This window comes from Saccopteryx bilineata, chromosome 9 (assembly GCF_036850765.1).
Source record: "Saccopteryx bilineata isolate mSacBil1 chromosome 9, mSacBil1_pri_phased_curated, whole genome shotgun sequence".
Taxonomy (NCBI): Eukaryota; Metazoa; Chordata; class Mammalia; order Chiroptera; family Emballonuridae; genus Saccopteryx; species Saccopteryx bilineata.
Window position 1 is genome coordinate 82,903,788 of NC_089498.1, and position 143,702 is coordinate 83,047,489.

Here is a 143,702-nt window from a genome sequence, read left to right on the forward strand (position 1 = left end):
CTGTTTGTTGGAAGGTAATTGGTACAGCCACGTAGAAAGAATATGGAAATTACTCGAAAAAAATAAAATAGGACACCCATATTATCCAGCAATCCTATTTTTGTGTATATGTCTAAAGGAAACAACATGTTGAGATATTAGCACTCCCATGATCATTGCGGCAGCGTTCACAGTTCCCAAGGTGTGGGAACAATCTAAATGTCCTCTTACAGATGAATGGATAAGAAAAACCTAATATATATTAATAACACAACATTATACAGACATTAAAAAAAGCAAATCTTGCCATTTGTGACAACTAAGTCCCTGGTTGGCACTCTGTGGCTCACGAGCCACATGCAGCTTTGGCCCCTTGAGTGTGGCTCTTCCTCAAAATACCACATGCGGGCGCCACCTCGATAAGGAATGTGCCTACCCATATAGTTTAAGTTTAAAAAATTTGGCTCTCAAAAGAAATTTCAATCGTTGTACTGTTGATATTTGGCTCTGTTGACTAACGAGTTTGCCGACCACTGGACTAAGTGAAATTAGACAAGAAGTAAAAAGATTACTACATGCTTGCCCAGGTGGTGGCACAGTGGATGGAGTGTTGGACTGGGACGCAGAGGACCCAATTTCAAAGCCCTGAGGTTGCCGACTTGAGCACAGGCTCACCAGCTTGAGCACGGGGTTGCTGGCTTGAGCGTGGGATCATAGACGTGACCCTAAGGTCGCTGGCTTGAGCAAGGAGTCACTCGCTCTGCTGTAGCCCCCTGGTCAAGGCACATATGAGAAAACAGTCAATAAACAGCTAAGGTGCCGCAATGAAGAATTGATGCTTCTAATCTTTCTCCCTTTCTGTCTGTTCCTGCCTGTCCCTCTCTGTCTCTGTCTCTGTCTCTGTCTCTCTCTCTCTCTCTCTCTCACACACACACACACACAAAGATTACAACATGGTATCACTTATGTGTTTAAAAAAGAATAAAGTCATAGAAAGAGATTAGAATGGTTGTTGCCAAGGCCTGGAGTAGAACTTGGGAGAGACTGGTATAAAGGTACAACTTTCAGTTCTAAAATGAGTAAGTTCTGAGGATCTAATGTATAGCACGGTGACTATAACTAATAACACTGTGTTGTATAATTGAAAAATTTGCCAAGAGTAGACCTTAAGCGTTGTTATAGAAACAAAAACAAAAGTGTTAAGTATGTGAAGTGATAGTTGTGTTAACTTGAACGTGGGAATCCTTTCACGATGTATGTATATACCAAGTCATCCCATTTATTCTTTACATGTATTACAATGATATTTTTCAATTACGCAGCACTTCAATAAAGCTGGATGAACAAAGAAAAATGTGTTACATTCATACAGTGGAAGACTATTCAGGTTTATAAAGAGATGGCACTCCTGCCGTTTACAACATGGATGGAGCTAGAGGACGTTATGCTAAGTTAAATAAACCCAACACACAAGGACAAATACTTCCTTTTCTGATGAATCTGTAATAGACAACTAATAAAACCAGAGAGTCGGACGCTGGTTAGGTGCTGACTGAGGGAGGAAAGGCAGAGATGTTGGTAAAAGGGTTCAAAGCTTCAATTATGTAAGATCAATAAGTTCTTGAGATCTGCTATACAGCATAGGGCCTCTAATTAACAATACTTTATGTATAGTTAAAAATGTGCCAAGAAGGTAAGTCTTAGGTTAAGCGTTCTTGCCATAAAAACATAAAAAGCTAAAGAAGAGGCAGGAGGAAGCTTTCAAGGATGATGGTTAAGCTTATGGCCTTGATGGTTTCACAGGTGTGTACCTATTCCAAGCTCATCGAGTTGTTTATATTAAATATGCAGAGATTTTTTATGTCAAACCTAAATTAATAGAGTGGTTTAAAAATAGCTTCGTGGTCTCACTGAAAAGGCAGGGAAAGAATATGGGGACACAAGTCACAAAAGAAGTTAGCATAGAGTGACTGAAAATGAGGGGCATGGCCATCTTGCACTGGAATTGTTGTGGACTTTCTTGTGGAAGAGGGATAAGAAATGGATACATCAAGTATGCACTTCGGTGGAATTTACTAAAGGGAAGTAGAAAGGAATAGATGAGTGAAAAACAATAGTGCAGTTGTTTTTGGTTTAAGAATAGGATGATTGAGAGGTCTCAATGCCCATGATCAGGCTGAACAGGTTCCCATGATGCCCTACATCTATCCCCACTTCCTTCCCCAATATTAAACACACAACCAGGGTGTGGAGGCTCAGTTCAATGTCAAGTGAAGGTCTAGAGTGGGTTTCTCGTTTATTGTCCAGAGCACGAGTAGAGACCAGAAAACAGGATAAGCTTAGAAGTTAGAGAAAGGCCTGAATCCAAAAACAGAAGATTCAAATCCAACTCTAAAGAGGAGCAACTGAGAACGAAACTGTGGCACCCCTGGGGCAAGAACTGAAGTCAAGGTCTCAGCCAAGTGTTTGGAGCTGGAAAGTGAGGTCAAACAATAGCAAATCAGGCTAAAGTGAAGAGTCTTAAATGTCTATTAGTGTCCCAAGTTACCCTTATGGCAGTGATTTTCACCCGTGTCATCTCAGAAATTAGTACATGTAAACTAATTACTAAAATTCTGCAGCACACCAGAAATACTTTTTGCTGATTGGACAAAAAACAAAAAAGTATAATTTTTATTCATTCAAACCAGATGGCTGTTATTGAGTTGGCTGTTACCATTTCTTTATTGGACAATCTAAGGGCAAAAGAGGTCAATGCTTCTGACTAAATAGTCAGGTAGTGCATACTTTCAGCCTTCTTAAGCTGCCTGACCTGTGGTGTTGCAGTGGATAAAGCTTTGACCTGGAACACTGAGGTTGCTGGTTTGAAATCCTGGGCTTGCCTGGGTGGCCACAGGCAAGGGTTGGAGACGTGGGCTGCTGGCGTGTGGACTTAGGCAAAGGGTTGATGCAAGAGATGAAGTCACAGGACCCCTGCAGGGAGCAGAGATGGCAGCAACAGAGTAGGCTGGGCGCTGCCGCAGTCACTGGAAGTCAGAGTTTCCTGGGGATGGTAGCAGTCGTGTATCAGCAGCTCAGGGGTCCAGTCTGGTTACTAGAGCCATACACAGGGCAACACAGCTAAGGAAGAGGAAAGACGAGGGCAGAGAAGTTAAGTCCATCCCACACAAGGCAGGTGAGGGGCTCTCCTAGGTCGAGAGCAGGAAGCATAACAGTGACCCCTGCCAGCTGGCTGCTCCCCTACCTCTGTCCTCACAGGCTGCTGCTGCCCCTGCAACCCCTCTACATTTCCCACACCTGCCAAGAAATGCCAAGAAGCTCCCAGCTCTTTCCCAGTATCTGGGTATTCACGTTGAGGTAGAAGAAAGAGAAATGGGTACAGCTGGTTCTGGCTCTTGAAATTTGCAGAGGCAGGTTGCTTTTGCAATAGTCGGACATCCTTGAGCCACTCAGTGTCTTCTCTGGCCCGTGGATTCCTGGATATCTGTAAAATCTAGACACCAGTGAGGCCCCACAGATCACAGGGCTGCAGTGAGGTGCAGGGAGGTCATGGACTGAGGGTGCTCTGTACACTTTCAGGTGGCATGTGTGTAGTGTTAGGGATATCAGTGGCAGGCTTCCAGAACCCTGGTGGTGGTGAGTGACTAAGTCAACAAGGAAGAAAACTGCCCCTTAAAGAGTTCTCGGAAGACCAGGGCTGGGCAGCTGAGTTTCAGGTCAGTATAAATAGCCGGTGCCTGCCAAGGAGAGGCTAATTTGCCCGGAGATTCTTGAGTCCTAGAGGAAGCAATGGTGAGTGTCTCGGTCCCTGCCTCTCATTTGGTTTCCCGTCTGTCCAGGGAGCATCCCTGCCCATTCTGTGAGCTTATTTCATAGGAGTGGGGAAAGCAGTGTCTGTGCCGCTGTTCCGGTCTAGGAGGTGAAAGGAGGCACAGTGAGAATGAGGGCCGCTCTTCTGCCCTTCACACTGCCCCTTAGGTCAGTGGGAGATCTGCTTTCTGGGCTGGGGCGGGGGTGGGTGCCGAGTAGGATGTGACGCCTGCCCTGACCCCAGACGTCACTGTCTGGAAGCCCCACTGGAAATGGAGTTCCAACTCCTGTCTTGACTCCTGTCCATCCCTCATTTCTTCAAAAAAGAAGGTGGAAGAGAAACAGATGGGGTTTCACAGGCCTGGGTTCTGACCTATCCTGGTACCAGCGGCCTGTGGGACATCGATAAACATGCTTCTCTCATATCTGTACTTAAAAACAAAACAAAACATTTCCTGGATCAGGTCACTGATCTCCATCCAACTTTTAGAGAAGACATTCTTTCCAATAAATTTCAGTCTGAAGTCCTGGCATAAACTGACCAGTGTGGGGGTGAAGGGGCTGAGCTCTGCCCTTCCTCCACGGGCCCAGCCTAGAGGCCCCAGCTGAGTCCTAGGTCTAAAAACCTGGGAGCCAGCTCCCTCCGAGGCCGCTTTCTGCTCCCAGCCCTGCAACTCCCGTGAGCTCCTTCCACATTCATGACTTTACAGTTTCCTCCCAGGAGAGGAGCCCACCATTGAGTGACCAGGTCCTGCACCCTCCCCGAACTCCATAGCTCTGAGTCCCTCTCACGTGCCATTTGGACGCCCTATTGGACAACCGCTCTGTCTCACCCCGAAGACTACCCTTTCTCTACTGAGCACGTCTCATCAGCCCCTGCTCCATGGGGCCCTCTTCTAAGTTGTCTCTCCAGCTGTTAATATGGTCTCTGAGAGCTTTCAGCTGGGATCCATGTGGAACTTTCTGCATGGAGACAGCGTCTAGTCCAGGAATGGCAACTCAGCCGACGAGCATGTACCCATCTTGTGCTCAAGACAGATGTCACTAAGTGTTCTGGCTGAGTGGCTCTGGACTCTGGCTTCTTTTCAGACCTGCACTGCAGTCCACCGGTGCTAGTCCATCCACGGCTCCGAGTGACAGGAAACGGGTTTGCGTTTTTTGGAGCTAAGCCAACCCCTTAATGATACAGACAGGGAGAAGGAGCTTCAAAGAGGGGAAAGGTCCTGCCCCAAGGCACTTCATGCGCCCTGCCTAGTGGAGGAATTCGACACTCTAGTCACTGTGCCAATGGCAGTGTGCAGGGATGTCACTAGTAGGGACACACGGGGCATCAGAGAAGAGGTAGATGCGGCTTCCCCGTGTCGGAGAGTCTGTAGGTAACTCCTGCCTCCCAGGCCAGGCTGTATGCCTGCCTTGTCCTACCTCGTTCAGAGCCCTGCTGCTTCTGACCCCACAGAAGGGAAGAGGAGGTAAGAGAAGGGTTTCTCCTGACCTTCAGGAGCTGGGCCAAGCACTACCCGTGTTCTCCAACCAAGAGCAAATCTTTGCTCTTTCTCTCCATCTGCCTAGGCCATGCTACTCCTTCTCTCTGGGCTGATGCTGCTCGCACAGCCTCTCAGCTCACTGGGAACAGAAATGAACACCTATGCAGGGAATACATTGACTACCACTGCCTGCACCCTGGTCATGTGTAGCCCTGCGGAGAATGGCCTGCCTGGTCGTGATGGACGAGATGGGAGAGAGGGCCCCCGGGGCGAGAAGGGCGATCCAGGTAGAGCTGGGACCCTGGGCTTGTCCAGGTGGGCAGGGGTGGGCATTGGAATTATAACCCATAGAGCAACTCTGTTATATTCTGCTGTGGAAGCCTTGGGAATGGAAACCCACCCCTTTGGGAAAGAGAATTCCCCTCCTAGACATTCAGTCCTCCTGAAACACCAATTACCAGTTGGCAAATCACTGGCTGCGCTGAGCCCCTGGTGTGTCCCCCATCACCCAGTGGCACCGATTCCTCCCCTGGGATGTTCTGATTCCTCTCACCCCAAGAATGAGCAGATGGCGGGTAATGACTGGTATTTGGGGCCCTCTAGAACCATGTTCCAACCTTAGCAGCTGTTCAATGTGGTCATGGTGCCTGTGCAGGCTGTTAAACATCTAATAAAGCCTACCGCCTGAAGGGTGGGAAAGCATGAGGCTCCATGGCTCCCTACTCAGGCCTGAGCAAAAGGATTGGCCCTGAGTACTCTCCGGAGAGAAGGAAAGGGAGCTCACACTTCTTTGTCCAGCCCTGTGCTCGGGCATTCACTTGTGTAATTCGTGTACTATTTATAAGCGGCATATTATCTTTACTTGACAGGTAATAAAATTGTCACCCAGGGGCTAAATGCCACCCAATATGGAAGGTGACAAGGACATGGGCTTCTGTGTCAGACCAATGTGTGCTTGTCTGCTGCTACTTCTGCACAGCAGGGACAAGCCACTCAGTGTCCCTGCGTCCTTGCTAGTCTATAAGTTGGAGAACACTTCCCACAGTGTGACAAATAATTGAGCCAAGGCTTTATTTTGTTTTATTTTTTGTTGAGTCTTCGGTATAAAGTGGCATCTTCCTGCTGTACCATCAGGTGAATTCTGAGCTTTCCAAAGGGACTGTTTGTAAGGCTTTTGTCCAAGAAGTAGTGCCCTCTAGGAGAGAGTCTGGGTCTGACAGGCAAGATAGAGAAATCAATAAACCAGCAGTGAGGATGACAAAATCCTCCTGGCACTGGGCTGGGACTCTGGATATTGAACAGTGGCCTTTATGTTTGTGGAGTTTGCACTTTGGTTTAAGGTGGAAGAAGACGTTTAGCTTTAAAGAATAAGTAACTTGCCAGGCTTTGCAGCGTGAAGAAGAGGTAAGTATTTATCCTTTACAGACAGAAGTGACATCCAGTGGAGTAGTACGCTTGGGCTGGCACCGGCTGCCTGCAACTGGACTCACAGTAAGGCGGTATTTAAGGTGCCAGCTCTTTCTTGGAGAATGCCAGCTGTCTCTTGCTCTCTGAGAGATCCCGAATTGAATCCTGAGGAGGAGTTCCTTTCCTACAGTGGGAAGGAGGATGGCTGAGACCTTTATTTCTTATGCAGGTGACTCATGCACATCCAAGCCTGGCCTTGGGCTGTTGCTTGGAGATCAAGTCATGCACAGTGAGACTGGGTGACCAGGCCATACACTGGCTCCTTTATTCCAGGCACTTTAGTCACTTAAGCTTTATAGGTCTGAGAATTTTCTGGAGAACTTGGAGCAGCCACAGAACCCTGACCAAGTAGGTCTGGGTGGGACTTGTGACCATGTGCCCTGCTGATCTGATGTGTGTGGTTTCATAAAGCTGCTGTAAGAGACAATGAGAGCCTGAGATGAGAGACGTGAGCAGTGGTGGAGGGTGGAGCCGAGGTCCGTGTGGTGATGCCCAGACCTGTCATGGAGGGCTGTAGAACTGGACCCTGCTTTGGGAGCAGTATTAACAGGGACAATTTCCCTTGTGCTCAGCATGTAGGTTCTGGCCCAGAAGGAGTGAGCAAGTGTCCCCAGGGTCACACATGTCACAGCAGCCTGCACAGCCTTCCACCTCTGCTTACTTCTCTGATCTCATCTCCTCCTCCTCCTCCCCACGCTCCCTGTGCTCCACCCACAGTGGCTCTGGCTGGGCCTTCACCACACTCAGCCCCGTCTCCTCGGGGCCATGTCCCTGCTCTCCCCATAGCACACTCCTCACCTCCTTCACAGCTGTGCTCCCAGATCACCGGCTCAGTGAGCCCCTCTGGCCACCCTACTAGCAGAACCCCTGACAACACTCTCTGTGCTTCATTTCCTCTGTGGCACTAATTCTGGCGCAATTACCCACATCTTTTACATTTATTATTATCTGTTTCTTTTCAGTTGAATTTAAGCTCCACAGGGATGAGTTCTAATTTTTTCTCTATTTCTCTTTTTTTTTAAAACCCTTGGGTGTCCCTGAAAGTTGGGTGGAGTGGGGTCTCTGAATCACCAGGGTTATGGGGGGCAACCAGTATGAACTAGATTGATGAAGACTCAGATATTGTACCTGCCTGCCAGCTGTGTGTGTGTGTGTGTGTGTGTGCGTGCGTGCGTGCGTGTGTGTCTGTGTGTGTGGTTGGGGAGGTGTCTCAGAAAAGGAACAGAGGCCTCTGCCAGCACTATTGTCTGGCCAATAGCTGCCCCCCACCCCCTGCTCTTATGCTGATGCCAGAGAGCATTCCCTGTATGTCCTGGTTCTTTCAAGCTGCTGCCCCAGTACTGGAGCTCAGAGAGAGTCCGCGTGAGTCCTAAGTCTGTGTGTGGACCCTTTAGAGGAAATGCCTGGGACTCCTGCAGCCCTTTACTGACTTTTTCAGCCAGAATTTTTGAGGACTTCTCTTTCTGTCACTGGAACCCTGTGTGGGACACCCTGGTATGGGGTTGGTACCCGTTATTCCTCAAGGGAAACCTCTGCAGTTATCCCTCCCATTCTGTATTCACCACATATAGGTGTGGGACCAGCCTGTTCTGCGTCTTCGCCCCTCCTAACAGACTCTATGTGGCTTTTCCTCTAAATCCATAGTTGTAGGACTTCCATTCAGCTCGATTTCAGGTGGTTCTCAATGATGGTCGTTCTGTAGTTTAGTTGTCATTTTGATGTGGTTGTGGGAGGATTCAAGTACGCATTTACCTGTGCCGCCATCTTGACTGGAAATCCTCTGCTCATTTAAAATTCAGATTATTGGCTCTTTGTTATTGAGTTGTAGAAGTTCTTTATATGTTTTGGATATTAATCCTGTATCAGATATATATGATTTGCAAATATTGTCTCCCATTTGGTAGGTAGGCTTTTCATTTTGCTGATGGTTTCTCTTTCTGTGCAGATTTTTAATTTTAATAGTTACTTTCACATTATTTTTTAAAAGGTTGTGACAATTTATGCTTTTATTGTAGTGTGTGAGAGATGTCCGCTTCTTCAATCCATATGGAGATTTTAGCTTTTGTGGAAGACAGTGTCCTGCTGGTGCTGCCATGGTTCCCACCCTGCTGGTTACTGGTGCTCCCTGCTCTCCTGAGCATCCAACCAATGTGGGAGTCAGCAGCCAAACCATGATCTCTTTCTACCAATGGGGAGAGACAGAGAGCACCAGAAATTAGAGCCACTAATTTTTTCATCATCTACTTGTCTTATAGCCAAAACTGCCAGCTGTTTCTTTCACTATTTTCTTGCATGTAGGACAGTCTGTAGTAGAAGCTCAGTGAATATCTGTAGAATGAATGAATGTGAGATGCAAAGAGGGGAGGAATTTTGGTACAGTTATGAGTGTCCAAACTGCTGGTCAGTAACGTTTCACATCAGGTGGCACTAGGGTACAGGGCTAGGTCTCTGGGGGATATTAGGAAGCAAAATTAGTGTTTAAGATAGTGGTTCTCAAAGTGTGCACCAGGGCACACTGGTGCACCCTAGAAGATTTCCAGGTGTGCCCTATGGTATTCCAGAGAAATATGTGCCTGTTGGGGACCAAAAAACCAACAAGGATTTTGGAATTTAGATTTTTGGGGGACAGAGTTGTGGGGAATTGGCTGTAAGCTGACAATTTGCCCAACCCCCCAACTCACTTGCCTGATTAGGTTGTAAAAGGATATTAAGCTGTGGTGCTGGATTATTTATACTACCCCCCATGTTTCCCAGAAAGACTGGAGGCAAGTTTCTTCTATCCTTTGTTTGGGGTAAAGTTAAGATGATATGTATGGTGCATGTTTTGGATTGATGATTAAACATAAGGAATTGTCTCTTGAAGCCTTTTGATTTCTATAAATGAAGAATATGTGGCAATATCTAAAAAAGCTTTGAACATTTTACTACAATTTTCAACCTATTTATGTGAATTAGGATTTTCTATCCTCAACACTATTAAGAGTAAAAAGAGAGGAATTCTTCAATGTATTGACAAGAAAATGAGTTTGCCTTTCAAATACATGCCCAAACTTTGAAGAAATTGCTAGGACACACCAGGCTCATGTTTCTCATAAACACAAGAATGAAAAAGCTTAACACATTTGCACCAGGACCTGCTGAATTTACTAAATCTTACTAAGAATGTATCTATCTATCTATATCATCTATATCTATATCTATATCTATATCTATATATAACATTTTTGTTGTTTATTTTTAATGCCTCTTTTTTATGAATTCCAAAAAGCATAACTCAAAAAATGTAACATAAAAATATTTTTTAATGTCAGAATAAGTTTAATTTTGTCATGTTTATTTCATTTAATTACCATAAAAGCACGCTTGGACTTTATTTTTTTTTTCAATATTTGACTTAATTATTGTAACATATTTCTCAGAAATTTGTATATAGTGCGCCTATTTGTAGGATTTTAAATGTACCCCAACTTAAAAATGTTTGAGAACCACTGGTTTAAGGAGACAGGAGTGCTGACTGATGAGGAGGTCCGTTCCTCCACCTCAGTGCTCTCATGGCCTCCATGGTTGGGTGCCAAGGATAGGCAACCTCTAATGCTCCCTTCTAGAGATTGGCTTCTTCCCTTGGCCCATCTGCCTGCTGCCATCTTGGCCACCATCAATGCCATGCAAAAGGCCTGCCTGAATGGCTATGCGAAGTATATGCCTCACTTACCCACTTTTATATGCTGGAGGCAGCCAGCCCTCCCACTCCCCGTGGCTTCCTCTGCAACTGTTTGCATCCGGTAGAGCCCTAGAGAGGCTCAGCCTGGGCTCAGGTGTCCTGCCCCAGCATTGTGCACTGTTGAATACAGAAGGTAGGACCCATACTGTAATCTTCTATGTTCCACTTAATTTCTAGTGAAGACTGTAACTATAAGCAGGACACAGTGCCCAGCACACAGCCTCTTAAAGGCACCAGACCCCACTATCAGCATATTCTTGCCCCAGGCAAACTTGTCCCTCCCTACCCTGGGAGCATGGTGTCCATGTCTAAAATGTCACCTCTCCTCTACAGATCTCCCTAAGTTTTTCTCACCTGTTAGGTCTCATTATCTCCTTTAGTAAAAGAGCTCTGAGTATACATGTGTGTGCTGGAGTTGGGGTGCTGTGATGTGATGAGGGGCGTCTCACATTGTCTTTCACACTCATTACATCTGGCTCACAGTGTAACATGTGGCTCCAGATCCCATGCAGAACAGGACCTGGTACTACGTCTGCATCTCGCCAGTGCTGAGCATAAAGTTACGTTCCAGAGACGGTTTCTTAGTGAACAAATACATGAAATAAAGAGCAAATGGACAAAACGTTAATGAACATTTTTATTTTATTTTTATACCATCAATCTTACTCATTTTTTACTGAATTTATTGCAATGACAATGGCTAATAAAATTCAATAGGTTTCTGATGAACAAGTCTACCACACATTGTCTGTATACTATATTATGTGTTCACCACCCCAAGTCAGGTCTCCTTCCTTCACTATTTGTCCCCCTTTACCCTCTTCTACCTCCCCCTCTTTCTTTCCCTCTGGCATCTTTTTGTTTTTGAAAATGAATGTTTATAGCAGCTTAATTCACAACAACCAAGTGTCCATCAATGGATGGAAAAACAAAATGTGTTCTCTTCATACTATGGCCTATTATTGAGCCATACAAAGGAATGAAGTACTGAGACATGCCAAAGTGGATAATGCTCAAGAAGATACTCCAAGTTAAAAAAAAAGAGAGACACAAAAAGTCATATTTTGACTGAGCCCATTGATATGAAGTGTCCATGCGAGGTAATAGAGACAGAGAGCAGATTAGTGATAGCCAGGGCCTTGGGGGCGGGAGAGACGGGACAGGGTGACTGCTGAATGGCTGTGAGCGTTTCTATTGAGGTGATTAAATGTTTCTGAACTAAATAGTGCTGGTAGTTGCACGACATTGTGAAGGTGCTAAAGACCAATGAGCTGTATACTCTAAAAAGGTTCATTTTACATTATATACATTTAACCTCAATAAAAAAGAATAACCAAACTCATAGAATTGAGTGTAAGATTTTAAAATATTAATAGGCATTGGCTCCCTTTAGTCTTTTTGGGTAAATCTTCTGTAATCTCCAGTTTAGGCAGCCCCTTCTTGAGGTAACAGGTCTTTTTTAAATGTTTATTTTTCCAATAGAAATATAATATGTAGTCATTAAAGATAAACAGGAGAAAATCAAAATGACCTAATTGTACCACTGAGAACACAACTCAACCCTTTTGAACACTCCTCCCATGTGGTTGTTGAATGTGTGTCACATGTGCACTCACCCTACAATGTCTGCACATGTTTATGAAACAGAATCATACTGAACATAGTATTTATAACATACTTTTACTACCTAGTAATACAGTAAACAATAATTTGGTCTGTTTTTCTGTAAGTTCAAGAGAATGTTACATAGTTTTACCTACTTTTTCAATCATTGACATATAACATTTTATTAGTTTCTGGTGTATAACGTTAACAACTCCATATTCGCATATATTGTGAAATGATCATCTATGACCACGCACAGTTACATTTTCTTTTATTTTGATCTGAGCTTGTAAGATGTGTTCTCTTGGCAACTTTCAGATATGCAATACAGTACTCTTAACTACGTCACCACCCTATATATTACATCCTTATGACTTTCATAACTGGATGCTTGAACCTTTGACCACCTTCATGTCTGTCTACCCAGCACCTAGCTCCTACCTCTCAAAACCACCAATTATTTGATCTATGTATTTATGAGATCAGATGTTTTGTTTTGTTTTTCAGAATACACATAGAAGTGAGTTTATATAATAGTTATCTTTCTTTTTGTTTAATTTATCTCATTTAGCATAATCTCCTCAAGGTTTGTTCATGGTGTTGCAATTGGCAGACTTTTTTTTTTATGGCTGAATTCTATTCCATTCCGTGTGTGTGTGTTTCACGTCTTCTTTACCCATTGATCCATCGTGGACACAGGCTGTTTCCATCTCTTGAGTACCGTAAATAATGTTGCAATGAACAGGAGAGTACAAATAACTTAAAATGAGTGATTCACTTTCTTTGGATAAATATGCAGAAATGTTATTGCTGGATATATAAATACTTTTATATATTAGTCCTATTTTTAATTGTTTAAAAAACTCCATACTGCTCTCCATATGGCTGCACCGATTGACAATCCCACCGGCAGTTCACAAGGGTTCCATTCTCTCCACATCACCACGGACACTTGCTATCTTTTGTCCTTTTTATTATAGTCATTCTAACAGGTATGAAGACATATGGCGTGGGTTTTATTTGCATTCCCTGATGATTAGTGTCAGGTGTCCTCTCTGATATAAAGTTGGGTTCTAAGAAGGAGAAAGCTAGAGTCCATGGCCCAGGGTAGGTGTGAACAGAGGGCCTGCTGTGAATTCTGTGGCCCTGGGGCAGGGACAGGACAACACATGAGGGTCAGTCAGGCCTTGGCTCGAATCTGCTGCCAGCTCGGGCACGCCGGTTTCCTCTCCTGTAAAGTGGGGGTTGAACACCCATTTCCTGGATCACCAGTGACCAAGGAGTGTGGAGGTGGAAAGTCTACACCCTGCACAACCCTCCAGAAATGCCAGGGGCCCACCCTACACTTGTAGGTCCTCCTAAGTCTGGGGCCAGTTTTGTGCCCATTTCTTCTGCTGCTACAGGTTCACCCGGAGCTATAGGGCCAATGGGGTTGCCTGGACCAGTTGGTCTCATTGGGCCCAAAGGGGACAGTGGCTCTGCTGGAGAACCTGGACCGAAGGGAGATGCTGGACGACCGGGTGAGCAGCGGGGCGTGGGAAGCAATGTCTGCACGTGGTACTGCTGCCCCTACATGCTGTCGCTTGGCACGCACATGTCCCGTCCCAGGAGAGGCTGTCTGGAGGGAGCCCTGGGTGATTTCCGGAAGTTGCATTGCTACTGGGCTCCATCTAAAGAGGGGGCTGCTTCTCTGACTTCTGCCACTGCTCCCATCTCAAGCACTTCCGCCTCCAAGATATTAGTGCACTGACCGGGCTGGTCCATTCCCCAGGACCTCCAGGACCTGCAGGTGTGCCTGGTCCAGCTGGAAGAGAGGGTCCCAAGGGAATGCAGGGCAACGTAGGACCTCAAGGCAAACCTGGAGCAAAGGGAGAGGCTGGGCCCAAAGGTAGGTGGTTGGTATGTGGCTGGTCTGGAATGGGGGAGGGAGAATGACGGTGGCACTCCGTGATGTGACCTAAGGCATGCTCATAGTGCCAGGAGGAGCCTAGAGCATCAGCATCAGGTAGCGCCCCTGGAGGAGCCCGGCAGTGAGGAACAGGGACTTCCCAGCCCCCTACCCCACGTGGACTGGCAGGGGAGGGGCTGCACCACTGAGGAAGGGATATGCACTGCACACAGTCTTGGCCTCATTTGTCCCAATTCGTCCCATCCACAGGAGAAGTGGGTGCCCCAGGCATGCAGGGCTCTGCAGGGACAAGAGGCCCCCCGGGTCCTAAAGGAGAGACAGGCGCCCCTGGTGAGCGTGGAGCCCCTGGCAATGCGGGGGTAGCAGGTGAGTGACAGCAGAGGCTGGGGCAGGCCTTCAGTTCTCCTGTGTCCACCTGAAGCTGCTGAAGCCTGTCCCTCCACCAGCAGCCCTGTCTGGCTGGGGCTGGCGTGGCTGGGTGGCGGTGAGGGTCTGCATGCAAGGAGGGTGCATCTGGGCTTGAGGAACACTCTGGGGAGGGCGTGATGAGCAGCAGGGACTGTCTGCAGGAGGGAAGGTGGGTGCTGGGTGATGGCAGGGTCAGTGTACAGAGGGTGCCTGGCTGGCCCAGAACAGAAGGTCAGTGTGGAGGGCGTGTTGCGGGATGTAGCCCGGTGCATGTCCGTGAGGGTGAGATGCGGGAATGTGTGAGGAGCTCCCCTACCGCGTCTTCTCTGATCTCAGGGCCTGCAGGAGCCGCTGGTCCACAGGGACCTCTAGGTGCCAGGGGTCCCCCAGGACTGAAGGGGGACAGAGGTGCACCTGGGGACAAAGGAGCAAAGGGAGAGAGTGGGCTTCCAGGTAAGGTAGCCTCTCCCCGCTCTAGGTGCGCCCCTCAGGGGTGGAGGGAGGAGGGCTCTCTTCACTCAGGACAGCCCCTGTGCTCAGTGGTCAGCCCACTGCAGGGGTGGCTGAAAAGCAGGCAGGCTGACTGGCTGGAGGCAGGAAGGTCAGGCTCTGGTTTTAACTTCCGTTACTTGGTGGAGGGCAACCTGAGCAGATTTGCCATTGATCATGGGATCAAGCAGAGCTCCCTCCAGTACATCGGTTGGCCCTGAGCATCAAGTAATCTGAGGATGGGAAGTTTCCGGGGAACATGCAGTCTTGTCCCCTGCCTTACCGCCAAGGAACTGCTATCAGATTTCCAGAATTTGGAGTGATAATGTCACCTGGATCCGTGTCTGTCAGGTCAAGGACTTGTTCAGGGGTCGTTTGTAAACAAGGAAACTGCATTAAACCCCATGGGCAGGAGGGCCCAGGAGTGTCAGCAGAGGTGGACTTCCTGGGACCAATGAGAGCTCCTCAGCACTGACCCCAATAGTGTCAGGACCTGGGCCCCCTTCCCTACAGGCCCAGACTCTGAGCAGAACCCTGGCTGTGCTGACCTGTCACTTGGCCTGTCTCTCCTGCAGATGTCACCGCTCTGAGGCGGCAGGTGGAGGCCTTACAAGGACAGGTACAGCACCTTCAGGGAACCTTGTCTCAGTATAAGAAAGGTGAGTTCCTAGACCTGGACCTGAACCTGAACCGGACACTAAGGGTCCGCCCCAGACCAGGTCTGTGTCTTGGTTTGGAGTTGGCGGGCCTGAGGCAGGCCTGCTGAAGGACTGTAGTGGGTGGGGACGATGGCTGGGCCGGTGACTGGGGCAGGGAGTGGAGCTAAGGGTGGTGGACAGAGCAGTGGAACCGCACGACCAGAAGCTGAAGGAGACGTGAGGACAGACACCGGATGTAGCCCTCTCACCAGAGCAGTGCGCTGGCGGAGCACGGTGAAGCTAAGAGGCTCCAAGATCCCCCCAGCTTCACAGCCACCCGTGCTCTGAGCCAGATCAACGCCCCGAGTCCAGTGCAGCTCAGCAGACCTCACTCCTGCTGGCCATGTGCTGGTCCTGCCACATATGGGGACATCTGCCCACCAGGATGCATTTCTTATTTCTGTGGGTCTTGTTATGTGAACGCCCGAAGATGGTGCAGCCCAGCCCACAGCAGCAGAAACCCCAGACACTGTCCTGATAGTTGGGGCTGGGATGCTGTCACTGGGTTCAAGGCGATGGTGGATGACCTTGGCATCCGGCCCCTGAGAATCTCACCTGAGCCATGCCCAGGTCTGGCAGAGACAGGCTGCCTCTGGGCCCTGGCCAGTGCCCGGCTCTCACGCCCCTCCCTGGGTTTCAGAGGAGAGATTCCTCCCTATCCCTGGGATGCTGAGGGGGCAGAGGCCTCCAGGAGCATACACCTGAGGGCCCTGGCCTTTGGGAATCTCCCCCTCAGTCCCTAATTTGCCCCACGTCTTCCCCTGCCTTCCATGAGGTCACTTTGAGCTCAAGTCATTCAGCAAATCTCCTTGATCTAAAGAAGAGTTTCTGAAGGAGGCAAGCCTACAGGGGGCACCATAGGGATGCTCCTGAGTTCCCAAGCCAGCTAAGTGCCTAAGGACCCAGGAGGGAGTTTCAGGCATGGGTGTGTCTCCTCCCTCCACAAACGTGTCTGCATACGTGCTCACTCGGTCATGTGCACGCTTATGCAAAAAGGACAACTTCTGACACTTACCTGCCACACATATGCTTACATAGCTCTGCTCACTTGACATCATCTTCATACACGAGCACACACACATATGCAGGCACACACAGATATTCACACCCGTCCAGATGGCCCGTTAGTGCTCCCGTGCACGTTCAGATAGACACATGGCCACAGCGTGTATGCACATGCGGTGTACACACCCGGTCATGTAATGGCACGTGAATTCTTGCAGTGTCCTTGTCCAGGGCTGCTCTGGGTGCCTTCAGTCTAGGCTCAAGAATCTGCCCCCGGAGCCCTTGTGGAAGGTGCTCGCAGGAGAAGGGCATGGGGTCAGGTGCAGCCTGGGCTCCTCTCCCCCTGTGAGGCCGGGGTTCAGTCCTCTCAACCCCTGAATGTTTCTGAGCAGAAACCCAGGCAACAAAGGGATGGGAAATGAGATGGACTAGAAAGAGACAGTGGAAGGTCACACAGGGTATACTTGTATAAAACGTATTCCCACATTAGAGAAGAGGAATTGGAGACCGTGAATAAGGAAGTAGCTTAGCCTTGCCCACCGGGACAGCCACTGCCAAGGTGGGGCTGCACAGCTGGCCTCCTGACCCAGACAGGGCTCTGTGCAGCGCTGGTTCTCGCCCCGCCCCCACCCCATGCACACGTCTCAGATGCCTCCCCCCTGCCCAGCACTCGGCGTCACCCACATGCACACCAGGAGGTCAGCACTGTGCTGCGCAGTCAGAGGTTAGCACGTCGCTGCTCTCCGGTGGCCACTGTCTCCCTCCTTTCCCTCACCCCTCACCCAGCTCACAGGCTCTCTGACAGTGCCACGTGCTCAGCAGGGTTCACAGTGACATCAGAGCGAGCAGCCGAATTGCTTGCTGTAAGCTCAGAGACTCCCAGGCTGCGCGGTGCCATTCCCCAGTTCAAAATGGTCTGACTAGGCCTAATTAGAAACCCAGTTGTGGCACGCAACGTGGGGGGACATGGAACAAGCACGTCTCAGCTGTGTTCTCAGAACAAGTAAGGTTTAATCCCTAACTCTGCATTTGATGGTTTTTTTTGTTAATTTTAATTTATTGTGTTTACATAGATTCAAGTGTCCCACTGAATACATCCCTTCACCCCCCTGTTCCTCTCAACATCCACCTTACCTCCCTCTTCCTAAAACCCTCCCCCCTGCCCTCCAGGAGTTGCTTTTCTGCTCTCTATAACGCTTTGTTATGTATATATAATTTCACCAATCTCTTTCCCTTCTCTGATCCCATCCGCTCATCCCCTTTCCCTCTGTCCACTTTCCCTTTGATCTGGTCCCTTTGATCCCGCCTCTGCCTCTATTCCGCTCCTCAGTTCCATTTCATTCCTCAAATGAGTGAGGTGATATGATATTTTTCTTTCTCTACCTGGCTTATTTCACTCAGTATAATAGTTTCCAGGTCAATCCATCTTGTCACAAAACGTAAGATTTCCTTCTTTTTCATGACCCCATAGTATTCCATTATGTATATGTACCACACTTTTTCTTTTTTTTTTTTTTTTTTACCGAGACAGAGAGAGAGAGAGTCAGAGAGAGGGATAGATAGGGACAGACAGACAGGAACTAGAGAGATGAGAAGTATCTATCATTAGTGTTTTTCCTTGCGACACCTTAGTTGTTCATTGATTGCTTTCTTATATGTGCCTTGACCATGGGCCTTCAGCAGACCAAATAACCCCTTGCTCGAGCTAGCAACCTTGGGTCCAAGCTGGTGAGCTTTGCACAAGCCAGATGAGGCCGCGCTCAAGCTGGCGACCTCAGGGTCTCGAACCTGGATCCTCCGCATCCCAGTCCGTCGCTCTATGCACTGCAGTACCACCTGATCAGGTGTACCACAACTTTTTAATCCACCTGTCCACTGATGGATACCTGGGCTGTTTCCAGATCTTGGCTGTTGTAAACAATGCTGCAATAAACATGGGGGTGAATTTTTTCTTTTGAATTAGTGATTTGGTGTTCTTAGGGTATATTCTTAAAAGTGAGATGGCTGGTCAAAGGGCAGTTTCATTTTTAATTTTTTGAGGAATCTGTATACAGTTTTCCACAGAGGCTGCACCAGTCTGCATTCCCACCAGCAGTGCAGGAGGACTCCCTTTTCTCCACATCCTTGCTAGCACTTATAATGTGTTGTTTTGTTAATGAGCACCATTCTGACTGGTGTGAGGTGATATCTCATTGTGGTTTTAATTTGCATTTCTTCATCTGCCTATTGGCCATCTGTATGTCCTCTTTGGAGAAGGGTCCATTCTATTTTTTTTTTTTTTTTTTTGCCCATCTTTTGATTGGATAGTTTATCTTCCTGGTGTTGAGTTTTACAAGTTCTTTATAAATTTTGGTTATTAACCCCTTATCAAACATATTGTTGAATATATTCTCCCATTGTGTGGTTTGTCTTTTTATTTTGTCCATATTGTCTTTAGCTGTGCCAAAGCTTTTTAGTTTCATAGAGCCCCATTTATTCATCCTGTCCTTTATTTCACTTGCCCGTGGAGATAAATCAGCAAATATATTGCTGTGAGAAATGTTGGAGAGCTTACTACCTATGTTTTCTTCTAAGATGCTTATGGTGTTATGACTTACATTTAAGTCTTTTATCCATTTTGAGTTTATTTTTGTGAATGGTGTAAGTTGGTGGTCTAGTTTCATTTTTTTTGCAGCTGTCCAATTTTCCCAACACCATTTGTTAAAGAGACTATCTTTACTCCAGTGTATGCTCTTACCTCCTTTGTCAAATATCATTGTCCATAAAGGTGTGGGTTTATTTCTGGGTTCTCTGTTCTGTTCCATTGATCTATATGCCTGTTCTTATGTCAGTACCAAGATGTTTTGAGTACAGTGGCCTTGTAGTATAACTTGATATAAGGAAGTGTGATACCACCCACTTTATTCTTCCTTTTCAAGATTGCTGAGGCTGTTCATGTTCCTTTTTGGTTCCCTATAAATTTTTGGAATATTTGTTCTATATGTTTAATGTATGTCATTGGTATTTTAATAGGAATTACATCAAATTTATAAATTGCTTTGGGTAATATAGACATTTTAATGATGTTTATTCTTCCTGTCCATGAGCACGGTATATGCTTCCACTTGTTTGTATCTTCCTTGATTTCTTTTATCAATGTTTTATGATTTTCCGAGTACAAGTCTTTAACCTCTTTGTTAAATTTACTCCTAGCTACTTTACTTTTTGTTGCAATAGTGAAGGGGATTGTTTCCTTAATTTCTCTTTCAGGCAGTTCATTGTTGGTGTATAAAAATGCCTCTGATTTCTGAATATTAATTTTATATCCTGCCACCTTGCTGAATACATTAATCTAGTCCAGTAGTTTTCTTTTTTTTTAATCTTTTTTTTTCTTCTAGCAGAGACAGAGAGAGTCAGAGAGAGGGACAGATAGGGACAGAAAGACAGGAAGGGAGGGAGATGAGAAACATCAGTTTTCGTTGCAGCTCCTTAGTTCTTCATTGACAGATTTCTCATATGTGCCTTGACCTCGGGGCTACAGCAGACTGAGTGACCCCTTGCTCAAGCTAGTGACCTTGGGTTCAAGCTGGTGAGCCTTGCTCAAACCAGATGAGCCCGCGCTCAAGCTGGCATCCTCGGGGTCTCAAACCTGGGTCCTCCACATCCCAGTCCGACACTCTATCCACTGCGCCCCTGCCTGGTCTGGCTGGTCCAGTAGTTCTCTGATTGAGACGTTAGGGTTTTCTATGTACAATATTATATCATTAGCAAATAATGATAGTTTTACCTCTTCTTTTCCAATTTGGATGCCTTTTATTTCTTGTGTGATTGCTACGGCTAGGACTTACAGAACTATGTTGAATAAGAGTGGTGAAAGGGGGCACCCCTGCCTTGTTCCTGATCTTAAGGGGATTGCTTTCAGTTTTTGCCCACTGAGTATGATGTTGGCTGTGGGTTTGTCATAGATAGCCTTTATCATGTTGAGGTATGTTCCTTGCATTCCCACTTTGCTGAGAGTTTTGATCATAAATGGGTGCTGGATTTTCTCAAATGCTTTTTTTGCATCTATTGATATTATCATGTGATTTTTCTCCTTCCTTTTGTTTATGTGGTGAATCCTATTGATTGATTTGCAAATATTGTACCAGCCTTGCCTCCCCAGAATAAATCTCACTTGATCATGATGTATGATTTTTTTTTCATATATTGCTGGATCCAGTTTGCTAATATTTTGTTGAGGATTTTAGCATCTAAATTCATCAGGGATATTGGCCTATAGTTTTCTTTCTTTGTGTTTTCTTTGCCTGGTTTTGGAATCAGAATTATACTCATCTCATAAAAGGAGTTTGGAAATCTTCCCTCCTCTTGAATTTTTTGAAATAGCTTGAGAAGGATAGAAGTTAGTTCTTTGAATATTTGGTAGAATTCGCCTGTGAAGCCATCTGGCCCAGGGCTTTTGTTTGTTGGGAGTTGTTTTTTTTTTTTTTTTTTTTGTATTTTTCTGAAGCCGGAAACGGGGAGAGACAGTCAGACAGACTCCCGCATGCGCCCGACCGGGATCCACCCAGCATGCCCACCAGGGGCGAAGCTCTGCCCACCAGGGGGCGATGCTCTGCCCCTCCGGGGCGTCACTCTGCTGCGACCAGAGCCATTCTAGTGCCTGGGGCAGAGGCCAAGGAGCCATCCCCAGCGCCCGGGCCATCTTTGCCCCAATGGAGCCTTGGCTGCGGGAGGGGAAGAGAGAGACAGAGAGGAAGGAGGGGTGGGGGTGGAGAAGCAAATGGGCGCTTCTCCTGTGTGCCCTGGCCGGGAATCGAACCCGGGTCCCCCGCATGCCAGGCCGACGCTCTACCGCTGAGCCAACCGGCCAGGGCTTGTTGGGAGTTTTTGATAATTGTTTTGATCTCGTTGGTTGTAATCGGTCTGTTTAGGTTTTCTGATTCTTCCTGATTGATTTTTGAAAGATTATATGTTTCAAGGAATTTGTCCATTTTACCTAGGTTGTCTAATTTTGGGGCATATAGTTTTTCATAGTATTTTCTTACAATCCTTTGTATTTCTACTGTGTCAGTTGTTATTTCTCCACTCTCATTTCTAATTTCTTTTGAATCCTCTCTCTTTTTTTCTTGGTGAATCTGGTCAAAGTTTCATTAATCCTGTTTACCTTTTTAGAGAACCATCTCTTAGTTTCATTGAACCTCTGTATTTATTTATTTTTTTAGCCACTATGTCATTTATTTCCGTTCTGATCTTTATTATTTCTACTTTTTTGGGCTTTACTTGCTGTTCTTTTTCTAGTTCTTTTAGATGCAGGGTTAAGTTGTTTATTTGAGGTTTTTCTTGCTTCTTAAGATATGCCTGTAAATGCTATGAACTTCCCTTTCAGGAATGCTTTTGCTGTATCCCATAAATTTTGAGTTGTTGTATATTTATTTTCATTTGTTTCAAGGAAATTTTTAATTTTTTCCTTGATCTCATTGTTAACCCATTTGTTATTTAATAACATGCTATTTAAGAAAAAACTATTAAAAACCTCCCCAAAAATAAAAGTCCAGGCCCAGATGGTTATACTAGTGAATTCTATCAAACATTCAAAGAAGACTTGGTTCCTATTCTACTCAAAGTCTTCCAAAAAATTGAAGAAGAAGCAATACTTCCAAACACATTTTATGAGGCCAACATAACCCTCATACCAAAAACTGGCAAGGATGGCACAAAGAAAGAAAACTACAGACCAATATATCTAATGAATACAGATGCTAAAATACTAAACAAAATACTGGAAAACTGAATACAACAACATATTAAAAAAATAATACATCATGATCAAGTGGGATTCATCCCAGAATCTCAAGGATGGTTCAACATACGTAAAACGGTTAACGTAATACACCATATCAACAAAACAAAGAACAAAAACCACATGATCTTATCAATAGATGCAGAAAAGGCTTTTGATAAAATACAACACAATTTTATGTTTAAGACTCTCAACAAAATGGGTATAGGAGGAAAATATCTCAACATGATAAAGGCCATATATGATAAACCATCAGCCAACATCATATTAAACGGCATAAAACTGAGGACTTTCTACCTTCAATCAGGAACAAGACAGGGTTGTCTACTCTCTCCACTCTTATTTAACGTGGTGCTAGAAGTTCTGGCCAGAGCAATCAGACAAGACTAAAAAATAAAAGGCATCCATATCGCAAAAGAAGAAGTAAAGGTATCACTTTTTGCTGATGATATGATCCTATACATCGAAAACCCGAAGGACTCCACAAAAAGATTATTAGAAACAATAAACCAATACAGTAAGGTCGCAGGATACAAAATTAACATACAAAAGTCCATAGCCTTTCTATATGCCAACAATGAAATATTAGAAAACGAACTCAAAAAAATAATCCCCTTGACGATTGCAGCAAAAAAAATAAAATACCTAGGAATAAACATAACAAAGAATGTAAAGGACCTATATAACGAAAACTACAAGGCATTATTAAGAGAAATAGAAAAAGACACAATGAAATGGAAAAATATTCCTTGTTCTTGGATAGGAAGAATAAATATAATCAAAATGGCCATATTACCCAAAGCAATATATAAATTTAATGCAATTCCCATCAAAATTCCTATGAGATTTTTTAAAGAAATGGAATAAAAAATCATCAGATTTATATGGAACTATAAAAAACCCCGAATAGCCAAAACAATCCTAAGGAAAAAGAATGAAGCTGGGGGCATTACAATACCTGACTTTAAACTATATTATAGGGCCACGATAATCAAAACAGCATGGTATTGGCAGAAAAATAGACACTCAGACCAATGGAACAGAATAGAAAGCCCAGAAATAAAACCACATATATATGGTCAAATAATCTTTGATAAAAGGGCCAACAACACACAATGGAGAATAGAAAGCCTCTTCAACAAATGGTGTTGGGAAAACTGGAAAGCCACATGCAAAAGAATGAAACTCGACTACAGCCTGTCCCCGTGTACTAAAATTAATTCAAAATGGATCAAAGACCTAAATATAAGACCTGAAACAATAAAGTACATAGAAGAAGACATAGGTACTAAAATCATGGACCTGGGTTTTAAAGAACATTTTATGAACTTGACTCCAATGGCAAGAGAAGTGAAGGCAAAGATAAATGAATGGGACTACCTCAGAATAAAAAGTTTTTGCTCAGCAAGAGAAACTGATATCAAAATAAACAGACAGCCAACTAAATGGGAAATGATATTTTCAAACAACAGCTCAGATAAGGGCCTAATATCCAAAATTTACAAAGAACTCATAAAACTCAACAACAAACAAACAAACAATCCAACAAAAAAATGGGAAGAGGACATGAACAGACACTTCTCCCAGGAAGAGATACAAATGGCCAACAGATATATGAAAAGATGCTCAGCTTCATTAGTTATTAGAGAAATGCAAATCAAAACTACAATGAGATACCACCTCACCCCTGTTAGATTAGCTATTATCAACAAGACGGTAATAGCAAATGTTGGAGAGGCTGCGGAGAAAAGGGAACTCTCATCCACTGTTGGTGGGACTGTAAAGTAGTACAACCATTATGGAGGAAAGTATGGTGGTTTCTCAAAAAACTGAAAATAGAACTACCTTATGACCCAGCAATCCCTCTACTGGGTATATACCCCAAAACCTCAGAAACATTGATATGTAAAGACACATGTAGCCCCATGTTCATTGCAGCACTGTTCACAGTGGCCAAGACATGGAAACAACCAAAAAGCCCTTCAATAGAAGACTGGATAAAGAAGATGTGGCACATATACACTATGGAATACTACTCAGACATAAGAAATGATGACATCAGATCATTTACAGCAAAATGGTGGGATCTTGATAACATTATACCGAGTGAAATAAGTAAATCAGAAAAAAACAAGAACTACATGATTCCATACATTGGTGGGACATAAAAATGAGACTAAGAGACATGGACAAGAGTGTGGTGGTTACCAGGGGTGGGGGGAGGGAGGACATGGGAGGGAGGGAGGGAGGGAGTTAGGGGGAGGGGGAGGGGCACAGAGAACTAGATAGAGGGTGGCGGAGGACAATCTGACTTTGGGCGAGGGGTATGCAACATAATTTAATGACAAAATAACCTAGACATGTTTTCTTTGAATATATGTACCCTGATTTATTAATGTCATCCCATTACCATTAATAAAAATTTATTAAAAAAAAATAATAACATGCTATTTAGTTTCCAAGTGTTTTTCAGTTTTTCTATTGTAGTTGATTTCTAGTTTCATGCCATTGTGATCAGAGAAGATGCTTGATATGATTTCAATCTTTTTAAATTTTTTTGATACTCGTTTTGTGTCCTAACATGTGATCTATTTTAGAGAATGTACTGTGAGCACTTGAAAATAATGTATATTCTGCTGCTTTAGGGTTAAAGGTTCTGAAGATATATATTAAATCCAGTTGATCTAGTGTGTCCTTTAAGGCTGCTGTTTCTTTGTTAATTTTATTTCTTGAGGAATATCCAGTGATGTTAGTGGGATTAGTTAGTAATACCTACTATTACAGTATTGCTGTTGATCTTGCCTTTTATGTCCATCAGAATCTGCTTTATATATTTAGGTGCTCTTATATTTGGTGCATAGATATTTATAATGGTTATATCTTCCTGTTGGATTGCTCCCTTTATCATTATGTAGTGACCTTCTTTATCCCTTATTATAGTCTTTGTTCTAAAGTTTATTTTGTCTGATATAAGTATTGCTACTCCAGCTTCTTTTTCATTTTCATTTGCATGAAATATTTTTTTTCATCCCTTTACTTTCAGTATATGTGTATCTTTTATTTTGAGGTGGGTCTCTTGTAGACATTATATCTATGAGTCCTATTTTCTTATCCATGCAGCTACCCTATGTCTTTTGATTGAAGCATTTAATCCATTTACATTTAAGGTTATTAATGATATGTAGTTTATTGCCATTTTATTCTTTCTTTCTTTTTTTTTGTATTTTTCTGAAGTTGGAAATGGGGAGGCATTTAGACAGACTCCTGCATGCGCCCGACTGGGATCCACCTGGCATGCCCACCAGGGGGCGAGGCTCTGCCCATCTTGAGGTGTTGCTCTGCCGCAATCAGAGCCATTCTAGCACCTGAGACAGAGGCCACAGAGCCATCCTCAGTGCCCAGGCAAACCTTGCTCCAAAGGAGCCTTGGCTGAGGGAGGGGAAGAGAGAGACAGAGAGGAAGGAGAGGGGGAGGGGTGCAGAAGCAGATGGGGCTTCTCCTGTGTGCCCTGGCCGGGAATCGAACCCTGGACTCCTGCACACCAGGCCGATGCTCTACCATTGAGCCAACCGGACAGGGCCTGGTTTTTTTTTGTTGTTGTTGTTTTTTTTACATAGACAGAGAGAGAGTCAGAGAGAGGGACAGATAGGGACAGACAGACAGGAACTGAGAGAGATGAAAAGCATCAATCATCAGTTTTTTGTTGCAACACCTTAGTTGTTCATTGATTGCTTTCTCATATGTGCCTTGACTGTGGGCCTTCAACAGACCTAGTAACCCCTTGCTCCAGCCAGTGACCTTGGGTCCAAGCTGGTGAGCTTTTGCTCAAACCAGATGAGCCCGTGCTCAAACTGGTGACCTCAGGGTCTCGAACCTGGTTCCTCTGCATCCCAGGCCAATGCTCTATCTATCCACTGTGCCACTTCCCGGTCAGGTGCCTTTTATTCTTTAAAACTACATTCCTCTTTTACTAGATTCCCCCCCCCCTTTGTTCTGTTTACAACAGGCCCCTTAACATTTCTTTCAGCATTGGTTTGGTTATAATGAATTTCTTGAGATTTTTTTTTGTCTGGGAAGCTTTTTATTTTTCCTTTAATTTTAAACAATAGCCTTGCTGGATAAAGAAGTCTTGGTTGTAGACTCTTGTTCTGCATTACTTTGAATATTTCTTTCCATTCCCTTCTGGCCTCAAGTGTTTCTGTTGAAAAGTCTAATGTCATCCTTATGGGGGTTCTTTTGTAGGTGATTGACTGCTTTTCTCTTGCAGCTTTTATTATTCTTTCTTTATCTCTTAGCTTTGGTATTTTAATTATGATGTGTCTTGGTATAGGTCTCTACGGGTTCCTCTTTAATGGGATTCTCTGTGCTTCTTGAACTTGTGTGACTTTTTCCTCCATCATTTTAGGGAAGTTTTCAGCTATGATTGCTTCAGTCAGGTTCTTTATCCCTTTTTCTTTCTCTTTTTCAGGAACCCCTATTCGGATGTTGTTTCTCTTCATGTTATCACAGAGCTCTCTTAGAGTTTCCTCAGACTTTTTGATCCTCTTTTCTTTTTCCTGTTCTGCTTCCATGCTTTCGCTATCTTGTCCTCTTAATCGCTAATTTGATTCTCTGTTTCATCCAGCCTGCTTTTAATTCCTTCTAGTGTAGTCTTTATTTCTGATATTGTGTTTTTTCATTTCTGTCTGATATTCTTTTTCTATGATTTCAGTGTCCTTTTTGATACCTGTTATCTCTTTGTTTAGGTGCTCATTTTGTCCATCTATTGTTGCTCTAAGATCCTTGAGTGTTCTAACAATCATTATTCTAAACTCTGTACTTGGTATCTTGGTTTGTTCCTCTCATTCAGTTCTTTTTCTGGGGATTTCTCTTGTTAATTCATTTCAATTGCATTTCTCTTTCCATTTTGTCTGTATAGACTGCTCCTTTGGATGTGTTGTTTGTGTAGCTAGCTGAGTATAGGGTTGATGTTGTCTGCCTCCAGTTTTCAGTTGTGTTGTTTCTAGAGCTTCTTGGGTTGGTTTCAGCTGTTTGTATTCCGCTGTAGGCTACTTGTCTGCTGCTTCTGCTGCTCTTTTTGCTATTTCTGATAGCGTTTTCTATGTCTTAACTGGCTCAGATGTGAGGAACTTTTCCTTAAGATACCACTCTAACTAGGGTTTTTAGGTCCTGAGCTGATGCTTTCCATATCAGGTCACTGTATGTACCAGTTCTGGACCTCCCTGGCCAGAACTTTGTGCAGACCAGAGGGGGTCACTGCTTTTGACTGGCTCTTAGCAACCTTCTTGGAGATACAGGTGATCCAGAATTTGTGGCTGCCTCTGCTGGGCCCTGATGTTGTTGTAAATATCAGCTACAATCCTAGGGTGGCTTTTATCTAGTCTTGACCAGTGTGTGTGGCCTCTCTATTCCTGAAGTGTGGTCCTTCCGCCAGCCCCCTGCTGCCTCCACCTCGGGCACTCAGACACCGGCACGAGCTCATGGGCCACAGCTCAGGCTGCTCCATGGCATGGGGAACTCCTTGCCTCACTGGGGTCCACCCCATGCCAGTGCTTGAGAGTCCTCCTGCCTTTCGGAGCATACTCAGCAGGTTTGGGGGGGGGCGTGTAGCCCAGACTTCAGCATCAAAACCTGTGTTCCTGATGTGCCCCTTGCTTCTAAGTGTCTCTCTGTATAACTGGAGCAAGAGAGCCTATGGTGAGTGGAGTAATTGCTTCCCTTTGCTGACTTGGTTCTCCCAGGAAGAATGGCCACTTTAGGTTTGGGGACTGACCCAATACAGGGGTCAGGGTGGCTGTCCCCCACAGTCTTTCTAGTGCCCCTGAAACTACACTCTCCTCTCACAACTCTAGTGCTCTCAGCTCTCCCCACTCCCAGATCTTTAGGTAAGTGACTGTGATGAGATTTTCTGTGTGGTCCCTTTAAGACAGAGTCTGGGTCTGAGAGTTCTCTCTCCCTCTCGCAAACAGTAACCTGGCTCTTCTTTCAGCTAAATACTGTTCATACACCTCCTCTAGCCTCTGGGGCTCCAGGCTAGGGTTCTGGCCCTGTGACTGAGGACCCATCACTCTTTGGACAACCCACCCTGCCATGAGAGACCCTACAGCCACATCTAGCTCCTGGGAGTGGGGCAGCACATTCTGCATCTCTGCCTTTCATACAGTGTAGTTCCTTCAGTGATACTTGGTTATAGATTTCTCTTAGTTTAGTCCAAAGTTGGTTTTTCAACATGATTATTCCTAAATTAAATTGTAATCCACTTTGGTTCTGGGAGGTGGCTATTGTAATATTTGCCTATTCTATCACAATTTTCCCTACATTTGATGGTTCCGTGAAGCCAAGCCTCTTACTTAACCTCTGTGAGGCCAGTGTTCTCACCTGTAACTGCAGACCCCAGAACCATCTCCTAGGGTGCATTGTGCAGCTGGGGCTGCTCCGGAACTGACTGTCTCACTTATGTCCTATCTCATACCCTGACACTGGTGTGGGAGGCCGGGCTCTGGTTGGAGCACACGTCCCCAAGCCTTGGCCGGGATCTGCCAGAACCCCAACCTGACTCTCCTTTTGTCCTAGCGGAGCTCTTCCCTGATGGCAGAAGTGTTGGAGATAAGATCTTCAAGACAGCAGGCTTTGAAAAAGCTTTTCAGGATGCACAGAAAATATGCACCCAGGCTGGGGGGCAGCTGCCCTCCCCACGCTCTGCAGCTGAGAATGAGGCCGTGAGTCAGCTGATCATAGCTCAGAACAGGGGCGCTGCATTCCTGAGCATGACTGACTCCAAGACGGAGGGCAAGTTCACCTACCCCTCAGGGGAGCACCTGGTCTATTCCAACTGGGCCCCGGGGGAGCCCAACAATGACCGCGGAAATGAGGACTGTGTAGAGATCTTCACCAATGGCAAGTGGAATGATAAGTCCTGTGCAGAATCACGCCTTGTGATCTGTGAGTTCTGAGCCGGCCAGGGTGCATGGGCAGTGGTGGATCAGGTGCCTGTCCAGCGTGTAGGTCCCAGACCTGTGTGCTGGCTACATTCCAATAAAGACTGACACCTCTGCTGGCCAGGGCTTCTCCACTGAGCTGTGGATGAGGCCAGGGATAGGGCTCCTGTGGAACACGGCTCGGAATATATGAAACTTGGCTTCACTCATAGGCAGACATATCCTGGAAAGAAGGGACCAGTGTGCTTTATCAGTTGGAAGAAATAAAATTAGGTCTCAAAGTCCTCCCTTTCACAAAATCCAATGGCTCCTCCTCAGCATTCCACTTCCTTGAACTGTCAGCCACTTCAGAACCAGTTGGTCACTCCCTCCTCCATCACTGTTCCTCCTTTTGACTTCCCAGACACCACTGTTGCTGCCTTTTGTCCTATGACTGTTCCTTATCCCCTTTTGCTAGTCTCTCCTCTTCTTCTTGACCTGTTAATGGTGACATGCTCAAGTCCTAACCCTCTATACCAGTTTTCCCTTACCCTCACTGCAGGGATGAGCTCATTCAGTCCATGGCTTCAGATTCCTTCCACTGATGGCACCATGTGTGTACCCCTGCTCAGGACACCCCTGGGCACCTACTCCTCTGCTCCTCTAGCCACTGCGGGCTGGTCCCCAGGTCTGGGAGGTTTCAGTGGTTGCTTTGGCTTCAAGGCTGAGCCCTGGAAGCTGCACAGCACAGTGGGCCAAACTGGCAGGTCCTCCACCTCCCTGGCCAGACTGCGTGGCCGTGCATCCAGTAGGCTCATGTTGGCACACCCAGGACCTCTTTCTCTCCATGTCAGTATGGCTGCCTCTTGGCTCATGGGTAGGCATACCATCTGCACAATCTTATTCCATCTGAACTCTCCGGCATAGAGGGTGTCCCACCATGCTCACATTGACCCCCAGACCTCCTCTGTCTGACAGTTTCAGGCTCCTTCCCCACTAGGCCTCAGAAGCAGTCTAGGCAAATCCTGTTTATCTACAGATATGGAGACCAAGAGAGGAGATGAGAGACTGGCCCAAGTCCACAGGGGCCATCAGTGTTACAATCTGGTCCTGGGTAAAGTAATCTAACCCAAATCTCATACTTTTTGTCCTGTAAATTTTTAGGCCACAGGCCTCTGTATGTTAGTTGATCTTAATGATACTTGTGCTTAAGAAAATAGAATGACACCTGAATGAACCGCACAAGCTCCTTGGAAGGGACAACAATTACCTTTCCCCCAGACATGAAGCCAACCACTCTCCTTTGTCCCCTGGGGCTGAGGAGTGTTGTTGTGAGTAGAGGGCGCAAAGGGAGAGATCAGCAGATGAAATATTTGTGAACTAGCAAAGGACCACCGCTAGCTCAGGCAAATGGTGCCGAGTTTGCACTTGTCGTATTTTTATTCAGAAGATTTCAAAAAGATTGTTTACTTAGAAATTGGCATAACCTTTACTTAAAGATACATGGAATACATCTGCATGATAGCTCAATAACAATACAATATCATAAAGCATTAACTGTTATTGCTTCTATGGTTCCCACAACATTTCTCTCTTTATCTCAAGGAATAGCCTTGAAGAGAACAGTAAAATCTTATGAGAATGTTTTACTGAGAAGAAAGACCTGCAACCACCTTTGGTCACATAGATTTGTTTCAGTGACTCTCCTTCGAATCACAAAACAATTCTCTTGGCAAAACATTCTTTTCATGTTAACTGTGTTCCCATAGAGGGTCATGTGATGGATTATTCTACTACAGAGGAAACTGCCCTTTCTAGCCTCTTCTGAATGGGACCCCCAAGCTCCAAACTCTTACCAACAGTGCTGCAGCCACACCTCCTATGGAGGACAGCATGTCTGAAAACAAAAAGCCACACCTCCCAACAGCACATAGGTCAGGCTCTCTGCTAAAGCCTTTACCTGATACTGTAGAAATCCTAATCCCTGGCAGCTACTGAAATATGTCAGTTATGCAAAAGTAAGCAAACACTCTGGCAGAGGCCACACCTGGGCCCCATCAGCCAGGGTGCTTATGAAGGCCTCTTCCTTGCAGATAAAAAGAAAAAACAACTGGGTATGGTTTGTGCCAAAAGGAGGCATTTTTTTCTAAGAACGAAGAGTTCTGAGCTAACTCAAGGCCAGGTCTGCAGAGCAACACGGTGCTGCTGCCTCTGTCCTGCTTCACCTCTCCCTGCATCTTCCCTCTTGTCTGCTGTCACACCACCTTCTTCTGCTCTGGTATGTCCATGCCCAGGCAGAGGGAGTCATGTGTCCCAGAGATCAGACACTCTTCTTGATGTCAAGTCAAAGATCCCTGTGGAATGAACCTACCTGTCTCAGATGCCCACCTGTGGTCCATTAAGCTAAACCTGGGTTGACCACACAGGACAGTATGGCCTGTGGGACCCGTGCACAGTCATGATGGTCTGGGCAGGCCCTCTATAAGTGACCAGTGCCCATCCCAGTATTTAAGCCAAACCTGTTCTTTGACAAAACTGAAGGAGAAAATGGAAGAACTATGGGAATCAGGAGGCAGAAAAACTGTCTCCAATGATGATAAAGGTCACGCATGTGAGACCCCTCATCCAGGAAGAAGCTTTAGATCGACCTCCACTTGGGCTCTGGTTGCTCTCCAGCACAGAGGACAAAAAAGGAGGGTCATTGGACTCTGTAGGCACAGCCTGACTAAAGCAGAGGACCAAGGCAAGGATCTCAGAAAATTCTGGCCTCAACAGAGACCTCTCCTGCACTCACATCATGGGCAGAGGTCAACACAAGTCTTAAACAGTATCCGCCCACCCCAACCATAGTATCCGTGGTCTCTAGCTTAGGAACCTAGGTGCCCAGGGAAGCCAGGACTGTTGTGACTCTTACATCTCAGGAGATGTTACGATCCTCACAGTGCCAGGTGACATCACGGGAGCCCACGGGGATCCTTCCATGTCTGGAAGGTGACAACCACAGCAGTTTCATACAAAAGCCCCTTTCAGTTTAACGGTATATTCTCAAATTACCTCCTGATTCTCAGCCCTCCTGCCACTAAACCAGCCCACATCCCACAGAGAACTGATTGTGGGGAGTGCTTGATGTTTGCTCTTTTAGGATCCTGTCTGTGTTCTGAATTCCCTTGATTGAAATCCCTGACAACTGAGTTGCTTAAGTTCAAGGCTCTTTCAACCACTCTTATCTTTTTGATGTCCTTAATTCAAGTTTAATGATGTGCCTGACCTTTTCAAGTTAGCTGTGTGTTATAAACTAGAGCCAAGAAACCAGGTATCTATTAAGGGGAACAAAATATTAATTTAGAAGTCAAATATTTATCCAGGCCCCTGGTCATATCCTCATAGATGCGACAGCCCTGCCTGTCCTTAACATTAGGGATGAGCTGTAGAATTGTGTTCCTGCACCCAAGAGAGGTGCTGCGCAAGTATATCTGAAATAAGTGGATGACTGTAACATCTTTTAACTGGAGAATAAAGGGGAGCCATCTCTCTGTGCAATCAGCAAGCAGCTCAGAGATCAAGACACTCATTATTGTTCAATCTAGTTGTGACTCTTCGGCCTCTGTATGGCTAATAGCAGTTATCTTGTGGTGTATTTTACTTTTTTTTGGTCAATATTTCAATAAGAGAAAACTTTTGAAGGCAGGCCTGTGACCTGTGTCGCAGGTGAGGGCCAGCGCACAGTTCTGAAACTCCCTCTTTTGTCTTGCCATGGTGATAACAGAAGCACTCACCAGTGCATTTTTGCATAATCCAGCACTTGAATCCTGAGCAAATGCATGGAAAACAAGATCATCTGAGATCAATTGGATGGCATTCCATATGGAATCTGATAGTAGTTTTGTGATTGCCAGTGACATAGTTTTTTAAGTGAACAAGACGCTGAACTTGGCAGAAATACCAGGCAGAGCTGGACAAGTTCTTTTCCAGTCTCAGATCCCTTGGTAATAACTGCAGGGTTAAAAGGCTTCTAGGGTCTCATCCAGGCTGAGTAGGAGGTAGTTGATTTGCTATGTCTGCCAGTGACATGGGGTAGTAGAGGGGCAGCACATTGCTGGAGATGCCATCCTTGGCTTAAGAGGGCACTGCTCCGCATGACCTCGGGAACCCAAGTAGGGGGTCCCCTGAGCTTCAGCAGAGAGCCAAGTGAAGCCACCTCTGGGACCTCTGCAAGAATCCCGGAGCTTCCATCGGCTGGGCTTCCAGGAAGCCCAACGACAGAGTTCCGACAATGTCATCTCCATTTGAGACTTGCAGCAGATCCCGCCCTCTCTCTCTGGGCTCCTATTCTGCTGTCCTCACACATCCCTAGACAGTGTCTCAAGTTTACTTAGTTACAGGTCCTCAGCCTGAATTCTTCTAAACTTTTGAGAGAATGTGGAGTCACCACCAAGATCGTAAGTAAACACTTAGCAATGTTCTCCAAAAGAAGCTGGTTTAGAGAAAACCAGTTTAGAGTCTAGAACCTCTCCCTGCTGATGGCAAGGGGTAGGGTTTGGTGGAAGCCTAGGCCTTAATTCTGACTGGACTTCCCAGAGATACCGCAAAGTTCACAGAGATAGCTCAGGGAGATGTGCGTGCATGCAGCCTCCGCTGCGCCAGTCCTGTCCTTGCAGGGACTCTAGCAAGAGATCTGAGAGGGGCAGACAAGCAGGGGGCGGGGATGGCGAATGGGTCCTGCTCTGAAGAGCTCACAGGGAAGGTATGAAATGAGACAGACACACAGACAAGGAGCAGAAAGTTCCTCCAGCACCTGGGCTGCTGGACAAGAGGGCCCTATGGTCATCCAGTGGGAGCGTGCGTCTGGAGCAGGCCCCACAGCCCAGGGGCATTTAGAAAAGGTATGCTACGTGGGTGTAGCACCCAGGGCAGAAGGGGAGGGGGGGAAGCAGGAGCATCTGCAGTGACAGAGAAGGGGCTCAAGAGACCCCACCCTCACCTGGCCCCCATGTGAGTCTCAGTTTTCCAGTCCAGTCCTAGAGTCACCAGCAGAGGGCACCGTGAGGTTGCAGCTCTTGCACAACTGAACCCACTCAGCTGAGAAAGGAGACTGTGCCCAGAGCCGATTCCAAAATAAGTCTAGCTGCTTCTGTCTTGGATCCAGGTTGGAGCTGAGTCGAGCTCCAGAGAAGGGAAACGGGTCTCACATTTTAGGGGAAGACTGCAATTCATTCATTTGTCAACTCGTATTCATTCGGTAGTTACTGAGAGTGGCGTGGTCCCAGCTCTTTCAGAGGCCCTGGGACTTCATAGTATGGCATAGTTTGTCACACTAACCCCAACAACTATGAGGACTTGTGCTTGGGTGGCACTTACTGCAGGCCGGTGCTGTCCTGGCTGCTGACTTCCATCAGTTCACGTCTTTCTCACAACGGCCCTGTGAGGTGGGCACTGTCAGCATCCCTATTTCACCAGGAACGGAACTAAAGCACACATCTGTGTCTGCTCAGGGCCTCACAGCTGCAATGCGCTGGAGCCAGAGCTTGACCCCAGGCAGTGTGGCTCCAGAGTGCTCTTAAGGACTTTGCTAACCAGACACAACTCAAACAAGTAAATGGTCAGGATGATTTCAGATGTCTATAATCCCTTATAAGAAAATAAAACGGGCCTGACCGGTTGGCTCAGCGGTAGAGCGTTGGCCTAGCATGTGGAAGTCCTGGGTTCGATTCCCAGTCAGGGCACACAGCAGAAGCGCCCATCTGCTACTCCACCCCTCCCCCTCCCCTTCCTCGCTGTCTCTCTCTTCCCCTCTCACAGCCAAGGCTCCATGGGAGCAAGGTTGGCCTGGGTGCTGGGGACGGCTCCATGGCCTCCTCCTCAGGCACTAGAATGATTCCCGTTGCAATGGAGCAACACCCCAGATGGGCAGATCATCGCCCCCTGTTGGGCATGCTGGGTAGATCCCAGTCAGGCACATGTGGGAGCCTTGTCTGACTGCCTCCCCGCTTCTAACTTTGGAAAAATAAAAAAAAAAAGAAAAGAAAACGGTGTTGTTATGATAACTGGTGTCAGAGTAGTTCTCGATTCTGTGGTCAGATAGAGACTTTGCAGGGAGGACAATGGTGACAATAATAGTCAAGACTGATAGGAGATGGATCATGTTATCACCCACACAATCTCTGTTGAACCCTAGGGGTTTTAGTGTACAGCTCAGGGCCACTTGTGGACTCTGTCCATGACCAAACACTCATACCCAGAGCTCCTGGGACCACCTCAAGCCAGTGCTCCTCCATGGGAAGTGTGCAGTGAACAGCACCTGGATACATGCTCCAGGGAAGGCAGGGCCTGAGGCCTCTACTGCAGGGTGCTGAGAATTTTAAGCATTGGGTCTGTTGGGTTTTCTGCAGAAACTCACATGCTCACACATGCACTATGACCCTCAAATTCATGTACACACAATTCCCCACTCAGTGCTTCACCTTCTCGGACACTCCCCAGGGCTGTTCAGCCCCACACCCACTGCCTGATCAGGGAGCCGGAATGCTCAGAAATGCAGAGGGAAGAATTTGGGTCAGCAGGTGCTTTTTACTTAGTGAGACGCTCATCAGTAGATGGAGATGATTTGGGCTCGGACACTGTGGAGTTAAGCACACCCACTTCACCTCATGAAGGACCAACAAGGACAGAGAAGTTGTGGCCTCCTGGCCGCTGGGGTTCCCTGCAAAGGTGAGAGGCAGGCAGAAAGCCGCTATGGTGATTGTGGGTTTTCTGCAGTAGTTTTCCAAATTGGTCAAACATCGGGATCACCTGCAGGGGTCCCCAAACTTTTTACACAGGGGGCCAGTTCACTGTCCCTCAGACCATTGGAGGGCTCCCACATACAGTGCTCCTCTCACTGACCACCAATGAGAGAGTTGCCCCTTCTGGAAGTGCGGCGGGAGCTGGATAAATGGCCTTAGGGGGCCAAATTGCGGTCCGCGGGCCGTAGTTTGGGGACGCCTGAGGGGCTTCCCAAAGATGAAGATCTCTGAGATTTTGATTCACTGTGTTCAGAGTGGAACTAAATGATCCAAGGATTTTGTGAAGCCTTTCAGCAATTCTGCTGTGCCACACCAGGTGGCACCAGCATTCTGCTGGCCAGGACAGGGCAGCTGGGCATGGTTGGCACTGACTAGCACAACCAAAGGCATTTGTTTGCCTAATAAATAGCTACTTGTACCCCACTTCTTATTAGCAGGACCCCGTGTTTGCCTGGAGAAGACAGTCACAGCTAGAGATGCAGTTTCCTGTGCACACAGGTTGTGACCAGGGTTGGGAGCATTCCTTCCCAGATGGACCCCTACCCTGAGCTCCTCTTCCCTTCCTAGCACTCCATCAGCCACTTAGGGTCACTGGGACATCACTTTACAGAGTCCACTTCCTGACATCTCCATCCCAGGCCCTGTGATGACATGCGGTCTCTTCCTGGTTAATGAGAAACACACACACACACACACACACACACACACACACACACACACACAATTCCTGGTAGATTCTAAAGCAGAGATCAGTTACACAATTGTGAGCAAACAACATTCCAGGTCAGAGGTCCCCTGCCGTGTACACAGGTGGAGTCCAGGGTCTGACTGTGACCCTGGTGCTGCTGGGTCTCTGACAGCCACACAGAAGGGAGGCAGGCTGGTTCAGGGCAGGATGGAGGTTGGAGAATGTGAATGCTAGGCCATTAACTGGTACCCCAAGTCCCCATCCTCTGGCTTGGGCATGGCTGAAAGTGAGAACAGCAGAGCTGTAGGACTCCAAGGAAGATCACCCTGCAGGAATGCTTTCTCATATGTGTCTTGACTGGGGGCTACAGCAGAGCTAGTGACCCCTTGCTCAAGCCAGCAACCTTGGGCTCAAGCTGGTGAGTCCCCGCTCAAACCAGATGAGTCTGTGCTCAAGCTGGCAACCTCAAGGATTTGAACCTGGGTCCTCTACATTCCAGTCCAATGCTCTATCCACTGCAGCACCACCTGGTCAGGCCGCAAAGAAGAACTGATGCTTCTCATCTCTCTCCTTTCTGTCTGTCTGTCTGTATCTGTCCCTCTCTCTGTCTCTGTCACTCACACACACACACATACACACACACACAAAAGAGGGAGAGAGAAACCACCCTCAAGACAGCACATAGTCTCATTACTGTCCTACAACCCACCCCACCTTGCTTTCTCTCCCACCATGGAATCTTCCTTACATTCCCTCCTTAATTCCAAATGCATAAAAGAAGCTGCAAAATGTCATTCTGAGAAGCATGTTCTCAGTCTGTTGTTTTGCTTCCAGGCATATCCTCTATTTAGTTCAAATAAGCTTTTATAAAAACTCTCTATAGGTTTGGATGTTCTAATGTCAGCATTGGATACTGCCAGGTGCTACAGTCTGGTGGGAAGGGTTTTCTGGTGCAGCTCATCAATAACTAAAGATGCCATCCACGTCATTGATAGGGCTGGGCTGGGCTGGCCATGGGAAGTACTAGGGCAGGAGAGTATGGTGTCAAGTATCGGCAACGCATGGACAAAAAGGAATTGGGTCTCTTGGAGGCGGAGATGTGCTGCCGACTCCGACACAGATACGGCCTCCATTGGTCTCTGGCGGGCCACAGTGTCCTTGCTGAACAAGGGTTTGACTGGGTCCTGTTCATGCTTGACAGTGACCCAATGCTGTGCTCTTAAGCAAGACAGTGTCCTTTGCCACAAACTGGACCAGAAACCCTCATGTTCCACTGTTAACCTGTTTTCACTTCCTCATCCTACAATCAAACACATCCCTTCATTCACCAGCCACCGCCATGAATGAGTGAGTCAACACTGCGCATGAGAAAACCATCACCGAATTCTCTTTTGGAGAGGCAGAGAGCTCGGCAGAGAGCCAGGGAGGGGGTGAGGAGCCTGCCTCGTCAGGCTGGGAATTCACAGACGGCCTGGAAGGAGGAAGAGCAGGAGATATCATTCCAGAGCCCATTTTTCTGAAGGATCACACAGTCCTCTCCTGAGCCATGGTCATTGGGCTCATTCTCCTTCCAGTTGCTGTAGGTCAGCCTCTGTCCCGTCACATACACGAACTGGCCTTCGGTCACTTCATCTGTGATGCCCAGGAAGGCAGAGTCATTGATCACATCCTGGATGGCTTTGTTCTCCACGGCATTCCTGGGGGTGGCCACAGTAGCCTGGAGCTCAGTGCACAGAGCCTTCACTTTGGAAAAAGGCATCTTTTCACCATTGGTCACATATAGCTTCTTTCCAGATCTTTTGCCCAAGGAGAAGGCTTGCACTGAAATCACAGAAGGTGGGTGGGGTTGACTTGGCTTGGAGCCCAGCCCAGGACAGTAGGTGAGAAAGCCCTTGGCTGGGAACTCAGGACTGACAAAGAGCCTGTGCTCCATCACCTGAGGTCAGAGCCTCGTATGGAAGAGCTCCTCAGTTGTAGAGCAAGGCCCTGGCAGAGAAGCTGGCCTCTCCATGTTATCCTACTCTTGAGACAGTCATCAGTTGCAAGCTGTCCCAGTGTAGGTGGACATAGGGAAGTATACTTGGGCTTGGACAGCAGGATAAGAAAGAGGCATGGATAGCCACCTGACAACACTGGCTGCTGCTGAACAAGGAGCAAAGAGTCTGGAGTCAGCAGACCTCCATGCGATCTTGCCTTTGCTACTTCCCAGCTGCGTGATGGCGAATGAATTAGCTACAGTTCCTGGACCTATTGTCTCTCACCTGTAAATAAAATATGTATAATACCTACAAATAGTGGTGGTGAAAGGATTGAATGAAACCATATTATGACAAAATGCCAGTTTAGCCCAGGTGCTGGGATATGGTAAGTATTCACAAGTGTGAGTTCTCTCCGCCCTCCTGAAAACCCAGCATGCTCTGAAGAAGGTGAGATCCAGGAACACACGAGGGCTGAACAAAGGCTTACATTTTTTGGTGTAGTCCAGTTCGGATTTCAGGTGCCTTATCTCTCTCTCTAAGTTAGCCAGCTTAGTCTCAGCAACTGAAAAGCAAGAGGGAGAGGGCATTTATTGAGAAAAAAACCCTAAATTGGAGAGCAGATTTTTTTTTTTTACAGAAACAGAGAGTCAGAGAGAGGGATAGATAGGGACAGACAGACAAGAACAGAGGGAGATGAGAAGCATCAATCATTAGTTTTTCGTTGCGACACCTTAGTTGTTCATTGACTGCTTTCTCATATGTGCCTTGACCGTGGGCCTTCAGCAGACAGAGTAAGAGAGCAGAAAATTTGGAAAAAAAAAAAGCATATTAAGAAATATACCTATTCCAGAAAAATAAAGCATAAAGAAGCAAAGGGATTAAAAAAAAATAACACCTGTATTCCTGCCTTCTCAGATATAATTTATAACTCTTATAAATGATAACTCTGAAACTAGTAATAATAACAATAACTGTAACTATAGCTCTGCATCCTTTTTTTCTTAAGTACAGCTTATTTTTGGTTTGTTTATATTTTTGTTTTGTTTTTTAATTTGATTTTAGCAAGAGAGGAAGGGAGAGATTGAGAGGGAAAGACAGGAACAATGATCTGTTCCTGTGTGTGCCCTGACTGGGGATCAAACCCACAACCTCTGTGCTTCTGGACAATGCTCTAACCAACAGAGCTTTTTGGCCAGGGCTGGATCCTTTTCTTCACGTACTGCTTAAATATTGCAATATTATAATTATAAGCAACTCATTCTTCCTTTTGAAAATTTTTCTTAATCATTCTCTTTCATTTCTTATTCCTGATGAACTTCTTAATGTTTTTATTGCTGTGACAGGCCATCAGACAAATATTAATGTGAGGTCATAATTTTTCTTTTGTTATTACTAGTTACTTTATTTCACTCTGAATTAGTTACTTGATTCAATTATTTCATTAATTACTTTGTTGCCCCAGGGGTCTTACAAAGTGGAACATTTTCATGCCACCTGTGACAACAGACTGTGAGAGAGAGAACCACTTCCTCCTTGCACCCTGGAGCCCCACCCTGGGCTGTTCCATGAAGGAGAGCTGGTGTCCCTGGCACCCGCGTGCTGGGGGGCGGGCAGGGCTGGGCGTCTGCGCTCAGGCCCTGTGGGAACCTCCTCAGGCCCCAGGTACGACTGGGAGGAGTGAGAGTGAGGGTGAGAGTGCTGGGTGAGGGGGTGAGCATCTGCCCACGGCTCAGCAGAAGGGTCGCCTGCCACCCAGCCCTCGAGTTCCCAGGCCTTGGCTCCTCTGACCCCACAGTGTGCTGGGATGAGCTCCTTACCTGAACTGTCTCCACGATCGCCTTTCTGGCCCTTTGTTCCCTGAACCCCAGGAGCCCCTGTGTTTCCCGGAGGCCCCAGTTTCCCTGGAGGGCCTTGCAAGCCTCTGTGCCCTTGTCCTGTTGAGAAACAAAGGAAATGTGATCCGGTGTCTGTTGCTCATTCTTTTCCTCCAAAAACTCTATACTAGATTCACATCGACTCCAGAAAGCACCGGTAAAACAGTGGTGACCTGAAAAAGGAAGATACTCCTACACCCCAGGGCCAGCTTCCTGGGCGGACAGGACACCCATCCACCAATTCCCATGTGGAAATGTGAGGTTCAGGAGAAGCACAGGGGCACCTTTGATTTGGAGAGAATGATGTTGTCCGAGAATATTCAGAGTTATTCACGGCCCATCATAGTGAATGGTGAGCCTGCTGGCTCTGTGCTAGATCCCTTACCCGGGAGCATTCTGCTCTTGGAGGTGAAGAGCGAAGAAGGCAGACCAGCCTCCTGTACCTGGTTCTCCTTTTTCTCCCTTGGGTCCATCTCGCCCATCTCTGCCTGGGGTGCCACAGGTAATCACAGAACAGGTCTTCTGGGCATTCTCACAGGTTTGCGTTTCTGAGCAGGACACTGTCACCACACACAGAACGACAGGAAGTGCTAAAAACTGGAGCATGGTCCTCACCTGGTAGCGGAGGAAATTGAAGAAATTAATGTCATCACATCTTGTTTAGTCAGCGCTCGCCACCACTCTGGTGTGTGGGACCCTGTGCTCACTCCCTCTGCAGACACAGGGAAATTCACAACCCCTAACTCTGAGTCACTCCCAGGCTACTAAGGAGAGAGACGAAGAAAGCATGTTAGAATTAGATCAATGCTAAAGCAAAGGTAGATGCCAGAGGACTGTATGTAATAGGAGCCTCTTCTCCCTGGGCCTCCAGTGCCCCTGTGGGTACAAGGCTTTGGGGTTAAGCAGCCCCTATGCAGAAGAACCCACGGGGTCTGGACATGACAAAGTAGCTCTGTTCCTGGTAACCCCGCACAAAGGCAAGCTCATTGCTAGTGTGAGCTTTGGATCCTCTCTTGACTCCATTGTTTGAGGACAAAGTAGTCCTCAGTTTCACTCTTCTTCCCCTTCCTCTGGACCCTATGGCAGGTGACTTGATATCCTACAAGGCCCATTTAGTGGCTGGACCTGGTTTATGATAGCCATTCTCTCCTTACACATAAAAATCCCTATTTTACTCTCAGAACCACAGCTGTTTCCCCAAAAGCCTGTCATTTTGTCTAAAGTCTCTACATCGATCCAGGCCACATTAAACTTCAATTGTTTTCTTCTCTTGGTTTGAGATTTTCTACTCTGAGGCGCTTTTTTTTTTTTTTAACAGAACTGAGGCTCTCATGATTTCTGCTCACACCAGCCCGGCAGGATTTCAGCTCCTGCTCCTGGCAGGATTGTCTGCATGTTGCCCCAGAGTCCTCCCCAGCCCTGTGCCCCATCCAGCCGTCAGATACCCCTCCAGCCTTTGCTCAACCTGGCTCCTCTTCCAGGAAGCCTTGGCAGCCCAGCCCCATGGGCCTCTCCCTTGCTCTTCTCTGGCTGCTAATCCCAAAGGTACTGGCCCTTGTTGCATAACAACTCATCTGCCTACCCTCCCAGCTCCCTTAACCCTTCCTTTCCTCCAGGACTCAGTGAGAGGTAGTGAGTTGAAAGCAAACTTGATAACATTCTTCTCCACCTTCCCTTTTTCTATCTTCTTTCTTCCCTCCTTTCCCTGATTATGCTGGAGGACAAAGCCAGGCTCAAACACATCACACTTTCATTCTTCCCTTTGATTCAAAAGACAATCCTTCAGTATGCAGATGGTTAACTGGATCCAAGAAGGACAATATGGAAGCCCTGAGTGGGCCTGACAACCGCAGCAAAGACCCTGCCTGGACCTTACCCTGATCAAGTCAGCGGCCAGACTTCTGGCCCAGGACTCCGTCTCTGTCCTCCAGAAATGACTACTAGGGCCTCCTCAGAGCATGAAGGCTGTGGCAGGGAAGCTGTCCTCCAACCCAGGCCTCTGGCAGATGCCACAGCAAAGTCATGCCCAACTAGCCTGGTGACCAGGGACAGTGCTAGACTGGCCTTCAACCCAGGTTAATAAACAACTATCCTTAGAACTGCTGAATGCTGGGAAGTTCTCCAGGGCTGCTGGTGGGCTCCCCAGCCTTGGGCAGCTCTCAACTTTAATACCCTACCAGGGGTCAGCAACCTTTTTGGCTGAGAAAGCCATGAACGCCACATATTTTAAAATGTAATTTCGTGAGACCCATACAACGACCCGTGTACGTTATGCATTATCCAATAAAAATTTGGTGTTGTTCCGGAGGACAGCTGTGATTGGCTCCAGACACCCGCAACCATGAACATGACTGGTAGGAAATGAATGGATTGTAATACATGAGAATGTTTTATATTTTTAACGTTATTATTATTTTTTTATTAAAGATTTGTCTGCAAGCCAGATGCAACCATCAAAAGAGCCACATCTGGCTCGCGAGCCATAGGTTCCCGACTCCTGCCCTAAACTCCTCCTGCCACCCCTCTCTTCCATGCATCCACTTTCCTAGCTTGGCAACTGGTCCTCCAGAATCTCAGACTCTCAGGATATTTCCCTACAGATACTTTTTTTTTTATAAAAAAGACATACACAGACATTCTACGAAACAAAACCCTGCTCACGTGTGCACTTGTGTGCATGTGTACACACTCACGGGCACACGCCTCCGCCTCTTGTTCTAATTAATTCACCCTTCCATTTGTTTGCTTTACAGTAACACTGGCTCACCTCATTCAGAACATTTATCAAATATCTTCCTTGGATGCTCACAGGGCTAAGCACAAACAGAAGTATTTGTAGGTAACTTCCTGTACATTCACAGCTGAATGTGGCATTTGCATTAGCTGTTCAAAGACTAGGACACTTCCCTCTATCTTTGCAGAATTGTTTGTTGTGATTCAGATTTCAGCTTAAATATTATCTCTGGAGAAAGGGCTTTCCCTAACCACGTAACTTTAAGTAGCTTCGGTAGTGAAATTGTAATTCTCTGTTCGCATTCTCTGTCTCTATCTCTATGTAAAATAATCTTCTTTATTTGGTTGCGTGTTTACTGACCACCTGACTCCTTTAGAATGGGAACAAACGTCTTATTCCTCAGCTGTGGTATCCCCACCGAGACGAGCGCCTGGACAAAGAGTTGGTGCTCAATAGGTATTAATGGGAGAACTGAATCCTCCAGCTCATGTCCTCAGAGCAACCCTCTTGCTTTCTCTACAGCTAGAGTGAACATGTGAACATCTATGACCACTTTTTCAGAGTTCTTGTCTTTTTAGGGCTGGAACTTCATTTGATTCACCTTGTCTCCAGGGTGCAACCCAGGGCTGGGTGCACAGAGGACCCCCTGAGAGAGTGAGAGGCACAGGCCATGAGCAGAGTAGAAACCATACCAGTCTGTTGCTCCTCTGTGCCTGGGTTCCCAGGTGTGTCCAGTTCTCATTGCTAAAACCTGATCAGGTGACTTTTTCGAGTCCCTGACATGAACTTTGATTCTTGCCCTCCCCCAAACTTACACTCACTCTTTGAAACACTTAATCTTATCAAATGACTCAAAAAGTTTGCTTTGTCCCTGGTGGGGTGCAGGAACAGGGCCACTTTTCTTTGATTCTGCTTTGTAATTGGTGTTTTGACTTCTCAAAAGTCATCAGTCCTGTGTACTCAAGTCCTCAGGCCCTGTTCAGCCCTCCCAGGTTCCTGTTGTAAAGGAGTCTGCCAGGCACTAAGAGGGGCCCATTGTAAAGAAGACCCCTCTCAGGGCTGTATTTCCTGGTGGCATTGACACAACTTTGAAGGACCCAAAGGCTCAGAAAACAAGGAACATTCAACCCATACAGCAAATGAACAGACCTCCCGGAAAGGTGGAAATCTGAAATTGAGTGACTTACGTAAAACCAAACCTACATGTGCTATAGACTTAGAGGAAGGGGGCCTGGTACAGAAGGGAGAGTACAAGGCAGGAGGAGGGAAGAATGTGCACTATCAGCAAAGGGCAATGAGGAAACCTTGACTCTTTGGAGAAAAAGATCCTCCACAGAACATGTATATCCACAAGTCTGTCCTCTCAGAGATCTGAGATTTGTATGAATGTTATTATTACTATTTGCTATAATTATCATTAATAAATTTTTCTGTTTATGTCAAGATGAACAATTTTTTTTCAAATGTCTCAGCTTATCACAGCCTAGTGCACCATGGGGACATAAAAGCAATAGAGGAGTTTATCTCAGGCAAAACCTCAGGATTTTCTCAGATGGAATGAGGTAAATTTGAGTTCACCTTGAAAAATTCACCAAACAAAGTAGAAAATAAGCAGAGTGAAAGCTGACTGAGGGGCCAAGGCTCAGACATAGTCCTCCAAGGGAGAATCTAAAGATGGCGGCAGAGTAGATGGATGTTATACTCGCCTCTTCCAAGAACTAGACTAGAATTACAACTATAATACAGTACAATCAACCTGAATAACCAACTGAAGACTAGCTGAAGAGAAGTCTTATAACCAAGGATTTACAGAAGAAGCCACATTGAGACAGGTAGGAAGGACAGGGACACGAAAAAGGCTGGCCTTGCTCCTACAGGAAGGGGATGAGATTCTGGAAGGATATCTCAGCTGCAAAGTTTCCCCTTGAGGAATATGGGTTGCTGGGCTCCCCAGCCCAGAGCTCCAGAGCAAGGAAGAGGCACCCACATAACATCTGGCTGTGAAAATCAATAGGGATTCTATCTGCCAGGGAGAGATGGAATGCTGCAAGAGATATAGGCAGCCTCTTAAAGGGCCAACACACAAAATATCATTCACAGCCACTCATCCTATGCTCCAGTGGAGGGAAGGTGAAGAGGACTAGTGCTGCTGAGGAAACAACCACCAAGATCCTTGTGCTAAGTCACTCTCCCACACCTCAGATGCCATCTTTCTTGGGTAGAGCATTCTCCTCCTTATTGGCATCAGCCTGGGGGCATTCAATAACTCCACTTTCTGGACTCCCTACCACCCCACCCTGTGGCACTCACTCCCTGCTGAGGAGTCAGCTGCTTGGGTTGTGGTATAGAGGTCTGGGTAGACTCATGGATAAGAAGAATTAACATCATTAAAATGTCCATACTACCCAAAACAGCCTATGGAATTAACTAAATTCTTATCAAGATACCAATGGCATATTTCACAGAACTAGAACAAATATTCCAAAAATTTATATGGAGCCACACAAGATCCCAAATAGACATAGCAATCTTGAGAAAGAAGAACAAATTTAGAGGAATGATGTTACTTGATAGAAAATTATACTAGAAGGCCATATAAATCAAAACAGCATGAGACCCTGGCCAGTTGGCTCAGCGGTAGAGCATCGGCCTGGCGTGCGGGGGACTCGGGATCGATTCCCGGCCAGGGCACATAGGAGAAGCGCCCATTTGCTTCTCCACCCCCCCCTCCTTCCTCTCTGTCTCTCTCTTCCCCTCCTGCAGCCAAGGCTCCATTGGAGCAAAGATGGCCTGGGCGCTGGGGATGGCTCCTTGGCCTCTGCCCCAGGCGCTAAAGTGGCTCTGGTTGCAACAGAGCGGCGCCCCCTGGTGGGCAGAGCGTCGCCCCTGGTGGGCGTGCCAGATGGATCCCGGTCGGGCGCATGCGGGAGTCTGTCTGACTGTCTCTCCCCATTTCCAGCTTCAGAAAAATACAAAAAAATAAAAAAAATAAAACAGCATGATACTGGCATAAAAACAGGCATATAGATCAATGGAACAGAACAGAGATCTCAGAAAGAAACCCATGTCTCTATGGTTAATTAATATTTGACAAAGAAAGCAAGAACATACAATGGAGTAGATAGTTTATTCAATAAATGGTGTTCAGAAAATGGACAGATATGTGCAAAAAATGAAGTTAGACCACCTTATACCATATACAAGAATAGACTCAAAATAGATTAAAGACTTAAATGTAAGACTCAAAACCATAAAAATCCTTAAAAAAACATAAGCAGAAAAATCTTGGACATTTCTCATAGCAACACTTTTTTTTCCCCTGATACATCATCTTAGGCAAAGGAAACAAAAGAAAAAACAAACCAATGAGACATCAAACTAAAATGATTTTGCACAGCAAATGAAACCATCCACAAAATGAAAAGACAACCCATTGAATGAGAAAGCATATTGACTAAAGATACATCTAATAAGGGGTTAATATCCAAAATTTAAAAAGAACTTATGCAACTAAATAAAAATATCAAACAATCCAATTAAAAATGTGGGTGAAGGAGCTGAATAGACGCTTCTTCATAGAGGACATAGGATGGCCAATAGTCATGAGAAGATGTTCAATGTCACTAATTATTAGAGAAATGCAAATTAAAACCACAATGAGGTATCATCTCACACTTGTCTGAATGAGTATAATCAATAACTCAACAAGCAACAAGTGTTGGTGAGGATGTGGAGAAAAGGGAACCCTCCTGAACTGTTGGTGAGAATTCAGACTGGTGCAGCCACTGTGGAAAACACTATGGAGTTTCTGCAAAACATTCAAAATGAAACTGCCTCATGATCCAGCAATTCCACTTCTGGGAATATATATGAAGAAACCCAAAACACTAATTCAAAAGCATATATGCACCCCTATGTTCACTGCAGCATTATTTACAATAGCCAAAATTTGGAAGCAGACCAAGTGCCTATCATTAGATGAGTAGATAAAAAAGCTGTGGTGGCCTGGTCTGTGGTGGCACAGTGGATAAAGCATCGACCTGGAACCCTGAAGTTGCTGGTTCAAAACCCTGGACTTGCCTGGTCAAAGCACATATGGGAGTTGATGCTTCCTGCTCCTCCCCCACTTCTCTCTTTCTCTCTCTCTCTCTCTCTCTCTCTCTCTCTCTTCTATAAAATAAATAAAATCTTTTAAAAAAAAGCTGTGGTACATTTACACCATGGAATACTCATCCATAAAGAAGAAGGGAATCTTGCCCTGACCAAATAGTTCAGTTGGTTAGATCATTGTCCTGATACGCCAAGGTTGTGGGTTTGATCCTTCATCAGGGCACATACAGGAATAGATAGATGTTTCTGTCTCTTTCCTTCTTCTCTCTCTAAAATCAATAAATAAAAATTTAAAAAAAGAAATCTTACCTTTTACCATAATATAGATGGGCCTAGAGAGTATTATGTTAAGTGAAATAAGCTAGTCAGAAAAAGACAAATACTATATTATTTCACTTATATGTGAAATGTAATGAACAAAACAAACAAAATAGAAACAGACTCATTGATACAGAGAACAGACTGACAGCTGCTAGAGGGAATGGTGGTGGGGGGCCTGGGGGAAACATTGAAAGGATTAAGCAAAAAAGAAACCCTCATAGACACAGACAAAAGTATGGTGATGAACAGAGAGAAAGGGGTGGGGGTGTAGAAGAGAACAAAGGGGGATAAATGGTGATGGAAGGAGACTTGACTTGGGATGGTAACACGCATACAGTGCATAGATGATGTGTTAGAGAATGCACACCGGAAACCCATATAATTTTATTAACCAGTGTCACCCCAATAAATTTAATAATTTTTTTAAAAAACAAATAGTTCTCCAAGCATTGCTGACTTTGTGCAACAGAAAAGTTAATATTTTTAAAAGGCAGTATAAATAAAGAATAAACAAAAATAATAAATAAATAGGAAACAATAAATTGATAAAATAAAAATTAAATACTATATTTAATGAACTAAAGTAAGGAAATACTATAGATCTAATAATAAAACAAAAAACTGGTTTCTTGAAAAAAAAATTAAAAATTTGCAAATATGACCATGATATTTTGAATTATTAGTCCTCAATTATTAGTCCTCACTTCTCCTTATCATAGAATTTTATATCCAAGCCCTTTGTATAGTCTCCCACTAGAGAGAGTGCATGGAGTACACATCCCAACCCTTTGCTGTCAGGCTGGGCTGTATAACAGCAGACAGGAAGGAGCAGTGTCTGGGAATGGTCATGTAGCTTTACCCTGGCCTCTTACTGATTTTTCCAATTATGGGAAGAATATGTCCCTTGTCGCCACTGATACCTGAATAATCATATGATGTGGAGCAGATACTTACCCACCTAATAGCCTGAAGTAAAAAAACAGCTAATGGTTAATAGTTAATGGTTAATAGCATAGTCTCTGGAATCTGACTTCCTGTGTTTATAGTCTAGTTCCACCATTCACATGCTGCATGATCTTTGACATATCACTTTAATCTCTACTTGCATCAATATTCTTATCTGTAAATTGGGGATAATAAGGTTAAGGAGGATGACATGAGTTAATACAAGTAAAGTGTCTGGCAGAAAGTAAGTGTGATGAGAGTATCAGCCATTAGGTCAAGTAGGGTATATCCCAGGAATGTAAGGATAGTTCGTATAAAAAAATGAATCCATGTAACTCACTAATTTAATATATAACAAATTTAAGAGTCTTACTGCTGATATGTACAAGCTTAAAACTAGAAGTTCACCTTGTTCTCCAAACTAATACATGGTCTTGAAATTCTTCATATATTTTCTTCCCAGACCCCTACAATGCAAACCTTTCTAGGGTTGATTGAAAATATAGTTCAAACAAATGATTGTTGTCCTCTAGTTTTGTCATTAACCTCAGTTTCATCTCTGATTCATCACTATTCTGGCCGTAGAGTGGTGGCTTCTTGAAGTGAAGGGTGAGCAGTGGCCTTCTCTCCTGTTTCTTTTATATGTGGTGTGTAGAGAAAATGATGGTGCCAAACACGGACTATACCCACTTACATGTCAGTGGGGACATTGCTGCATCTGGCCCACTCTGACTGGTTGTTGGGTCCCTTTGTTTACTGATTACAAAGCACAATGCTTCTCAGGGGCTAGCTCTTCAGACAAGGAACTCTGTAAGAGCCTCTTCACATTCCCTACCCTCAACATCATGTCAGTGGACATTTAAATTCATAGTCTCTTGTTCTTTGAGTCCCTGTGTCTCTGCTTCAAGAGAACAACTGGCTCATAATTAGGGTTTAACCCCAGCTAGCTTCCATGACATTGGCATTCACATGGCCCCAGGGAAACTCCATCCAAGTGACGGAAAGCTACATTACCCCACACACTCCTGCTCCCAGTTCTAGTCTCCCCTTTCCTCATCTCCTCATGTCTCAGCAAGATAAGGCCATCTGCTGGTTTTGTACTTCAGTCACTTTAGAACAGGGGTCCCCAAACTATGGCCCACGGGCCACATGTGGCCCCCCCGAGGCCATTTATCCAGCCCCCGCTGCACTTCCGGAAGGGGTACCTCTTTCATTGGTGGTCAGTGAGAGGAGCATAGTTCCCCTTGAAATACTGGTCAGTTTGTTGACTTAACTTTACTTGTTCTTTATTTTAAATATTGAATTTGTTCCCATTTTGTTTTTTTTTTACTTTAAAATAAGATATGTGCAGCATACATAGGGATTTGTTCATAGTTTTTTTTATAGTCCGGCCCTCCAAAGATCTGAGGGACAATAAACTGGCTCCATGTGTAAAAAGTTTGGGGATCTTGCTTTAGAACAAGATATAATTCCCCCATATCTCTTAGGTGGTTTAATCAAAAAAGTTGAAGTGATTTGGGTATTCCTACTTGCAAAGATTAGAAGAGCATAGTGTCTCCTCCCCCAGCCCCTGGGAGAAAAGAGGAAAGGATAATTTCTACCCAAGCTACCGATCTTTACTCCTCCTTATACTGACCAAGGGGATGAGAATTCCTAAATCACTCATGCTGAAGAGCCCCTCCACGCAGGTTCCACTGTGTGGAATCACTCATGCTGAACAACCCCCTCCACGCAGGTCCCACTGTGTGGAATCACTCGTGCTGAACAGCCCCTCCACGCAGGTCCCACTGTGTGGAATCACTCATGCTGAACAACCCCTCCATGCAGGTCCCACTGTGTGGAATCACTCGTGCTGAACAGCCCCTCCACGCAGGTTCCACTGTGTGGAATCACTCATGCTGAACAGCCCCCTCCACGCAGGTTCCACTGTGTGGAATCACTCGTGCTGAACAACCCCTCCACGCAGGTCCCACTGTGTGGAATCACTCGTGCTGAACAGCCCCCTCCACGCAGGTCCCACTGTGTGGAATCACTCATGCTGAACAACCCCTCCACGCAGGTCCCACTGTGTGGAATCACTCGTGCTGAACAGCCCCTCCACGCAGGTTCCACTGTGTGGAATCACTCATGCTGAACAGCCCCCTCCACGCAGGTTCCACTGTGTGGAATCACTCGTGCTGAACAACCCCTCCACGCAGGTTCCACTGTGTGGAATCACTCGTGCTGAACAGCCCCCTCCATGCTGGTTCCACTGTGTGGAATCACTCGTGCTGCACAGCCCCCTCCATGCTGGTTCCGCTGTGTGGAATCACTCCTGCTGAACAGCCCCTCCACGCAGGTTCTGCTGTGTGGAATCATTCGTGCTGAACAACCCCTCCACGCAGGTCCCACTGTGTGGAATCACTCATGCTGAACAGCCCCCTCCATGCTGGTTCCACTGTGTGGAATCACTCGTGCTGCACAGCCCCCTCCATGCTGGTTCCGCTGTGTGGAATCACTCCTGCTGAACAGCCCTCCACGCAGGTTCCACTGTGTGGAATCACTCGTGCTGCACAGCCCCCTCCATGCTGGTTCCGCTGTGTGGAATCACTCGTGCTGAACAGCCCTCTACGCAGGTTCCACTGTGTGGAATCACTCATGCTGAACAGCCCCCTCCACGCAGGTTCCGCTGTGTGGAATCACTCGTGCTGAACAGCCCCCTCCATGCAGGTTCCGCTGTGTGGAATCACTCATGCTGAACAGCCCCTCCACGCAGGTTCCACTGTGTGGAATCACTCGTGCTGAACAGCCCCCTCCATGCTGGTTCCGCTGTGTGGAATCACTCATGCTGAAGAGCCCCTCCACGCAGGTCCTACTGTGTGGAATCACTCATGCTGAACAGCCCCCTCCATGCTGGTTCCGCTGTGTGGAATCACTCGTGCTGCACAGCCCCCTCCATGCTGGTTCTGCTGTGTGGAATCACTCGTGCTGAACAGCCCTCCACGCAGGTCCTACTGTGTGGAATCACTCATGCTGAACAACCCCTCCACGCAGGTTCCGCTGTGTGGAATCACTCGTGCTGAACAGCCCCCTCCATGCTGGTTCCGCTGTGTGGAATCACTCGTGCTGAACAGCCCTCCACGCAGGTCCTACTGTGTGGAATCACTCGTGCTGAACAACCCCTCCACGCAGGTTCCGCTGTGTGGAATCACTCGTGCTGAACAACCCCTCCACGCAGGTTCTGCTGTGTGGAATCACTCGTGCTGAACAGCCCCTCCACGCAGGTTCCGCTGTGTGGAATCACTCGTGCTGAACAACCCCCTCCACGCAGGTCCCACTGTGTGGAATCACTCATGCTGAACAGCCCCCTCCATGCTGGTTCCGCTGTGTGGAATCACTCATGCTGAACAACCCCTCCACGCAGGTTCCACTGTGTGGAATCACTCATGCTGAACAGCCCCTCCACTCAGGTCCCACTGTGTGGAATCACTCGTGCTGAACAGCCCCTCCACGCAGGTTCTGCTGTGTGGAATCACTCATGCTGAACAGCCCCCTCTATGCAGGTTCCACTGTGTGGAATCACTCGTGCTGAACAGCCCCTCCACGCAGGTTCCACTGTGTGGAATCACTCATGCTGAACAGACCCCTCCACGCAAGTTCCATTGTGGGGCCTATGGGACATTTCTGCAACTTTAAAAGATGGGGCCCTTAAAACCTATTATTCTCCCTAGGAGTGGACATGCCTCATCATACTCTAGACACGATGTTAGCGTTAATAGACTAAAGGAAATACAAAAAAATCATCTGATAAAGTTCAGTACATATTCATGATTAAAATCTATCATAGCAGACTAGAAAAAAGAGGAACTGCTTTTCCTTGATAAAAGGTATCTATAAGAAACCTAAAACAAGCAATATTTTCAATGGTGAAATATTGGAAGTGTTCCCATTTATACATTCAGGGCCCCCCAAAAGACATCATTTGTCATTAAATGTCTTCAACAATATCAAGTCTACCAGAAAGTTCTATCCGTTTCTATCACAACAAGTTTCGACACGTAAGCACATGTTTATTTGGCGCATGTGTGCCTCTCTATTTTTATCACTTAATGTATACATACTGATGTAGCAAATTAACTAAAACAAAGTTGATTCACGTTAGTCTTATGTGTGAAGCGATAGTGTACCCATGGCTACTGATAAAGTTCATTTATGCCACTGTATTTTTACGAATTTAACAAGGAAGAAATGCTACAGAAGCATGTAGAAATTTATTGAAAGTGTTTGGTGAAGGTACAGTTTCTGATAGGACATGCAGAAGATGGTTCGAAAAATTCGAAACGGGTGATTTCGACCTTTCTGATAAGCCACGTTCTGGGCGCCCATCTTTGATCGATGACAATGTTGTTAAGACCATGTTGGAGCAAGATCCTTTTCTGACAACATCGGAGATTGCAGAAAGGCTTAATTCAGCTCAGCAAAACATTTTGGACCATATTCGGAAGATAGGGTTGATGTGGAAATATTCAAGGTGGGTGCCACATGAATTAAATCAGAAGAATTTGGATGATCGAGTCGTCATATGCACATCTCTGCTTGCTCGGAACAAAATCGAGCCCTTCTTGAACCAGATGATAACTGGGGATGAAAAGTGGATTACCTATGAAAATATTGTAAGGAAAAGGGCATATTGTGAACCTGGAAACCTAGCCCTCCCATCTCTAAACCAAATTTGACTCTGAATAAGAGAATGTTGTGTATATGGTGGGACATTTGAGGACTAATACGTTATGAGCTTTTAAAACTGAATGAAAAGCTCAATTCGGAGAAGTATTGTCAGCAACTGGATAATTTAAAGACAGCAGTCCAAGAAAAGAGGCCGGCGATGTTCAATAGGAAGAACATCATACTGCAGCATGATAATGCCAGGCCACATGCTGCTTTGGGGACTCGTCAAAAAATTGCAGAACTAGGCTGGGAAATTCTGTCGCATCCACCATATACCCCGGACTTAGCACCCTCCGACTATCACTTGTTTTTGTCCTTACAAAATTTTTTGAAGGGCAAAAAATTCAAAAATGAAGAAGATATCAAACAAGCACTGGTTCAATTTTTCGCATCAAAAGATAAAACATTTTTCAAAAATGGGATATACAAATTGCCCTCACACTGGCAAGAAATCATTAATAATAATGGCAATTATATTATTTAATAAAGTTTATTGACGGTAAGAAAAATTTGTATTTTGTTTTATTCCAAAAATGGACAGAACTTTCCGGTAGACCGTATATATAGGGGTTCTTGGCACCTTGAAAACTATAAGAATGATATATAAGAAATGTAAATATCATAATAAATTGGCCAAAACTTGTCATCTGTCAATACAATCATATATTTATAAAATATAAGATAATTATATTAGAATTATTAGGGGACAAATGAGAATCCAGAAAGATGTATGAATATAAGATCAACAAAAAATAAATCGATAGTTTTCTTATAAACCATCAATAATTATTTTAAAATGTGATAAAAGTAGTATAGTAACAATAGCAAGTAAAACCACAAAGTAAGCAACAAAGAACCTAATAAGAAATGAGAAAATGTCAAGTTTTGGAGGCTTAGACTGTTCATCTATAAAACAGGGAAAATACACTTCTCTTTCTTGCTCTTTTGAACAGGGGTCCCCAAACTACGGCCCGCGGGCCACATGCGGCCCCCCGAGGCCATTTATCCGGCCCCCACCGCACTTCTGGAAAGGGCACCTCTTTCATTGGTGGTCAGTGAGAGGAGCATAGTTCCCATTGAAATACTGGTCAGTTTGTTGATTTAAATTTACTTGTTCTTTATTTTAAATGTTATATTTGTTCCCGTTTTGTTTTTTTACTTTAAAATGAGATATGTGCAGTGTGCATAGGGATTTGTTCATAGTTTTTTTTATAGTCCGGCCCTCCAATGGTCTGAGAGACAGTGAACTGGCCCCCTGTGTAAAAAGTTTGGGGACCCCTGCTTTTGAATTTTGAGTAAGGCTCAATAATTTGTGTGCTGGGCCCTAAGCACATGTAGCCAGGTGACCACATTAAAAATTATCATTCATGGGGAAAAAAAGCTATTTCTGCTCATTCCCATCTGGCTGTGTGGGTTCTGATCCAGAGCTTCCTCTTGCCTAAGAAGAGAATTATGTGCAGTAAGAAAGTGCATTAGAAGATGTTAAGGTAGGAGAAGCAAGGGCCTTTCTGAAGACAGGACCCATATGGTTGCCTCCTCAAGCCAGAAGGGACATGGTCTTCTCCCCACAGAGCACTGGGGCATGGTCCCATTCCATGCATACCTGAGACTGGGGTGACACAGAGGCCTGGGACAGAGCCCTGACTATGGGAAACAACCAGGTGGCCGAGTGGAAAATAGAAGGTATAATGTCACCACCCAAAGTGGACTACGTAGACTTAGAGCAGGAGTTATCTTAACACCAGCCATCAACACTGATGTTCCTTCACATGTTTTCTTTCTTTCTTTTTTTTTTTAAGTGAGAGGAGGGGAAGCAAAGAGACAGACATCCGCGTACGCCCCAACCAGGATCTACCTGGTAAAGCCCACTAGGGGGCGATGCTCTGCCCATCTGGGGCCCTTGCTCCGTTGCTCAGCAACGGAGCCATTTTTTTTTTTTAGTGCCTCAGGCGGAGGCCACGGAACCATCCTCAGTGCCCAAGGCCAACTCGCTAGAACCAATTGAGCCATGGTTGCAAGAGGGGAGGAGAGAGAGAGAGAGAGAGAGAAGATTGGGAGGAGTAGAGAAGCAGATGGTTGCTTCTCCTGTGTGCTCTGACTGGGAATTAGACCTGGGACATCCACATACTGGGCCGATGCTCTACCATTGAGCCAACTGGCCAGGGCCATCCAGGTGTTTTCTGTCGCTCCCTAATTGCCCGTATAACCCCTTCCACCCAACAAAGAAAGCATAACCTGAGACTGACTTTTTCATTTTTTAAGTAAGTGAGGGCTCTGAGCCAGTTAAGTTGATCTATAAAAATACCAAAATGTGATGTTTCTTGGAACCAGAGCAATGGAAATACATGTTCACACATTCATAATTTATTACACTTCAATCATGTCTGTTCAGCAGGAGGGTGGGGCAGTCAAGATCATGAGCTTCAGGTTTAGGTAGATAGGTTTGAATCCAGTCCCTGCCACTTTCTCCACAAACTCAAAAGTGTTTAATTTCTCTAAGTTTCAGTGTTCTCATATAAAAAAAAAACATGGAAAATAATGCTGGTCCTTTGGCATTGTGTAAATATTAAGTAATATTTCATTTGCTAGAAGTACTTGTCAGGGTTCTTGGCACAGTACCTGTATGTGCTGCCTAAACAGTAAGAGGTGTGATGAGTGGTGTGAACACCACGTGAGATCTGAAGCTGAGTGGAGGTGTGTTCATCAGCAGGAAGTTATGTCTGGCGTGAGGGTAAGAGCTTCTCTAGAGGTACAGGCTAGCTGCTTTTAGGTCAGGAAGTCAAGTTGGCACCCCAAGACCCAAGGAAGTGGATGATACATACCAATGACTATGGTTGTGTTGGCTTTCACTATACTGGGCCACCAGTGGCCCTCTGAGCCTATGGAGAGATTGACCACATGTGTTCCAGGGCTGCCAGGCTGCCATATAACCCCCAAATTTCCAAATTCCCAGAAGTCTCCATGTTTCTGTCATACATTTAACCAGAACTTGTAAATTTTGATGGGACTGGGCAGGGGTGAGCTGCAGAGAAAGGGCAGAGTGGGCCAGGAAGCAGGCACCTGTGTGGGGAACCTTCCATTCCAGGACCTCATGGTTGCCATCTATAAATGAAGGAACTGGACGAGTGGAGGAAGGAAGGAGAGAAGTCTCTATCTCTTGACAAATGGCAAAGTCAGGAGTGGCTGCTAGAGTGTAGTGCGAGGAAGGAGCTCCAGGGGCGTGTCAGACTGATTAGTGATCAAGTGGGAGAGTCAGGGCCCAGCTGGGGAGTGGAGCGGCTAAGAATTCTTCCAACTCAAATAGCCACAAATAAATGTTGTTGATGAAGAGTTATAGCATCTCATATGTCAGATGGATCTACAGGATGGAAGCTGAAAGGCAGGGCAGGACTCTGTCTATCCTGTGGTCTTGATGCCTGCTCAAAATTCACAGATGGTCAGTCGGTACTGCAGGCAGTTCTTGTCGTTCCACTGCCCATCTTTGTATATCTCCACACACTTTTCTTTGCCCCGACCCCGGGGCTCTCCTGGGTACCAGCTGGTGTAATTCACAGGGTCCCCATCCAGGTAGTTGAAGACTCCAGGGGTGGGGCCCTCGGTCAGGCCCAGGTAGGCATAAGTGTTGTGCTTCTTCACAATGCTTGCAATGGCTTCATTCTCTTCTAGACTCCTTGGGACTGCAATGCTGCCACCCAATTTGTGACATGACTCTCTAATGGCATCAAAATTGGCTGACTGCCCATTGGTGGAGAAGACTTTCTCTCCCACTTTCAGCATGGAACCCTGCAAACTGAGGACTGAGAGCAGAGGAGTCTGGGTCAGGCTTCTTTGTCTCACTTGGGCTCTCTGCCTTTATACTCTCTCCAATCTCTTCATCTCTGCATCTCTGTCTTACCTCCTCTCCAATCCTAGCTTTCACAATTCTCCTCTTTGCTCTCATCATTCTGTTCATTCACTCATGCATTTAAGCAATTATTTATTAACTGTCCTTATAAGTATGTGCCCAAAACTGCAATTTTTTTAAGTGAGAGGAGGGGAGGTAGAGAGACAACTGGGATCCACCTGGCAACCCTCATCTGGAGCTGATGCTCGAATCAACTGAGCTATTGCCTAAGGCTGACACTCAGACCAACCGAACCACTGGCTACAAGAGAGGAAGAGAGAGAGGGAGGGGAAGAGCAGCAGACGGTCTCTTTTCATGGGTTCCCTGACTGGGGATCGAACCTGGGACATCCATACACCAGGCCAATGTTCCATTCACTGAACAAACTCGCCAGGGCCAAAAAACGGCAATTTCTTGGGATTCAATAGAAAGTAAGATAGGCAGAGAACTTGCTTTCCCACAAGGAGCAGATCCGTGTTCACGTCTGTCCTCTCTGGGCCATCTTAGACGTCAGAAAAGGGGAGCATCATTTCCTCCAAGACATGCATGTCCACACCCATGTGTCATATCTTTAGGTTATAGAGCCTGGTGTTGAGGATGAGGGAAACTTATGGGAGACCCCTTATCCTAAAGGCTCTAAGGGGTCCCTTACCTCCCATCGACTGCAAGATTTGATGTCTCAAGTCATGGAGTGTGGTTTGGAGCTCCTCATCTAGATAAGCTGGAAGCCCTGTAGAGAAAACCCCATCCAGCATGAGGGCATACCAACTGAGACCCCCACTTGCTGCCAAACAGGTGTGATACCAGCTTTGCCCGGCATTCTTCCCTCTACTTGTCCTTACCCACTGCCCAGGCCCCAGGTTGTTAGGGTCCCCTACACTGGAGTGTGCTCCCACCCTCCTACACACTTGTCCTTACACCTGCTGAGCCTCTCCTCTCCTCTCCTCTCCTCTCCTCTCCTCTCCTCTCCTCTCCTCTCCTCTCCTCTCCTCTCCTCTCCTCTCCTCTCCTCTCCTCTCCTCTCCTCTCCTCTCCTCTCCCCTCCCCTCCCCTCCCCTCCCCTCCCCTCCCTTCCCCTCCTCTCCCCTCCTCTCCTCTCCTCTCCTCTCCTCTCCCCTCCCCTCCCCTCCCCTCCCCTCCCCTCCCCTCCCCTCCCCTCCCCTCCCCTCCCCTCCCCTCTCCTCCCCTCTCCTCCCCTCCCCTCTCCTCTCCTCCCCTCTCCTCTCCTCTCCTCTCCTCTCCTCTCCTCTCCTCTCCTCTCCTCTCCTCTCCTCTCCTTTCCCCTCCTCTCCTCTCCCCTCCCCTCCCCTCCCTTCCCCTCCTCCCCTCCCCTTCCCTCTCCTCTCCTCTCCTCTCCTCTCCTGCCATAGCCTTTAATGGCTCTGTCTGCCCAGCTCTGTGGGTTTTTCTGGTTGTTGGGCAGAGCCCCCTCCCCCGTCTTCCACCTAGGGAAAGTGTGGTTCCCTCTGCACACTCCTGAAGGACCTTAAGTACTACTCAGAACTTCCAAGTTTCCCTCTTCGCGTGGGGCTCCCAATCACACCATCCGCTTGGATCTTTGGTCCACATAACGTCCTCCACCTTTCACCATGCTCCGGGTGCCTCACCCTTAAGAAGTGCCTCCCCTGCTTCCTAGCACTGCCCCATTACTTACATCATACACCCTGTGCTCCTACAGCAGCCGTGATGCATAGGGAACTTTCTACACCCATTGGTCCCTGCATTGTGGGCTGCTACCCAGACCCTTCCAATTTCCTTCCTCAACCTCATATTCTCTTATTTAGGTTGAGCAGCATACCCTTTGGGGGCCTCCATGGTTTTGTTTGATTCCTTCACCCCTCGTATGACAATCACATGGGCACTGTGCCCATGTTGCCCCTGACCGCCTTCCCCGCCCTGCTTACCTGGAGGGCCCTTTTCACCACGTTCGCCCTTATCTCCACGCTCTCCAGGGGCGCCAGGGACTCCAGTTAGCCCATCACGCCCAGGAAGGCCTGGCATTCCTCCAGGGGGGCCCATGGGGCCTGCGGAGTGAAGGGGAAACGAATGTATGCTATCTAGCGTCCACAACAGGTTGGACTCGCGTGACTGGACCTCCATGAACAGCCAGGCTACCTCATCAGTACAGGGCTGCTGTAGTCTAATGGCCCTGGGACACTCCTACAGTGCCCCACCCTCCAGGACACCTGGGCCACTGTCCCTCGGCTGCAGTACCTGGAGGCCCAGGGTCTCCTTTGACACCATCTCTTCCGTCTCTGCCCGGCAGGCCATGCGATCCCGGACTGCCAGGGATGCCTGGGCTCCCACCACAAACTTCTTTCACATCACACTCGATGCCAGAGACCACCAGCAGGACGAGGGTGAGGGCCAGAGAGCAGAGCAACATCGCTTCTGTTCCAGCTGCTCCTCCTGCGGAAGGGAAGGGCTGTCGGCCCCAACGAAGCACTTGCAAAGGTGTCCCCTCCCCCCCATAGCTGTGCCTGAAGGCCAGCGCAGGCACAGGGGGAGCTCCGGGAAGACCCAAACTATCCTTGGGAACCCCTGGCATCACCTGCATCTCACTTGATCTCATGCCCCGCTGTTCTGCCCTGGGGTGGGGTGGTACCTGGGCGACCAAGGAGGAACAGGGTAAAGAGCTCTGGGGAGTTAGAGGACCTGGCTGTAAAGGAGGACCTTTACACCTTGCTGTGTGACCGTGGGGAACTCACTTCACCACTCTTAACTTCAGCTGAAACTTCTGTTCCCTGGAGACACCTGACCTATTCCTCCCAGGCTGTTGGGAGGAGGGATGGGTCACTCACTCACTTCATGTGTCCCTTATACTCTCAGCCCCTCTCCTCTCAGGTTCCAAGGGATCATGATCCTGAGGATAAGTGAAGATGACCAGGGTGCGTGGCCTGGCCACTCCAAGATGGTCAATGACAGGGAGACCAACTTGGCAGGCTGTCCTCTGCCCCCTGGCAGGCCCTGCTGGGTTCCTAGTGGGAATGGACCGGCTGAGGAGCCCAGTGAAGTATAAGGATACTCGCAAGCCCACCTGCTTGCAACATAGTTAAAATCCTGTGAGTCAAGGCAGGGGTGTGTGGGGAGGCCCCTCCTTCCCCGCTCAGCCTTGCATTAAGCCTGTGACTACAGGGTGGTTCTCACTGGCTGCATCGCGGGCCCTGGAGAACACCCAGGGGAGGGGGCTACACTCACCTACACTAACAGCCCACGTGGATCTCTGTCTCCAGGTCAGAGTGGAGAGGTGCACAGCACCATTTATACAGACATAGGCTCCAGCTTTCCTCTCTGCCCTGGAGAGGCTCCTGTCACAAGGGCCTCTGCTCTGGGGCGGGCCAGGCAGGAAGCAGCTCTTGTGTTTAGAGAGCCATTTCCTCAGAGAGCTCTCAGGCTGGAGGGCACTTAGGAAGCATGCTCTAAGAAGGGAAACTTTCCGGGGCCTGGAGGTCCCCTCCCCTGTTTCCAGGCAGTGCGGGATGAGAGCACTATACACAGGGCCTGACGGAGACACATGGCAAGGACACCCTCCCTCTCCTGGGCCTCGGTTCCCCATCCTGGCTGGTGACATGCTCACAGTCGAGGATCACCAATCCCAAATGCTCACCACAGGAAAGAACAGACCAAGGCTGGGCTTTTCACAGGAGAGCAAAGAGGCAGCTCAGCAACATGCAGGGCCATGTCCACGTGACTCCTCTCTGAGGCCATTTCGGCTCTGGACACTGTTGGGCTCTCAGAAGGGTCCATGTGCCTCCAGACAGTGCAGAGGCCCTGGGAAAGCTGAGGGTGGTCGGGTTGGTCTGGATCAGTGGTAGTCAACCTGGTCCCTACCGCCCACTAGTGGGCGTTCCAGCTTTCATGGTGGGCGGTAGCGGAGCAACCAAAGTATAAATAAAAAGATAGATTTAACTATAGTAAGTTGTTTTATAAAGATTTATTCTGCCAAACTTAGCAAAAATCTGACATAAAGTACTTGGTAAGTAATTATTATTATATGCTTTAACTTGCTGAAACTCTGCTTTATAAATTTTATAAAGTAAAGTTACTTCCCTACTTTATAAATCCCCATTACTATGGAACTTGTGGGCGGTTAGAAAATTTTACTACTAACAGAGATACAAAAGTGGGCGGTAGGTATAAAAAGGTTGACTACCCCTGGTCTGGATAAACTGTCTGTCACAGGCTGTGTCTCAGCACTGAGCTCCCAGCTCCTGCTTCTAGGGCCTGTGGCTGGGTTGGTGGGCACATAGTTCAGAGTCACAGGTATTGACTGGTATCACAGGGAATGCATGTTCCCCTTTGCTCTGTGCTGGCAGAGTCAGCTGTGGGGAGGCAGGGCAGGCCCAGACAGTCACAGGAGGGCAGCGGTTTCTGCCTCTGGCCATGGGTGATGTCTGATCACCGCGATGGTGATGTCTTTAAGTAGTGGAATTATTTATGAAGCCCTAATTGATGAGATCTCCCATTTAAGGCATTTGATTAGGAGGGAATCTCAAACTAGGGTTGAGAAATCAATACAAGGAAAAATTGCCCTGCTTACTTGTAAGTGGTTCAAAAAATCTTGAGATCCTCAGGAAGAGCTGGAGAACTTTGCAGGAGTGGGAGCTCAGCTGATGGAACCCCACTCCTCAGGACAGAAAGCCAGCCAGAGCCTACTTGGGGCACTGAGTGCTTTCAGCTGCCCAGCTGCTGCTGCAAGCGCCGTGCCTTAGTGTGGGTGCTGGGCCAGGTAGGACGGAGGAGCCGCGGCACAGCTGGGATCAGAGGGCGAGCAGTTCCATCAGAGGGACTCCAGCTTGGCTTGGGGGAGGGAGGGCTGTTCGGCAGATGAAGAGACAGGAACGGAACAGAAATCTTCTACGTGAATTTAGAAGGGTCTGGAGAGAGGTAGCTGAGATGCCCAGGGCCACAGGATTGGTGTGGGGGGAGTGGACTTTGTCAGACACACCTGAGTTGCAGTTTGGAGCTGCTGTTTATTATTTATGTGGCCTTGGTCAGATTACACTGTGGAACAATTTTTTTTTTTTCTGTTGCATGAGGTTTTAGAACTGTTTCTATATTTCTGCATTGCTGATTCCAAATATGAAAACCATTTTTTGGTTCATGCTCTAGTTTTTATGCAATTTTAATTTCTTTTTGTTACAGTTAATGCATTGTTTTTTTTAAATTGGAGTTAAAGGGCAACGACTCTTGGATTGACCATAACCACAAGGCAATTAATAATGTTTTACAAACATCACTTTTACATAATTGTAGTTGTTTTTAAGTGTAAAAAATTATTATCTGATAAAAATACCCTCTTATTTTGTTTTAAGATTAAATCATGGCTTCTTCAAATAGGCGTAAATGTAAGAATAGTCCTGACACCTTCTGTTATATATGTGGCTGTTACACACTTCAACATCAAAGGCACGATATTTCATCATTCATGACATGTGCATATATTGTCTATTTTCAAGTTCCCCTTGGCAATCAAGACAAGAATTGGGATCCTCATATTGTGTGTCATAATTGTGAGGAAATGCTTCATGACTGGACAAAAGGAAAATGCGAAGGAATGCCTTTTGCTATTCCCATGGTTTGGCGTGAACCTAAGGACCACAGCAGTGACTGTTATTTCTGTCTGATCCATACAAAGAGCATTGGCAAGAAAAAATGGCATATGATCGCATATCCTAATATTCCTTCAGCAATACGACCTAGCCCACACTCTGAGACACTCCCTGTTCCAGTTTTCAATGGTTTTATTCTAAGGACGAAGAAAGTGAACATGGTGATCAAGTGTATTTTGATAAGATGCATGAGGAAATGGTTGTAGAATCTGAAGGGTCTTCTTCTGATGCCAAGCAGTCATTAACCCCTCAGCATTTTAGCCAACCCGAATTGAATGGCTTAGTAAGAATGACATAAAAATTGTCCTCGACTTTCCGAAGTATGAGGAGCATAACTGAATCATTTGTGTGGATCTTAAAATGGTAAATTTCCTGCTAGGACAACAGAGGGGTTTCATGAAGTATCCTTGCTTTCTGTGTTTGTGGGACAGCCAAGCTCGGGAGAAACACTGGACACAGAAGGAGTGGCCGAAACGTGAAGCTCTGGAAGTAGGGATGCAAAATATTGTGGATGAACCTGTAGTTAATTGAGACAGGATCATTTCCCCCCCCAGTTCACATCAAACTTGGCTTAATGAAGCAGTTTGTTCAGGCTTTGAATAGAGAAAGTGAATGCTTTCAACATATTATTTCTGCTTTCCCTGCCTTGTTTTTTGAGAAGATCAAAGCAGGTGTATTCGATGGACCTCAAATTCGAACCCTCATATGTGATGAAGAATTCACCAGGAATATGAATCAGGAGGAGAAAGCAGCATGGCAGTCTTTTGTGGCAGTTACAAAAAATTTCCTTGGCAACAAAAACAGAAAACTATAAACTTCTGGTTCAAAGGATGCTGTTGGCTTTCCACAACATTGGATGTAACAGCGTTAAGATTCACTTCCTGAACAGTCATCTTGATAAGTTTCCCAAAAATCTTGGAGCTGTTAAGTTTTGCGCAAATTTTATGATTAAAATAAGTGTTTTAATATGTTATATTTTGAAATTGTAGACAAATTCTTTTGCAATCATATCTTTTAGTGTATTAGTGTATTTACTGCATTATATAAATTATTATATTTTTATAGCGATGATGCCCAAGAAGACATTCTACTTCATTATGTTAAACTAAATGTTGAAAATTTTACAGGAAGATGAAAACCTAAAATCTTGAATTGCAAAACAACTGTAGCTTACAGAGAAAAACTAATGTCAGATTTGAGATCAGCATACTCAAATTAGGTAAGAATATGTGTTTTTGTGGATGCAACATAAATTTTGTTCCCCAGTGTTATATACGCTTGCAGCCTTGGTTTACTCTTTTACTTATTATTTTGAAGCAATATTAAACTTAGAGAGAAGTACATACTTTCCCTGAACCTGTAAGGTGGTCAATATGATAGCCATCACCCCAGAACTTTCATTTACAGTTCACATAAGTAGATTTTCCTATGTAACCACAATAGAACCATCGAAATCAAGAAATTAGCATGATTCAGATAATATTTTTATTAAAAGTGATAGAATACCATGAGGTGTTTTATTCATTTGCTTTAGTTACCTGCTAATATAATCATTGAAGTCACTCACAAAGATCAGTGGCAATAGGTAAGCATGAGACCTACACAATTCCAGTAAAATGCCTGTGCAGTGAGCTACCTGGCCTTACCCCCTTCTTCATCTGGGTCCCACCGCTCTGCCTCCTGGACCTCGAAACAGAGAATGCTGCAAGTACACAGAGTGGAGGGGCAGGGCTTTCCACATCCCTCTGTTTTTGGTCATGATTTTTCTCTTGTCTGGAGTGTTCTGACCGTCCTTTCTGACACACACAAAGAAGGAGATGAAGGATGGGAGGGAGCAGAGAGAGAGAGAGAGAGAGAGAGAGAGATTATTATCCAGGCCTCCTGTGATCCACTTTAAATCCTCTGCCATAATATTCCCGCAGTGCGAGGGTATGCTTCTTATAATTGTACCCAAAGACAAAGGGACAGACAAGGTAACCTACCACGTGTATATGGATTCAGGTCTGACTTCAGGAACCTAGAGGGCAGCTCAACAACATGGAGACAAAGAATTAGGAATTAAGCCTGCCACCCCTTGGCCGTCAGCACAGTCAGTAAATAAACACCTGTTACACTGGTGTCTGTCCAATAAATGATATTTTGTTAAAAAAATAATATAATAAATAAATCTATTTCTAGTACCTAAAAATGACAATTTGTTTAAAGGTCACATTACTTGATTTGTTTCTTAATTTTTTACCAACACAGCCTTCTCATCTTTCTCCCCACCCTCAGCATTTTCCATGCTATCCTGTGTGCCTTCCAAATTCCAGAGAAGCACAGCATGTCTTAGGCTTTTTTTTTTAACCTTTATTGAAGTACACTTGACATAACATTGTGAGGTTTAAGGTGTACATGTTGATTTAATACACATATATTGTGAAATTATTGCCAGGGTAGTGTTAATACCTTTGTCACTTCAAATAATTACCCTTTTTTTTGTGGTGAAGATATTTAAAATCTATTCTCTTAGCAACTTTCAAGTATATAATGCAGTACTGGTAACTATAACCACCATGCTGTTCATTGGAGCCCCAGAACTTTTTAATCTTTTAACTGAAAGTTTGTACCATTTGACCAACATCTCCCATTTTCCCCATCCAGCCTCTGGTAACCACCAGTCTACAATCTGTTCCTATGAATCAGGTATTTTTAGATTCTGCGTATAAGTGATATTGTGCACTATGTGTATTTTTGTCTGACTTAATTCAGTGAACATAATGCCCTCGAGTTCCATCCACTGTTGCAAATGGCGAGAATGCCTTCTGCCTCGTGGCTGAACAACACTACACGGACGTGCAGCCCATCTTTACCCATTCGCACACAGACAGACATGGAGGTTGTTTCCGTACCGTGGCTATCACGAGCAATGCTGGGAGGACCGTGGGAGCGGAGTATCGGTGTGCGACCTGTTTCCATCTCCGAGCGGGACTGCTAGACTAGCACAGCTGCCCGGGGTGGTCCCTCACACCCAGCCCCACTGGTCTCAGGCCCGTTTTTGGTGTATCAAGTAATGTGATCATTCTCTGAAACAAGTATGGCAAGATCGAGCCTGAATTCAAATATTCTGTTAGAGTTTTCTGTTTTCATCATGGAAAAAACAAAATCTCACTGTGTTCACAAGGACCTTGTCACCTGAACCTCCCATGTCACTCCTGCCTCATCCTCTGCCCGCTGAGGACCTCATAGCAGATGCGGTAAGAGAGAAGGACCCCAGGCGAGTTCCAGTCCCAGTGGAGGAGGGAGCAGGAGAAAGCACCCACCGGACGGAGGCAGCAGGGGCCCTGCTTGTCCCTTCACACCCTTGTTCTCTGTGCTCCAGCTCTGGGCCTAGAGCTGGGAGGGCCCTACGGTGGCTGGCCCAGAGGCCCTGTCCCCAGGTGTGCACGAGGAGATGAGATGTGAGTGTGAGCGACCATGGCAGTGGGGACCAAGGACTCAGAAACAAGAGGTCCATCCTGCCTGGGAGAGGGGGTTGTTGTTGGCACCTGTGATGACTTCTTGGAGGGGAAGACACGAGCTGGGCTGAGCAGTGGGAAGGGGCCTTCCAGGCCTAGGAAGCAGTCCAAACACGTGATTGCAGCAGCAATCACGTCAGCTGTGAGAGTTTCCACAGAACTCTCTAGAGAGGCTTGCTCTTCCTGGCCCCAGGGTCAGGACGTGTTCTGTTCCCTCTGTGTGCAGGGCCCTTCTGTGGATCCTGTATTTGACTGACCTCAGATTACAGTGATAATATCTGAATCTATTCTTTCTGGATGTACGAAAGCAGTTCAGAAGGGACCAGAGCCTCTCTTCATAAAGGTCTGTAATGCTTGGTACCCATGTTCAGGGGTATTGGAGCAACATCTCCCTACACTGAAATTTGGGGCTTAATACTGGCTATAGTCTGAATTTCATTTTCTAAAAGACCTGAACATCCAAGAGAAGAAGGTCTGCTGCTTTCAGCGTAAAGTGGATCAAGAACGGGGCTAGTTAGGAGATGCCAGCGCTCACCCTGCTCCATCACACCCTGAAGTGCCTGACCACAGCAGGGGGCTGCTCCCACCCTTGTCTAAGTTGCAGTGAGACCAGCCACCCTCAAGAGGCATCAGTGAGTCCACAGTGACAATGGGGGCTGCCTACATTTGAGGGCAGCACCATTAGAGATAAAATACAAGCCAAGCATAGAATTTAAATTTTTCTGGTCTCCACATTAAAATAAAAACTTAAAAACTGAAATTTATTTTATTGATATTTAGCCCAATATAATAAAAATAGTATTTTAGCATGTAATTCATATAAAAGCATTATTTGTTACACATTTTTTGTTCATTTCTTTTCTTACTAGATCATCAAAATATGATGCGTATTTCACAGGTATAGCACACCTCAGTCTGGGGGACATGTGTAGGGGCTCCTTTGGCACGCACAGCTGGAGGCTAGCCCTGGACGGCACGGGTCCGCGGGGAGATTGTGTTGGCCACTCAGGGAGGAGCTAAGTGTTGCTGTAAGGGACCAGTCTGAGGAAGGGAGTCAGCGAAAGAGCGCCCTCAGAACAGGTGCTATTTCAGCCAAGACCGGCAGGATGCAGGGAGGTGGCAATTTGGAGAGAACATGAGTTTCTCTGGCAGAAAGAACGTGTGTGCAGAGGTCCGAGAACAGGACAAGCAGCCTGTCTGGGAAACAAAGGATCAAGGAGGCTGAAGTGTGGTGAGTGAGGGGCAGAGATACGGGCATTATTCAGGCATGTGCGGCCGTGGATCTTACTCTGAAAAAAAAAACACCCAAAAAACAAAAAATAAAAACCCTGAGCTTGTCGCCTCAGATATGAGAGTGGCTGAGTTACACTTTCTTCCCAGCCCTCTCCTCCTCCCCCTCACCAGGGCCCTCCCACTGGTGGACACAAGGGCGGCCACCCAGGCCTCCCGTCAGGGACCATCAGCATCACTTCCCATCGGGCCCTGCACTTCCTTTTCTGGAAACCGTCCTCACTCCATCCAGGGCACTGGACGCCTGGCTCCCTGCCCGCCTGGCTCCCTGCCCGCCGGCCACTCCCTGTGGCCTCCTGGGCTCCTGGTTCTCCCTCATCCTGCAGCTCATCAGGTTAAGAGCTCTGTGCTGAGGCTGAGGCACACTCTGCCCCTCTGACGCCTGGGAGGGGCGTCCCCCAGGCACACACTTCCTCTCACCACCACCGGCCTCCTCGCCTAGCAGGGTCTTGGCATCTTGCGTTCATCTCAGCAAAGCTCACCATTTCTTCATGAGGGGAAGAGAGAAAGAAAGAATCAGGGATGGAGACAAACAGCTGCCACCCAGGATGTTCACAGTGATGGGCCTGATGCCTGGACCAGTAGGTCCCTTCTCTGCTGCCATCTTCTTGAGCCCACTGGCTGGTGGTGACAGTGTGGTTAGCATCTCCCTGGCTGCTCTGGCCAAGCCTCCAGGGTCACAGCTCAAGGACTTCCTTTAAAAGAATTCATCTTTGCCTGACCTATGGTGGCAAAATGGATGGAATGTAGACCTGGAATGGTGAGGCTGCCAGTTCGAGACTCCGGGCTACCGTAGTCAAGGCACATACACGAGAAGCAACTACTGTGGGTTGGTGCTCCCCGCTCTTCCTCCTCCTTCTCTCTCTCTTGCTTATCTCTCTAAACTCAATAAGTAAAAGAATATATGTATATGTATATACATATATGTTTTTATTCAGTGAGAAGCGGGGAGGCAGAAAGACTCCTGCATATACCCCAGCCAGGATCCACCTGGCATGCCTCCTACTGGGCAATGCTCTGCCCATCTTTAGCCATTGCTTCGTTGCTTGGCAACTGAGCTATTTTAGCGCCTGAGGCTAGGCCATGGTGCCATCAGCACCCAGGGCTAACTTGCTCAAACCATTTGAGCCATGACTGCATGAAGGGGGTGGAGCAGAGAGAGAGAGAAGAGGGAGAGGAAAGAGTGAAGAAGCAGATGGTTGCTTCTCCTGGGTGCCCTGACTGGGAATTGAACCCAGGATTTCCACAGGCTAGGTCGATGCTCTACAGCTGAGCCAACTGGCCAGGGCCAGTAAAATATTTTTTAAAATGAAAAGAAATCATCTTCTAAGTAACAGCCATCTCTTTATTACTGTACTCACAACTGAAGGACTATGTAAAACAGTCAGGGGGGGCAAATGTTAGATTTCAAGAAGGCTCAAACAGTTCCACCATTCTCATTCCAAAATATAGCTCAGTCCTGTGCCACCCAACCTCCTTGCCCTGATGGACTTCATGCAGTCGCTTGTTTAAACTTGCACCGATACTTCCTGAGATCCAGCCTGGGTGCGGGACTCACAGTAAGGAAGGGGCAGCAGCAGATATGGACAAGGACTCAGGGCAGTGCTGCCAGGGGCAGGAGAGGCTCTGCAGAAGACAGAGGGACCACCTGCACTGATGGGCCCGTGGCACCACCCTCAGCCCCGTGAAGTCTCAGAGCCCCATCTGTAAGGAGGGCACACCAGGATTCTCCACCTCGTTGGGCTGAAGACATAATAAAAGACGACAACTTAGGCAGAGCTCCTGAGTGACTGCTATGGGGGCAACTTCATCCTTTCTGGGCGTGCCCCAGCCTTACATGGTGGCAGGGACCTACCCCCCAGCCCAGCGTCTGCCCTCTGCTGCGGCAAACAGGGCTCCCTGGCACCCGAACTATTTCTGGCTCTGGGGCCTTCTGGGCCGGGCCCCGCGTGCGCCTGCTGCTCTGCAGTCTGCTTACACGGAGGTCCGCGCGGCTGTGGGAGGTGCTGCTCACTGACCTGGAGGGGCAATGAACAAATAAAGGCTCCAGCTTCCGATCAACACTTCTCTAAAACGTCTTCAACCAAAAACATCTTGGTTGCCCAAGGGATAGTGTTGATATAAAAATTCTGAATATGAAAAAATATACATAAAACTAAAGTTGTGCTTCATACAATATATGACCTGAGCCATAGGAACTCTGCCTTCTGCAAACCTAGTGCAGTCCGCACTCTCTGCTGAAGCTAGAACTCTAACTCCAAGCTGTGTGGCCATGTCCCCACTCTAGGTATGAGAGGACACACTGGGCCATGAACCCCACACTGCCCAAAGTCAGCAGCCAGACCTGGAGAGACTTTCAGAATGAGCAGAGCCCTCAGAAGTGCAACTGTGGCAGGTGACCACTACAGGGAGGCAGGGACACTGGCCGCTAGCTACACCTGCTTCTGCTAAATAGCCTTGTCCAGGCAACTCAGCAGCACTGTCCCTGGGCCGTGTCCCAAGATGTGTCTGTTTGTGTCTGGGGGAGAATATGTTTGGAGAACATGTATGTATCATATCAATTCTGTGCATATATCCATGTGTGTCTGTGTTAATATGAGTGTCTGGATATATATGCCATGTCCGAGTGTGTGTGCGTGTGTGTGTGTGCATGTGTGCACATGTGTGTGTAGTGGCCAGTTCGCTAAGGAGGGGCCACGAGCCCTGGAAAGGCGGTGCTGTTGGCCATGTCTGGGCCTCCCCAGTGCCCAGGAGCTGTAGGGAGAGTAGCCTTGCTGTGTGTGCCATGGCGACCAGCCCACCTATAGGCCCACTGTGATTGCGGTGAAAAGGCCAGTCCTGAACAGGGGCTTGTAGAGCCCAGGGAAATGAGAGGCTATGCCGTGGTGGGAACTGAGCAGAAGGGTCCAGGGCCCCCTGCAAGGGCTGTTTCCCAAGCCTGCAACCCTCCTCCAACTAGTGGAGTACATTAGGCTCAAAAATACCTTTTCCAGACCGACAAAGCCTGATGCCAGCCACTTCTTCCCATTACCTCAAAGATGCCCAGCCATCCTTCCTTCTCTCACTAAGGGCACCAGCCAGGTAGGGCAACCTACAGCAAGGTAGGTTGGGAGGGAGCACAAAGAACGCGCACACACAAAATCCCACTCCACACTCAAGTGGGGCTCTGCTCCTCCTTGATAATAGTGACCCTGCAGGGGCCTCAGTTTTTACACCTGTAAAATGGGCATGAGGACAGCTCCTAGCTAAGACACTGGTTGCAAGCACTGCGTGGGATAGCATTCATGGGCCGGTCCTTTCCCCTTGAGAAAAGTACTTCTCTAACAGAGGAGGAAGAGGGAGCACTCCCTGGGATAAGAGGGGACACAGGCACACCAAAACCCTGAGAAATCTGGTCAGACTGACAAACATTGGGACTGGATTGCCCTATTCTGGACAGATGGAATGTTGGAGGAGTCCAGACCTCTCTGGGGCTCTGATGGCCTCTTGTGTTCATGGTAAGGGGCCGAGGGCCCTGGGCCCTGGGCTTGCTCCCCACAGAACATACAGAACTCCCAGGAGGGTCCCTTCCTCTATCCCACAGGGGATCTGTGAGTCACTTCTGCCCTCTGGTGTCCAAATGAGAAACTGCAGCCACACGATGTGCAGACCAATCACCCTCCTTGTTCATTCATTCCACCTTCCTGAGAGCTCCTTTGTACCAGGCACAATGACAGGATAGGAGGCACGGTTTAAACCACTGACTTTCTCAGGCTGTATCCATGAGAACCCTCCCCTGCTTCCCCTGCTCACCCACGACTGCTCTCATAGATACAGTCCTGGTCCTGTGTCAGGCTCTTTTGGATATTGTCCCGTCCTTGTTTGTCCACACAAGCTGGTTCAGTGTTATGTACCTGGACAAGCCTAAAGTGAACCACTCTCCATTCCTGATCCCCTGCTAGGTACCAGGCACTAGCTAGTAGACCCTTCATATTCACCATATCTCTCCCAGACTCACTGGAAAGGAGGCTCTCCTATAACAGAGGACACTGAGGCTCAGTGAGGTTCCACAGCTCACCAGAGGTGGGCAGCCCAGTTTCCAGAACCTGGTTCAAACCTTTTCCAGATGATCCCAGGGCATCTTAGGCATGGTTTCCCCAAACAACCCAGCATATTGTCTGCCCATAACTGTGGGTCAAACCCTGGACAGGTTCCACCTAAACTGTCACTCTGCAAGGTGGACCTCTTCCAAGACTGCTCACCGTGTCACAAGGCGCTCCATCTGGCCTCGCTCTTTGCCCATAACCCACATCCAGCCATGAGCATGCTTGGTTCTGGCTCAGCTGGACTGCTGCGCACAGCCACTCAGACTTTAGCCCCCAGTCCCTAGGCTGAAGGTGCCCCAGAGCTTGTCACAGGCTCCCCAAGGTCTTTATATAAGCAGTGGTGACTCTGGGGCAGGATCTTCACCCTAGAAGGGCTCAAATGGCCCAGATCCCCTGGTAAGATGGAACAGAGCTGAGAACTCCAGCCCGTACCTAACTTCTTCTGGCCTGAGCAGCTGAGTCCGGTCCAGTCCCGGCCAGGGCCCTGAGAACTGGAGGGCAGCAGCCCTGCTGGCCCAGATCTCCAGGAGCCCCCAGGCCCCTCAGGCCAAACACCTTCCCTGCCTGCAATCAGCAGGGCCCAACCACTCCCTAACCAACTGCTGTTTGTGGAGACCACAAAGTAACCTCCACTGTTCTCTTACCACTGAGCAGCAAAGAAGCACTGGAGGGAAAACATGTTCCAATATTTCTAATGTCTCTGGTAGCACCAATGGGCTTGCTCCCCACAGAACATACAGAACTCCCAGGAGGGTCCCTTCCTCTATCCCACAGGGGATATGTGAAATAGGGTATTGTGCTATTTTAGAAATAGGGTATTGTGATCAAATGAAATTCAGCTCCTTAGTTCTCTAGAAATTATAATAAGAATAATTTATAACCACTATTTACTATTTACTATTCAGAAGTTTACAATACTGAGAAAAAGTAAAATCTGAGAAAATCTAAGAAAGAGTAAAACATGTAAGAAATCTTTTAAACGGAAAACAAATATAGATAATTCAAGAACACATTTGAATGAAAGTGAGAGATTACATAGGGCTTCGTGGTGACCTGGGCCCTGGACTAGCAGGGCCGCATGCAGGCTCTGAGGTAAGTCACTTCCGTTTCCGATGAGGCTGTCCAGGGAAACCTGAGCCAGAAGGATGATGATGACCCCGCTCCATGGGAGTCCAGTTCAGGGCTCCCCCAGGCTTCCTGGAGGAAGAGGTGGAGGAGACACCCTCCCACCATGAGCCTTTGGGAATGGAGCAGAGGAGGGTATGTGTGTTGGCAGGGAGCCTGGCAGCTAAGGGTGGAGAGGTAAGTGGCGGGCGCATACGTTTCCTGACAAACTGCATCGGGATCAGACACGTGCAGGAAGAGCTACATGCAGAAGCTCTGGATTAATCACTACTTCTGTTGTTTTTTGTTTGAGGTGTGCACCTCCTGTCCAGAAGTGACGTAGTTTCTTTCAGCCTCCCGAGTTCTCAACCAGCAGTCATGAGCTTTCAGTTCAAGGGACAGAATCTGGTTCTGAGAAGAAAAAACTTCTTCTAGCTTTTCTTTAAGACTGTTGAATCACTTTCCGGAGCTCCGGGTCCATTTTGGGCATGCCTGGTACATCAGGCATTTCTGGGCTTTTGTCTTCTTCCACCCCAGGAAAGAACTTGATGCGAGCTTCACATTTTTCGAGAACTGGTGCTGAACTGCTTACAGGTGTGTTCTTTGTCATTCTGCACAGAATGGTTGTCTTTCACTAGTTGAATAAGTCCATGAGAAACAGGAGAACTATGGCCACGACACATCCACCATCTCCCCCTAAAATCCAGGGAGAGCTAGACTTGGTCTCACAGAAAGACTGTGGCCACAAAACCCCACAGCATCCTCTTGGTTCACTGGTATCGCAACTCAGAGCCCTAAGCCAGTGAAACACCCTTGTGGCCACCACGGTCTGCTGAGCCAGAACCCCAAGGAGACCAGGGTTCCCCCCAGAACCAGAGCTGCACCTGGTAATGGCGTAGACCATCGCTGCAGAGGAGCAGGGGCAGGCGAACAAAGTCATACCCCTCACCTCCACGCCTTTTGCTGAAACCTCACCTTCTACACTCCCAGGAGACCCCCTTGTCCTGTGCCCACACTACTCTCTCTGCTTGGAAAGCTCGCCTTTCACTGCCACGTGGTGAGCATACACTCACACATAATCCCCGGACTCCTAAGTCCGTTTCCCGAGGCAGGTGCTCAGTGCTCCATGCATGTCTTGGAAGCAAGAAGGAAAGAAAAGAGTCTTGCTTGTGAAGGACAGGACCCCTCACAATCCCAGGATCGCTCTGTGGGGGATCCTGAAAACACCCCTGAGGTAATCCTCTCAACCTTGGTGACAAGAAGGGAGCCCTGCTCTTCAGTGGCCAAGAATAGGCCTTTACAGGGTGGACGTAAATGGACACTCAAGGTCTTACGCATCTGGCCCATCAGTACCATTTCACACAGTGACTCCTCCCTCCTCCTAGAACAGTGTCTTCACTTGGCTTCCAGGGACACTCCAGACTCCGGGCTTTCCTCCCACCCCATCCGCTCCACCTCCATCTCCTTTGCTACATGCCCCTGACATTTAGACACTTGAGTCTTCATGGCTCAGAACTTGCTTCCTCTTCTTGCTTTTGCTAATTATTTGGCCTTTATGCCCACAAGCCTGCTCACTGACCATGTTCCCCACAGTCAAGTATTCCAGTGTGTTTTATGTGAGGTTCTTCATTTGTAAGTGCACTTGCAAAATATGTATTAGTTACTAGGGAAAATATCTCACTGCCTAGCCCATGGGGCGGCTCCTCAAGGTGCAAGATCTGCCTCAAACAAGATCCGCCCCGGCTTTTCCCTCCCCTCTGCCACCTCCTGAGGTCTTTTCTGTACCAGCCTCTCCATGTCAGGGTCTCACCAAAGCTCCCTCACCCAGGCTCTGCCCTCAGCCTGGACCATGGCATTTCTTCTCTCCCCACCATGTGCCTGTAAGCGCGGTACAGGGCCCACCGCCTCACCTGCTCTCCCAGGCCCTCAGTGACACATGTCCAGAGGCTATGGCAGCGACAATCTCCAACACAAATAACCATCTGCTCCTTCTCCTCACAGAATGTGTGAAAAGGAAATTAGCACCCATTTAAAGGCTTGGCTCATGATTGCAGACCATGTATGCAGCCTGGTACTTCCATCAGGGATGGAGACAAACAGCTGCCACCCAGGATGTTCACAGGGACAGTGCGGTTAGCATCCCCCTGGCTTTCATCCACTCTGCTGTTCAAGCAGTCAGCAAACACTGCCAGAGCGCCCAGCCCTGCCAGGCTCACTGTACACGATACTCAGGAAGGGGCAGAAGCATGAGACCAACGAGGACTGAGGACCACAGGGCACAGGGATCAAGAGGGCACCATGTGGGGACTGGGGAGCCACTAGGCAGCCTGGGGCCCTTAGTCACATTTCTAACCCTCTTTGGGCCTCAGGTTCCCCACGTTACGTGGGTTTTCTAGGAATGTCTGCCTCGGCGCACACGGTACAGAGTGACTGTGGTGATGTGGTGAGAACACAGTAGCTGGTGAATGAGGAAACTCAATCCATGCTGGACAGGCCGGGAACAGAGGGCCCCAGCTGTGTGATCGGCACTGAGGACCCCCCTGTGCTGAGGGACAGAGGAATCAGGTGGTGCCACTCGGAGGGTAGGTTTCGGAAGCTTTGCAGACAAAAACAACTAAGTGTCGAGAGTTGTCCCATGAGGTTTTTTTTTAATTTATTAAAAAAAAATTTTATTAGGGTGACACTAATTAACATAATTATACAGGTTTCAGATGCCCAATTCTACAACACCTCTCTGTACACCGCATTGTGTGTCCACTCCCCAAGTCCTCGTCCATCGCCCTGTCCACCTCATGCCCCCTCCACTTCCCGTTCTCTGCGATCACCACAGGGTGTCCAGGTCCGGCAGTTGTTGTTGCTGGGGGTTTTGGTCCTTTTGCTCTTTGCTCCATGAATCTTTACTCACTGTCCTAGTAGGAACCAATATAAACAATGTTGACAGAATAAAAGATCTGTTTCTCTAGGGGTGGGATAGTATAAAATTTTGAACTTTCACTTTGAATGGAACCTGAACTGAGGATGTCAGCCGCCGCAGAGCAGCGCCTCCCTCCCCTAAAGGGAACCGAGTCTGGGCAGCTGGTGACCAGAGCTCCCTCCCCTGAAGGGAACCGAGAGGTCAGGCAGCTGGTGACCAGAGCTCCCTCCCCTGAAGGGAACCGAGAGGTCGGGCAGCTGGTGACCAGAGCTCCCTGCACTGCAGGCGCACTCCAGGCTTCACAGTGATTCAGCCTTTTCCCGCCTTGGGGTTGCCTCTCCCCTGGGGGAAAGAGAAGCCCTAGGTTCTCTGTGTTTTAGGCCTAGAGCCCAGAAGCGGGCTGCCTGCTCCCAGGTGAGGCATCTTGGGGTGCCTGTCCCAGCCAGAACCAGCATCGTGTGCCCCGAGAGAAGCCCAGTCCCCTGTGCTCTCCTGACCCATGGTGGCCCCTCCCTGAGCCTGTGGTCTGGGGAGGTGGGAAGAGGATGGAGATGCTGCTGTCAGAGGCCCAGGCTGAGGAAGTGGGGTGGGCGGTGCTGGCCATGGAGGGAAAGGCAGGTGAATGTATAGTTTCCGAGACCCACTCTCACCAAGGACACCTCAGGTCCCTTAGTCGTAGACCCACTGCTCCAGAAGGCAGCTGGCAAAGGTGGAATTTCCCAGGACATCTCAGCCAGTGTGTCCACCATTAGGATTCAAGCCCTGCCCTTGGGTCAGCATTGAACATTAGACATCTGGGCCTAGGACTGGCCTCTCGGCCAGAGGATCTGGGAGCTCACCCTCTTATCCAACAGCACGCAGACTGCAGGGGTACAGAGGGGCCAAGGAGAGAGGAAGACTTGAAAGACACAGGGTTCCAGGTCCTTGTTTAAGGGGCTGGCCACCTGTGCTAGGATGAGCTACTCCTACTCCAGGAAACCCAGATGCAACTGTACTAGACTCAGACAACTCACCCCAGAGGTCCAGCCCGCATGTGCCTGAGTGGTCAGGGGCTGGGGTTGTATGGTTGCTTCTTAAACCCAGACTCCAGCCTGGCCAGCTCACCCTGAACTGTCTTCTGATATAAATGAGGCAAATGAAGTAGTCCTTTGTTCTGCCTTGACTTTTCAGATCACTGTTCAGGGCACACCACTAGCTGGTGGGTTAATCCCCTAATCCCACCACCTTCAGGTCTTTAGGACAAAGGCGTAGCCTCACTTCATTCTGCTTTGTCATTGCTAACCTGCTCTAGAACAAGACTGAGGGGCAGGGATGGGCCCAGGCTCCTGGATTCATGTCTAGGCGTGGACACACGTGGCTCTGGGATCTTGTGAAAGTTACCAAGATGGTCTGTGTTTCATTGCCCCATTTATAAACAAGAATAACCTAATCATGTTGCAGGGACGAGATGGCATTAGTGAGTGGCTCAGAGCCTTGCCCACTGTGGATGCTTAGGTGGTACCAGCCCCTGTTCTATGCCTGCCAGGGCCTGGCCTGGGAGGCCCCTTTTGGAGGCCCTAGCTCAGGGCTCTGGCCAGAGAGCTGAGAGGGGCACTGAGCTCTGCATGCGCCAGGGGCGGGAGAGCTGGTCCAGATCCAGGCTACGGGGAAGGTGCGGGGATCTATTCCCAGTAGCGGTGGTTTTTCCATTAAATTAACATCACTGCGGTCTGAGGGAGAGACAGGGAACACGGCAACTCCTCAGGAGGAGACTGGATCCTCAGCACCAGGATGCTGGGTGCTGTGTCCTTCCTGCCAGTCGCGACGACCACGGCGACGACAGGTTGGGGCTGACTCGGAGGGGCTTGGCTTTGCCCGGGAGAGAGCGGTGGTGGGGAAAGGCACTTTCTCGACCAGTCAGTGGCCTTTGGTCTGGGAGATCTGAGAGCTGGGATACTAGGGCAGAGGAATGCGGCCCCCAGATGCTTCCAGGGCGAGGCTGGTCTGCTCCCCAGCTCTAAAACACAAGCTTCTTGGGGACCTCCCACGGGAACTCGCTTCTTCCGAAATGGCCGTAGCATGCAGTCTTCTGGTAGATGGGCTTCTTCAAATCCAAATCCCTGTATGTCCGGCAAAAGAAAGGGTCATTTTTAGTGGAAAAGGAGCAGTTTCTGTGTCTGAATTTCAGGCACAGGAGTGACAGTCTCTCACAGTCTCTGTGTGGGTGTCACCACTCACAGAGCAAATCCCGTCAATTAATTTCCTGTCCACACTGCACTGTGTCGTGTGGAGTCCCTGCTGCTGGCCTTTGGAAAGCGGGCTGAGGTTCGGGGCAGTGCGATCAGGAACCAGAGCTACACGCTAGCCTCATGGTGCCTTTCTCCTCTGCATCCCATTGACTTGGGCCAGACAGCGTCCGGTCAGCAAGCTCCAGAAAGCAGGAATGGTGTTAGGAATGAGGACAGAGGGGGCTACACTCACCGGCTGAATTCTTAGCCATTGGCCTTATAATTATTTTCCTAAGATGTCCCACCAGCAGTTAGCACCTGCCGGGCCACAGCCCCTCCCACCCGAACACCCGACAGCCTGCATTTGGGGTGTGCATTGTGCTAGGACAAGAGCTCCCAGAGGCTGCAACTCTTCCTGCTTCCCTGTCAGCTGAGCATGCCCTGCCCGCAAGTGTGGGGTGGCACATTTACCTGACAATGACGCCAGGCCGAAGGTCAAAGTTCTTATTCACCACATCCAGCAGCTCTCTCTCTGTCATCTGAGAGGTTCCATAGGTGAAGAGGGAAATGGACAGCGGTGCGGCCACACCAATGGCATAGGAGACCTTCCAGAAGAGACGACGGTCAGGGGCCAGACCTGCACAGGGCTCAGCCCCTCACACAAACCTGATGTCCTCAGGAGGGGCAGTGGAGCCACACCCTGTGCCCCTCTTGTGCAACAACCCCCAGCCCCCACCCGCCCAACACCTGTCTGCCTAGAAAACCCTGCCATTTCACGGTGGGCATTTCTGGGCACGGCCCTCTCCCTGAAGATTTTTATTCCCTCTCCCGGGTTTTCAGGGTACTGGCCACAGTGCCCAACACGACACGCACAGAGTCACATCCTTTGGGAAAGGGTGTGGCCTTCCCATCGGAGCTGTGAGCCAGAGTGTGACCCACCTGCACGAGCACTCTCCGGCAGAGCCCTGCTTTCACCAGGGACTTGGCCACCCAGCGGGCAGCGTACGCTGCAGAACGGTCCACCTTGGTGTAGTCCTTCCCGGAGAAGGCCCCACCACCATGCGCCCCCCAGCCGCCATAGGTGTCCACAATAATCTTACGGCCAGTGACACCCGCGTCCCCCTGCAGAGGGAAGGAAGAAAGAGGGGGAGATGAGAACCAGCGCCCCCTTGTGGCTGAGAGGAGGGTGGTTGAAGCACTGTGATGGCTTCTGAGCTACAGCTTGGAAAGCATGCCCTGAGCTGCCTGGGGCGTGCTTCAAAGACTCTGGCTAGGAGTCAGCCGGAAACCCTGGCTCTGATTCCAGGTGAGTCACTGATCAGCTATGCAAGTCTGGTAAGCTCTCAGAGCCTCATCAGAAAGTGCAAATGATGGGAAAGCTGGGGTCTCAATCAGCTCCCAATACTTTGTTTTTATGAGTCAATCATAGTGGAGAAATCCAACTGTAGGAGGAAATTGTGCTGTAATCAACACATCCTGGCTGTGGCCCTCACTGGGGCCACCCAATAAATGCCATATTGCCCATGTCCCCATGTGTCTGCTCCATGCAACACCAGTCAATAAAGATGTTTTAACTGGTGGTGGGGACTCGACATTAAATGATTTGAGAAAAGTGCATACTATATACCTCTGCTCAGAGATCCACTGTTCATACATTTCTAGTCTTTGAGAGGTTCTTCAGAAAATACAACAAGCTCGACGTTTCTTCCAACCTATGTTTCTGCACTACATTTGGTCCTAGGACCTGTGATGGGGGTCCAGCTGAGGTCCCTGGCAGTGGCCAGCAGCCTCACAGAAGTGCCACTCTAATCTTCACTTCCTCACTCCTTCAGGAAGAGAAAGGCGGCAGCAGGTGTCCACATGCAATGCATTGCCCACCATGGTGCCCACAGGAGTTGAAGGTAACCTGTGGCAAAGACCTGCTCAGTGCCACCTGGTAAAGTTCAGCCATTTGCAATGGTGGGTCAGCACATTGCCAGGTGAGGCTGCAGCCACTTGGGCAGGTATGACATCAAGTACGGGATAACTGGAGTGGGACGGCCAGGCAGCACTAGTGGAAGAGTCCTGGGACAGGTCCCCAGTTCCTTGGGTGTTGACGAATACACAGCAAGCCTCACAGAGAGTGGGCTGACTTCACATTCTGGCCAAGGCCAGACCCGGCTGTCTCATAAAGCCCCCTCCTGCAGCCTTTGTGCCCAGGGAGGTGAGCAACCTCAGTAACAGACAAATCAGGCCTCATCCAGAGGCCAGGGCGCACCTGGGGACCACCAATGACGAACCGCCCGCTGGGCTGCAGGTGGTAGATAGTGTCTTCATCCAGGTACTTAGCCGGCACCACAGCCTTGATCACCTGCTCCCTCAGGGTTTTGCGCATGTCCTCCAGCGTTATGTCTTCGTTGTGCTGCACGGAGATGACGATGGTGTGGATGCGCACAGGGATAACCGCGCCATTGTCCTGCATATACTGAACTGTCACCTGTTGGTCAGAAGGGCAGGGGGAGACTTCATGAAGCCCTGCCCCGAGCTTCATGAGGACACATCGCTGCTAAGCAGAGAGGCAGGCAGGGCTCCCAGGAACCAAGGGGGCCTCCTGTCTTCAAAGGGCCTTCAGGGAAGTGCATCTGACTCACCCTGGTATTTGCATGGTTGCCCAGTGCTATGGCATGACTGGGCATGAAGCACATGCGAGTCCCACCTCTGACCACAATTAGTGCCATTTGGAAACTTGGGGTTTATAGAGTCTTCTCTCTATGACCCACAAGACTCCTCTACTTCTATTTCAGAGGGTTCTGGGTACAACAAATGCCCCCTGACAAAAGCCCTCTCTTGACCCGCTATGGCCCAGGACCAAGCTATCCTGGCTCCTTCCAAGGACACAGGAATCTACCGGCCACATGCTAGCTGGCCCCAGCCTGTTGGCGGAGGAGCTCTGAAAGCAAACAGGGCCAGGGGACTCGCTGGCTAGAGGGACAGAGGGAGAGGGCCAGGTCAGGCAGCTGAGATAGACGGAGCCATCGGCTCCAGGTGTTTGGGTCAACAAAAGAGAAGGGGGAGAACTTTGTGGCTGGAACCTGCCCACAGTCCCCTTGCAGGTCAGGCCACAGGGACAGACCTAATATCACTTTTACCAGTGTGAGCCCGTTCTGCACCCATTCTGTGTGTTATCAACTAATATTTAAGCCATTCCCGCAAGACAGACATTGCTATCTCCACTTTACCAAGGAGAAAAACAAAGCTATGAGAAGTGAAACAGCCTTTCTGAAGTCACATGCTAGTCAGTGGGAAGCCGTGAGCCAAACCCTGCTCTGCCCAATCCAAAAGCTGGTATCATTCCCCAGCAGCACAGACAAAAGGCCTCTCTCCTACCCTCCCTGCCTGGTCACCTTCACTGTCACAGTCTGGTTTGCGTGTAACAAATGTGAGCAGCCTGGGCCCCCAGAGTGAGAGGGAGGGAGGTGGCGAGGACGGTGAATGAGGCTGGGAAAGGAAACTACCATTAGTGATGTGTGCTAGGAACCATGCCACAGCTATGAGAAGCTGTTACTGTTCCCTTTCTAAAGACATAAAAGTTGAGGTTTGAGAATAGAAATGCCTTGGTCAAGGTCACACAGCCAGCAAAGCTGGGATCTGACCTGGAGCTGTGTGGCTTAGTAGCTGGGGCTCTGCCCAATAGGACCCTGTCACTCAAGATCCTGTGGGTTAAGCTGGAGCCACAGGCCAGCCCACTGCTACCCAATCAGTGTAGAGCAGTGCCCAGAGGAGCTATGCAGAGTTTGGGACCCACAGGTGGCCTGGTGGAGACGCTGGCTGCCAGGCACAGCACTGCTTGCCACCCCAGGGCCTCAGCAGGACCACAGGGCAGCAAGCAGGACTCTCCTGGGGCCGGGCCTGCAGCAAGGTCTCTGCCAGCCCAAGGCCCCTCAGATATCTGCCCTGCATCTGTCTCTACTCTGTGCCCTGGTCCAAAGAGCACCAGGGTAGGACCAGGAGGATGAAGAACCTGACCATATGGTGCCTGATCCTCGTGAGATGGGCAGATGCACACCAGTGTCTGTGGCCAAGAGCAACCCTAACTGCTGGGCTGTGCACACCAAGGGCCCCTGGGGGGGAGGTTCCCGGCAGCAGAGGCCTCATGGCCGCCTCTAGAGCTAGACCTGCTCCATCAGGCCTCAGGAGAATGCCCACATCCTGCGGAGCAGCCTGACTCCACTCCCCCTCTCCCCACCCCCACTGCTACCTCCAACGCTGCCACAAGCAAACAAACCCCAGGCGATGTCCTTGCAAAACACTAGCCTGTGGCAGAGCAAAGGACCCAAGCTCAGCTCTTATCTCATTGTGTCAGGAAAAATACAACAGGGAAAACACAGCTCTGACCAGGTACAAAAATAGCCATTGGGCTGCCACTCAGTTGTTTGTATCAGCAGGACAGTTTGTTCAGGTGGAAAAACTCATCCTGTTCACAGTCAACACCAGCTAGATGCTGAAAACCCTTTATCAACAGGGGACAGCAAAGGCCTGGCAGTGGGGCCTGATGCAGTGGGCCCACAGGGCGCAAGAGCCCCTGGGGGAGGGTCGGTCAGCCAACCTACACCCACACGTCTGGGCTGCCAGCGGTGGAAGGCCGCCTGGGGCAGGGGAGTGAGGCCCATTCTGGGATCAAAAGGAGCATTTTTAAGAGAATTCGGTGCATCCTTGCAGGAAAGGAAACCCTGGATGATCCCGCCCCACCCTCGCCCTCCCTGGCTGCCTTCTAGCCTGGGAAACCTATTACTAGGCAGAAAGAAAACCTTTTACTCCAGCTGGGCAGACAGGTGGCGCTCTGCCCTCCTCTCTTGGAGGGAAGGAAGCTCTGTGCTCCGCCACTCCCTCCCACCCCTGTGCTGGGAGTTCCTTTCTGTGAACTGCCCCACAGCACAGCACCGTGCAGGACCACGGGGCATGCCAATATCTCCCTACCACCTTCTTCTGGGACAAGCACCATCTTTGCATTTGAAGCCTCCTGCCCCACGACCTAAAAGAACAGCCGATGCATGCTGCTCATCCCACCCTACCCACTGTGGGGCACGTGAATCACACCTGAAGTCCCAAGGAAGGGTTTCCTCGAGGCCACAAATGCACTTCCTTGCCCTGGTACAGTTGACACGCACCCTCTGTACTGTGTGGCCTTACACTGAGGGTGCGTGTCTGTGCAGCGGGGGGAATGGATGAGTCACACATGCCATGCTGAGCTATAAAACCACGTGAGCCGAAGTCCAGTGCAAGGGCAAGAGAAGGCCCCACCTGGTGGTGCCCAGGGGAACCATGAGGAGGTGGGGACTTTGCTGACTACTGGTAGACAGGTGAGAAGGAGAGATAAAGCCCAAGTAAGGTTCAAGGTGAAAGCATGGGGGCAAAGCACAAATAAAGGAAGCATGGATGAAATAACAGATTGAGCAAAGACTGCAGGAGGGGCGGCAGAGGAAGGTAACGGTGAAAAACCATCAAAGGCTTTGAATGTCAGAATAACAGGTGAAGTTCTGCTCTCCCACAGGGAGCAGAAAGTTCTAGAAGATTCTAAGCAGACATTAGGAAATTAAAAGTGAAGCCCAAAAGAAATTAACTGGAGTTTCAGGCAGGAAAAAGCCTTGGGATGGCCCGGCACTGCCCTCGGCCCTGACTGGGAACCTGTGAAGGAGAGGGGTGCCCCGGGGGGAGGGGTGATGCAGCCGAGGTGCCAGCGCGCAGCGCCCAGGCTCTCGGGCACGTGTGTGTGCAGGGTGAGTAGAAGGGTGCTGATGATTTGGAGAGAACTGCAGGTGGGAGATGTGGGGCTGAGTGGGCGCGGTGAAGACTGGATCCTCCAGCATGGATAGGGGGAGGGAGTGTGGAAGTGGAGCCGTGGAAGAAAGCCCCAGGGCGAGGGCCCACCCGGGTCCTCAGGGTTCAACAGGGCAGCACAAAGGCAGTGAAGGCGGCCAGGAGGCCTCCAGGGTGCTAACACGTGCATTGCCGCCCATCTTCAGACACAGACTTCAGTGGGGGTTTCCGCTCTGCGGGGAGCAGGGTGCTCAGGGTCTGGGGCGCCAGAGAGTCGGAAACAGCAAGGATAGAATGGTTTTCTGAGAAACAGGAGAAAAGGGCCCAGAGAGATGCAGACGACCCTTGTTCAGGTGCTGGGCAGGCCTTGCTCAAGACATGGAGACCTGTCCTCATGGCAAGGCAGTGATCGAAAGTGTGGAACTAGTTGAGAAGTCTGTGGTAGGAATTGGTGAATCATATTACCAGAGTCAGCATATGTTTAGAAGGCTAAAAAAATCTAAAAAATATCTCTATTTCTTGGTACTTTTGAGATTTTTCATAATAAAGGGGGGGGCATTAGAGCTGAATATTTTTCAAATAGTTCTTTTCAAAATTAGCAATTCTTTGAGTGTCCAGACTGAAGATTTGATCTGAACAGTAACAAAAATCAAAGGACTTGGGGTTGTCTAAGTGTGTGTCTGCAGCTGCCATGGAGGTGAAGGAAGAGCTGACCTGAGTCTTCGAGTCGGGCCTCAGCCAGGGAAGCACCCCCGAGCGCCTCAGTTCTGCCATCCGGGCATTGAGCTTGTGAGCAAGGATGATGGTGAGAGGCATGCATTCTTCCGTCTCGTCGGTGGCATAGCCGAACATCAGGCCCTGACAGAGCAGTACCCACGTTACACACAGGACCACTTTCTTCAATCTAAAACTTCGCTGCACTCCAACCCATACTGGGTGCCTCGAGCATGCAGCATTTGCATTGGGCACTTGTAGAGGAAAGGCGTGGTCCCTGATGTCCAACTAGGAGGGGAGATGAGCCCAACTGGCATCAGTTGCTACAACCTCACCCAGCCAGCAGTGCCCTCATTGTCACTGCCCTGACATAGGCACATGCTACTCATTTCAGGTACGTACCTCCCTGAGATCTTCTGCGATGAGGGACCACCCCACAGTGTGATTGTCCCATTATTCAGGGACTTCGCCAGCCTACTCCCCAGCACACGTCAGCGCCAGGGCTGGGACAGGCTGCACTGCACAAGGTCCAGGCCAGCGCCCGTGCTCAGTACTCAGTTACCTGATCTCCGGCACCGACGTCCTCTTCGTGTCTGTCCAGATGCACACACTGGGCGATATCTGGGGACTGCTGTTCCAAAGCCACCAGCACATTGCAGGTCTTGAAGTCAAAGCCTAGGCAGAAAGGAGAGCAGGCCCAAGTGGGACACATGCCAGACATGGGGTGGATCGTTCAGTTCCTGACATGGTATTTATTAATAGTTGCACATGGGTGGTTTCTAATTAGCTGGGATCTGTCTGGGCCCAGAGCTGAAGCCCAGAATGGAGAAGGCCACATATCCTTATCATTATGTAAAACTCTTTAGTCAAAGAAAATCCTGTGCTGTGCATTTTACTAAATTGAATTACACTGTGATTAGAAATGCATACCCCGCACAGAACTGCTGTATACAAACCAGATGACGGCTCTGGTGGCTCCGGCTCAAGAGCAGATGGGCCACTCATCACTCCGGCCCTCTGGCCTCTCCCAGAGGCACCTCTCAGGACACAGGCTGAAAATCACTGCACTGAGTGAAAACCCGGGCCCTTCCAACACCACCATCCTGAAGCCCAAGTATCGGCCTCATCCAAGTACAGACAGTCCCCAACTTACAATGGTTTGATTTAGGATTTTTGACTTTGTGACGTTGCCAAAGTGACATGCATTTGGTAAAAACCGTACTTCAAATTTTGAATTTGATACTTTCCTGGGCTATGGGCAGAGGCGGATTTAACGGCAGGCACACCAGGCGCCCGCCCTGGGTCCCGACTTCTGAAGGGCCCCACAAAACCTCAACTTTACACCTTTTTCTAATGACACCAAGTTTGGTTTCACGTGTGCAATTTTAACATTAATAGTACATAATATTTTTCATTTATTTAAAAATATGGTTAAGATGTATTTTTATTTTCCCTGTCTCTCTCTCTCTTTTTTTAAGGGGCCCAATATTTTCTTCTGCCCCCAGGGCTGACTCTGACTATGGGTATTCAGTATGATACTCTGTCGTAATGCTGGGGAACGGCTGGCATGGTCAGGGGGTAAACAACCAGTATCTGCAGTGTAGTCATTGTATTAGGAGATTTTGCCCAACAGCAGGCTTATGTAAGTGTTCTGAGCACATGTCAGGTAGGCTAGGCTAGGCAAGCTATGATGTTCACAGGTGAGTAGTATTAAATCCATTTTTAACTTATATTTTCAACTTAACGATGGGTTTACCAGGATGTTACCCTGTGATTGTTTGAGGAGCATGTGTATTAAACACACTGAACAAATCAAGTGTACGTGAACTATTTAGAGAGGCTCCCAGAGCCAGAGTCCTCTGACCCTGAGATGTGATCTTGCGGGGCCAGAACCAGAGGGAAAAGACCCGTCCCTGGAGGCCAAGCCTCTGCCCATCCCTGCAGCTCAGGCACAGAGGCGGAAGCTGACCCTCTCCAGACCAGGGGCACGGGCTAAGCTTGGCTTGGGGAGGTCTGGGCTCATGGCAGTCCTGCCCGAGGAGCCCCGGCAGGGAGCGCTGTGCGCACACAGCACATTCTTCTCCCTGGTCCTCCTCCAGCGGCTCAGGCCTCGGCTCAGGGACCTGACGAATGAGAAGCTAAAGCATTCAGGGGCCCTGTCACAGCCTCAAGTATGTGATGAGCTGACTGTCACCCTCTTTTCTCCTATCCACGCTGCCAGAGTTGGCTAACTAAAGCAAGCAAACAAACAAACTCAGATCTAATCTATTGTTTATGTACATGCCTCAGGCGAGGACCTACTGCCAAATGCAATAAAACTGAACTCAGTCCCACCCAGCCCCCGCCAGCTGAACTCCTTTAGCTAACTTTTGTTTAGCTTTAAAGAGGACGTACTCTTGTATCTCCATCCTTTGCCTAGAACGCTGTCCTCCGACTCCCCATCCCCACGCACCCAAATCAGACAACTCACAATCAGCATCCCTGGACCCTCCCACAGCAATTCCTCGCTCACTATGCCTCCGACTCCCTGCTGGGCACCCCCTGCTGCATCAGCTGATGCCAGGCAGTGCCCCTGCTCCAGAGGCATCACGTCACCTCTGTTCTGTGCCGCCTTCTGTTGCCAGTGAATGATTTTGAAGGCACAAAACAATGAACACTCTTTAGAGAGCTGCCAAGGACTCACCAATTTTGCATTAAACATTTCACATTTTGCCTTATCACTATCTAAATAATGAATCTTCTCCGCTGAAAATCAATCAAGGGCTTCAAGTGATTTGGAAAAACAGAGTTTAGGGGATGAAAGGGAGAGGCGGGGCTCGGAGGAGGCGCCAGCCCAGCAGCTCTGCAGCAGACGCAGGGAGGAGCAGCGAGCAGGACCTTGCTGCCGTGGCCATCACAGGGCGTGAGGGGTCCTTTTGCTGCAGGCATACTGACCAGCCAGCACACGGACACACTGCCAACAGCAGGGCTGGTGCTCTCCCCCTCTCCCTTTCTAGGGGGTGTCACCTCCTGGGGAATCTCCCTGCCACCCAACACAGAACAAGCTTTGCTCTTGAAAAAGTTCTAAATGTACATAAACAAGTTGGCTTTTCCTGGAAGAACAGGGGAAAGCTTTGCATGTCACATGTCAGGAAGCTGCTGCTCTGGGACAATGTGTTTCCTGTATGCATGTCCTGCAGTGCCACCTGGGAGAACTGGTACTCACTGGTTCTCCCCAGTCATTCTTGGTATAGCTCCCAGCAATTCCGTATGCTCAGGCGAGCCTTTTGGGGGGTCAGAAGGTGGCTGCACCAAGTGTGAGTTTGCCTCATACACGAGCAACTCTCACATCATCCCAGCCTGCCTTGACCCACAAAGATGCCACAAATCACCCTCAACAACAAGTATGTGGGATGTCAGTGTGCACAGGCTCTTCGATGCCCCTCCAGGTGGGGCTCCTTCCTGGCTTGCCCCCTCGCAGGGCCCCTGGTCCTTCCCAGCTCTCACCGGTGGCGCCTGATCACAGTGCTCCTCCTCAGTTCCTGCCAGGGCCTGCCCCCCCCCCACACACACACACACCTTTCAGGCTCCTGAACTGCCTGCCATGGAGCCAGCCTGGGCCAGCCTGCCTCCTTCACCTGTGTCAGTACAAGTTCTGGATTAAGTCATCTTCTTGTCTATATTGGGAAGGAGCACAGTTTAGCAGAAAGCACAGGAATGTCAAATGGGGAAGCCACGTACTGACTGTCAATTATTTACATCTCTAATCCTGTTTCCTCATCTCCATGAGGCGTATAGCGGAGTCCCTCAAACATTATGTAAGATGGCACATACAGGGAGCCTGGCACCAGTGCCCAGCAGAGGGCATGACCCCAATAGAGAGCAGCTCCTTTTACTCAGAGCTTCTTTCTCTTCCAAATCTCCGGGAAGGCAGGACATTAAACAAGACCAGAGTTAATGGATGGACACAGGCTGGTTCAGTGGGGCACCGTCACCTGGGCTACCACACTGTTGCCAGAGACTTGGACCCCTGGTCCCTGATGTGCAGACCTAGGAATGCTTCCCCCCCAGTGGTATGTGCACTTCCAGAAGACCGAGAGCCTCAGATGTGAGTCAGCGTCACGGGCTCCCTCAGCAGAGACCAACATGTATTCAGATTTGGGGGCCCTGCCCTTACCCTTAGCAGAGTCATCATAGCCAATGTGTTTGATGGTGTCTCTCACCACCCGCTGATAGTCCACCATGGCTGTAGAGGTGATTTCCCCGCACAGCAGCACCATGCCTGTCTTACACACTGTCTCTGGAAGGGAAGGAGAAGTAGTAATAACCACACGCCAGCATAGGGAAACTCAATGGCTAGACCGCCCTCAGTGCTAATAAAGAAACTCACAGGGAACCATACCAGGAATGGACTCAAGACATAAAATAATAATGCTAATAATAAGAATAAATTCCAGCCTGATCCATGGTGGCACAGTGGATAGAGTGTCGACCTGGAATGCTGAGTCCCAGGTCCAAAACCCTGAGGTTGTCAGCTTGAGCAATGGATCATCAACATGATCCCAAGGTTGCTGGCTTGAAGCCCAAGGTTGCTGGCTTGAGCAAGGGGTCACTGGCCTGTCTTGAGCCTCCTGGTCAAGGCATGTATAAGAAGCAATCAATGAACAACTAAAGTGATGCAATTACGAGTTGATGCTTCTCACCTCTCCTCCTTCCTGTCTCCCTTTCTCTCTCAAAAATAAAAATAAAAAATAACATAAATTCCAGCCCAGTTGCTGGCCATCTTCAAATCTCTGGAGAACTGCATACATTTTGGAAAGAATTGGTTACACTTGAGTGTTCATACCAAGTACTTAGTGATTTTTTTTTTTTTTTTTTTTTTTTGTATTTTTCTGAAGCTGGAAGCGGGAGGCAGACAGACTCCCGCATGCGCCCGACAGGGATCCACCCAGCACCCCCACCAGGGGGCGATGCTCTGCCCATCTGGAGCATCGCTCTGTTGCACCAGAGCCACTCTAGCGCCTGGGGCAGAGGCCATGGAGCCATCCCCAGCGCCCGGGCCATCTTTTGCTCCAATGGAGCCTTGGCTGCAGGAGGGGAAGAGAGAGACAGAGAGGAAGGAGAGGGGGAAAGGTGGAGAAGCAGATGGATGCCTCTCCTGTGTGCCCTGGCCGGGAATCGAACCTGGGACTTCCGCACACCAGGCCGACACTCTACCACTGAGCCAACCGGCCAGGGCGTACTTAGTGATCTTGAACAACTTATTTAGCCTCTCTATGTCTGTTTCCTCAACTGTTAGATGAAGATAATAATAAGACTGCTGTGTGGATTAAAATGAGACAATGGTTGTATGTAGTTATCATAAAGAAAGCAGTCAGCATATGTAAAGCTCTCCTGACCCCTTATTGCTGGAACTCTACTGCGGACTTTAGGGAGTAGGCTCTTGAACAAAGAACCCAGGAAGGCCAACCTTCTCTTCAGCTGTTTACAGAGATGCCAGGGTGCAGTCTGCCCTCAGAGGGGCATGGGGCCTTGTAGTCCTCAGTGTAGGGGCCAGGGCGCACTGGAGAGGGAAATAGCAGTCTGTGCTGTGGAAAGTACAGGGTCCCCGCAGTGAAGAGAGCAGAGCTGTGGTCTCCAAGGTGGGCACCCGTACCCTGTGACTTTGGCCAAGGTCCTGACTCGGCTGTACCCACTACCCTTTTAGTAAAGTAAGAGGATTAGACCTGGTCACCTCTGGGGCCCTCCTGACTCTCTGCTGTGATGAGGGCAGCAACACAGGCAAAATGTGGAAGCTCAGCAACTTAGGACTCCTGAAGGAAGGGCGCAGGCATTTCTTACCACAGGCCACTTTGGCATTGGGGTCTTGCTTGAGGTGAGCATCTAGCACTGCATCACTGATCTGGTCACAGATCTTATCTGGAAAAGAATGAACATGTGTAAGAATTACAGAACTATTAGGTATAACAAACTGAAATGTTAAAATAATTAGATATTTTGTCAGTTTACATATCAAATATATCTATGAGGTTATTTCTTAAAATATGAGAAATTTGAAATGTTTTAAAATTTTTAGTTTTTCTCATTTCTGCCTAATTCTTTGATGTAGAAAGTCATAGAATTCCCTAAAAAAAGAAATATATTCCAATACCAGTTCTAAGGGTACAGCAATTCAGACACATACACACACCGAGGCACTCATCTACATGTTCTTCTAACTAAAAAGTCTCTCATTTCTCAATATATTCCCTTTAATTCTAACATCTAGAAAAGTCTTGGATCTAAAAGTTAAAGTAGCTAGTAATGTCAGTGAGATTAGATGTCAGGATGTAAAGTCATAAGGACAAACAGATGCATCATAGTGCAGGTTCCACAAGATGCAATGCATGGTGTGTAAAACCACACCCAGTTCCACGACTCCACCCATAAAGATTTAGTAAGAGAACCTCTGGACCTCATTGCTGTGCTGCAGAACATTTCCATGACCACAGTCACTCAGCTTCCTAAGGCAGGGGTTGGGAACCTATGGCTCGCGAGCTAGATGTGGCTCTTTTGATGGCTGCATCTGGCTCGCAGACAAAGCTTTAATTAAAAAAATAATGTAATGTTAAAAATGTAAAACATTTTCATGTATTACAATCCATTCATTTCCTACCAGTCATGTTCATGGTTGCAGATGGCTGGAGCCAATCACAGCTGTCCTCCGGGACAACACCAAATTTTTATTGGATAATGCTTAACATACATGGGTCGTTGTATGGCTCTCACAGAATTACATTTTAAAATATGTGACATTCATGGCTCTCTCAGCCAAAAAGGTTCCCGACCCCTGTCCTAAAGTGTAGATGTTCTAATAGCTGGGCTTGACCTCCTCAGTCAAGGTGGGGTTGACAAGAGTTCAGCATGAGCTGGTATTTGATCTTACTCTGTATTTGTCTTTAACACTTTAAATGGTTGAGCGTATGGACCACTAAATGGGACTGTGGAAATATCTACTCTTGCCTTGGGGTTATGTGAACTGTCCATGTTCACAAATTCAGAAATAAAAGTGACACGTAGTTACACATATTACAACTCTTTAGTGTTCAAAATATCCACAGAGTCTGCCCTTAATAAATTAATAGAGGTTTTCCCTAGTTTTATTGAGATAAAATTGGTCTATAAGAGTTTTGCATATAAGTAATGTATACAATTTGGTGAGTCTGGACATATGTATGCACTTGTGTTTCCAATACCACATCAAGGTAATAAACATATCTATTACCTCTAAAAGTTTCCTTGCATTTCTCTTATCATTTTTAAAGTTTTTATTCTTTCTTTTTTTTTTTTTCTTTTTTCTGAAGCTGGAAACGGGGAGAGACAGTCAGACAGACTCCCGCATGCACCCGACCGGGATCCACCCGGCACGCCCACCAGGGGCGACGCTCTGCCCACCAGGGGGCGATAATCTGCCCAGCCTGGGCGTAGCCATGTTGCGACCAGAGCCACTCTAGCACCTGAGGCAGAGGCCACAGAGCCATCCCCAGCGCCTGGGCCATCTTTGCTCCAGTGGAGCCTTGGCTGCGGGAGGGGAAGAGAGAGACAGAGAGGAAAGCGCGGCGGAGGGGTGGAGAAGCAAATGGGTGCCTCTCCTGTGTGCCCTGGCCGGGAATCGAACCTGGGTCCTCCGCACGCTAGGCCGACGCTCTACCGCTGAGCCAACCGGCCAGGACTTTAAAGCTTTTAAATAAAGAATTTATATCCAGAATCAAGCCAGTCTACTCTCAAAAGCACACACTAAGTTCTGTAATTAAAAATGCTAATTGGTCATTAAAGATCAATTCCTCAATTTTTCCTTCCAGAAAGTGCTATTAAACATATATTTGAATCTCAAGGATATTATGCTAAGTGAAATAAACCGGACAGAGAAAGACAAATACCATATGATTTCATTGATATGTGGAATCTAAAAAACAAACAAAACAGAAACTCACAGATACAGAGAACAAATTGATCATTGCCAAATGGGTGGGGGTTTAGGTTGCTGGGTAAAAAAGGGGTAGGGATTAAGAAGTACAAATTGATAGTCACAGAATAGATGTGGGGATGTAAAACACAGCATAGGGAATATAGTCAATAATATCATAATAACTCTGTATGGTGTCAGATGGATATGAGATTTATTAGGGTGATCACTTTGTAAGTTATATAAATGTCTAATAACTATGCTGTACACTTGAAACTAATATAATATTGAATGTCAACTGTAATTTGAAAAATTAAAGAGAAAATACGCATACATTTGTGTTTTTTTTATCTATCCTCCTTCCAGTGGTAGATATGGTTGTAAGTCTGAGTTTGTCTGAGTCCATAGCCTCAGCACACCCCTACCAATGAAGGTCTCCTCTGCTCATCCACTTTAGGCTTACCCATCAGCATCCTTAGGAGCTACTCACATACTGACCATGATGCCTCTGTTTATTTAAAGGACACAGGTCACATGTTCCCAATGCACACAGGGAAACGGGATAAAGGGTATTAGGGCTAAAGCTGGAGTTGAGCAAGAGTATCAAGAGAGATCAACAGACTAAAATAACATCTAAGGAGGCCCTTCAGAGCTGCTTTTTTAGGCTTTAAAAATTTTTTATCATCAGCTAGTAGCCTTAAGCTAGCCAGTAGTTGGTGTTCTTGGACGTTGGAAAGGAAGCATTAGTTTTATCTTTTTGGTGGAGATGAATTTAGCACAGGAAAATAAGCAGAAAGTAGCCGAGCCTTAGCCAAAGCTGACTGACTTATGTGGACAGTTAGTTCATTTTTAGTGGCAAGTGAACAGAGAATCAGACAAACTGATGGTCTGCCACTTAACAGACAAAACCACCAACTCATTGGCTGGAATTTCCCTTCTCTGTCCATTGAGCATATTGCTGTGTGTATGATGGGACCACAGGCCACTGCATGGCAAAGCACCCACTTCTTCCAGACGAGCAAATCCTAACCTATATATCTATGTATATGGCCTTCAAAAGCCAGGGAGAAAAAAAAAAAGCCAGGGAGCTGTCCAGAATTTGCCAAACATAGTAATGGAGCTGAGATTATGAGTACAGTACCTAGAAAGTTTATAAAATTGTGCATAATAAAATAGGTTATTTACACTGAATTGAGCTAAATCACATACAAAACCCCAGGTTTCTCAACAGTGGTACTATTGACATTTGGGGTCAGAAAACTTTTTGTTGTGAGGGGATGGCCTTGAGCATGCAAGATGTTTAGAAACATGTCTGGCCTCTATCCATTAAATGGCTGTGTCAACTCCTCCATAACTGTGGCAACCAAAAATGTTTCCAGACATTTTGAAATGCTCTTGAGGGGAAAGGAGAAAAAACTGCCCCCAGTTGAGAACCACTGGCTAAAGCATAGGGAAGGAGCAGAGTATCCAGATGTCTAGAGCTGAGTTACAAAGTACAAAAGTTAAATCAGAATGAGGAAGATGAAAGAAAAGGTAGCCTTACCAAAAACTTCAACTACTCAAATAAATATTAAGAAGTGCTTAACACATAAATCAATGCTCTAAGAGCAAAGCGTGGCATCCACACCAACAGCAGCAGCATCTCCTAGGAACTTATTAAAAATGAAAAATCTTTTATTTTTTAAAGAGAAAGAGAAAAGGAGAGGAAGAAGAGGAGGAAGAGGAGGAGGAGGAAGAGGAGGAGGAGGAGGAGGAGGAAGAGGAGGAAAGAGACAGAGCGAGAAGCATCAACTTGTTGTTCCACTTAGTTGTGCACTCATTGATTGCTTCTCATACATGCCCTGACTGGAGCTCAAACTGGCAACCTTAGGGTCAAACCAGCACCCCTGGGATTGAGCCTGTACCCTCAGGATCCAGCCAGTATCCTCAGAATTGAGCTGGAAACCCTGGGATTGAGCCAGTGACCAGAATCAAATGGGACATCTCAGGCAAACTAGCAATGTCAGCTCTCCCGGATGACACTATCCACTGCAGCACCTGCCGGCCAAGGACAGGGCAAAAATGCGAATTGTTGAGCTGTGCCCAAGACCTGCTCAATCAGAAAGCTTGAAGGTGGGGCCCAACATTCAGGTACTTTACCCTGACATTTGAGAACCACTCTTCTAAAACTTAAGGATCCATTCATGGTCTCTGCTGCCACCATGGATGCCCGTCTCATTCCCCCACACCACAGTCCACTGACCTCTCAGGTAACAAAATAATGCTTGATTTTTTTTTCTTCCCCTTCAAGAATTCATCTGTGCTTAAAAAAAAAGAAAGAAAAGAAAAGAATTCATCTGTGCTTCTCTTAGATAACGTATCGCAGACTTCCAGAACCTAAGATCTGTCTCAGCACCTATGAGAAGGCACTACCATTCAGTTCTAAACTACCTGTGCTTTACGTGAAAAACTTAGTGACCCATGGTCTTGTTTGACGAAACATTCTCTGTTGACTTAAGTTGCTCATTGACAATAAATTAAATATTTACTAAAAATATATATAACATGTTTATATTTGATGATACGCTTCATGCCCATGGCTGTCCTTGGACAGCCAGCTGCGCTCTCTGCGGCAGCCCCACCGTGCGGGGTGCCGGGAGCCGGTGGGGGTGCCAGCAGCAGGAACCCCAGCTTCACTGACTTGCCATGTATCATTTGCATACAAGTGACTGTTTTACAAAACTACAAATAGAGTAAATACTTCATGTTGTTCCTCCAGAGACCCCTTATAGTAACTGACATAAATTGTTTTAAGACCTCTAGTAAAAGCAGGTCACCATCAGTCCAGCACCATGCACTTACCTGGGTGTCCCTCTCCTACAGATTCTGATGTGAACATGAAGGCTCCTTCTGCACTTAGAGAATTGTCACACAAGCCATCCACCGGTCCATTCATCTTTCCACAGTTCTCCACTCGGCTTCTTCAAGGCAACAACGCCAACGCTGTAGCTTTGCCTGAGTTGTCTTTTTCTTTAAACTCAACAGGCTTGTCTCTGGAAGAACCACAGAGATCCCTCTGCCTAACTGCCTGTGTGCATTCGAGAGTAAGATGAGGATGGGTGAGAAGGGAGGGACCAAGATGGATGTGTCACTCCTTTCAACTGGTCAGAGCTTGCTCCCGAGTGACTCCTATATATGGAAAAGTGAAAGTGCCTGCATAATCATGTGAGAAAATTGGAGGAGTCCATTTCCTGGGAGGGGGGTCAGTCTTCTTACCTTGAGGAATTTCAGTCTTTAGCTCTGATTTCCCAAGCCCTGAGCCTCTGGTCAATGTATGGAAAAGAAGGCTGTATAGATTCTGTAGAACTGAATCTCCTTTGGGCCTCTGCTTCGACTAAGCAGCTGATCTCCACACAGCTCCAAGGCTACCAGCCCACAGTGGAGGGTGAGGGACGGTGGCTACTCAGGGGTACAACAAGCAGCATGAAACACCCTTCCCAGAGACATGGTTTGGGCTAAGATTGCAACACAAGGTGGCCATTGCTGTTGCGTGCACTCCCGCCTCCCCCACACCCTGTCTCCATTGGGCTCTTCCCCTCTGCCACCTGCATAGAACAAGCGTGTGCACCTGTATTCTGTGTCAGCTTCGCTGTTACACAACATGTTCATTTTAGAGACAAAGCTTTTGAGTCCACACTTTCATGCCAACAGAAATCACCGAAACCGTCCACTTCTCTAAGACACTGGCAATCACATTAAGAAGCAAGATATTTAAAAAGTATTTGGACTTTTTTTTTTAATGGAACAATGTTTTTTTTGGAAAAGTACCCTTGAGAGACAGATTCATTACAGAGAAATTGTCAGAGTCTAGTTTCCCAAAGCTTCCAGATAATAAGTTAAACATCTGCATATTCAGCCCTATATACTTGATAAACGTCCTGCTCTCATAACTCTTGCATGATTTTTGCTTTGACCAAGAAAAGCAATAGACAGGAATATATCTTTAACCAATGCATGCACTAGATAATGGCATTTCTCCCTTCATTTTCTTCCACTCTTGGATCTAGCTGTATCCTTAGGCCCAAGGAATAATAGGACATTGTGATCACAGAAAATAGGAATGGTGGAGAAACCACTAGAAAGCAATAAAATGTTATCAACTGAAGCCAGATGCGTCAAAGTTTGGACTGTGGGAAGCAAGAAAGTGGGATGTAATAATGTCAACTAACAATTCTGGTGATCAGATCTCCTCTGTACTTATAATATGAGCATTTAAATATTTTTTCTGGGGCTCCAAATCTTGAGTCTTGTCAGTTGACCCACAGTAGCAGCACTACTCCAGGCAATTAAAACCATATTGAAGTGACCTCTTTGAGATAAGAGATTTTACACATATGTATTTAATCAGAGGCATTTAACAATGAGTCAGCTGCAACATTCAAAGAAGAAAAAGATGAGATGGAAAAATGAGGAATCAAATAGGGACTTTAGACGATGCAGCCTGGTCCTGATCAGCACACAGGAATTCTCCTGTTTGCAGTTAAACTATTTCAACATCGCTGTCTCTTTGTAAATTTCTTCTGGGTACATTGGTCTCAAACCTGATGGCATTATGAGCTAATGTTTAATGTGAACTGCAGGCTGAGGTTACCTAAACAGTTAGGTCTGTAGCCATTGTGTTATGAATTTGCTAAAGAGCAAGATCAAGTTGAAGTATCAAGCACTCTTCAAGGCTCCCAGAGCTAGCAGGAAGTCTGAAAACAGCACAGCTTAACTACCCTCTGGATTCCAAAGTGGACAATAGCATCATGGGGTGGAGGCACTGGGTGGAGGGGTGTGTTCTGTATACTTTCAAATAACACTTTCAAAAGGTGTCTGCAGTCTGGACACAAATTCAGAGTGAGGGAAGGATCTGGAATACGTCTAGTTCAGTATCCATCTTATGTATAGCTCCCATGACATCCCCGCGAAATAAATCCTAGGCCACCTTAGCATCCTTCAGCAGGTATGTTAACAAGAAGCACATCAAGCCAGGTGGCTGGAGTGCAGGCTTCAGGCTGGAGTCTTAGTTTGGCTTCTAACGTACTATGCACCCTGGACAGGCTTCTGTTGCTTTATCTATAAAGTAATTAAACAATTACCCACCTTATAGTGTTGTGAGAACTAAATGATGTCATTTAGGCATGTAATGAGCACAGTGCTACACACAATAAGAGTTTGATAAATAACCTAATATTATTGCTAAAGTATATTCTATGTATATATACATATTTTTTTCCTGAACAGAACAGATCATCATATACAGGCATAACTTGGAGATACTGTATGTTCAGTTCCAGATCACCCACCATCGCCATAGTAAAGGGAGTATTGCAACCAAGTCTGTCATAAACTTCTTGCTAGTGGAGGGTCTTGCCTTCAATTTGTAAAAACCACAACATACTGTAAATACAATAAAGCAAAGTGCAATAAAATAAGGTGTGCTTGCATATGTTGTTTTGCATCTTGCTCTTTTTCCCCATAATATACTATGGTCCTCTTCACATCTCTACATACAGCTAGACATCATATTTTTGCTCCTGAACAGCATCCCACAATAGGATGCACCATAAATTACTGAGCCATTCATTCCCTGATGGTTATTTTTACCTTCTCTGTTTTATATCACTATAATGCTGCACTGAAAATACTTAGCCATTGACATGCTTTTGTAAAAAGATAAAATGCAAAGCCCTGGCAACACTGAGTAAATTGTTACCAGTTATATAAAAGAAATAGCACTTCAACCAACAGTTAAAGCTATGGCTTCCATCTGGACCATTCAGGAAGAATTGGCAGAGCTTGGCAAAGATGTCCTTACTTAGAGCTAAACCCACAAGGACTTCGTAGCCCTAATTTGTAATCATAAACTCAAAGCCTCCTTTATGCACAAACTGTCCTGTTCTCCCTTACGCATGAATTGTCCTAATGCCACCCTTCCAGCCCTGCTAATGACCTAAGTCCAATTCACTGTGTCAAAGGCCTGCAGTTGGCCTCACTTCTGGGCAGCAACCTTCAACTCTGAATCTTCGCTATAACCAGCCTCTGTGGAAACTTGTTTGAAAACAAATCTCAGTAGCAGTCAGATTTATCCCGATGAACCTCTGAATGTAAAATACAGAGGGAAGACCATGTTTCCATTAAGTGGTGCATGCAAGCCACCCTAAGCAGCTTCATGAAGGAACTCTGAGGGCACCTGATCCCAGGTAATGCCATGAGGCAGCAGAACCTGTAGAAAGCACCTGACCGATGGTGCCCTTCTCTGGCCCCTGCATGCCAGGCCTGATGGCTATGCCATCGGCAAAAGAAATGGCAGTTTTGATGACCTAAAACTCTGGACGCAGAAGTGGAGTGTGTATCCACCTCTTAAATGCTCCTTAAGTGCAAATATTTCTAAGCTTCGGTGAGAAGTTCCCCTAACTTAAATGGTATTAAGAATCACATGGAATATTTCAAAAAGATTTACCTCTTTGCCTTCATTAGTTTAGATACAAACTTTCCCCCATATATTATCCTAGAACATTAATTATTTATTTATGAAAGAAATATAAAATCGATTCAGAGAGTACATATTAAAAATTGTTAGGTAATTTCAGCAATATATCATCTTCATTCAGTAAAAAGCCCAAATAAGCATCCCATGTGCAATAGCTATTCTGAAAAAGAATAAAGAGATGCATAAAGGCTTCAGGGAAAAAATAGAAACTGAGTTAGACCCAAAGGAATCACAGGATCTTAAAAGTCAGCAGGGACACAGGCAGGCTTGGGGTGGCTGGGGAGGGGATTGGGCAGGGAGGTGGAGGGCTGGGACTCAGAACAGTAAGTAGCCCTGCAGAGGCAATAAAATGGGGGGTTTGGCCTGACTGGAAGATCTAGGCTAGATTAGAGGAAGAAGATTCCAAAATAAGAGACAAGAGTTAAAACTGCCTTAATTCCAAAGTAACCTTAAGAAGAACAGGCTCTGAGATGTTCATATAATATAATGCAAATTCATACATGCATTGTCATTTTTCAAAACTTTTCTTATTAAAATCATCCTTTCCCCCAAACACATATAATCTCAATTTCCAAGGCTTGAAATCCTAGAGGTTACTTCAGTGTCTGGTCCTTTATCATCCATATCAATTTCCCATAATGGTGCATTGGAATTCTCCCCCTTTGTTTTCATGTCCACAAATAGTCACCTCTGCACCCATTTCTGTCACCTGACATTTGAGTTAAGCACCCACTGGGCTAAGCATCCCACACTAACATACCCATAAGTCAGTGGAATAACACATTTAAAGTATTTTAAAAAAAAAGAGAAACTGTCGATAAAAAGTTCTAACCAAAGTAGAAACAGAGATTTCAATAACTCATTTTCAGTAATGGATAGATCAAATATACAGAAGGTCAATAAGGAAATATAGGACTTGAATAACAACTATAAACTAGACCTAACTGATAAAAATTCCACCCAACAACAAAATTTACACTCCTCTTAGGTTCACATGGAACATTCTTCATGATACACCATATATTAGGTGACAAAACAATTCTCAATATATTTGAAAAGGTTGAAATTATGCAAAGTATCTTTATTTTTTACAACAATAAAAAAGCTGTAAATCAGTAACAAAATAAAACTAGATACTTTACAAATATGTGGAAATTATCTACATAATCTTGGACTAAAGTGGATTGAAAAGAAATTACAAGTGAAATTGGAAAATACTCTGAGATAAAGGAAAATTAAAACAAAACATATCAAAACTTATGCAGCAAAAGCAGTACACAGAGGGAAATTTATAGCTACAAATGCTTTTATTTAAAAACAGAAAAATTCTAAGTTAATAACTAATTTTACATCTTTATAGGCTAGATAAAGAAGAGTATGTTAAACCCAAAGCTAGTAGAGAAAGGGATAATAAAAATTAGAGCCGAGATGAATAAAATACAGAAGAGAAAAATAAAATTAACACAATGAAAAGTTGGGTCTTCAAAAATATCAACAAAACTGATAAATATTTACTTCAGTGGAACAAAAGATACCAAGGAGAGAATACTAAAATTATTAAAACCAGAAATAAAAGTGGTGACATTACTACAGAACTTACAGAAATAAAAATTAAAATAGGAGAATATTATGAACAATTGTATGCCACTTAGATGACCTAGATGAAGTGAACAAAATTCTAGAAACATACAAACTATAAAAACTGGCTCAAGAAGTAATAGAAATGTAAAAGACTTATCAGCAATAATAAAAACCCTTCCAATGAAGAAAAATCTAGAACCAGATGGCTTCTCTGGTAAGTATCCCTTTCCCCCAAATATATAAGAAGAATTAACACCAATATTTCTCAAACTTTTCCAAAAATTAAAAGAGGTTGGCAACATTTACTATCTCATTCTATTTGGCCAGCATTACACTGATAGCAAAACCAGACAAAGACATAGAATAAAATAAAATTATAGATCAATATCTCTTATGAATATATATAAAAAAGCCCTTAACAAAATACATGCATAAAAGTCCAGCAACATTTTTATATGGCATGATAAAGAGGATATATCTGAGGAATTCAAGGTGGTTAAAAATATGAAAATCAATATAATATACTATATTGGTGGAATTAATAAAAGAATCAGATGATCGTCTCATTTGATGTAAAAATAAAATTTGAAAAATCTAACTCTCTTTTATGATATAAACACAACAAATTAGAACTAGAAGACAATTTTCTCAACATAAGTAAGGGCACTTATAAAAAATCTACAGCTAAAATTATACTCAGTGATGAATATCTGAAAGCTTTCCCTCTATCATCAGAAATATGACAAGGATGCCCACTTACATCACATCTACTCAACAAAGCACTGGAAGTTCTGGTCAGAGCAAATAGGCAAATAAATAAACAAACAAACAAACAAACAAATAAATAAAATGCTCCAAAATTGGAAAGGAAGAAGTAAAACTATTTCTACTTTTAGATAACTTAATTTTATAAATATAAATTACTAAGGAATCCACATTAAAAAAGAACAACAATAAGACTATAACTCAGTAAAATTTCAGGATATATAACCAACACACAAAATGAGTTGTAGTTCGATACACTAGCAATAAATAATGTAAAAAAATGATTTTTAAAATTTTCATTTACTATATAGGTGGAATATAAAACTGAAACTCATGGACAAAGATAAAAGTGAAGTGGTTACCAGGGGGAGGGGACTACAGAGGGACAAATATATGGTGACAGAAAATGACTTGACTTTGGGTGAGGGGTACACAACTCAATCAACAGTTCAAAGGCTATAGAAATGTTTACCTGAGACCTATGCACTTTTATTGATCAATGTCATCCCATTAAATTTAATTTCTAAATAAAAAAACTATTTTTTATTTACAAGAGAATCAGAAAAAAATACTTAGGAAAATTTTAAAGAAGCTGAAGACCTGTACATTGGTAACTATAAAAAATGCTGAGAGAAACTAAAGAAAACCTAAGTAAATGGAAACATAAACCATATTCATAAATTGGAAGATGTACTGTTAAGATGGCAATACTACCAAAAGCAATGTATAGATTTAGTGCAATCTCTATCAAAATCCAAATGGACTCTTTCACAGAAATGTAAAAACTTATCCTAAAATTAACATGGAACTGTAAGGGACCTCAAATAGTCAAAACAATTTTGAGAAAGAAAAAGTTAAAAGACTCACCCTTTCCACCCTGGCCAATTGGCTCAGTGGTAGAGCATCCATCCGGCATGTGGAAGTCCCAGGTTTGATTCCCAGCTAGGGCACATAGGAGAAGCGCCCATCTGCTTCTCCACCTTTCCCCTTTTCCTTTTTCTCTATCTCTTTCTTTCCCTCCCACAGCCAACACTGCATTGGAGCAAAGTTGGCCTGGGTGCTGAGGATGGCTCCATGGCCTCTGCCTCAGGTGCTGGAATGGCTCCAGTTACAACAGAGCAATGCCCCAGATGGGCAGAGCATCATCCCCTAGGGGTTTGGTGGGTGGATCCTGGTCATGCACATGCAGGAGTCTGTCTCTCTGCCTCCCTGTTTCTTGCTTCAGAAAAATACAAACAAACAAACAAAACTGACTCATCCTTTCCAATTCAAAACTTACTACATAAAGCTACAGTAATAAAAATAGTATATGGTACTGACATATGGGTAGACATATAGACCAACGGGATTGAATTGAGAGTCCCAAAATAAATTCATACATCTATGGTCAATTGATTTTTGACGGTGACAAAATCACTAAATGGTGAAAAAATACTTCCTTCAACAAGTAGTGCTGGGACAACTGGATATCCAGTTGCAAAATAATGAAGTTAAATCTCATCTTACACGATATACAAAAGTTAATTCAAAATAGGTGAAAGATCTAAATTAAAGAGCTAAAAATATTAGAATAAACAAGGAGTAAATCTTCATGACCTTGGATTTGTCAATTAATTCTTAGGTATGATACCAAAAGTACAAACAAGCAAAGAAAAATAATTATTACACCTTATCAAAATTAAAAACTTTTGTGCATCACAGCACACCAACAAAAAAAAGAAAATAGGACATAGAGAATGCGAAAAACATATTTGCAAATCATATAACAGATAGGATCTAATATCAAGAGTATATTAAAAACTCTTACACCTCAACAAGAACAACAAAAGAAAATAAGAAAAAGAAAGAAAAGGAGGGAGGGAAGAAAGGAAGGAAAAAAGAAAAACATTAAAAGAAAGAAGGGGAGTGACATCAGAGAAATGGTGCCGTAAGGAGCGATACCAATAAATCTCCCCAAAAATTCAACAAGATCTTCATCCAGAGACAGAAAAATCTATCCTTGGAGCCTCCAGCAGTTCCACACTAAACGCAAAGTACTATCAACAAAACCACCCTCAGATGCCATTAAGAAAAAGGATACAATATCATGCATACAAAAGACAGAGAGGTAGCACAGATAGATGAGGAAAAATCTATGGAGAAAAATTTAATATATTGGAAACCTTGGAGTTAAATGACAGAGAATTTAAAATAGAAATCCTAAAAATACTCAGAGATATACAAGAAAACACAGAAAGGCAATTTAGGGAGCTCAGAAAACAACTCAACAACAACAAAAAATGTATTGCCAAGGAAATTAAAACTATAAAAACAAATCAAACAGAGATGAAAAACTCAACTCACGAACTGAAAAATGAGGTAACAAGCTTAGCTAATAGAACAGGCCAAATAGAAGGTTGGATTAGTGAAATAGAAGACAAGCAACTTGAGGCACAACAGAGAGAAGAAGAAAGAGACTCAAAAATTTTAAAAAATGAGAAAGCCCTTCAGGAATTATCTGACTCCATCAAAAAGAATAACATAAGAATAATAAGTATATCAGAGGGAGAAGAGAGAGAAGATGAAATGGAGAACATATTCAAACAAATAATAGATGAGAACTTTTCAAGCCTGTGGAAAGAACTAAAGCTTCAAATTCAAGAAGCAAACAGAATTCCGAGTTCTCTTAACCCCAACAAACCTACTCCAAGGCACATCATAATGAAACTGGCACAAAAAACACGACAAAGAAAAAATTCTCAAGGCAGCCAGGGAAAAGAAGAATATAACATATAAAGGAAGGCCCATTAGATTATCATCCGATTTCTCAACAGAAACTCTACAAGCTAGAAGAGAGTGGATCCCAATATTTAAAGTCCTAAAAGAGAGGAACTTTCAGCCAAGAATACTATACCCATCAAAGCTATCCTTCAAATATGAAGGAGAAATAAAAACATTCACAGATACAGAAAAGATGAGGAAATTTATCATCAGAAAACCCCCACTCCAGGAATTACTAAAGAGGGTTTTCCAACCAGATACAAAGAACAAAACAAAACAAAACCACAAGTAAAAGCTCCAAGAAGAACACAATAAAACCAAATTTAAACTGTGACAACAAAAACAAAAAAAAGGGGGAGAAGACAGAAATTAACAGTAGCAAAGGATGATGGAGTACAGAGGTACTCACAAGATAGTGCATTACAATGAACAGGGTAGGAACCCTTTTCATTACTTAATGGTAACCACCCTTGAAAAAACCACCACAGAAGCACATGATTTAAAAAAGATAGCAACAGAGAAAAGAAGTATGGAATACAACCAAACAAAAACAAAGGATAGAAAAACAAAAGAGAAGAATCAAACAAGACACAAAACTGCCAGAAAGCAATGTGTAAAATGGAAATAGGGAACTCACAAATAACAATAATTGCACTAAATGTAAATGGATTAAACTCACCAATAAAAAGGCACAGAGTAGCAGAATGGATTAAAAAAGAAAATCCAACTGTATGCTGCCTACAAGAAACTCAACTAAGCAACAAGGATAAAAACAAATTCAAAGTGAAAGGCTGGAAAACAATACTCCAAGCAAATAACATTCAAAAAAAAGCAGGTGTAGCAATACTCATATCTGATAATGCTGACTACAAGACAGCAAGAGTACTCAGAGACAAAAATAGTCATTTCATAATGATTAAGGAGAGGAGACGCTGAATCAAGAAGACATAACAATTCTTAATATATATGCACCAAACCAAGGAGCACCAAAATATATAAGACAGCTACTTATTGACCTTAAAACAAAAACTGACAAAAATACAATCATACTTGGAGACCTCAATACACCACTAATGGCTCTAGATTGGTCATCCAAACAGAGAATCAACAAAGATATAGTGGCCTTAAACAAAACACTAGAGCACCTGGATATGATAGACATCTACAGGACAATTCATCCCAAAGTGACTGAGTATACATTTTTCTCCAATGTATATGGATCATTCTCAAGAATTGACCATATGTTGGGCCACAAAAATAACCTCAGCAAATTCAGAAAAAACAAAGTTTTACCAAGTATATTTTCTGATCATAAAGCCTTGAAACTAGAATTCAATTGCAAAAAAGAGGGAAAAAATCCCACAAAAATGTGGAAACTAAACAACATACTTTTAAAAAATGAATGGGTCAAAGAAAAAATAAGTGCAGAGATCAAAATATATATACGGACAAATGAAAGTGACAATACAACATATCAGAATCTATGGGATGCAGCAAAAGCAGTGATAAGAGGGAAGTTCATATCACTTCAGGCCTTTATGAACAAACAAGAGAGAGCCCAAGAGAATCACGTACCTTCACACCTTAAGGAACTGGAAAAAGAAGAACAAAGACAACCCAAAACCAGCCGAAGAAAGGAGATAATAAAAATCAGAGCAGAAATAAATGAAATAGAGAGCAGAAAAACTATAGAAAAAATTAATAGAACAAGGAGCTGGTTCTTTGAAAAGATCAACAAAATTGACAAATCCTTGGCAAGACTTACCAAGGAAAAAAGAGAAAGGACTCATATAAACAAAATCCAAAGTGAAAGAGGAGAAATCACCACGTATATCCTAGATATACAAAGAATTATTGTAGAATACTATGAAAAACTTTATGCCACTAAATTCAACAACCTAGAAGAAATGGATAAATTCTTAAAACAATACAACATCCTTGACTGTGTCAAGAAGAAGCAGAAAGCCTAAACAGACCAATTAGTAGAGAAGAAATTTAAAAAAACTATTAAAAACTTCCCCCAAAATAAAAGGCCAGGCCCAGACAGTTATACTAGTGAATTCTATCAAACATTCAAAGAAGACTTGGTTCTTATTCTACTCAAAGTCTTCCAAAAAATTGAAGAAGAAGCAATACTTCCAAACACATTTTATGAGGCCAACATAACCCTCATACCAAAACCAGGCAAGGACGGCACAAAAAAAGAAAACTACAGACCAATATCTCTAATGAATACAGATGCTAAAATACTAAACAAAATACTAGCAAATCGAATACAACAACATATTAAAAAAATAATATATCATGATCAAGTGGAATTCATCCCAGAATCTCAAGGATGGTTCAACATACGTAAAACGGTTAACATAATACACCATATCAACAAAACAAAGAAAAAAAACCACATGATCTTATCAATAGATGCATAAAAGGCATTCGATAAAATACAACACAATTTTATGTTTAAGACTCTCAACAAAATGGGTATAGAAGGAAAATATTTCAACATGATAAAGGCCATATATGATAAACCATCAGCTAACATCAATATTAAATGGCACAAAACTGAAGGCTTTCCCCCTTAAATCAGGAACAAGACAGAGTTGTCCACTCTCTCCACTCTTATTTAATGTGGTGCTAGAGGTTCTAGCCAGAGTAATCAGACAAGACAAAGAAATAAAAGGCATCCATATCAGAAAAAAAGAAGTACAGGTTTCACTTTTTGTAGATGACATGATCCTATACATCGAAAACCCCAAAGAATCTACAAAAAGACTACTAGAAACAATAAGCCGATACAGTAAGGTCATAGGATACAAAATTAACATACAAAAGTTCATAGCCTTTTTATATGCTAACAATGAAACATTTGAGAATGAACTCAAAAAAATAATCCCCTTCACAATTGCAACAAAAAAATAAAATACCTAGGAATAAACATAACAAAGAATGTAAAGGACCTATATAATGAAAACTACAAAGCATTGTTAAGGAAAATCGAAAAAGATATAATGAGATGGAAGAATATTTCTTGTTCTTGGATAGAAAGAATAAATATAATCAAGATGGCCATATTACCCAAAGCAATATACAAATTTAATGCAATTCCCATCAAAATTCCAATGCCTTTTTTTAAAGAAATGGAACAAAAAATCACAGATTTATATGAAACTATAAAAAACCCTGAATAGCCAAAGCAATCCTAAAGAAAAAGAACAAAGCTGGGGGACTTACAATACCTGACTTCAAACTATATTATAGGGCCACAACAATCACAACAGCATGGTATTGGCAGAAAAATAGACACTCGGACCAATGGAACAGAATAGGAAGTCCAGAAATAAAACCGTATATATATGGTCAAATAATTTTTGATAAAGGGGCCAAGAACACACAATAGAGAAAAGAAAGCCTCTTCAACAAATGGTGCTGGGAAAACTGGAAAGCTACATGCAAAAGAATGAAACTTGACTACAGTTTGTCCCCTTGTACTAAAATTAATTCAAAATGGATCAGAGACCTCAATATAAGACCTGAAACAATAAAGTACATAGAAGAAGACATGGGTTCTAAACTCATGGACCTTGGTTTTAAAGAGCATTTTATGAATTTGACTCCAAAGGCAAGGGAAGTGAAGGCAAAAATAAATGAATGGGACTACATCAGACTAAGAAGTTTTTGCTCAGCAAGAGAAACTGACAACAAAATAGACAGCCAACTAAATGGGAAATGATATTTTCAAACAACAGCTCAGATAAGGGCTTAATATCCAAAATATACAAAGAACTCATAAAACTCAACAACAAACAAACAAACAATCCAATAAAAAAATGGGAAGAGGACATGAACAGACACTTCTCCCGGGAAGAAATACAAATGGCCAACAGATATATGAAAAGATGCTCATCCTCATTAGTTATTAGAGAAATGCAAATCAAAACTGCAATGAGATACCACCTCACACCTGTTAGATTAGCTATTATTAACAAGACAGGTAATAGCAAATGTTGGAGAGGCTGTGGAGAAAAAGGAACCCTCATTCACTGTTGGTGGGAATGTAAAGTAGTACAACCATTATGGAAGAAAGTATGGTGGTTCCTCAAAAAACTGAAAATAGAACTACCTTATGACCCAGCAATCCCTCTACTGGGTATATACCCCCAAAACTCAGAAACATTGATACATAAAGACACATGCAGCCCCATGTTCATTGCAGCATTGTTCACAGTGGCCAAGACATGGAAACAACCAAAAAGCCCTTCAAAAGAAGACTGGATAAAGAAGATGTGGCACATATACACTATGGAATACTACTCAGCCATAAGAAATGATGACATCAGATCATTTACAACAAAATGGTGGGATCTTGATAACATTATACGGAGTGAAATAAATCAGAAAAAAACAAGAACTGCATTATTCCATACGTAGGTGGGACATAAAAACGAGACTAAGAGATATTGACAAGAGTGTGGTGGTTACAGGTGGGGGGAGGGAGAGGGGAAGGGCACAAAGAAAACTAGATAGAAGGTGACAGAGGACAATCTGACTTTGGGTGATGGGTATGTGACATAATTGAATGACAAGATAACCTGGACATGTTTTCTTTGAACATATGTACCCTGATTTATTGATGTCACCCTAGTAAAACTAATAAAAAAAGTAAAATAAAAAAAGAAAGAAGGAAAAACTAGCAAAGTACTTGAACATACATTTCTCCAAGAAAGTATACAAGTACATAAAAAGATGATTAATATAATTAGTGATTAGGGAAATGTGAATCAAAACCACAGTAAGCTATACTTCACCACCATGAGAACAGCTATAATAAAATAAAAAGAAAATAGCAAATATTCATGAGGATGTAGGAAAAATTGAAACCCTCATACATTATAAATGGGAAAATTAAATGTTGAAGCCATTATGGAAAACAGCTTGGCATTTCTTCAATAAGTTAAATATAGAATTACCATATGATCCAGTAATTCCACTCTTAGTTATATGTCCAAAAGAAATAAAAACACATGTTCAAACAAAATTGTATACATGAATGTTTATAGCAGCATTATTCACAATAACCAACTATAAAATATTGAAGAAAGAAATTAAAGAAGATACAAAAAAATGGAGGAATATACCATGCTCATGACTAGGAAGGATCAATATCCTTAAAAGACTCTTACTACCCAAAGCAATCTACAGATTCAATGAAACCCTACTAAAATATCAACGGATTTTTTCAAGGAACTAGAGCAAATCATCCTAAAATTTATATGGAACCACAAAATACTCTAAATGGTCAAAATGGGACTTCTGCATGCCAGGCCGACGCTCTACCACTGAGCCAACCGGCCAGGGCTTTAATGGTTAATTTTAAGTTATGTATATTTTACCTTAATAAAAAAAAAGCAAAGCAAAAGATTAATTAATACAGGGTTTAGGATTATGAATAATCTGAGTGAAGGCATGATGGTGAGTGAGATAGAAAGGGAAAGGGGAACTTTTATTAGATATAACATATTGTCAACACTCAAGTTATGTTCTAACAACTAACATCATACTCAATGAGGAAAAGCTGAAAGCTTTTTTTTAACATCAGGAACAACACAAGGATGTCCACTTTTATTGGAAGTCCTAGCCACAGAAATCAGACAAAAATAAAAATAAAAGACATCCAAACTGGAAAGAAGTAAAACTCTCATTTGTAGAAGACATGGTACAATATGTAGAAAATCCTAAAGATTACATCAAAAAACTACTAGAACAGATAAATTCAAAACAGTAGCAGGATACAAAATTAGTATTCAGAAACTAGTTGTATTTTTATACAATAACAAATTATAAGAAATAGAAATTAATAAAACAACCCCATTTATAATGACATCAAAAAGAATAAAATACCTGAGGATAAATTTAACAGAAAAGGTAAAAAACCTGTATTCAGAAAACTATAAGCCATTAAAGAAAGAAATTAAAGACGGTAACAAAGAAATAGAAGTAAACACTATGCTTATGGATAAAAAAAATTAATGTCTTTAAAAGCTCCATTCTACCTAAAATGATCTACAGATTCAATGCAATCACTATCAAAATACTAATGGCATTTTTCATAGAAATAGAAAAAATAATCCTAAAATTTATATGGAACCACAAAAGAAACTGAATAGCCAAAGCATTCTTCAGAAAAAAGAACAAAGTTGGAGGTATACACTACCTGATATCAAACTATACTACAAGGTTATAATAATGAAAACAGCATGGTATGGACATAAAAACAGACTCATATATCAATGAAACAGAATAGAGAGCCCAGAAATAAACCCATGCCTATATGGTCAATTAATTTATGACAAAGGAGGCAAGAATATACAATGGGGTAATGACAGTCTCTTTAATAAATGGTGTTAGGAAAACTAGACAGACACATGCAAATAAAATAAAATAAAATAAAATTAGACTACTTTCTTACACCTCATATAAGAATAAACTCAAAATGAATTAAAGATAATTGTAAGACCTGAAACCATAAAAGTCCTAGAAGAAAACATAAGCAGTACATTCTCTGACATTGATCTTAGCAATATTTTTTTAGCAAGCAAACCAAAAATAAATAAATACCATGGGAGTACATCAAACTTAAAAATTGCTGTACAGCCTGACCAGGTGGTGGCGCAGTGGATAGAGCATCGGACTGGGATGCGGAAGGACCCAGGTTCGAGACCCCGAGGTCGCCAGCTTGAGCGCGGGCTCATCTGGCTTGAGCAGAGAGCTCACCAGCTTGGACCCAAGGTCGCTGGCTCCAGCAGGGGGTTGCTCAGTCTGCTGAAGGCCCGCGGTCAAGGCACATGTGAGAAAGCAATCAATGAACAACTAAGAAGTCGCAACGCGCAACGAGAAATTGATGATTGATGCTTCTCATCTCTCTCCGTTCCTGTCTGTCCCTGTCTATCTCTGCCTCTGTAAAAAAAAAAAAAAAAAAAAAAAGTTGCTGTACAGCAAAGAAAACCATCAACAAAATGAAGAGACAACCTACTGAATGGCAGAAGATATTTGCCAATGATATATCCATTAAGGGGTTAACATCCAAATTTATAAGAAATTCATACAATGTAATACCAGAAAAATAAACAATCCAATTAAAATATGGGCTGGGATGCCTGAGCAGGCGGTGGCACAGTGGATAGAGAATCGAACTGGGACTCAGGGGACGCAGGTTCAAAATCCCAAGGTCGCTGGCTTGAGTGCAGGGTCGCTGGCTTGAGCCTGGGATCATAGACATGACCCCATGGTTGCTGGCTTGAGCCCAGAAGTCACTGGTTTGAAGTCCAAGGTTGCTGGTTCGAGCCCAAGATCACTGGCTTGACCAAGGGGTCACTCACTCTGCTGTAGTCCCCCGGTCAAGGCACATGTGAGAAAGCAATCAATGAACAACTAAGTAGCCGCAATGAAGAAATGATGCTTTTCATCTCTCTCCCTTCCTGTTTATCTGTCCCTATTTGTCCCTCTCTCTGACTCTCTCTCCATCTCTGTCAAAAGAAAAGAAAAGAAAAGAAAAGAAATGGACTGGGGATCTGAATAGACATTTCTCAAAAGACGACATACAGATGGCTAATAAACATGTGAAAAGATGCTCAACATCACTAATCATGGAAATGCAAATTAAAACCACACTAAGATATTGCCTCACACCTGTCAGAGTGGCTATTATCAACACAACAAATGTTGGTAGGATGTGGAAAACTCTTATGTACTGTTGATGGGATTGCAAATTGGTACAGCAACTATAGAAAACATTACGGAAATTCCTCAAAAAACTAAAAATTGAACTACCTTATGACCCAGCAATTTCACCTCTAGATAGACATCTGTAGAAATCCGAAACACTAATTCAAAAGGATATATGTTGCCCCATGTTCACTGCAGCATTATTTACAATAGCCAAAATATAGAAGTAGCCTAAATGTCCAGTGATAGATGAATGGATAAAAAAGAAGTGGTACATATATATAATACAATAAAATATTACTTGTCCATAAAAAAAGAATGAAATCTTGCCATTTGCAATAACATTGATAGACCTAGAGGGAATTATGCTAAATGGAATAAGTCAGACAGAGAAAGATAAATACCATATGACTTCCTTTATATGAGAAATCTAAAAAACAAACAGATACAAATTGGTTGTCAGATCAGAGATGGGTGGTGGTGACTAATTACTATGTTGTACACCAAAAAATCTAATACAATATTGTTTGTTGACTGTAATTGAAAAGAATTTTTTAATTAATTTTTTCTATTGATTTGAGAGAGAGAAAGAGAAAGAGAGAGAAAGGGGGAGGGAAAGAGAGAGAGAGAGAAACATCTATTTATTGTTTCACTTAGTTGTTCCATTTAGTTGTGCACTCATTGATAGCTTCTCCATCATGCCCTGACTAAAGATCTAATCCATGACCAATATTCTATCCACTGAGCCATTGGCCAGAGCTGAAAAGAAAATTTCAAATTAAATAATAAATAAATAATAAAAAAATAAACAGTCCCACTCCCCTTCCCCAAATAGTCAACTTATACTCTTAACGTGATAGATTTTACATTATACCACCATTATTCCATAATAAGTGCTTTTTTTAAAGGAAGACTTCCCCGAGGAAGTCCTATTTTATTGATTGATTGATTTAGAGAGAGAAAAGCATCAACTTGTTCCACTTAGTTGTTCCATTTTAGTTGTGCACTCAGTGATTGCTTCTGGCACATACCCTAACCAGGGATTGAACTTGAGAGCTCAGTGTGCTGGGACAGTGCATTTTCCACTGAGCCATCCGGCTATGGCATAATGAGTGCTTATTAATTACATTATTATTATAAATTAGATAGACAAACAAAATTGAGTCATACAAGGGCCAGTGAACAGTGGGATAGTGAAACAGGATTATGATTAAACAATTTACATGTGATGAGGTCCAAATCAAAGATATTTGTAATAAATCATCAGCTCCATAAAGGTCACAGGAGTAAGGAGGCTGGGACTACTTGATAAATGGTGCTGGGCTTCTTTTGACCTGACCTACTGCAGGTGAAGAGAGAAAAGCAACACGAGGGTGGGCACAGGAAAGATCCATGTTTCTGCATAGCCTTCCAGTCCAGGTGAACTGGTTGCCAGAGTCAAGGGTAACCTTCTAAAACTGGGAAGCAATACAGTATCCCTCAAACCTCTGGGCTTGCTTAGGCTAGTTTCTCACATGGAAATAAAAGCAAAATGTTTTACAATTAAACAGTGAACTTCTAATCACAATATTTCATTGTATCAGGATTCGTTTTAAAGAGAACATTTCTTGGGTTTTATTCTGGTATAATTTATGGTGACTGTGGAAAAAAATAACAAAGAAAAGAAACATAATATAATATACTCTGATCCTGCTATTCATAAATTGGTAAACATAATTAAATGTTGGTGTATTTTCTCTTGAAGAAAATACATGCATTTGTTTATATTGGTACAGTCCCCTGTATGTATTACTTAGATACGATTTAAAAGCGAATTAAACAGGTAGCATTCTACTTGCAGGCGAGATGGAACAAGCACCTTTAGAAGAGCCCACCCTGTCTCAGTCTCCCACCTCCTGTCTCCCACTGAATGAGGCATCAAATCTGGACATGGAGGAGCTATCTGAGGTCTCTGAAAAGACTAGTGGCTGCAAATGGGCAGAGAGAACAGAATTCAAAATTAACACTGAAAAGACAGCGATGTTTCCAATTATTTCCTCTTGAACTCCCTGGCCTGGACCCCAGGCAGCACAAAATTTGGAAGTGGCACCAGGTGCATGCAGAGAAAACCCCTGGAGAGACCCTCTGAGTCTAACTCAGGAGCAAGAAAGGAATTCCTAACACTTCGAGGGAGTAGAGGGAAATCTTCTATTTCTTTTTCTTTCCTCCATTTCCTCAAGTCCCAGGGCAGCTCTGCAGGTGCCTAAAACCCTGAAGGGGAAACCTTCTCTCTGACTGGAGAAGCTGGGAGCTGAGGAAAGGGGAGCCAAATTCCTTGTGGCTTTTTCCCTCACCAAGTCTTCCGCCACCGGACCTTAGATGCAGGCCCAGCTATGGACAGCACACAGTAGAGTGGGGAAACTGAAACCCAGCTCTCTGGACAAAGGACAAAGATGGGCAGCCCAGAATGGGAATCACTGGGAGGGTCACAAAGGGAGGAGGTCCCCTAATGCTGTGCCACACTGATGTAAGATGCTAATAATGAGGAAAACTGGGCTCAGGGTGTGCAGGAACTCTGTGCTATCTTTGTTATCAGTAAATTTAAAACTGTTCTAAAATTGTCTTAATTTTTATTTTTTTATTAAATGAGAGGTGGGGAGGCAGAGACAGACTCCTGCATGCACCTCAACCCAGGATCCACCCAGCAAGCCCACTATCAGGAGATACTTTGCCTGGATGGGCTGCAGCTCCATTGCTCAGCAAACGATCTATTTCAGCACCCGAGACTGAGGCCATGGAGCCATCCTCAGTGTTCAGGGCCAACTTTGCTCGAACCATTTGAGCCATGGCTGCGAGAGGGGAAGAGAGAGATAGAGGAGGGGAGGGGTGGAAAACCAAATGGTCACCTCTCCTGTGTGCCCTGATCAGAATCAAACCCAGGACTTCCACACGCTAGTCTAATGCTCCACTGCTGAGCCCACCAGCCAGGGCCTTAAACAATTGTTTTAACTAAATATTTACCCTGGTTCATTCCTTCCTGTATTGATTCACTTCACTCACTGGAAAATTTTCTGAGGCCCTACTGTCCCAGATACTGCCTCTGGAGATACAAAGAGCAAAAAATAAAATAAAATACAAAATAACCAACTCAGCATGATTGTCACTATCAAGAAGCTTACAGCACAGAAGACAATGAAGTAAGCAGTGCCAAGGGGTTAAGTCATAAGGAAGGAAGATGTCACCTCTTGCAAAATTAAACATTTTGAATTATGGGCATACCTATGCTTGTCTTTATTGTGGAGGTCCCACCCTATTCCCAGCATATGGTAGGTGTGCAATTCATGCTTAGAGAATGAATGAGTAGCATATGAGAATGGGAGGAGGATGGATGGGTAGATGCATAGATCCCTGTATACGTCCACCCCAGCTGTAGTCAAAATTAAAATGATCTCCTTGGGTCTTCATTATAGAAGGAAAATCTTTGAGAAGTTAAAGGCCTAGGCTGAAGACCATACACTCTGGCATTTGGCAACCAAGAAAAAAGATTTCCAAAGAGGAGAAAAAGGCAGCTCTGGAGCTAAATAAAGCAAATGCATAGCAGGAGGCCCAGCCTCCCAGCCCCAGCAAGAACTATGATCTGGGTCTAGTCTTAAAGCAGAGTGCCAGGTTAGCTATTGGTTTCTCTGCAAGCCAGATCTGTGCCAGGGGAAAAGACATGGCTAGGATGCAACAGCTATATGAGGGTGTGCGGTCTCAGCAGTGACAGTGTAGACAGGAAGGGTAGACAACACAACCAGGACAGGTTCCATTCCAGCTGCACAGGGATGCACCCATCAGCCATCCTCCCATTATTCTCACAGTCCACTCATTCATTCTCTGAACATGAGTTACACACTTACAATGAACCTGGAATGGTATACATGGCTATACCAGGTGACACAGGGAGAAAATGTTCCAGGCAACAAGAAGAACATTTACTGAGGCTCACAGCTGGAGAGAGCATGAAATCTTCCTGACATTTCAAGTGTTTTAGTGAAGCTGGAGTGTGAAATGTGGACTGGAGGTGGCAAGAGAGAAGACTGGAGGGGCTGGCAGAAGCCAGAGCATGAGGGCTCTGTGGGTTCTATAAGGAATTTAGACTTTTTCCTGATGGGAAGAGAGGCCAGGAAGGCTTTCAAGCACAAGATGTGCATGTGTGGGATGTATGATCAGATGTCGACACTCACAGACACTATTTCACCAGTTGCTGCTACACAGTGTGGACACTGATCTAAGAGAGCTACCCTGGAGGTCGAGAGATTACATGGTGTAGTCACAAAGGAGAAATGGGATTTCATACCTCACTGGGTGTAGGAAGTAAAGAAGAGGGAGAGTTCAGGATGACTTCTGAGTTTCTGGCCTGAGTGACTACACAGAAAGCCAGAGTAGACCAATAATGATACTAAACACAAACACTGTGTGTTCCCAGGATGTGCTAGGCACTGCCAAGAGGTGCGTGAGTGCCGGTGCCCTGGGGAGAAGTGGGTGCTCAGTGATCTATTCTCTTCTCCTAGCCTGCAAATGCTAGTGTTGTCTCTGACACGCGCTCTCCAGGCCTTCTTTCAAGTAAACACTTTGCTCAACAGGTCAGGATATATGAAATATGCATTCAAAAAGTTTCAGGTAAACATTTTTTAGGTATAAAATATAAAAATAATACCACACTCTGATAAACAAAGAAATTTCTACAAGGATTTTTTAAAAATGTGATTCTCTTTAAATGAGCCATATTCTGAAAGTTGTAGTTACCACTAAATAAACAGTATCCCTTTTACATAAGCAAACACAGTCACCAAGGTAAACTATCCAACTGAAGTAAAAATGGTGGAGCCAACATGGGTGTGTTTTATGTTAGTCAGTAATGTCAGAGGAAAAATAAGGATGTTGGGTGGGATAGAAGAACAGCATATGATTGGCTAGTTGATTTCCCAACACAGGGTAACCTTGGTGGAGGGAAGAAAGAAGGAGGATTACATAAGCTCGGCTGTTTTTAGGCAGAGAATCATAAATTGTAAGTGCTTTTATGAAATTTTCAACTCAGCTAACAATTACTGCCGTAAAATGACTTTTAATATTTTTAAATATTCTTTATTGATTTTTATTTTTTTATGTATTGATTTTTTATTTATTTATTCATTTTAGAAAGGAGAGAGAGAGAGAAAGGGGGAATGAGCAGAAAGCATCAACTCCCATATGTGCCTTGAACAGACAAGTGCAGGGTTTTGAACCGGCGACCTTAGTGTTCCAAGTTCATGCTTTATCCACAGTGCCATCACAGGTCAGGCTCATCTTTTTTAAATTAAAAAAAATTTTCAGTCGGTTAGCTCAGTCGGTTAGAGCATCTTGCCAAAGCACCAAATGTGCAGGTTCAATCCCCAGTCAGGGCACATACAGGGCAAAACAGGAAGGGTATGCAAAAGTTTTTCTGTGTTATGCACAAGTAAGTGGAACAACAAATAAATGCTTCTCTCTCTTTCGTTCTGAAAAAAGCATTAATAAAAAATTTAATTACTGTTGACAATATTGTATTAGTTTCAAGTGTACAGCATGGTGGTTAAATATTTATAACACTGAGATGACGTCAGCATAATGGCGCGGTAGGAAGCGATACCGATAAATCTCCCCCAAAACTCAACCAGATCTTCAACCAGAAACAGAAAAACCTACCCTTGGAGCCTCTAGATGTTTTGCAATACACCCGAAGGTATGGTTGAGCAAAAAATTGGCTAAATATATAATCAAACCCCGAAGGAAATAGGGAGTAAGAAATGCTCCGCTTTTCTCACTAATCTTAACTGGGCGGCTTTCACTGGGAACTGAGAATATAGAAACTGAGGCGGGCAAAGGGGGTGAATAGATTCAGGCCGCGGCACAAACGGCCGAACCAGGCTGTAGCACGAAGATCCAAGCCTAGGGAAAAACTGTGCCTGTGGCAACCCAGTCAATACAAGCTAAGACCCGCGCCAAACCCAGACAAAGAAACACAAGTGGGGCAGCCATTTTCCCCGATCTCCTGGTCGGCACGAGCAGATAGTGGGCGAGAGATTCCATCCAAAGCCCCGGGAGTGGGCGCCCGTGTTATCCCACAGAGGGTCAGAGCCAGGGGCCTTTGTGTGGGCCAAAAGCAGAATCTCGAGCCGCCCCAGCGCCCTGAGGGAGCCGCACACGGGAAGGAAGCGAAAGCCAATTCCAACACTGCAAATTTTCCGTGCAGGCAGGGGTTTCAATCAGAGGGTGAGACTTCCGGCCTGATATCCTGGTCTGCGCATGCAGATAGTGAGCAAGAGTTTCCTCCAAGCGCCCCAGGAGTGGGTGCCCACCCGTGTTACCGGACAGAGTGGCAGAGCCAGAGGTCTTTGAGTGGGCGGAAGCCCCACCTGATTATGCTAGCAGCTCTGACTGACTGAGCCTTACCCAGAGCCTGTGCTGAGTGGGAATAGAGTGGGGAGTGGCCAGCTCTTTGAGCCTCTAACTATTCAGGCACAAGCAGCAGCAACCCCATAGCTGGATTATCAGGCTACTAATTGAGGAAGGAAAGACTAGGAGAGAGGCTCCAGGAACACGAACTCTCTCACTGTCAGAGCCTATAAATGCTAATGAGCCTCGACTGCCAACGAGACTGAAGCACAATACATGACATCGCCATAGAGACTTATCAACTGCAAACCTCTACCTGAGCGTGCCAAAGGGGCAGAACCCAGGGTACAGAGTCACTGACCAGGAAGAGGGAGAGAAAAGAAAAAGCAAGAAAATAACCTCTCAAAATCAAGAATAATCCGCAGACTTTATAACCTATCCCATTTTATTACATTTGTTCATTACTTTCTCTTATCTTCATTCTTGATATTTTTTTCTTTTTTTCCTCCTCCAATTTGGTCGTTTAACTCTCTGCCGGTCTTACTCTCTCCTCTCCTTGAACTACACTACCTATAAGTGTTACATCTCCCATTATCTTTTCTTTCCTCTTCCTTTCTCTCTATGAGGGTTGCACTCCAAAACACTTAACTCTCTCTCTCTCTCTCTCTCTCTCCTCTTTTTTCTTCTTATAGTGGTACCCTCTTTCTCTCTCTCTCTCTCTCTCTCTCTCTTTCTTTTCTCCCTCTATATTAGTTTCTTCCTTTCTCCCTTACGTCTCCTCTCATTCAAACCTCAATAACAAACATATTATCTTATCTAGGACTCAAACTTATGTTTGTGGTATTTTGGGGGGGTTTTACTTCACCTTTTTAACTCACTAGCAGTGCTCCCATCCCTGGCTCTCCATTTTATCTAGTTCTTGTTCCACTAAATACAATAGTAATTTTTTAATTTGTCCCCCCATTTTCCTGTTTCCCTCTTATTCCTCTCATCATAACTCTTAGTCAATCAACACCTAAAAACAAATCATTTTATTCTTGACCCAAATTTTTTCCTTATTTGCTTTTTGTGGGTCCATACCCCTTTTTTTCTGTTGTTTTTTTGTTTGTTTGTTTGTTTTTATGTGTGTGTGTTTTTTGCCCCTTTATTACTTCTCTCCAATTCAGGCCCTCCAGTAAAGGCATTGTTTGTTCTATTTAGTACAATATAACCCACAATTCATCAAAAGATTTTCTCAAAAAAGAGGGGAGAGGAGAGGAGAAGAAAAAAGGAGGGGGGGAATAATTTCCTTTTTTAAAAAATTTTTTATTTTATTTTATTTTTATTTATTTAATTATTTTTTTAAAAAAACTCTTTGATTCTTTATTTTTATTTTTTAAACTTTTTATTCTTTATTAAATCTCATTAATACTATCAACAAAACCACCCTCAGATGCCATTAAGGAAGAGAAAATCGAATATCATGGATACAAAAGAAAGAGAGGTAACACAGATAGATGAGGAAAAAATCTATGGAGAAAAAATTTAATATATTGTAAAGCTTGGAGTTAAATGACAGAGAATTTAAAATAGAAATCCTAAAACTACTCAGAGATATACAAGAAAACACAGAAAGACAATTTAGGGAGCTCAGAAACAACTCAATGAACACAAAGAATATATTTCCAAGGAAATTGAAACTATAAAAACAAATCAAACAGAGATAAAAAACTCAATACACGAGCTGAAAAACGAGGTAACAAGCTTAGCTAATAGAACAGGCCAGATAGAAGGTAGGATTAGTAAAATAGAAGACAAGCAACTTGAGGCACAACAAAGATAAGAAGAAAGAGACTCAAAAATTAAAAAAAATGAGATAGCCCTACAGGAATTATCTGACTCCATCAAAAAGAATAACATAAGAATAATAGGTATATCAGAGGGAGAAGAGAGAGAAAATGGAATGGAGAACATACTCAAACAAATAATAGAGGAGAACTTCCCAAGCCTGTGGAAAGAACTAAAGCCTCAAATTCAAGAAGCAAACAAAACTCCGAGTTTTCTTAACCCCAACAAACCTACTCCAAGGCACATCATAATGAAATTAGCACAAACCAACGGCAAAGAAAAAATTCTCAAGGCAGCCAGGGAAAAGAAGAATACAACATATAAAGGAAGGCCCATTAGATTATCATCAGATCTCTCAACAGAAACTCTACAAGCTAAAAGAAAGTGGACCCCAATATTTAAAGTTCTGAAAGAGAGGAATTTTCAGCCATGAATACTATACCCATCAAAGCTATCCTTCAAATATGAAGAAGAAATAAAAACATTCACAGATACAGAAAAGATGAGAAAATTTATCATCAGAAAACACCCACTCCAGGAATTACTAAAGGGGGTTCTCCAATCAGATACAAAGAACAAAAAAAAAAGCCACAAGAAAAAGCTCCAAGAAGAACACAATAAAACCAAATTTAAACTGTGACAACAACAAAAAGAAAGGGGGAGGAGAGGATGGAGATTAACAGTAGCAAAGGACAATGGAGTGCAAAAATACTCACAAAATAGTGCACTAGAATGAACAGGGTAGGAACCCTTTTCATTACTTAAAGGTAACGACCATTGAAAAAACCACCACAGAAGCACATGAGATAAAAAAGATAGCAACAGAGGAAAGATGAATGGAATACAACCAAATAAAAACAAAAGATAGAAAGATGAAAGAGAATGATCAAACAAGACACAAAACTAACAGAAATCAATCTATAAAATGGCAATAGAAAACTCACAAGTGTCAATAATTACACTAAATGTAAACGGATTAAACTCACCAATAAAAAGGCACAGAGTAGCAGAATGGATTAAAAAAGAAAATCCAACTGTATGCTGCCTACAAGAAACTCATCTAAGTAACAAGGATAAAAACAAATTCAAAGTGAAAGGCTGGAAAACAATACTCCAAGCAAATAACATCCAAAAAAAAGGAGGCGTAGCAATACTCATATCTGATAATGCTGATTACAAGACAGCAAAAGTACTCAGAGACAAAAATGGCCGTTTCATAATGATTAAGGAGATGCTGAATCAAGAAGACATAACAATTCTTAATATATATGCACCAAACCAAGGAGCACCAAAATATATAAGACAGCTACTTGTTGACCTTAAAACAAAAACTGACAAAAATACAATCATACTTGGAGACCTCAATACACCACTAATGGCTCTAGGTCGGTCATCCAAACAGAGAATCAACAAAGATATAGTGGCCTTAAACAAAACACTAGAGCACCTGGATATGATAGACATCTACAGGACATTTCATCCCAAAGTGACTGAGTATACATTTTTCTCCAGTGTACATGGATCATTCTCAAGAATTGACCATATGTTGGGCCACAAAAACAAAATCAGCAAATTCAGAAAAATCAAAGTTCTACCAAGCATATTTTCTGATCATAAAGCCTTGAAACTAGAATTCAACTGCAAAAAAGAGGAAAAAAATCCCACAAAAATGTGGAAACTAAACAACATACTTTTAAAAAATGAATGGGTCAAAGAAGAAATAAGTGCAGAGATCAAAAGATATATACAGACAAATGAAAATGACAATACAACATATCAGAATCTATGAGATGCAGCAAAAGCAGTGATAAGAGGGAAGTTCATATCACTTCAGGCATATATGAACAAACAAGAGAGAGCCCAAGTGAACCACTTAACTTCACACCTTAAGGAACTAGAAAAAGAAGAACAAAGACAACCCAAAACCAGCTGAAGAAAGGAGATAATAAAAATCAGAGCAGAAATAAATGAAATGGAGAACAGAAACACTATAGAAAAAATTAATAGAACAAGGAGCTGGTTCTTTGAAAAGATCAACAAAATTGACAAATCCTTGGCAAGACTTACCAAGGAAAAAAGAGAAAGGACTCATATAAACAAAATCCAAAGTGAAAGAGGAGAAATCACCACGTATATCCTAGATATACAAAGAATTATTGTAGAATACTATGAAAAACTTTATGCCACTAAATTCAACAACCTAGAAGAAATGGATAAATTCTTAGAACAATACAACCTTCCTAGTCTGAGTCAAGAAGAAGCAGAAAGCCTAAACAGACCTATTAGTAGAGAAGAAATAGAAAAAACCATTAAAAACCTCCCCAAAAATAAAAGTCCAGGCCCAGACGGCTATACCAGCGAATTTTATCAAACATTCAAAGAAGACTTGGTTCTTATTCTACTCAAAGTCTTCCAAAAAATTGAAGAAGAAGCAATACTACCAAACACATTTTATGAGGCCAACATAACCCTCATACCAAAACCAGGCTAGGATGGCACAAAAAAAGGAAAACTACAGACCAATATATCTAATGAATACAGATGCTAAAATACTAAACAAAATACTAGCAAATCGAATACAACAACATATTAAAAAAATAATACATCATGATCAAGTGGAATTCATCCCAGAATCTCAAGGATGGTTCAACATACATAAAACGGTTAACATAATACACCATATCAACAAAACAAAGAACAAAAATCACATGATCTTATCAATAGACGCAGAAAAGGCTTTCGATAAATTACAACACAATTTTATGTTTAAGACTCTCAACAAAAGGAGTATAGAAGGAAAATATTTCAACATGATAAAGGCCATATATGATAAACCATCAGCTAACATCATATTAAATGGCATAAAACTGAAGGCTTTCCCCCTTAAATCAGGAACAAGACAGGGTTGTCCACTCTCTCTCCACTCTTATTTAATGTGGGACTAGAGGTTCTAGCCAGAGCAATCAGACAAGACAAAGAAATAAAAGGCATCCATATCAGGAAAAAAGAAGTAAAGCTATCACTTTTTGCAGATGATATGATCCTATACATCGAAAACCCCAAAGAATCCACAAAAAAAGACTACTAGAAACAATAAACCAATACAGTAAGGTCGCAGGATACAAAATTAACATACAAAAGTCAATAGCCTTTCTATATGCCAACAATAAAAAATTTGAGAATGAACTCAAGAATAATCCCCTTCACGATTGCAACAAAAAAAATAAAATACCTAGGAATAAACATAACAAAGAATGTAAAGGACTTATATAATGAAAACTATAAACCATTGTTAAGGGAAATCAAAAAAGATATAATGAGATGAAAGAATATTCCTTGTTCTTGGTTAGGAAGAATAAATATAATCAATATGGCCATATTACCCAAAGCAATATACAAATTTAATACAATTTCCATCAAAATTCCAATGACATTTTTTAAAGAAATGGAACAAAAAATCATCAGATTTATATGGAACTATAAAAAACCCCGAATAGCCAAAGCAATCCTAAAGAAAAAGAATGAAACTGGGGGCATTACAATACCTGACTTCAAACTATATTATAGGGCCACGACAATCAAAACAGCATGGTATTGGCAGAAAAATAGACACTCAGACCAATGGAACAGAATAGAAAACCCAGAAATAAAACCACATATATATGGTCAAATAATTTTTGATAAAGGGGCCAACAACACACAATGGAGAAAAAAAGCCTCTTCAACAAATGGTGCTGGGAAAACTGGAAAGCCACATGCAAAAGAATGAAACTGGACTCCAGTTTGTCCCCCTGTACTAAAATTAATTCAAAATGGATCAAAGATCTAAACATAAGACCTGAAACAATAAAGTACATAGAAGAAGACATAGGTACTAAACTCATGGACCTGGGTTTTAAAGAGCATTTTATGAATTTGACTCCACAGGCAAGAGAAGTGAAGGCAAAAATTAATGAATGGGACTACATCAGACTAAGAAGTTTTTGCTCAGCAAGAGAAACTGATAACAAAATAAACAGAAAGCCAACTAAATGGGAAATGATATTTTCAAACAGCAGCTCAGATAAGGGCCTAATATCCAAAATATACAAAGAACTCATAAAACTCAACAACAAACAAACAAACAATCCAATAAAAAAATGGGAAGAGGACATGAACAGACACTTCTCCCAGGAAGAAATACAAATGGCCAACAGATATATGAAAAGATGCTCATCTTCATTAGTTATTAGAGAAATGCAAATCAAAACTGCAATGAGATACCAACTCACACCTGTTAGATTAGCTATTATTAACAAGACAGGTAATAGCAAATGTTGGAGAGGCTGTGGAGAAAAAGGAACCCTCATTCACTGTTGGTGGGAATGTAAAGTAGTACAACCATTATGGAAGAAAGTATGATGGTTTCTCAAAAAACTGAAAATAGAACTACCTTATGACCCAGCAATCCCTCTACTGGGTATATACCCCAAAAACTTAGAAACATTGATACATAAAGACACATGCAGCCCCATGTTCATTGCAGCATTGTTCACAGTGGCCAGGACATGGAAACAACCAAAAAGCCCATCAATAGATGACTGGATAAAGAAGATGTGGCACATATACACTATGGAATACTACTCAGCCATAAGAAATGATGACATCGGATCATTTATAGCAAAATCGTGGGATCTTGATAACATTATATGATGTGAAATAAGTAAATCAGAAAAAACCAGGAACTGCATTATTCCATACGTAGGTGGGACATAAAAGTGAGACTAAGAGACATTGATAAGAGTGTGGTGGTTACGGGGGGAGGGGGAGATGGAAAGGGAAAGGGGGAGGGGGAGGGGCACAAAGAAAACTAGATAGAAGGTGACAGAGGACAATCTGACTTTGGGTGATAGGTATGCAACATAATTGAATGACAAGATAACCTGGACATGTTATCTTTGAATATATGTATCCTGATTTATTGATGTCACCCCATTAAAAAATAAAAGTATAATTTAAAAAATCGGTGAAAACAAACAAAAAATATTTATATCACTTACAAAGTGATTCCCCATTAAGTCTTGTACCCACCTATAGTTATTACAATATTATTGACTATTGTTGATGAGCGCCATTCTGACCGTTGTGAGGTGATATCTCATTGTGGTTTTATTTTGCATTTCTCTAATGATTAGTGATGTTGAGCATTTTTTCATATGCCTATCGGCCATCTGTATGTCCTCTTTGGAGAAGTGTCTATTTATTTCCTTCGCCCATTTTTTGATTGGATTGTTTGTCTTCCTGATGTTGAGTTTTACAAGTTCTTTATAAATTTTGGTTATTAACCCCTTATTAGATGTATTGTCGAATATGTTCTCCCATTGTGGTTTGTCTTTTTAATTCTGTTCTTATTGTCTTTAGCTGTGCAAAAGCTTTTTAGTTTGATATAGTCCCATTTGTTTATCCTGTCTTTTATTTCACTTGCCCGTGGAGATAAATTGGCAAATATATTGCTGCAAGAGATATTGGAGAGCTTACTGCGTGTTTTCTTCTAAGATGTTTATGATTTCACAGCTTACATTGAAGTCTTTTATCCATTTTGAGTTTATTTTTGTGAATGGTGTAAGTTGGTGGTCTAGTTTCATTTTTTTGCAGGTAGATGTCCAACTTTCCCAACACCATTTGTTGAAGAGGCTTTCTTTACTCCATTGTATGCTCTTACCTCATTTGTCAAATATGAGTTGTCCATAAAGGTGTGGGTTTATTTCTGGGTTCTCTGTTCTGTTCCATTGATCTATATGTCTGTTCTTATGCCAGTACCAGGCTGTTTTGAGTACAATGGCCTTGTAGTATAACTTGATATCAGGAAGTGTGATACCTCCCACTTTATTCTTCCTTTTCAAGATTGCTGAGGTTATTTGTGTTCTCTTTTGGTTCCATATAAATTTTTGGAATATGTGTTCTATATCTTTGAAGTATGTCATTGGAATTTTAATTGAAATTACATTGAATTTATAAATTGCTTTGGGTAATATAGACATTTTAATGATGTTTATTCTTTATAACCATGAGCATGGTATATGCTTCCACTTGTTTGTATCTTCCTTGATTTCTTCTATCAATGTTTTATAATTTTCTGAGTTCAAGTCCTTAATCTCCTTGGTTAAATTTACTCCTAGGTACTTTATTTTTGTTGTTGTTGTTGCAATAGTAAAGTGGATTGTTTCCTTAATTTCTCTTTCTGACAGTTTATTGTTCGTGTATAAAAATGCCTGATTTTTTAGTGTTAATTCTATATCCTGCCACCTTGCTGAATTCATTTATCGGGTTCAGTAGTATTTTGACTGAGATTTTAGGGTTTTCTATATGCAATATCATATCATATGCAAATAATGATAATTTTACTTCTTCTTTTCCAATTTGGGTGCCTTTTATTTCTTTTCCTTGTCTGATTGCTGTGGCTAGGACTTCCAGAACTATGTTGAATAAGAGTGGTGAAAGGGGGCACCCCTGCCTTGTTCCTGATCTTAAGGGGATTGCTTTTAATTTTTTCCCATTGAGTATGATGTTGGCTGTGGGTTTGTCATAGATGGCCTTTATCATGTTGAGGTATGTTCCCTGTATTCCCACTTTGCTGAGAGTTTTGATCATGAATGGGTGCTGGATTTTATCAAATGCTTTTTCTGCATCAATTGAAATTATCATGTGGTTTTTCTCCTTCCTTTTGTTTATGTGTTGAATCCCATTGATTGATTTGCAAATATTGTACCGGCCTTGCCTCCCCACTATAAATCCCACTTGATCATCATGTATGATTTTTTTTATATATATTGCTGGATCCAGTTTGCTAATATTTTGTTGAGAATTTTAGCATTTAAATTCATCAGGGATATTGGACTATAATTTTCTTTCTTTGTGTTGTCTTTGCCTGGTTTTAAAATTAGAATTATGCTCAACTCATAAGGAGCTTGGAAGTCTTCCTTCCTTTTGAATTTTTTGAAATAATTTGAGAAGGATAGTAGTTCTTCTTTGAATATTTCGTAGAATTCACTTGTGAAGACATCAGGCCCAGGACTTTTCTTTTTTGGGAGTTTTTGATAACTGTTTTGATGTCATTTGTTGTAATCAGTCTGTTTAGGTTTTCTAATTCTTCCAGATTAATTTTTGGAATATTATATGTTTCAAGGAATTTGTCCTTTTCATCTAGGTTGTCTAGTGTTTTGGCATACAGTTCTTCATAGTATTTTCTTACAATATTTTGTATTTTTGTTGTGTCAGTTGTTATTTCTCTACTCTCATTTCTAATTTTATTTATTTGAGTCCTCTCTCTTTTTTTCTTGGTGAGTCTGGTTAAAGGTTCATCAGTCTTGTTTACCTTTTCAGAGAACCAGCTCCTGGTTTCATTGATCTTCTGTATTGTTTCTTTAGCCTATATGTCATTTATTTCCGCTCTGATCTTTATTATTTTCTTTCTTCTACTACCTCTGGGCTTTACTTGCTGTTCTTTTTCTTGTTCTTTTAGATGCAGGGTCAAGTTGTTTCTTTGAGCTTTTTCTAGCCTTTTAAGGTATGCCTGTAATGCTATGGACTTCCCTCTCAGGACTGCTTTTGCTGTGTCCCATAAATTTTGAGTTGATGTATGCTCATTATCATTTGTTTCTAGGAATTTTTTTATTTCTTCTTTGATCTCATTGTTAACCCATTCGTTGTTTAATAACATGCTATTTAGTTTCCAAGTGTTTGAGTGTTTTTCAGTTTTTCTGTTTAGTTGATTTCTAGTTTCATGCCATTGTGATCAGAAAAGATGCTTGATATGATTTCAATCTTTTTAAATTTGTTGAGACCACTTTAGTGCCCTAACATGTCATCTATCCTAGAGAATGTACCATGAGCACTTGAAAAGAATGTATATTCTGCTGCTTTAGGGTGAAAGGTTCTGAAGATATTTATTAAATCCAGTTGATCTAGTATGTCCTTTAAGTCTGCTGTTTCTTTGTTAATTTACTTTCTTGAGGATCTATCTAGTGATGTTAGTGGAGTATTGAAATCCCTTACTATTATAGTATTGCTATGATCTTGCCCTTTATATCCATCAAAGTCTGCTTTATATATTTAGGTGCTCCTCTATTAGATGCGTAGATATATATATATATATATATATATATATATATATATATATATATATATATATCTTCCTGTTGGATTGCTCCTTTTATTACTATGTAGTGACCTTCTTTATCTCTTACTATAATCTTTGTTTTAAAGTCCATTTTGTCTGATATAAGTATTGCTACCCCAGCTTTCTTTTCATTTCCATTCACATAAAATATTTTTTTCATCCCTTTACCTTCAGTCTATGTGTATCTTTTGTTTTAAGGTGTGTCTCTTGTAGACAGCATATGTATGGTTCCTGTTTTCTTATCCATGCAGCTACCCTATGTTTTTTTATCAGATCATTTAATCCATTTACATTTAAGGTTATTATTGATTTGTAGTTGTTTATTGCCATTTTATTCTTTAATGTTGTATTCCTCTTTTGCTATATTCTTTTTCCCCTTTGATTTGTTTATAACAGGCCCCTTCGCATTTCTTGCAGCATTAGTTTGGTTGTAGTGAATTTCTTGAGTTTTTTTTGTTTGGGAAGCTTTTTATTCCTCCATCAGTTTTAAATGATAGCCTTGCTGGATAAAGTAGTCTTGGTTTTAGGCTCTTGTTCTGCATTATTTTGAATATTTCTTCCCATTTGCTTCTAGCCTCAAGTGTTTCTGTTAAGAAGTCGGATGTCATCCTTATTGGGGCTCCTTTGTAGGTTATAACCTTTTTTTCTCTAGCAGCTTTTAGTATTTTCTCTTTATCACTTAGCTTTGGTATTTTAATTATGATGTATCTTGGTGTAGATTTCTTTGGGTTTCTCTTTAATGAAGTTCTCTGTGCTTCTTGAACTTTTGAGAGTTTTTCCTGCATTAATTTAGGAAAGTTTTCAGCTATGACCGTGATGGCGAACCTTTTTTATAAAAACCACCCATTTTTGCAGTGCTGGTCAACCTGGTCCCTCCTGCCCACTAGTGGGCATTCAAGCTTTCATTGTGGGCCAATCATGGCACCATTTGCCTGCTCCACTACTGCCCACCATGAAAGCTGGAATGCCCACTAGTGGGCGGAAGGGACCAGATTGACCAGCACTGCAAAAGTGGGCAGTTTTTATTAAAAGGTTCACCATCACGGAGCTATGATATGATTGAACAAAGTCTCTATCCCTTGTTCTTTCTCTTCTTCTTCAGGAACCCCTATGATGTGAATGTTATTTCTCTTCATGTTGTCACAGAGCTCTCTTAGAGTTTCCTCCAACTTTTTGAGTCTCTTTTCTTTCTTCTGCTCTGCTTTCATGCCTTCAATTATATTGTCCTCTAACTCGCTGATTCGATCCTCAGCTTTATCCATCCTGCTTTCTATCCTTCCATTGTGGTCTTCATTTCTGATATTGTATTTGTCATTTCTGACTCTTTTTTATTATTCCAATGTCCTTTTTTATATTTGCTATCTCTTTATTTAGGTGTTCATAATGACCATCTATTACTGTTCTGAGATCTTTGAGCATCCTAACAATCATTATTTTAAACTCTGCATCCAGTAATTTGGTTATATCTGACTCATTCAGGTCTTTTTCTGGGGATTTGTCTTGATTCATTTGTGTTGCATTTCTCTGCCTTCCCATTTTTTCTGAGTATAAGAAGGTTTTGGCCACTGGAGTCCAATGGGTGTGGCCTCTGTGTTCCTGAGGTGTGGTCTGTCTGAAGGCCTGCCACCCTCTCTACCGCTGCTGCCTAAGGCGTTCCAGTATGGGCGTTGCCAGTGCCAGCCCACTGGGGCTGTCACTGTGGTTTCTGCTTCTTCTCCATAGGAGGGGCTGTGATCACTTGCCTGGTCCTATAAGCCTCTGGGCCTTGGCCTTCGCCTTGTCCCCTTGGCTGGGGTTATGTGTTGCACCCAGGCTGCAAGCTTTGGCACCACAGGCAGGGGTGAGCACCTTTGCTCAGTCATGTGACTCCACCTGTTATGGGCTTTTGTCCCACCCTTACAGGAGGAACCAGCTCATGTGTCCAGGCACCATGCCTCGGTTCTGCAGGCCAGGCAAGGCTGTGCACCTGTGTGCCTTTGCTCAGTTGTGGGTCTCCACCCCTTCCAGTGTTCCTGCCCTTTCCCCACCGTCTGGATTGCAGGCGGCCTGCAGCTGGGCTTGACCACTTTTGCACATCCCCTCCGCCCCCGCCGGGCAAGACTGAGCTCACACCTGGGCCTCAGTGGTGGCCAGCCAGCTTCCGCTGTTGCCGAAGGAACTGCGCTTCCACATCCCACCACCGCCTTCCCTCCGGTGAGCCCTCAGCCATGTGAGTGGGGGCGCTGCAGCTCAGACCCTAACACTGTAGTCCTAAAAGCTCCCTTCTTCTAAGCAACTCTGCTCTGAGTGCCTCAGAAAAGCTTGTTTGGCTGGTGTCCTGCTTCCTTTTGTTGGTATTGCTGTTTCCAGGGGAAATATTCACTTCAGATTTTGGGAGTGACCCAGCTCAGGGGTTAGGGTGGCTGTCCCTCAGAGTGTTTTTCCCTGTGCCTCTTAGATTACACTTTCTTCCCACTGCTTCGGTCCTCTCCTCTCTCCCTGTCCTCCAGAGTCCTGGATGAGTGGTTGAGAGAGAGGTTTTCTGCACTGTCCCTTTAAGAAGAATCCTGGGTCAGAGAAATCTGTCTCTTTCTCACAAACAGTATCCTGACTTGTTTTGTAGCTAATACTGTCTGTATGCCTCTTCTAGGCTCTGGGCCTGCAGGCTGGGGCTTTGTTCCTGGGGCTCAGGACCCTCTCCTCTTTGCTAAACTCACTTCCCGCCATGTGAGTCTCTCTGGGCTGCTGTTTGCTCCGGGGAGCTGGGTAGCCCTCTCCATGTTTCAGCTTTTCCTACAAGTCTCAGTGTGGCTTCTTCAGTGTTCCTTGGTTAAAGAGTCCTCTTAGTTTAGTCCAAAGTTGGTTTTTCCAGATGATGGTTCTTAAAATTAAGTTGTAATCCACTTTGGTTCTGGGAGGTGGGAGTTGGTACATCCATCTACTCCATCGCCATCTTGCCACTGTTTCTTCATCTTTTTTATCCAGCCTCCTAAACCCCCCTCTCATCTGGCAACAATCAGATTATTTTTTGCATCTTATGAGTTTTATTCTGTCTTTCTTATTCATTTATTTTATTCATATATCCACGTATAAGTGAAATCATATGGTACTGTCTTTCTCTGTTCGATCTATTTCATTTAGTACAATACCCTCTAGGTTCCATCTGTGTTGGTGTGAATTGGTAAGACTTCATTCCTTTTTTTAATGGCAGAGTAATATTTCATTTATATATAAATATATATAATGTTCTTTCTTTTTATTTCTTATATATTTCTGGTTTGTTGTTACCATGTGCTTCATATGTACCAAGCTATGTTTATTGCTGGCTATTTTAAAGTGATGGTTGAAGTTTGAAAACATTCTATAAACACTATTATTTTAACTTACCCCTCTACATGTATGTCACTTTTTACTTCTGTGTTTTTGTGTATCCCTTAATTTACCTTTACAATTACACCTGATCATCATACACTTGCCTTTTAACCTTTGTATTAGTTTCATCTAATCTACTGTTGATTCCCTCCAATGTATTCATCATTTCTGACTGGTTCTTTATTTTTTCCATCTTCATTTTTATCTTTTCTATCTCATAGTTAAAGTTCTCACTGGGATAATCTATTCTTTCCCTAAATTCATTGAGCATTCTTATAACCAGAGTTTTGAATTCTGCATCTGGTAGATTGAGTGTCTCCATTTTGGTTAGGTCTTTTTCTGGAGTTTTGTCTTATTCTTTCATTTGGAATATGTCTCCTATTTACTGCCTCTTTGTGTTTGTTTCTAAGTATTAGGTACAGCTGCCATGTCTCCCAGTCTTAGCCGACTGGCCTCATGTAGTAGGTGTCCTGTGGGATCCAGGGATGCAGTCTCCCTGATCAGCTGAGCCAGGTGTTCCAGGTATGTTCCCTGGGAGGGTTGTGTGTGCTTTCCTGTTGTAGTTGAGCCATGATTGCTGTTGGCACATCAGTGGGTGGGACTGACCTTCAGGCTGACTGGTGGTGAGGATGGGCCTTGACTTCAGTAGACAAGCTGTAGTGCAGGGGTTGACCCCATGGGGCATAATTTTCTTCAACAGGGCTCAGGAGTTTGCTTAGTCAACCCTTTAGATGTATCATTTGTGGTACTAATCAGGTGATGTTCTGTTGTGCTCTGAAGCTGGCCACTATGTGTGTATTTCTGGGAACTGTTGGGAGGTGCTCTGGGGCAGGCCAAGGTCAGCTACTACCCATGTCCAGCCTGGGGCCACCTGGTAGTAGCTGCAAGGTGATCTTCAGTTTGCTGCTTCCTGTACTGGGCTTGTAGGCACCTGGGAGTGATATGCTGTGAACTAAGGCCAGCTGCCACTAGTGCTGGGCTTGGGGCTTCTTAGCAAGAGGTACAGGGCATACTAAGGCCAGCTGCTGCTTTTAGGGGTTGTGGACCATTGAGAGATTTTAGGAAAGTCTATAGCAGGGATCCAAACTGGCCCCTGTGTGAGTTAGCCTTTGAAAGAGGTTCTGGCCAGGCACATGATTTCGGTGGGCTAGGATCTCTGAGGATCATCAGGGTAGAGTGAGAGTGGTGTTAGCCAAGTTAATAAAGATTCAGACTTGGTGCCTACCTGTGCCAGCAGGTGAGTGGGTGGAGAGCTCGATAAAGAAACAACGGCATCCAGAGGCACTGGAGAGATCTGTGCCTCCAGCCTGTGCTTTAAAATCAGACAATTCAGTTCCTCTCCATGTGTCCCTGGTGCCCCTCAAGCAGCTATCCTTTCTCTGGAGCTCAGGGCAAGTGTTTGTGACTAAGTAACTTTGTGTGGAGGCCATTTAAGAGGACAGACACCTGGGGCTCCAGCAGCCCTCTGCCTCACCCAGACTGAGTCCCTGCTGATCTTCACAGCCAGTGGTCATAGGGAGTCTTCTTCCCAGCATTGATGCCCTAGGCTGAGGAGCCCTGTGTGGGACTGGGAACTCTTGCTCTTCAGTGAAGGCTTCTGTGCTAAGATAGCCTTATTGTTTCTTAGTCACCACACACAGTGTGGGACCAGCCCATTTCACACCTCTGCCTCTTTTACCAGCCTTGATGTAGCTTCTTCTTTATCTTCTTAGTTATAGGATTTCTGTTCAGCTATTGTTCAGGTGGTTCTAAAGGGTTTATATTCCATAATTTAGTTGTAAATCTGATGTAGTCATGGGAATCAGAATGTACCTACTTCACCATCTTGACTGGAAGTTCTTGACTTTTAATATTTTTAAAGTACAAAAAAATACTGAGCTACACCTACGTGTGACTCAATCATAGCTATCAATATGAATGTTAAATATACTATACATGGTTTCAAGGAATTAGCCATCACCTCTCAACTCAGATAATGTAAAAAAATAAAACTAAACCATCATCTTATACCATATTCAAGAATAAACTCAAATGGACTGAAGATCTAAATGTAGGACCTGAAACCATAAAAATCCTAGAGAAAAACATAAGTAGTAAACACTCTGACATGGCTCTTAGTATATTTTTATGGATGTCTCCTCAGGCAAGTGAAATGAAAGAAAAAAAAATAAACAAATTGGACTACATCAGACTAAAAAGTTATTGCCCGGTGAAGAAAACCATCAACAAAATGAAAAGACAACCCACTGAATGAAAGAAGACATTTACCAATAATATATCTATTAAGGGATTAATAGCCAAAATTTATAAAGAACTCAGACAACTCAACACCATAAAAACCAAACAATCCAATTAAAAATGGATAGAAGAGACCTGAATAGACACTTCTTCAAAGAAGACATAAGGATGGCCGACAGAAATGAAAAGATGCTCACTGTCACTAATCAACAGAGAAATGCAAATTAAAACCACAATGAGATATCACTTCACACCTGGCAGAATGGCTATCATCAATAGATCAAGAAATAACAAGTGCTGGCGAGTATGTGGAGAAAAGGGAACCCTTGTGTACTGTTGTTGGTAATGCAGACTGGTGCAGCCACAATGGAGAACAGTATGGAGGATTCCCAAAAAATTAAAAATGAAACGGCCTATGACCCAGCAATTCCACTTCTGGGTATATGTCTGAAGCAACCCAAAACACTAATTCAAAAGAATATATGCACCCTTATGTTTATTGCAGTGATATTTACAATTGCCCAGATATGGATGCAACCTAAGTGCCCATCAATAGAGGAATGAATTTAAAAAACATGGTTTTACGTATATACAATAGAAAATTACTCAGCCATAAAAAAGAATGAAATGTTGCCATTTGCAACAGCATGGATGGCCCTAGAGGGTATTATGTTAAGTGAAATAAATCAGATAGAAAAAGATAAATACCATATGCTTTCACTTACATATAGAACTTAAGGAACAAAATAAATGAACAAACAAAATAGAAAGAGAGTCATAGATACAGATAACAGATTGATGGTTGCCAAAGAAAAGTGGGTTTGGGGGGATTGATGAAAAAAGGTGAAGAGATTGAGAAGTACAGATTGGTAGTTCCAAAACAGTCGTGGGATGTAAAGTATAGCACAGGGAATAAAGTCAATAATATTGTAATAATTATGTATGGTGTCAGGTGGGCACTGGAAATAGCAGGTAGAACACTTTGTAAAGTATATGACTGTCTAACCAGTATGCTGCACACCTGAAACTAATACAAAATAATACTGAATGTAAACTATAATTGAAAAATAAACTATTTTAAAAAGAATAGATAAAACAAGAAAAAGAATAAGTGTTTAATAAATGTTGAGTGAATGAAAAGAAAAACCTAGTGGAAGCAGCCTCCTATCCCTACTTTGTCTCTCATACCAACTTTCCATATTAATAAATACATGTAGATAGTCTCACAGTTTGCAAAGCACTTCTAAAAGTGTTGGCTCATCCCCTCAGTTCTCACAATGACTCAGGCAGGGTGCTGTCCTAATTTAACAGAGGAGGAAGCTAAAGCCCAGAAAGAATTGGTCACAAAATAATACCACAGTCAGCACTTCCAACTCCAAGTATCGTCTCCTTTCTCCACACTGTGCTCCCTATTAAAACTGCTTCAATTATTTTTGTAATTCAATATAATAAAAACTAATTACCTATAAACTGTTACTTATTTATCTGCTACCAGCTATTCTAATGCTTTCTGCTACCAGAGCTTAGAAAAAAGCCTTTCACAGCCTCAACTGCAGAAAGCCTGCCACTGGATGCTCCAGAACAACATCCAAAGGGTTCCTGGAAAAGGAAGCAAACGCATTTCCAATTCCACGGCTCTGTGTCATCTGCTTCTACTGGCTTTGAGCATCAGGAACACTTGTACCATAGTATGTGTCCAATGGATCATTGGACACCATAGAGAGAAAGGTACACTTCTCAGCCTGGGCTCAGAATGTACAGCATGAGCCAAAGGCACTGCCAGCACAGTGTCCGCCACCCACCTCCCCTACCACCACCACCCATCACCTTCCTTAGATCCGCAGCTCTAACCCAAGTGTCATTGCTCTTCCTTTCCTCTCCCACCCATTTTTCATCACTCGCTTTCTGTCCATATAGACTTGGGGCCCTTGTCATTCAGTGTGAGCCCCTATTAATCAGTTGCAACATCACCTGCCCATTTGTTAGATATGTAAAGTTTGGGCTCCATCCTAGACTCAGGAATTAGGATCTATACTTTGACAAAATCCCCCAGTAATTTGTAAGAAATTAAAATTTGAGAAGCACTGCTCTAGGAAAAGGCAAAACAAGTGAACTTACCCTTGCCTGGTGCCACCCCATGCTGTCCTTGGGTACCAGATCTTCAGGCCAAGTTCAAATCCTCCAGTACCAGCCCCACTGCTTACCTATTCCCCTGGCATATCAAGGTTTTATTCTTTAGCAAAATAGCTTGGGCTACTTCATGCTAAAGTATGAATAGCTAAAAATGCCTGCAAACAGTGGGCTCTGATGCAAAGTTACTAAGAAAACCCAGCAGTACCAAGAAAGTTTTAAAGTCAGAAAAATCTGGATTTGTATCTCAGCTCTCTCAATGATCAGCTGTGAGAATCTCAGAACCTTAAATACTCTGTAAACTTCAGTTTCTGCTCTGTAATGTAGAATAACACCTGCCTTTCATGGGGAGTAGAAATACTGCAAAATATCTCACATACCATGCCTGGCACATGGTAAGTGTTCTCTCTTCCTTTTGAAGGAATGAACTATAATGCCAGAATTAACTGAATTTCAAAATAGTGTTGATGCAAATGAATATCTAGTTGGTGTCACTCCAGCCAGTGTGGCCACATGGGAGACATGTGGAGTAGGTAAGCATTTCTTGTGACTTATGAAATTGTATCTGTTAACCACCAACAGCTTAGTTTCACTGCACACATCCCACATGATACCTTCTCCTGCACTAACTTATATGTCAGAGTCTTTGGATTCAAAAGTCCTTTTCTTTCTCCATGAAGAATACGCTTAATCATTGAATTAAAAGGCCAAAATGCTAGCAGTGGTGAAAGTAAGTAGGCTGAGATGTTAAACTACAATAGGTTAATTTTTAGCACTTAAATATCATTTCAGTAATGTACAATTTATGAAGTAGAATTGTTTTTATTATTCAAAGTAACTGGTAAAATTATGCTTTATCTGATTTTAAGTTTTTCAGTTTGATTACTGACTTTACTTGAAGGAAACTCATTTGAAACACCTACATGAAAATAATTTTAAAACATAATCAAACTGTATATGTTGTAAGAATTAATTATGTTTCATTAATTTTAGGAATACAAAAGAGTAGAAAACATGAATGAGGAAGTACATTTAACTAAAATAAAAGTTGACAGTTTTGCCAAACAAGAAACAGCATAAACCGCGCTAAAAGGCAACCCACCACCTGAGAGATTTCCCAACACATGCAGCCGACAAAAAGTCAATAGAAAGACAAACAAATCAATAGTGAAGCAAATAATATGAACATGCAATTCCCAGAAAAGCAAACCCATTATCCAATAAACATGAGAAGATTTGTAACCTCACTACTAATCAGAGAAAATGCAAGTTACTCAACAAGGAAGCTAGCCCATTACACTCCTGTAATAGGGGAAAAGCACTGAAAAGTGACATTACCAAGTATTGGAAAGAAAACAGCATAACAGGAACCCCATTTCCCATGGATAGAATTGTCTAGTCAGCGCACAGGACCACTTGGGAGAGCACTTCTGCATCGCCTTGAGCACAGGCACCAGGAGCTGGGGGTACCACCCACCCTGGAGCAGCAGTTTCCAGTTTCCGAAGTGGCCGCTGAGCAACAGCAAAACCCCAGGAGCTTATTAGAAATGTTAGCCCTCCACCCCAGCAGACTCACTGCCTCACTGGGGTGCATTTTAAGTAGCCTTCCAGCAGATTCTGACATAAGCTCAAGTTTCAGATCCACTGCCCAGAGAAACTCTCACACTTGAGTTCCCAAGTTTCTACAGGACATGGTCCTTGACACAGTTTCTAGGAAGGCCGTCTGACAGACCCTAGCTTAGCTAAGCAAGACAGAGTGCCACTGAGTGTCAGGGGACAGTGTGCAGACAATCAGATTTCCTCAGTATCCACATTCACACAAAGAGGTACGTACATACAAGGATGTCGGTATGAAAACGAAACACTGAAAAGTCTAAATATCTGCCAACAGAGAATGGGCATCATGGCACATTACACAGCAGCAGGGAGACACCTTAAAAATATTATGCTGAATGAATGAAAGCAAGTTGCAGAGTGACACCTATAGTATGATACCATTTAATATTCAGTTCAAGTCAAATTTCACCAAAAAGTTAATGTTAATGTGTTTTCCTTTTTAAGTGAGAGGAGGGGAGATAGAGAGACAGATTCCCACATGCACCCTGACCGGTATCCACTGGGCAAACCCATGTGGGGCCATTGCTAGAATCAACCAAGCTATCCTCAGTGCCTGTGGCTGACTGTCCAACCAAGGAGCTATCCCCAGTGCCTGGTGCTCAGCCAGGATCCAATCAAGCCATTGGTTGCAGGAGGGGAAGAGGAAGAGAAGAGGGAGAAGGACGGGGGAGAGAAGCAGATAGTTGCTTCTCTTGTGTGCCCTGACCAGGAATCAAACCCAGGATGTCCATATGCTGGGCCAATGCTTTATTCACTGAACCAACTGGCCAGGGCCTAAAATTGATGTTATTTTTGCATAAACACTTGTATGAAAACACCAGGACTGTATCCTGGGAAGTTCATCTACTAACCTCTAGGTAATAGATATCTGTGGGCAAGAAATGAAAGGAATGAAATACAGAAGTACAAAGAGGACATCAACTATAAGACTTTAGTTTTTTAAAAAGCTATCATACAAATGGTAAAAGGTTAACATTGTTAAATCTGGGTTGGGGTAAAAGCTATTGCTTGTACTGTTGTATATTCTTTTTGTGTGTGTGTGACAGCGACAGAGAAAGAAACAGACAGACAGGAAGGGAGAGAGATGAGAAGCATCAATTCTTTGTTGCAGCATCTTAGTTGTTCATTGATTGCTTTCTAATATGTGCCTAGGCTGGGGGTTACAGCAGACCGAGTGACTCCTTGCTCAAGCCAGTGACCTTGGGCTCAAGCTGGTGAGCCTGTGCTCAAGCCGGTGACCTGGGGGTTTCGAACCTGGGTCCTCCAGGTCCCAGTCCGACACTCTATCCACTGTGCCACAGCCTGGTCAGGCCTATTGTATATTCTTGAACATATTTGGAGAATGTCATGATTTTAAACTTTAAAAGTAGTATCTTATTATGTTTGTGAATACCAGAAAAACTTACTTCTGTACAAAAAGAAATCTTTCAAAGCCACAGCCTCAAGAGGTAGGACTTCCCCCCTGCCCCACACAGCCAGCTTTATTAAGGTAAATTGTATATATTTAAGATGTTTTACTTCATGTTTGATATACCTATATATTGTGAAATTACCACAACAATCAAGCTAATTAACATATTCATCATCTTACATAATTACCTTTTTTGTTGTTGTGAGGACACAAGACCTTTAAGAGGTAGGGCTTTTAAAAATTGAATCTTTGTGGCCCTGGCCGGCTGGCTCAGTGGTGGAGCGTTGGCCTGGTGTGCGGAAGTCCTGGGTTCGATTCCCGGCCAGGGCACACAGGGGAGGCGCCCATCTGCTTCTCCACCCCTCCCCCCCTCCTTCCTCTCTGTCTCTCTCTTCCCCTCCAGCAGCCCAGGCTCCATTGGAGCAGAGGATGGCCTGGGCGTTGGGGATGGCTCCTTGGCCTCTGCCCCAGGTGCTACAGTGGCTCTGGTCGTGACAGAGCGACGCCCCGGATGGGTGGAGCGTCGCCCCCTGGTGGGCGTGCTGGGTGGATCCCGGTGGGGCGCATGCGGGAGTCTGTCTGACTGCTTCCCTGTTTCCAGCTTCAGAAAAAAAAAAAAAAAAAAAAAAAAAAAAAAAAAAAAATTGAATCTTTGTGACATCTAGTGGTAGCAGAAATAGTTACAATTTAATACACAATCAGAACCAACCTTAACTCAGTGCATTATTCCTATTTAAATTCTAGGTTTAATTAAATTGTCACAAAATTTAAAACTTTGTGTTTTTGTTTTTACTTGTGGTTTCAGTAGTCTATATTTTCAATGAGGATGACACTTTTATCTTGCATATTAATATGTGTTTCAGCCACTGGCCTCCTAAAATGTATTATAACAGGCCCTGGCCAGTTGGCTCAGTGGTAGAGCGTCGGCCTGGAGTGCAGGAATCCCGGGTTAGATTCCCAGCCAGGGCACACAGGAGAAGAACCATCTGATTCTCCACCACTCCCCCTCTCCTTCCTCTCTGTCTCTCTCTTCCCCTCCCGCAGCCAAGGCTCCATTGGAGCAAAGTTGGCCCGGGCGCTGGGGATGGCTCCTTGGCCTCTGCCTCAGGCACTCGAATGGCTCTGGTTGCAAAAGAGCAACACCCCAGATGGGCAGAGCATCGCCCCCTGGTGGGCATGCTGGGTGGATCCTGGTTGGGCGCATGTGGGAGTCTGTCTGACTGCCTCCCTGTTTCCAACTTCAGAAAAATATAAATAAATAAATAAATAAATAAATAAATAAATAAATAAATAAATAAAATGTATTATGACAGTTCTAGAGTTCCCCAAACATTGCATGTCTGACACCCCACTCTCTAGGTCAGTGAGAGCAGCAGAAAGAAGCTCTGAGCTTCTCCTTTATATCCTGCTATACACCCAGCTGCCTAGATGTCCCTCCCTGTCCCTCCTTACACTGCTGCATGATCTTTCTAAGCCATATACAGCCCCATTATTGTTCCAGGTCCCAGGCTCTTCCTATGTCCTTTACATCCATACAGTCAGCTTCCAAGTCAACTAATGGAAGGTGTCTCACCCACCATTGTCTTCTTTATATCACTTACTAAACTGTGACTTGAGAGCAGGAACCATGTCTTGCACATAAGTTCTTGGCATGTATCAATATTAGGTACATAATACACAATACATGTTCATTAAGTGAATTTCCACTGTCATACCCCAGGTCCATACCTTCATTACCTGAAGCTTAGACAATGGCAATAGCATCCTAAGCCAAAACCACCCTTAATATCACCATTTAAGTGTTTTAAAGCATCTCTTTGCAACTAACACCACTTTCTCATCTCCCATTCCCAATAAAGTTGTTCAATGTACAATTCTCATTTCCACCCTATTGTCAGCAGCTATATCTAAACTTCCTAGCTTAGAATTGAGTATGCTTTGCAATCTGATACAGATCAACATTCCTGACCTTCCCTCTCACTACGTCCCTACGTGGATCTGCTAGTCTTCATTCTCACCTGTATTTCTCTGCTTGCATTCTCCCTGCTGCCTAACCACAATCCATTCTGCATCTCTGTTCTTTGTTTTTTTGGTGTGTTTTGGTCTCTCACTTCCATGAAGCTCTAAGTGACTTCTTTCCATGTAAAAGTTAAAGGCACTAGCTACCAAACCAATCACTGGGAGCCTGTGTCATTATTTACCTTCTTGCTTGTGCCTTGGCCCCCATCTGGAGGAGTGCATCTCAATGGCCCTGTCCACCTCTCTCACCAGTGTGTGCACTAAAAACTTAGCTAAGAGCTCACAGGGGGATCAAATAAGAAAGATTTGTTGAAATGAGGAAGACTAGTAAAGGGTTAAAAGACCACTGATTGCAATTGGGATAAGCCCCCATCGTCTTTAACTGGAAGATAGCTGGCCAGTGATTCTGAATAATGTGTTGAATTATGCTGATCTTTAATATTTTGACAAGATACTGAAGACAGTGATACCAGGAAAGTGACCACTTAAGAAATCTATTACCTGTGGATTCAGAACATGAGAGAAAGAGGAACAAGTATTGGACTAAAAGTATGATTACCACAAAAGGGTCAAGGATGACACCTACATTATAAATTGGCATGTGGACAATGAAAAAGCCACCTATGATACATGAGGAGGAGAAAAATGTTCTAGGAAAATAAAGTCAGCTCTGGTTCAGACAGCTTTCTCAGTGCTGTTCATATACCCAGACACAGTCAGTAGTTAAGATGTCAAACAGAACTGGGCCACAGGGCCAGCTCCAACACTTCCTAGCTGAGCAGCTCTGAACAGCTGCTCTAAAAAATTTCCTTTCTGCAGATAGTCAAACACAGGCTCATTACAATCTCATAAATTGCCAGTAGAACCTTTCACATGAAGAAGTACTCAGTGTCTATACCCTTCTCTTTCCTTCACCAATTTCCTGCCTGACCTCTCCTTCCCGCCCCCCTTACGGGCCCCCTTTCTGTCTTGCCTCAGTCCTGATAGCTAGACAATGGGCATCGGCCCTGCCCCTGATTTAGAGTCAAGCTCCTTGGCAGAGCCACAGCCCTTCCTAAACCCTGACTGCTTGGCTGGACCATATCCTCACAAAACCCTCTGCATGAGCACTGCCCTTCACTATCTCTCTCCTACCCTGATCTTCTCTGCCCGCACCCCACTGCTCTGTTCCTGGACAAGAATTAGCTTTGAACAACATCACTCACCTTCCTAGAGCCCCAGTGCTGTCACCCAGCTGCTAATGAGCATGGAAGCCATCCACTCTACTGCTGCTGTCCCTTGATTCTAGGCCCCCATGATCTTGTGACAGTTTACCAATCCTCAGTTCTAGGACACCGTCATTACCCATTGACTCTGCTCTACCCCTGAGTTTGTTATAGGCTATTGGAGAATGTGATTAAAGAACTCTGATAAGGTCTCTACTTATCTAGCACAGGAGCAGTAACAGCTTCACTACTTGTGCTTCCTAAATGTTAGGCATTGATTGAAAAGCTTCACATGAATTCAGTCATTCAATTGTCATAGAACCCTAAGAGGTAGGCACTATTACTTTACTTGTTATACAAATGAGGAAATCGAGGCAGAGTAGCCATTTATAAAGTGTTTTTTAGAATACATTAACTTCAAATAGCCAACAATAAACTTCAAGAGTTGTCTAACAATCATTTTTTCATTCATTCCCCTACCAGATATTTTTTAATTAATCCTCACTGAAGTACCTGACCAACCTCTGCCCTTCTCTCCTTTGCAAAGAGGATCAGAGGTATATGTTGCAGACTCGGCAATGCATCACTATTCCAAATGTTAAACCTCTCCACTCAAAACATCTTTCTCTATACTGTCTCTATATGGATGAGAGAAAGAAAAATTCCCATAATGCTTTCCTTCTTCTGTAATTTTGTTGCATGTGCAGTTTTTCTGGAACCCCTTTCTAACCTCCTGAGCTATAGCTTCAGTCTCCAACTCTCAATTCCCTAAGCTTCCCATCACCAAAACACAAAGAAAACCTCCCTTCTCCCCTTGCTACATCACATCACCTCTTCATCACCAAATTTCTCTAAAGAATAGCTTTACAATCTCTTTCCCTTATTTACCAAGATTCATGCCCTTAACCACATGCTCTGAATTTTACTTCCACTTCCTTAATGAAAGCTGTAAAAAGTCCTCAAAGGCATCATGGGTCCTACCACACATCGCTCTCATGTCTCAAGTCCAGATGCTGGTGTCCACAGCCTCCGTGACCTGGTTCCTAGAAGTCCCTCTAGGCCTCTCTTAGGCTAGTTTCCTTCATGTCCCCATGGGTCTCACAGGTTCAGAATTTACCTTTCCTTCACAGTGCTTCTAAAGGCTCTCTCCCTTTCTGAAGCTTGCTCAATCACAACCTCCTGTAAATGTTTATTTTAGTTCCTGTTTGTACCACTTAATAGTTCTTTATATACTCTGCCTATTATATGGCATACAATTCTCTTTTTCAACTATGCAAAAGCTCTGTAAGGGCAAAAGTCAAACCTTATGCTTATATTCCGATAACAATTAGCAGGGCTAGGACTGGAGCAAGGCAAACAGAGTGCGTAGGAACTGAAGAGGCACTGCTTCTCAGGGTCAAGTAATTACAGAGTCATCACTTAAATTTTTTGCCTCATTTGCCTGACCCTAACCCAGCCCTGGTAACTTGTGATGCCCTTTTGACAAAGATTAATAATGAATGAATCTATAACCAGTGAATGACAATGACAGTATAGTATAAGTACAATCACAATGAGTGATTCTAAAATTGACTATGGTATGGTTGTAC

The 143,702-nt window shown here is 44.5% G+C and overlaps 4 protein-coding genes across 9 annotated transcripts; 1 reads left to right on the forward strand and 3 right to left on the reverse strand.

Annotated features, from left to right (window-relative positions):
• Nucleotides 1-3,733: 3,733 nt before the first annotated feature.
• SFTPD (surfactant protein D) lies at nucleotides 3,734-31,608 on the forward strand. The gene is made up of 8 exons (XM_066244098.1): nucleotides 3,734-3,771; nucleotides 5,359-5,560; nucleotides 13,470-13,586; nucleotides 13,838-13,954; nucleotides 14,225-14,341; nucleotides 14,720-14,836; nucleotides 15,448-15,531; nucleotides 28,928-31,608. Exons 1-8 carry the CDS (start codon nucleotides 3,769-3,771, stop codon nucleotides 29,305-29,307), a joined length of 1,137 nt encoding a protein of 378 aa, XP_066100195.1. The 5' UTR covers nucleotides 3,734-3,768; the 3' UTR covers nucleotides 29,308-31,608.
• Nucleotides 31,609-38,106: 6,498 nt separating this feature from the next.
• Nucleotides 38,107-42,636, reverse strand: LOC136312809 (mannose-binding protein A-like). 4 transcript variants are annotated; one of them, XM_066242688.1, is made up of 5 exons: nucleotides 42,471-42,636; nucleotides 41,038-41,209; nucleotides 40,538-40,654; nucleotides 39,208-39,282; nucleotides 38,107-38,562 (listed from the first exon to the last, which is right to left on the reverse strand). In XM_066242688.1, the coding sequence occupies exons 2-5, from the start codon at nucleotides 41,198-41,200 to the stop codon at nucleotides 38,189-38,191; spliced, it is 729 nt and encodes a 242-aa protein (XP_066098785.1). In that variant the 5' UTR covers nucleotides 41,201-41,209; nucleotides 42,471-42,636; the 3' UTR covers nucleotides 38,107-38,188. The 4 variants fall into 4 exon arrangements, with proteins under 4 accessions (XP_066098785.1, XP_066098786.1, XP_066098784.1 ...); XM_066242689.1 differs by lacking the exon at nucleotides 42,471-42,636 and adding an exon at nucleotides 42,040-42,131; XM_066242687.1 differs by lacking the exon at nucleotides 42,471-42,636 and adding an exon at nucleotides 41,941-42,036.
• Nucleotides 42,637-56,831: 14,195 nt separating this feature from the next.
• Nucleotides 56,832-60,642, reverse strand: LOC136313213 (pulmonary surfactant-associated protein A-like). Of its 2 annotated transcripts, XM_066243369.1 has the most exons (5): nucleotides 60,493-60,642; nucleotides 59,509-59,703; nucleotides 59,199-59,318; nucleotides 57,947-58,024; nucleotides 56,832-57,208 (listed from the first exon to the last, which is right to left on the reverse strand). In XM_066243369.1, the coding sequence occupies exons 2-5, from the start codon at nucleotides 59,678-59,680 to the stop codon at nucleotides 56,832-56,834; spliced, it is 747 nt and encodes a 248-aa protein (XP_066099466.1). In that variant the 5' UTR covers nucleotides 59,681-59,703; nucleotides 60,493-60,642. The 2 variants fall into 2 exon arrangements, with proteins under 2 accessions (XP_066099466.1, XP_066099465.1); XM_066243368.1 differs by lacking the exon at nucleotides 60,493-60,642 and having other exon boundaries at nucleotides 59,199-59,240; nucleotides 59,578-59,680.
• A 14,868-nt stretch (nucleotides 60,643-75,510) lies between these two features.
• On the reverse strand, nucleotides 75,511-95,594 carry MAT1A (methionine adenosyltransferase 1A). Of its 2 annotated transcripts, XM_066242033.1 has the most exons (9): nucleotides 95,279-95,593; nucleotides 90,334-90,411; nucleotides 88,670-88,792; nucleotides 85,076-85,188; nucleotides 84,514-84,657; nucleotides 80,261-80,479; nucleotides 78,943-79,125; nucleotides 78,475-78,608; nucleotides 75,511-77,895 (listed from the first exon to the last, which is right to left on the reverse strand). In XM_066242033.1, exons 1-9 carry the CDS (start codon nucleotides 95,370-95,372, stop codon nucleotides 77,793-77,795), a joined length of 1,191 nt encoding a protein of 396 aa, XP_066098130.1. In that variant the 5' UTR covers nucleotides 95,373-95,593; the 3' UTR covers nucleotides 75,511-77,792. The 2 variants fall into 2 exon arrangements, with proteins under 2 accessions (XP_066098130.1, XP_066098131.1); XM_066242034.1 differs by lacking the exon at nucleotides 84,514-84,657 and having other exon boundaries at nucleotides 95,279-95,594.
• Nucleotides 95,595-143,702: the final 48,108 nt, after the last annotated feature.

What these genes read in the sequence shown, in the direction of transcription:
- SFTPD (XM_066244098.1), top strand. An exon ending in GGGCGAGAAGGGCGATCCAG is followed by an intron (nt 5,561 to 13,469) that starts GTAGAGCTGGGA and finishes CTGCTGCTACAG; the next exon opens with GTTCACCCGGAGCTATAGGG. An exon ending in TGGCAATGCGGGGGTAGCAG is followed by an intron (nt 14,342 to 14,719) that starts GTGAGTGACAGC and finishes CTCTGATCTCAG; the next exon opens with GGCCTGCAGGAGCCGCTGGT.
- LOC136312809 (XM_066242687.1), bottom strand. Translation starts at nt 42,024, where the DNA reads ATGGGGCACAGGGCTGGGGAGGACTCTGGGGCAACATGCAGACAATCC. An exon ending in TGAAATCCTGCCGGGCTGGT is followed by an intron (nt 41,210 to 41,940) that starts GTGAGCAGAAAT and finishes CTCCGCTACCAG; the next exon opens with GTGAGGACCATGCTCCAGTT. An exon ending in GGGAGAAAAAGGAGAACCAG is followed by an intron (nt 40,655 to 41,037) that starts GTACAGGAGGCT and finishes GTTTCTCAACAG; the next exon opens with GACAAGGGCACAGAGGCTTG.
- LOC136313213 (XM_066243369.1), bottom strand. Translation starts at nt 59,680, where the DNA reads ATGTTGCTCTGCTCTCTGGCCCTCACCCTCGTCCTGCTGGTGGTCTCT. An exon ending in TGGTGAAAAGGGCCCTCCAG is followed by an intron (nt 58,025 to 59,198) that starts GTAAGCAGGGCG and finishes TTTTCTCTACAG; the next exon opens with GGCTTCCAGCTTATCTAGAT. An exon ending in AATCTTGCAGTCGATGGGAG is followed by an intron (nt 57,209 to 57,946) that starts GTAAGGGACCCC and finishes CTCTGCTCTCAG; the next exon opens with TCCTCAGTTTGCAGGGTTCC.
- MAT1A (XM_066242033.1), bottom strand. Translation starts at nt 95,372, where the DNA reads ATGAATGGACCGGTGGATGGCTTGTGTGACAATTCTCTAAGTGCAGAA. An exon ending in CAATGCCAAAGTGGCCTGTG is followed by an intron (nt 88,793 to 90,333) that starts GTAAGAAATGCC and finishes CTTCCCTTCCAG; the next exon opens with AGACAGTGTGTAAGACAGGC. An exon ending in GGCCCGACTCGAAGACTCAG is followed by an intron (nt 80,480 to 84,513) that starts GTCAGCTCTTCC and finishes TCTGACCAACAG; the next exon opens with GTGACAGTTCAGTATATGCA.